Raw genomic sequence first — 131,494 nt, forward strand, 5'->3', positions numbered from 1 at the left:
CCAATCAGCGAGAACAGTAGGTGCAAAGGCCCTGGGGCGGGAATGTGCTTGAAGTGTTCAAGAGCCGGAGGTCATCTGTGCCCACCCGTGCCTCCCCACCCCCGGAGAGGGCGCACACAGACCCCCTGACCCCGCACACAGCCACCCACGTTCACACAGGCGGTACCTCAGGTCCACATCCTGGTTGGTCTCTATTCTGAACCTGGGCTCCCCCTCATCCTCATCCCTGTAGGAGAGATAGAAACGGGGCGGTGGGAGGTGAGGGGGGGTGAAGGGCAGGAGGTAGGGAGACCCTCGGCCCCTCTGCCGTGAGCTGGGGCTCACGAACTACAGAAAGGAAGGCAGGTGTCCTGGATTGTGAGGTGGGGGTCTGAGCAGCGACAGGGAAATGGGGAGACAGAAGAAGGGACCAGAGAGAGTCAGAGAGGGGGAGGGGCGCCCAGCACTTTGGGACGGGGACGGGGACAAGGGAGCGGGGAGAGGGGCTCCCACCTCACTTTGGAGCACCAGATGCGGTTGGCCAGCATGAGGAGGAAGACGATAAACAGGAATCCCACGACGGCTGCCAGGCCCACCAGCCAGGGCTTCAGGTGACGCTGCGCGGCTGTCCGAAGGTGGGGCAGGTGGGACTCAGAGATGGGGAGGCCGGGGGCCTGGCCCCCGATAGGGGAGAGGGGAGCGGTGCTGGGGGTGCTCAAGCAGATGGGGTCTTGGAAAGGGGCTGGGTTTCAGAGACCGGCTCTAGAGACCAGGAGGGGGCTAGGGGCTGTGACAGGCAGGATTGGCCTCAGGGACGGGGAGGGAGGCCCAGAGGGAGTGGAGGGGCTGGGGGGGGGCGCTCCAAGAGGGGCCGGGCCCCATTCCTCATCTCCCTGCCCCCTCCTCTCAGAGGCCTCAGGTCCTCATCATGAAAAATGGGGAGAAGGTGAGCCTTTGGATGAGCCCATCCCACAACCGCTCCCCACCACTCCCCCGCCACCTCGGGTCCAGGGCACAGCCCTACCCTCCTGAGCCTCGGCAGGTGACAGGAGCAGGGCGCTGAGCAGGAAAAGGGTCTCCAGGGTCCCCATGGCCGCGGAGGAGCCAGCAGCAAGGCACAGTCAAGGTCAGGCCCGGTCTAGGCCCTGCCCAGCCCTGGATACAGCGGCAGGCGGGCCCAGGGGTGGGGCAGGCCCAGACCCGGAGGGGGCCCTCCCTCCTCCCCTCCCCACCGGGAGGTCAGACTCTGGACCTGAAATAACAATTAACGCGGGGAGTCCAGCCCCCTCCACCCTGGGCCCTGCCCCAGGACCCAGCCTCCAGGCTCCCAGGCTCCCTGCGGCAGGGGCCCGGCTGCGATGGGCCTCCACGCATCGCTGTGTCTCCGTCTCCGAACTCCCCACAAAATGTTATGCCCCCATGTCGTAGAGAAGCTCGAGGAGGCCAGGAGCACAGAGGTCACACGGAAATTTTGCGAGCTGGGATCTGAACCCCGGTCACCCAGAGCCAAGGCTGGGATGAGCACAGGGACAGGAAGTGATGGGCCGCGTGCCCACCAGGCATCTCCAAATCCACCCACGCCCTTATGGCTGGAGAATGGGTCAACCAGGCAGCCGATGACTCAGGGTCCAGGCTCTCCTGCCCGTCAACCTTGGTCCCCGGGGCTGATTAGATAGGGGACCCTGCCCAAGCGAGGGAGTGCTGCAGCCCAGCCGTCATGGGACAGCCACGGCCCGGGCACGTGGCAGGAGGCCCGGAGTGGGGGCCTCTGCAGGGCCCTGGGGGGGGGGTCCGGGGGGCACTGGGGGATAACAGCGTCATTGCACATGGCCTTATGGAGGGCCTACGCATTCCTGGGGCCTCCTCCCTCCCTGCCATCTGACTATAGACTACAGGCCACCCAGCGGAGCGGTGGAATTCAAAGCGAGCCCACCCCGACCACCCAGGCGGTACGTATGAAGCCCCTACTGTGTGCCCTATTCTGTGCAAAGCTCAGACGGGAGGGAGGAAGCCTCAGGCACTGTCCTCCGGGAATTCTCGGGTTAGCTGGGAAGTCAGGACCCCCCCCCCCCGACCCGGGGACCGGCAGATCGAGCGGGGCCCAGCAGCAGAGCCTGGGAAGGAGGCCGGGGTGGGGACCGAGCAGATCCGGAAGACCGGGGGCAGAACCCCGCCTTGGGGCTTCTGCTTCCAAAGGCAAGTCACAGAACCGGCCTCTGGCCACAAAAAAGTTCTCTCTGCTGCAAGCAAGTCCTTTCTGGGCTTCGTGCCTCCACTGTCCCATCTGTTAAATGGGGGCAAGTGAGTCCTGCCCGCGAGGATCACAGGGAAAAGGCTCACCGAGCACAACAGCAGGCACAGGCTAAGCACTAGGTCACGGTTAGCCACCATTATCACTCTTTTAAAAACATCTTCTTGGTGGAGGCCGGGCGGGATTAGGCTCTGGGGCCAAGGGGGAAACAGGCGGGAAGTGCCAACCACGGGGAGACCTGCCCGCCGAGAACGAGAACATTCTGTGCCAAGACAGGGCAGATCAGTGGAACAAGGGGTCCCGTGCGCCCAAGTCGAGGCTACACAACCACCAGAGGGGTTCAAACCCGGAGCCCGGGCCAGAGGGCAGGGCCCAGCTCAGTTCAGCCTCCAGAAGGAGCTTCGGCCAGGGGGGTCCTTGAAGGCAATCGAAGGGCGGCGGGGAGGGGCGGAGGCTTCTGCGGGGGCTGCGTCGGTGCCCCCGCCAGGGTCCTCGTCGCCCCGCCAGGCCAGGGCCAGCTGCAGATCGAGCTCCTCCAGATCCTCCCCCTCCAGGCTCGGGCGCAGCTCCTGGGGGGCGTCCTCCTGGTCTGGCTTCGGGCCAAAGGCCCAGTCTGCGGTAGGATGCCGGTGAGGAGCCCCCGGGGGCCCCGTCCGCCCTCCGCCCCCTGCCTGGCTACAAGAGGCCCTTGTACCCGCCCCCCCCCCGCCCCCGGGTGGCCCAGCACTGCCCCCAGCCAGGCCCGTGGTGGGTAGCGGCTCACCGGCCAGGTCGTGGGCGAGGTCCTTGATGAGATGCCCCACAATGGCGTAGGCCACGGCCACCACCAGGAATGCCGCGAGCAGCAGGTACAGCACATACCTGGGCAGGCGGATGGCATCCAGGGGCGGCGGGCGGTACTCCTCGTAGAGCGGCGGGGCCGGGCTCCAGCCCTCCATCCCCTCCTCGACCGCCAGCCCCGGCATGGTGGCCGCCCGCAGCAGGAGAGGCCTGGAGGTGACCCGCGTGGCGGAAATATTAAGGGGCTTTGGGTAAGAGGATTGGGGCTCCTTCGAGGCCACCATCTGTCTGGATTAATCACAGCGCAAATCGCTTCCGCCCGCTGCGCTCACCCCCCCCCCCGTTCAGCCCCCGCCAACCTGGCTGGTGCTCTGAATGTCCATCCCGACCTCAGGGCCTTTGCTCCAGCTGTCCTGGGAAATTCCCTGGCCTCATGGAGCTGACATTCAAGACGAGGGGACAGACGTTGAGAAAAACAGGGCCTTAGAGTAAACGATGTATTGGGTTAGAACGTGCAGAGCCGTGTTGGGATGGGGGGGGGCGGGTCTATGGGGCTGGGACTACTAAGGGGAGTGAAAGCTTAAAATATGGTAGCTAAGGCCATATGGAGGTGCATGTGAGCAGAAACCCGGAGGAGGAAGAGAACCAGGTATGGGAGTGCCAGAGGAAACAGCAGTCCGGGCAGAGGGCATAGCACGTGCAAAGGCCCTGGGGCAGGACCTGCCTGGGATACTGGAGAAGAGCGAGGAGGCCCATTTGACTGGAGCAGACTGAGTGAGGGGGAGAGAGGGAGAAGGAGAGGACAAGGAGGGGTCTGGGGCAGACCATGGAGGGCCTTGGGGGCGGTGGGGAGAATCTGGGCTTTTACCCTGAGGGAGGTGGGAGTCCTGGAGGGCTGTGGGCAGGGGAGGGCGGGACCTGACTCAGGTGTTCACAGGCGCCCTCTCGTGGCTGCTGCGGGGAGGACTGACCGTGAGGGGAGAGGACAGGCTAGAAGGGACTGCTGGGGTCCAGCTGAGTGACGGTGGGGGCTGGGCGCCCCTGGAGGCAGAGGAGAGGCTGTCCTTCAGGACTTTTTTCCAACTTTTCTTCTTGCCATTACAAATAATGTTGCAACAGGCGCTTCTTTTCCACCTTTCGAAGTGAAAACACTTTTCGTATGTTTCACTTCCAAATGTTTATTATTTTTTAAAGTTTATTTATTTATCGTAAGAGAGAGAGAGAGAGGAAGCGCGTATGAGTAGGGGCAGGGAGAGAGAGGAAGCGAGAGAATCCCCAGCAGGCTCCGCACCATCAGCACGGAGCCTGATGCGGGGCTCAAACTCATGGACTGTGAGATCGTGACGTGAGCCGAAGTCGGACGCTAACCCCGGGCGCCCCTGACTTTGAAATTTTTCATTTTGTTAATGTTTTTATTTATTTTTGAGACAGAGAGAGACAGAGCATGAGCAGGAGAGAGAGAGGAAGACACAGAGTCCAGGCTCGGAGCTGTCAGCACAGAGCCCGACGCGGGGCTCGAACTCACAGACCGCGAGATCATGACCTGAGCTGAAGTCGGACGCTTAACCCACTGAGTCCCCCAGGCGCCCCTGACTTTGAAATTTTTAAATGCTGGGAATAGTAGTCCGCCTTTTCCCTGCCATCCATTGTTCCGGTGATTTGTTATGAAAACTTGCAAATGTATCGAAAAGTTTAGGTTAGGGGTGTCTGGGTGGCTCAGTGCGTTAAGTGGCCAACTCTTGATTTTGGCTCAGGTCATGATCTCACGGTTCGGGAGACTGAGCCTCAAGTCAGGCTCTGCCCTGGCAGCACAGAGCCTGCTTGGGATTCTCTCTCTGTCTCTCTACCCCTCCCCCACTTGTGCTATTTCTCAAAAAAATAATAATAATAATAATAAATAAATAAACACCTTTTTCAAAAAAGAAAAGTTTAAAGAATTGTACAGCTAACTGTCATATGCCCACCATCCACTTTCCCCAGTTAACCTACGGCTGTATCTGCTCTATTATATAGCTAACCACACACACACACACGCACGCACACAAGCACACACACACAATTATACATATCAAAATAAATTGCACACCTCACATCCATTAGAACAGCTACTATCAAAAAGTACAGGGGCGCCTGGGTGGCTCAGTTGGCTAAGCATCTGACTTCGGCTCAGGTCATGATCTCACAATTCATGGGTTCGAGCCCCGGGTCGGGCTCTGTGCTGACAGCTCGGAGCCTGGAGCCTGCTTCGGATTCTGGGTCTCTCTCTCTCTCTCTCTCTCTGCCCCTCCCCTGCTTGCGCTCTGTGTGTGTCTCTCTCTGTCTCTCAAAAGATGAATAAACCTTTTTTTTTTAAAGGCACAGATGTGGCAAAATTGGAACCCCCGGGCCAGGATGGCCAGGATGTAGAATGGTGCGGCCACCGTGGAAAACAGTTCAGCAGTGCCTCAAAAAGTTAAACGTAGTCTTCCCATGGGATCCATCAACAGATGAAGACATAAACAAACTGTGGTCCATCCACACCATATGCAACAGTATTCAGCCCTAAGAAGGAAGGATATCTTGGCACCTGCCGCAACCTGGATGGACCTTGAGGACACTGTGCTCAGTGAAATAAGCCCGACACAAAAGGACACATCCGGCATGATCCCACGCGCTGGAGGTCCCTAGGCGAATAACATCCGAAGAGACAAAAAATACAATCGAGGTTACCAGGGCCTGAGGCTCCTGGGAATAATTCTCCTGTGAACACGGGTATACAATTACCTGTTTGGGTGTATGTCTTAGATATACATCTAAGAGCAGAATTGCTGGGCCGTATGGTATGTTTAACTTTTTGAGGAATACTATCCTGTTTGGACATAACTGCTTAAAAGCTTGCTTTGTCTTGTGTGGACAGCATCCTGGTGACAGCCAGGGGTAGTCTGGACTCTCACGGGGGCAGTAAGATGAGGAAAAGGTGACGGGATTCCGACCCTATTTCAGACCCTGGATGGATAGGTTGGGAAGGTAAGAATGGCATCCAGGTACTGGTGAGAAACCTTGCACTTATCCTGCAGAGCGCTCTTGCTCCGAAACTCCATATCCAATCCTTCCTCAAATCCTGTTTGCCCTACCTCCAAAATTAATTCAGGGGAGCCTGGTTGGCTCAGCGAGTGTCGTGCGCCACTCTTGATCTCGGGGGGGGGTATGAGTTCAAGCCCCACGTGTGGGTGTAGAAATTACTTAAAATCTCTAAAAAAAAAAAATCATAATAAAAATAAACAAAATTAATCCAGAATCTGAGTACTTCTGGTCTCTTTGCTTCCACCCTCCTAATATCGATTTTCTGCCTACCAGTCCAAAAAAAGCCTGTTCAGAATGTCCCTGATTAGAACACATCTGTGGCTTCTCATTTGTCAGAGTGAAGCCAAGTCCTTCTTCTGTCTGGGCGGCTCTATCCCCAAACATCCCCACGGCTCCTTCCCGCACTCATATAAGTCATCACCTCAGTCTGTGGCCACGCGCCCTAAGACTTCACAGCCCACACATACACCTTGTTTGAATACTTTGTTCCCCTTAACACGCGTCGCGATCTAACATGTATTTTATTTATTTACTGTCTGTCTCCCTCAGACAAGCAGGCTGGGAGGTTTACGAGGTTATGGATTGCAGGCTGTCTTGTCCTCCGCCTCCATTAGCTATTTGTTACGCGAGCGATGAACAACTTGACCGCGTGGGGGAAAAGGACGCGAACCCTCCCCTCCCGAGCTCGCGTCCAGCCCCCTGAAGCCACTGGCCCCGCCCCCAGGACTTGGCCACGCCCCAGGAGCGCCGCGCATGTTCCGTTGCTAGCAGGCCCCGGGCTCCGGCCCGAATCGGCACAAACCATTTCCACTGACCGAAGCGGGTGGGGAGGCCGGAGAGAATCTCTTCCGGGGAAAGAATGAAGGTGGCCCTTGCCCTTCCCTGAGGGATGTCCGTAGACTCCATCCGGTGTTTAAGTGTGAGCTGTGGCCCAGGCGCCGACTCGTGCTTCCAGACCTCTCTCCCGCCGCGGAGACTTTGACTGGAACTCCCCCCGAGGGCTGTGTTGGTGCCGTCCGGGCCGGTCACGTGGGCGAGAAGATGGCGGCTCCCGGAGCGCGCTGCGAGCGTCGCGGTTGGTGAGACGCGGGCGGCGGCGGAGGGAGCGGGCGGGCTCGGCGTTCCTTGTCTCCCGGAAGATCGCTCGGGCGTTCTGGCAGCAGAGAGCGCGGTACGTGGCCGCGGCCTGGCGGGCGGGCAGGGGGAGGACGCCGCGGGAGGGGGTCCAGTCTCTGGGATTCGTTGCTTGGGGGGCGGGGAGGGGGAGTCGAGGGGCCTCCTCCTGAGGGGTTTAGAGTCCGGGCGAACTCTTTCCCCGGGTTGCGGGGTCCTTGTCGCCGGAGATCCCTTCGTTGGGGGGAGCCAGGGAGCCGGAGCGTGCTCGGGGTTCCCATATCGGGCGACCCCTTTCTCGAGATTTCTGGGCGATCCAGCGGCGTGAGGGATCCAGTACTTGGGGACCCGCGTAGACAGATCTTGAAGCATCCAGTTCCTCGGGTTCTCTTCCAGGGGGAGGGAACCTGCGAGCAGCCCCGAGGGAATCCCTTCCTGGAGGAGCGTTGATTAGCCGGTATCTTTTTGTTGGGAATTCTTGGTTTAGGTAGGTCGGGGGTGGGGGGGCGGAGGGTTGAGGATCCTCGTCTCCTCTCTCTCCATCCCTTACTAATCCATCGTGTCTTCTTCTAAGAGGCTTTCACGGGGGCGAGCGGATTCCCGGATTCCGCCTTGGTTGGGGGCTGATCCCCTCAACCCCGCGCCCACACCCTTGCCCCCGCTTCCCACTGAAAAATGGGCCGAAAGTATGATTTGCGGGCTTCCAGGTGGTTTGGGGCACCCTCCTGGGTACAAAAGTGGGTTTGGGGCTCCCTGCAGGAATATTTAACAGTAGCTCTGGTTTGTCCAAGGGCCTATTAAGTGCCGGCAATTGTAGGAGGTGCTCTACGAGCATCGCTCCATTGGGTCCATGTGCCCCTTCTACCCATCTTACGAATGATACAGATTTACGCCGGGCATGAAGTGCCTAGTACGATGCCTGGTGCGCAGGAGACGTTCGGTTCATTCAACAAGTAAGGATTGGGCACCTCCTGCCATGGTGACCGATCCCGTGCTAGGCCTTGGGGACATAGCAGTGAACAGAACGGTATACATACCTGGGTCCGTCCGCGTGTGCGTGTGGTACAGATTTATCTTTCTTTATATATAAAGTCCCGTCTCTGTGGCGCCCACTTTCTAGTAAGAAACAGATGAGTGAAATGTACTGGACGCCAGGTGCTGTTAGAGGCCGCGGGGAACAGAAGTGCAGGGCGGTGGAGGGTTTGCGTTGTTAAAGCTGGGTGCTCAGAGGATTCCTGCGTGTACTTTAATATCTGAACAGAGACTGGAAGGAAGCCCGGCTCGTGAGCTGCTAACGGTTTTATTCCAAACGAGGAAGCCGAGCCCAGAGACTTTTGCCCCAGTTCAGGTCTTGCCCTGTTTTGTCTCCACGTTCCTCTCCCGTAGCTGGAGCTGCCTTGTTGGCCACATCTCCCCTCATTCCCAGGCATCTGAGGACGCTGGGGATGATGAGTAGGCCATGAAGCGCCCTCTCCAGGTGTCTTGAGGGCGACCCCGCACGGACTGGGAGGCAGGAGTCCTGGGTCCTGTTTGGTGACCCCAGACAAGTCGCTGCTCGTCTGTGTAGAAGAGAGATCTCACGGCCCCTAAGGCCTTGCCAGCTCCCTGGCTCCTGGTTTCTGTGGTCTCTGGTGGTCCTTATTTCAAGGTGTCCCCTCCTTCGATGGTCATCCACACTCAGGCAGCCACACCTCCCTCATGAAGCCGGGTCAGCCCTGCCGACGCTGCGGGGAACCGGAACCGGAAGGCCACGCAGCACGCCAAGGCTTGCTTTACGAAGCGTCTGCCAGGACTTGGTTGATCTGGACGGTGGAGAGGGAGCCCCTCCTCCCCGCCCAGCCCAGCCGCGTCATTTCATCTTAGTCCATCTATTCGGCATAACAATTGTGGTTTAGAACTTGACTCTGGAGCCCAGCTACCTGGATGTATAACTCCTTACGCGGTTCGTAAGCAAGTTATTAACCTCTCGGCTTCTGCCCTCTCGCCCGTAAAAGGGTGACAGTCCTAGTGCCTGTCTCATAGTTTTATGGGGAGAATCACAGGAGCTCACGAATGCAGGGGGCTTAGAAGAGGTGCCTGCCGGGGCGCCTGGGTGGCTCAGTCGGTTGAGCATCCGACTTCGGCTCAGGTCACGATCTCGCGGTCCGTGAGTTCGAGCCCCGCGTCGGGCTCTGGGCTGACGGCTCAGAGCCTGGAGCCCGTTTCAGATTCTGTGTCTCCCTCTCTCTCTGCCCCTCCCCCGTTCATGCTCTGTCTCTCTCTGTCTCAAATAAATGTTAAAAAAAAAAAAATTAAAAGAGAAAAAAAAGAAGAGGTGCCTGCCACAGAGCAGATGCTCTGTGCACGCCAGCCGCTGTTACGGGGAAGGCTGTTGGTTTCATTGACGGCCTACTGTGTGCTGGGGGGTTTAGTGGTGACCAAGATAGACTCGGTCCCTGCCTTCAGAGTTCTGTGACGGGTAAGACCAGCCATAGCAGCTAAACTGGTAAACGTCTTACGCGATGTCTAGTAGCGGTAAGTGCTTTGAAGAAACGTGAAACAAGGGAAAGGAACAACAGTGAAGACTGTGACCCGGGAAGGCTTCCCTGAGGAGGTGACATTTGAGACCCACGAAGTGAGAGCATGAGCATGGGAGGCATCTGGGGACGAGTGTTCCTGGGGAAGAGAACAGGTCCGTGCCAAGGTCCTGGGGCAGGACTGGGCCTGGCCTGTTGGAGGAACAGCCAGGAGGCCTCTGTGGCTGGAGCAGAGTGAGCGAGGGGGTGGAGGGGGAGAGGAGGGAGGGCTGGCAGGGGTCGAGGTAGGTCATGCAAGGCCTTGGGGACCGTCAGGGGGCTTGGAATCATAAGGTGCCACAGGAGGGGGATACAGGACAGTGACCTGGTGCAGTTTCCACACCCCGTACTCAGCAGCAGACTCACACCGTTGCCCGGGGCCAGGCATCTGGGCCTGGTGGCTTCTGGGGCCGCCTCGGCTGCAGGAGCTGCTCCCGGCCTCCTGCTCTCACGTGACAATCGGCCAGAGGCCTCGGTCCCTCGCCCCGCGAGCCCCTACGTGGGGCTGACGGAGCCTCTCCATGGCTGGCTTCCCCCAGCGCGGGCAAGGAGGACGCCGCAGTGTCTCTCATGACCTGCCCTCAGGGGGTCCCTGTCGTCCCTTCCGTGTCCCGTTGTTCAGCCCTTCCGGTGCGAGAGGGGCCGCACGGAGTGGGGATCGCCGGGGGCCGTGTTGGCCGCCCACCACCGTGGTCCCTCCGGCTACGGCGTGGAGCGCAGACCGGCAGAAGTCCTTGCCGGTACGGAGGCGAGAGGCCCAGAGAGGGAAAGTGACTTACGGAAGGGCCGCCCAGCAAGTAGACAGGGCCGGACCCTGGCTTTCAACCCAGACGTCCAGGCTGGTCGGCTGGTGGGAATCCACCCCACCCGGGCCCTAACTCTTAAGTGAACAAGTTCACGGATGGGCGGAAGACGCCTCTCACCTGGGCCCTCGGTTTTCTGCACGTAGGTTCTTGTGCCCCACGGTCCCCAGCTTCGGCCCCCGGCGGGGCTGCGGAGGAAGGCGGCGGCGCCATGGTGACCGAGCAGGAGGTGGAGGCGGTGGGGCGCACGCTGGTGGACCCCCAGCAGCCCTTGCAGGCCCGCTTCAGGGCGCTCTTCACCCTTCGCGGGCTCGGCGGCCCGGGCGCCATCACCTGGATCAGCCAGGCCTTCGGCGACGACTCCGCCCTGCTCAAGCACGAGCTGGCCTACTGCCTGGGCCAGATGCAGGACTCCCGGGCCATCCCCGTGCTCCTGGACGTGCTGCGTGACACCCGCCAGGAGCCCATGGTGCGCCACGAGGCCGGTGAGTGGCCAGGGCAAGGGCGCCTGGCCTTCACCCGCCTGCTGTTTCCCTTCTGCCTCGGTGTCCCCCCAGCTGCCCCCCGTGTGATCTAGCGGAACTCTGAAGGGTGGGTAAAGTCTCCAGCCCACCCCCACCCCCACCCCCACCCTGGGCCGGACAGACTCCGTCACCGGACTCAACTGTGCCACGGTGCGTAAAGCTGCCATAAACTAGCATCCCCGGAGGGTCGTGGCCACGTGCAGGTGGACCCTGATGGACGCTCATGTTTGAAGTTCGCGTCGTTTTCACGTGGGGAAATGTCGTCCTCTTGATTTGCAGTTTGTTTATTTTGAGAGAGAGAGAGAGAGCGCGAGCAGGGGCGGGGCAGAGAGAGAGGGAGAATCCCAAGCAGGCTCCACACTCGGCACAGAGCCCGACACTGGGCTGGATCCCACAAACTGTGAAAACCTGACCTGAGTCGACGTCTGGAGCTGGAGGCTTAACCTAAGCCTGAGCCACCCCGGTGTCCCTCGTCCCTTTGATTTTAAAGAAAGCGATTTTGGGCGCCTGGGTGGCTCAGGCGGTTAAGCATCAGACTTCAGCTCAGGTCGCGATCTCACAGTTCGTGACTTCGAGCCCCGCGTCGGGCTGTCTGCTCTCTGTGTAGAGCCCACTTCAGATCCTCTGTCTCCCTCTCTCCCTGCCCCTCCCCTGCTTGCACGTGCGTGCTCCCTCTCTCAAAAATAAATAAAAACGTTTAACAAAAAAAAATTTTTTTTTTTTGAGAAAGACATTTAAAAACATAAAAACCATTCTCTGCTGATACAAAACCAGGTGGTGAGCTCGCCAGCCTGTGATGTCTGTTTCACGTGTTCGTTTTATTCCCTGGGCCAGTGTTTATTGAGCACCTGCTATGTACCAGGCCCTCTTAACCTCCAGGGCAGCAGGAAACAGGAGGAACGAATAAAATCCTCGGCAAGACTGTGCTGCTGAGGCCTTGCCTCTGTAACCAGCGAGCTCATTTGTGGATGGGCACAGGGCAGCTGTTTCCATTTTATTCTTTTAGGTATTTTTAGTGTTCCCCAAAGTGGTCTCTACTTATGCTGAGCTGTCCCCATCCCCACGCTGCCCCTGGTGACGCTCGATGTGCCAGTCGCTATTTCGGTTGGAGCTCTCCTTAACCAAGAGTGCTCTACTCCAAACCTCACCTTTCCCATAAGTCCCGCTATTTTCAGTGTATGGGAGTGCGGGACACCTCGTCGTGTTATGGAAGTGCTAAGGAGGCGATGACGCAGGGAGGAGGATGGGGGTGCCAGGGGTGTTGCCGTTTTTAATCAGTGGACAGAGATCTGAGTGAAGGAAGGCAGTTATCTGGAGAAAAGTGCTTCAGGCACAGGATACAGCCCGAGCAAAGGTCCTGGGGCAGTACCCAGCCTGTTCCTTGGGAGAGTGGCACGGAGGTCCCTGTGGCCGGAGCAGAGTGAGCAAGAGGGAGGACAGGGGAGGACAGGAAGGGGACAGGGCAGGTTGTGCGGGGCCTTGGGGGCCAAAGGGAGGACTTTAGGTTTTTGCCCTGAAGGAGGTGGGGGCCCCGAAGGGCTGCGGGCAGAGGAGGATGCCCTGACTTGGATTCAGGTCCATTGGGGTGTTCTCGATGGGGGGCAGCATCACACTCTACCAGCCTGCCAAGCGGAGGAGGAGTTGAGTGGGAGCGAGTGTTTGCTGGCCTTGGGTCTCTTCCCACTCAGGGCTTGTGCAGACCCACGGAGACGGTCAGCCTCCTCCAGCCCTGCCTGGGTCCGCTGGCCTTCCTCCCTCACTTCGCCGCCTAGATCCCCCTCCTCCAGGCTCACCCCCACGAACTCTCCTCGCCCGAGTGTCCTTGGAGCTCCATGTTACCCAGTGTCCCCAGGCTGTAATGTCATGCTCACCTGTGTCTCCCCATCTAGAGCATGGAGGGGGGGGCCAGGGGGAGGTGCACTGGCCTGGGATCGGGAGAGGTCTCAGCCCAGCTCCAGCCAAGTCCAAATTCAGGGGAAGGGATGCCGACTGAGACCACTTGGGGGCCGTGCCCGCTCCGCTCCAGTCCACGGGGCCAGGGTGGGTCACAAGATACATACAGAGCTGTAGGGAGGACGGAGCACAAAGGAGGTGGTGTCGCTGGTGTCGTCCCCCCCCCGCATCTGGGGCCTTTCCTACTTTCCTGCCCAACAGTGAACGGTGTCCATGGTTCTTCTTCTCAGGGGAGGCCCTGGGGGCCATCGGGAACCCGGAAGTTCTGGAGGTCCTGAAACAGTACTCCACCGACCCCGTCATCGAGGTAACTAACGCCTGACCCCTCCTGCTCCCGCTCCTGCCTAGACCAGCCTCACCAGGGTTTGCCTGCCAGGGCGACCTCTTGGCCGGGACAAGATCAGAGGGCGGCGGCCAGGGTGGCTGCGGGCTCCTGATTCCCCCCTGCCCGGCTGACGCGCTGCGCCTTTCCTGCCCCTCCAGTCCCTCCACCAGGACCCCTCCGAGCCCACCCACTTCTGTCCGCCCCACGGTCTGTCCCCCGCTGCCTGCCTTTCTTCCTCCTTCAGGGAGCGACCTTACTGAGATGTTAACACCATAAAATTCACCTTCTGAAAGTGTGCACTTCAGTGGTTTTTAGAACATCCACAGAGGTGTGCAACCATCATCTCTCATTCCAGAACATTCCCTCACCCCAAAAGGAGCCCTGCCCCATCAATAGTCACTCCCCTGCCCCCCAACCCTTGTCAGTGTCTCATCTACTTCCTGTGTCCATGGATGAGCCTGTTCTGGACGTTCATCTGTGGACGTGCGCGTGCGCGGTGGGCCACGTTTTGTTCATCTGCTGAGGGACGTTTGGGCCGTTCTTGCTTTTTGGCTGCATGAGCCGTGTTGCCACGGACACGCGTGTGCAGGTTTCTGTGTGGCCGTGTGTGTTCCTCACTTGGTGCTTCTGTTGTCTGCTTCCCGTACCTCTCCCTCAGTGTCCTCTGGGTACCACGGGGTGAAAGGACCTATTTCGGGCCAGAAGCACTCACGTGTTCCGATGACCTTTAGGACAGAATCCCAAGCACCTGCTGCAGCTCGCGGGCCTTGACAAGTCCGGCCTGACCACCTGGGGGCGCACCTCTGCCCACCCAGCCTGCTTGCTCTTCCCTGACGTGTCCCACAGGGTCCTGCCTCAGGGCCTTTGCACTGGCCATTCCACCCACCTCACTCTTTCACTCGGTTCTGGCCTCAGCTCCACTCTGATGCCACCTCCTCATTGAGTCTCCTGGCCTTCTGTCCTCCTCGTCACTCCCTGATCGCATAAAGCCCGTGCTGGCCTATGTCCAATCTAGAACGATCAGTTAACTCCTGCGTCTGTTGCCTCCGGCTTCTGTTAAATCTGGAGCCCCTGAGGTTGGGGAAGGGGCACCTTCACGTCCACTGTCGTGTCCTCAGTGGCCACCTGTGCACCCCTGTCCCCCCCGCAGGTGGCCGAGACGTGCCAACTGGCTGTCAGGCGGCTGGAGTGGCTGCAGCAGCACAGCGGGGAGCCTGCGGTGGCAGGGCCCTACCTCTCGGTGGACCCGGCCCCTCCCGCTGAGGAGCGCGACGTGGGGCGGCTGCGGGAGGTGCTGCTGGACGAAGGCCAGCCACTCTTCGACCGGTACCGCGCCATGTTCGCCCTGCGCGACACCGGCGGCGAGGAGGCTGCCCTTGCGCTGGCGGAGGGTGAGTCGGGGCCCGGGGAGGGGGGTGGGGGTCATGGTCAGTGCCCCTCAGTCAGGCTCAGCGGCTGCAGCTATGACACGGAGCCAGCGTGACCCAGGGAATGTGCATCCCGGCCCCGGCCCCCGGCGCTTCCCCACGCGAGAACTCATCCTCCGTGGTGGGCGGGCACCCCGACTTCCGGTTCTCCGAGGGAGAAGCCGCGGCCGAGAAAGGCCGAGGTGGTTGCCCGAGGAGACGGCGACTGGCGAGCGGCAGAGTCGCGATCCGATCCGCGGCGGTGTGGCTCCAGGACCCTGAACCCCTTTCTCTCTCCCCTCCCGGCTCTGCAGGCCTCTCCCCGGGCGGTCCCTGGTCCCCCGTGGCCCGATGCCCGGGACGTGCCCCCCTGAGGATTTAGAGCCCTCGCAGCCCTCCCATGACTTCCTGTCTGGCAAGGAGACGCCTGGTCATCGCTGTGACCCTGCGTCAGGGGCGGGAGACCCGGCGATGCCGGGCGGGAGCCCAGAGCGGCTGGTGCTTGAGAACGGGGGCCGCAAAGTCAGGCAGGTGGCCTTGGGCCCTGGCTCGGCCTCGAGGGCGTCTGGTCTTGGGCAGTCACCACCCGTCCCCTGGCTGTGGTTTCCCCATCAGTGTGAAGCATGATGGAGTCAATGGGCCGGGACCCTGGGCCCGGGGAAGCCCCCTCCTGCCCGGTCCGCCTGCCTCCTGCCGGAGGAAGCCCGCAGGGAGCCCACCGCCAGGCTGTGCCCTCCGGCCGCTCCTGCCCCCGTGGCCCCACGTCCCTCCCCCTGAGCAGCACTGACCACCTCGAGACGGGGAACCCCCTTTCCCGGTCCTCTCTGCCCTCGGGTGCTCAGCCCTGGGTCCCGCAGTGCAGGCCTGCGGGCGGGCGGGGGCGTGGTCACTGGCCTGCCGCGATGGCACCGCCCAGCCAGTGACCACGCCCCTCCCGCCCGCAGGCCTGCGCTGTGGCGGCGCCCTCTTCCGCCACGAGATCGGCTACGTCCTGGGCCAGCTGCAGCACGAGGCGGCCGTGCCCCAGCTGGCGGCGACCCTGGCCCGGCCAACCGAGAGCCCCATGGTGCGGCACGAGTGCGCGGAGGCCCTGGGAGCCATCGCCCGGCCCGCCTGCCTGGCCGCCCTGCGGGCCCACGCGGCCGACCCCGAGCGCGTGGTGCGGGAGAGCTGCGAGGTGGCCCTGGACATGTACGACTACGAGACGGGGCCGGCCTTCCAGTACGCGGACGGGCTGGAGCAGCTGCGCACGGCGCCCGCCTAGAGCCGCCGGCCCGCAGCCTCCCTCCCCTGCGGGGCCCTGGGACTCCACCCCGCGGCTGCGTATAAGCCGAGCTCGTGTGGGTGGGATCTGGCTCCCCGTCCCCCTGGGGCCAGGCTGAGGCGTCCTGTGTCCCCCACTCGCGCGGGGCGGCGGCACCCAGATTTCCGGTCGGGGTGGGATGTCGCGTGGAGCCGGCATCTGAGGGTGCCGGCCGGGGCTGTGGGGTTGCCTTGGCCCAGCTTCTCGAGGAACCGGGGGTGCCGGAAAAGGCGCTGTGGGCAGACCCAGCCGCCTTGGGCCTGGGCCGGGGCCCCTGACTCCCCAGCCTGGGACTAGGCAGGGAGGGGAGGGACGAGCCCCCCCCCCCCCCCCCCAGGGTCCAAATGCACTATTAAATTATTTTTGCCAAGCCGTGACTCTGCAAATACGTCGGGGGGTCTGCAGGGCTACAGTCGGGGAACCTCTAATGGGGGGGGGGGCGGGGTTTGAAGAGTTCAGCTCTGAGATCTGCCCCGCCCCAGGCGCTCCGGGGTCATCTCCGTCCCCGGGGGTAAAGTCACCCTAGCGGGCCCTCCAGCCTGGCCTTCCCCAGACCCTCCTTCTCACCCAGCCCCTGGCGGAGGCAGAGGGGAAGGGGTTTGGGGGCCTGGCTGGGAGCCCGGGCTACGGGTTCTCATCACAGCCCCCCTCCCATTCTACGTGTGCGGCCTTGAACCACCAGTTTTATGGCGACGAGACGGCTGTAACAGCAGAGCCTAATCTGCTCTGCACGTGGGACACTGTCCACATTCCCGCCGCTGACCTGACCCTCGGTCACCAGCAGCCCTGACACGGGCAGCGGATTTTACCACCCCGACGTCTGCTGCTGCCAGCGCATTTGACGCCAGATGTGCGGGGCTTCCTGCAGTTTAGTTCTGGCGCGGACGACCCGAATTAGCGCGGGCCCTGCGGGTTCCCGCTTCGGGGCTCCCGCCACCCCCACCCCACACGGAATGATCTGCTAGGGCAGCCCACAGAACCCAGGAGGGCACTTCTCCCGCCCGTTCCTCCTGAAGGGCACCCAGCAGCTTCCTCCCCAGGAGGTTGGGGCACAGCCTCCTCCTGGCACGCGGACACAGTCACCCGCCCGGGAGCTCTCCCAGCCCCGTGGGTCAGGGACTTCGTAGAGGCTCCACGGTGCCGGCGTGAGCGCTTGACCGGTGGCCATCGGTGGTTACCGCCCCGCCCCCCGTCGAGGGTGTGGCCCTCCCGCCAGCCACCAGCCCCGGTGCCGCTGCCCCTCCAGTCTCCACTTAGGTACTGGGGAGGCGTCCCAAACTGGGCTCGGAGGTCCGAATTCCTCAGGCTACCTGCCAAAGCTGCTCCTCCCATAGGAGGTGGAAATGCGCTTGTCATCCCAGGTGCTCAGCCTGAAAACATTGGGGTTGAAAATCCATCCCAGGTCTGGCCACATCCCCCGTCTCCTGTGCCCCCAGCCACCGCGTCGCCCACCTGGACTGCACAGTCCCCTCTGCCCCCTCCCCCGTGCCCCCACCTTGCTTCCCACCGTCTGTCCTCCCTGAAGCAGCCACCAGAGGGCGCTTGTGAGCACCCGGGTCAGGTCCCGCCGTCCTCTGCCCCCAGCCCTCCAGGACTCCCACCTCCCTGGAGGAAAAGCCAAAGTCCTCCCTGTGGTCCCCAAAGTCCTGTACAACCTGCCCCTGCCCTTCCCTCTTCCCTCTCTCTCCCCCTCGCCCACTCTGCCCCAGCCACCAAGCCTTCTCACTGTTCCTCCATCATGTGAGCCTGGTGCTGCCCCAGGACCTTTGCATTTGCTACTTACTCTACCTGGAACCTTTTTTCCTCCAGGTATCTGTTCACTCCCTCGCTGAGATATTTGCTCCCTTGCTCAGATGTCCCCTCCTCAGTGAAGCTTGCCTGAGCCGCCTGCGTTGAAATCATAACCTCACTCCTAATGTTCCTTTATTCTGTTCCCTGCTTTATTTTTCTCTGCAGCATCTCTGTTTTCCTGTACACGTTCCTTAATTTTGTTCATTGCCTGTTTTCTCCACCTGCACAAGCACCGCGAGAGCAGGGATTTTGTTTTCCGCGGCGTGACAGCGGGGTGGCGCCTGAGCCGCGACACAGAACATGAAAGTAAAGCCCTAGTGTGCAGTGTTTTCCCTCCCTATACCCACCACGGTCCACTCACGTAGCTCCCGATCGTGACTTTTGTAGTCAGGACACACGGGCCTCAGCACATCGCTGAGCGGACCCCTCGCCCCGCTAGGTCGCGTGCCTGGCTCCTCCTAGTGGGTGGCAAATCGGTATTTGAGGCGCGCCCGTCATCGGGGGCGCTGGCTGGTTCACTACGTTCACAATCAGACCTTCAAAAAGCTGGGGAGCTCGACTTCCAAAGAGTGAAGCGAGCAAAGCCCAGAATAAATCCTGTGGCCTGATTTGCATAAGCGGAGTCGTGCACGTAAATTACCCGTGGGTAACCTCTTGGAAAAATAGCCGAGCATTTCCCCAGAGCCCTTGAACTCCCCGTGCCACTTGAGGCTTTTTACCGTGATGCGTACTCCCGGCATTTGTCACGCACGGTGGCAGCGGCCGCTCTGGAGTGAGCAAACAGCCTGCGCGAGACAGCTTTCCCTGGGGACAGAATTCACCTGCCTCTCACTCAGGTGCTGTCTGTGGCTTTCTCTTGCTTCCTGGGCCCGAAAGCGTAAGGAAATTAGGAAGGCGCCCTGGCGTGTACCCCTGTCCGGCCAGTCATTGACCTGTGTAGCTAGATGTTTCTGTTTTGTTTTGTTCTTAAATTTTTTTAATGTTTATTTATCTCTGAGACAGACAGAGACAGAGCATGGGGGGTGGGGCAGAGAGAGGGGGAGACGCAGAATCCAAAACAGGCGCCAGGCTCCGAGCCGTCAGCACAGAGCCCGACGCGGGGCTCGAACTCATGAGCCGTGAGATCGTGACCTGAGCGGAAGTCGGACGCTCAGCCGATTGAGCCGCCCAGGTGCCCCCAGATGTTCCTGTTTTTAAGGGCAGCCAGACGGCAACTCATTTGACGTACAGCCTCCCATTTGACGGGCGCCTGTGCGGCCCAGCCGGTTGAGCATCCGACTCTTGGTTTCTGCCCGGTCATGATCTCGAGGTTCTGGGTTCGAGAACCCCTGTTGGTGCAGAGCCTGCTTGGGATTCTCTGTCTCCCTCTCTCTCTGGCCCCTCCCTCGCCTCAAAACTAAATAAGTAAACTATTTAAAAAATCTCCCACTTGAGAAATGTGGACAGTTCATTAAAAACATCCGAGTGCCATGCATAGCAAAGAAGTCACTTTCACAGGCCCGCTGCTGGTTTAAACGTTCAGGCATCCATTTCGCAAATATGTATGGAGCATCTACCGTGTGGCAGGCGGTCACGGGCACAGAGGGCTTAGAGCGAGAGTCTGGCCTCGTGGAGCTGACGTCCGGATGCTTTTTTTTAATTTTCTTCCTGCATGTTCAAAAGGTGACTCCGGGTTGACTCTGCAGTGGCCTTGGCTGGCTTACGAGGACATCATCTCGACCGTGTTTTGTGACTCAGGCTAACGTTCACGCAGGGCTTCCCCGCGGGCCACGCGATGTGCTGACTCTGGAAGGCTCCGAGGCGGAGTCCCAGGTGTGATTCACCCCAAGCACGTTCTGGGGGAAGGAGATAGGTCCAGGGCGCAGGAAGTAGATAGCGGAAGCCACACCCAAAAGCAAGACCTGGAAACGTCAGAGAGCTTGAAATCTCGAGCCTCCAGACACGCGACAAACTGATAGCAGGAGAGACATCTGTGCGGAACCCACGCGTCCCGCACCTTCCCTTCTGTGGCTCCTTTACACCCGAGCAGGGCTGTGGGGGCCACAAGTCCAAACTCGGGGTGTCCGCAGGGCCCTGCTCCCTCTGAAGCCCCCGGGGGAGGAGACCCTGCCTCCTCCGGCCTCCCTTGTTGCCGGTTCCCGTTGACCTTCCCCGGCTTGTGGGCACGTCTGCAGTCCCTGCTCGTCCTCACGTGGCCTTCCCCTCTTCCCCTACGTCTGTATCCAAATTCCCCTCTTTCCAGAAGCTCACGACCCACCAGATGGGGGCCCGCCCCGCCCCGCCGGTATAACCTCATCCTAACTTGGTGATGTCATCTGCAGAGACCCTGTTTCCGAATAAGGTTCCATCCGCTGGGCTTTAGGATGTCAAGTCCCTGCCCCAACCCGGGCTGAGTGAGAGAATTCCCCTGGGCCCCGGGGCAGAGAGCAGGAAGGACTTCCGGGATGTTTGCCAGGCTCTGTCACCCCTCTGGACCTGGAGTTTGCCAAAGATAGGAGCCTTTACTTTAAAAAAAAAAAAAAATGGGGTCCCTGGGTAGCTCAGATGGTCGAGCATCTTTTTTTTTTTTAATGTTTATTTATTTTTGAGAGAGAGATACACCGAATGCGAGTGGTGGCGGGGGGGGGGGGGCGGGCAGAGAGAGAGGGAGACCCAGAATCCGAAGCAGGTTCCAGGCTCCCAGCTGTCAGCACAGAGCCCGACGCGGGGCTGGAACCCATGGACCGCGAGACCGTGACCTGAGCCAAAGCCGGCCGCCCAACCGACCGAGCCACCCAGGCGCCCCTAAAACAAAAAATGTTTTTTTTAATTAAAAAAAGCAATTAAGTAGGAATTAAGTGATGCTCTCCGCAAGAGGAACCGGAGAAAGGAAATGGTTTGTTCGGTGGTGTGGCAGGTGAGCACAAAATTGAAGGGGGTGACAGAAAACTCCATAAATAGTAATATGTTGATGCATTTTTTTTTTCTTTTTAAAAATCGACACGTAGGGGCGCCTGGGTGTCTCAGTCGGTTAAGCATCCAGCTTCGGCTCAGGTCGTGCTCTCAAAGTTCATAGCGTGGGTTCGAGCCCTGCATCAGGCTCTGTGCTGAGCCTGCTTGGGATCCCCCCCCCCCCCGTCCCTCCCCCACTTGCATGCGCGTGCTTGCGCTCTGTCTTTCTCTCTCCCAAAAATAAGCATTTAAAGAAATCAGCGTGCATATTGAGGTCACCATACGGTCATACAGTCAGTTGTACCACCGTGTCAGCTTGCGTGTCCCCGCCACGGTCGTGGCACAGCACAGTGTGGACGAGCTGAACAATGACGCCCCCAAAGATACCCGCTCCCTAATGCCCAGAACCCGTGAAGATGGTATTTTATATGCTATAAAAGGGACCTTGCGGGAGGGAGAAAGCCAAGGCCCCTGAGGCGGGGGTGACCCTGGGTGCCTGGGGGGCCCAGCGTCCTCACGAGAGGGAGGCAGACAGATGGGCAGACCCCCCCCCCCCGCGGCCTTGAGGCTGGAGGAGGGGCCGAGGGCCAAGGACGAGGCGGCTTCTGGAAACTGGAAAAGGGGGCAGATGGGACCCCCTGGGCTCCCCCCCCAGCTGGCATCAGGGGATGGGAGGGGGGGTTGCAGAACCAGCCCCACCCACGCTGGGTGTCAGCCTGGAGGAACTTGCGTCAGATTTCTGGCCTCCAGGGACGCCTGGGGGACTCAGCCAGTTGAGTGACTGTCTTTGGCTCAGGTCGTGATCTTGTGGTTCATGGGTTCGAGCCCCACATCCGGCTCGCTGTTGATGGGGCAGAGCCTGCTTTGGGTCCTCTGCCCCCCCCCACCCACCCCCCTCTGCTCGCGCTCTCAAAAACAAACAAGATTTCTGGCCTCCAGAACGGTGGCATAACGCAGCCACGTTGTCCTCGGCTCCTGGGTTTGGGTGACTTGTGGCCACAGAAACCGCCGTCAGCGACCTCCCTCACTGTCCCACAACCCCCACGTTCCTGCCTCAACGAGGTATTTTTAAAAATCAAAATTTTAAAAACTTAATGCAAAAAAATCCAAACTTCTGGGGCGCCTGGGTGGCTCCGTTGGTTAAGTGTCCAACTCTTGACCTCAGTTCCGGTCTGGATCTCACGGCGGTGAGTTCAGGCTCCGTGTCGGGCTCTGTGCTGGGCGTGAAGTCTACTATTAAAAAAATCCAAACTTTTTTTTTTAATGTTTATTTTTGAGAGAGAGAGAGAGAGAGAGAGAGACCGGGGGAGGGGCAGAGAGAGAGGGAGACACAGAATCCGAAGCAGGCTCCAGGCTCCGAGCTGCGGGCACAGAGCCCGACGCGGGGCTCGAACCCACGAACCATGAGATGGGGACCTGAGCTGAAGTCGGATGCCCAACCGACTGAGCCACTCGGGTGCCCCCCAAAAATCCAGACTTTTAAATGAAGACGGGCTTCGACTTTGCCCAGGCCACATCTCTGGCCTCAGCCTAATCCCAGCCCAGTCGGACGCTGTCTTTTATTTAAAATGAAACCAGCGAGTCAGATGGCCGAGGTGGAATTCTGATTCAGAAAGAACTTGCTGACTTTCGTTTTCTCCCCGAGGGTGCGTCAGATTCTGTTGGAAACGAAAGAGGCACCAGATCGGCACGCTTTTTCATCACCAGAATTCAAAACAAAACAAAACGAAGCATGTAGTGCATCTGGATTGTTCCACTGAGCTCTGCAGGGCACGTTTTAGCTGGAATGTTGATAGTGTTGGTTTGGGGTGAGGAACAGAAAATCGTAGACACGGTTATTGAATCTGGTAGTGGGCCCCAGGAATGATTATCAGCCCCAGTCCAGAGGGGCAGATACTCAAGAAGGTTCTTTGTCTGGGGCGCCTGGGTGGCTCAGTCGCTTGAGCATCCAACTTCGGTTCAGGTCACGATCTCACGGTCTGTGGGTTCGAGCCCCGCATCGGGCTCTGTGCTGACAGCTCAGAGCCTGGAGCCTGTTTCATTCGGATTCTGTGTCTCCCTCTCTCTCTGCCCCTCCCTTGCTCACACTCTGTCTCCCTCTCTCTCAGAAATAAACATTTAAAAAATTATTTTTAAAAAACGAAGATTCTTTGTTTGACATTTATTGATCTACTCTGTGCCAGGCACTGCTCTGGACCTTCTTTGTCCAGTAAAATTTGCTACGATAGACGTATTCTATGTCTGCATCATTCAATATGACAGCTACTAGCCAGAGGGGCTGGGGGTATGAACATTTGATATGTAGCCAATGCAACTACAGAACTGATTTTTTTTTTTAATTTTTTTTTAACGTTTATTTATTTTTGAATTTTTTTTTCAACGTTTATTTATTTTTGGGACAGAGAGAGACACAGCATGAACGGGGGAGGGGCAGAGAGAGAGGGAGACACAGAATCGGAAGCAGGCTCCAGGCTCTGAGCCATCAGCCCAGAGCCCGACGCGGGGCTCGAACTCACGGACCGCGAGATCGTGACCTGAGCTGAAGTCGGACGCTTAACCGACTGCGCCACCCAGGCGCCCCAGAACTGATTTTTTTTAATGTTTATTTTGAGAGAGAGAGAGAGAGAGAGAGCGCAGGAGAGGGGCAGAGAGGAGGAGAGAGAGAATTCCAGGCAGGCTCTGCACTGTCAGCACAGAGCCCAACATGGGGCTCGAACTCATGAACTGTGAGATCATGACCTGAGCCGAGACCAAGAGTCAGATGTTTAACCGATTCAGCCACCCAGGTGCCCCCAGAACTGAATTTTTCATTTAAAAATGTAAGTAATTCAAATGGAAATGGGAAAGGCTGACATTTGATTCAGTTATTGGAAAAGTTTTAAGCATGCTGGGAATCCCTGGGGCCTGTGGATCTGTTTTCCCCCTGTCAACTTTAAATTAAATACAGAGATCCAGAATTTCCAGTGAAAATTAGCACCCGAACTGAGATGGGCCGTAAGTGTTCACACGCTGGATTTTAAGACTTAATATGAGAAAAGCAATATGAGATACCTCATTGATAATTGTTGATTTTGATTAAATGTTGAAATGTAAATATTTTTGACATATTAAGTTAATAAAATATATTAAAATTAACTACACTGGTTTCTTTTGTTTGTTTAACTTTTATTTATTTACGTAGGCTTTATGCCCAGTGCAGAGCCTAATGCGGGGCTTGAACTTACGACCCTCAGATCGAGACCTGAGCTGAGATCAAGAGTTGGACCAAAAGTCTGGATTTTTGGGGGGCACCCGAGTGGCTCAGTCGGTTGGGCGTCCGACTTCAGCTCAGGTCCCCATCTCACGGTTCATGGGTTCGAGCCCCGCGTCGGGCTCTGTGCCGACAGCTCGGAGCCTGGAGCCTGCTTCGGATTCTGTGTCTCCCTCTCTCTCTGCCCCTCCCCCGGTCTCTCTCTCTCTCTCTCAAAAATAAACATTAAAACATTAAAACATGGCTTAACTGACTGAGCCACCCAAGCGCCCCTCTTTGTCTTTCTTTAATGCGGCTACTAGATAATTTAAAATTACTTACGTGGCTCATGTTATATTTCTATCAGATGACGCTGCTCTGGAACCTATGGTGTTTGCAGAGCTCACTGAAACCCATTATTGTGTGACATGTATAACTTCGTACCGAATGAATGAATAGAAATCCTCTATTGTGGTATTTTTCCCCCCAAATCTTTGTCCACATGTCCCTGATCGCTGTGTTGGAGACTATAACCCTTCATTCTCTCTTTCCTTGTTTTATAATTCTCCATACTTCAGCTCCAGGCAGAGAAGTTTTGTTTTGTTTTTTTTTTTAATTTATAGATGAATTTGGTGAATACTGAGTCATTTTCTTAAGTTTATTTATTTATTTTGAGAGAGAGCAAGCAAGCAGGGGAGGGGCAGAGAGAGAGGGAGAGAGAAGATCCCCAGCAGGTTCTGCACTATCAAGGCAGAGCCCAAAGTGGGGCTCGATCTCACGAACCGTGAGATCATGACCTGAGCCAAAAGCGAGTCAGACGCTTAGCCAACCTAGCCACCCAGGTGCCCTGACAGGATTTTTTTTATAACAGCTTTATGGAGATACAACTCACGTACTATAAAATTTGCTCACCCAAAGCGTACGATTCATTGGATTTCAGTATATTCAGAGTTGTGCAACCATCGATCACATCAATTTTAGAACATCCCATCACCCCAGCAAGAAAATTCCTGGCAGTCACTCCCTATGCCTTCCTTCCCCCCCAGCTCCTTGGCAACCGCCAATTTACTTTCTGTCTCTATGGACTTGTCTGGACATTGTGGGCATTTCATATAAACAGAATACCACGATACAAGGACCTTTTATGTGTAGCTGCTGTCACCGAGCACCGCGCTACCACCTGGGAGCGTGTATCAGTGCTTCGCTCCTTTTTACCCACAAACAACATGTCACGATGTAGATACACCACATTTGTCTACCCAATCATCCGTTATAGACAGTTGGGTTGCTCGTATTTTCTGGTTATTACGTATAATACCACGAACATCCCTGTACACGTTTTTATGGGCACACGTCTTCAATTCTCCTGGGTAGATACCTATGAGTGGAATCGCTGGGTCATATGGTAATTCCACGTGTAACTTTTTGAGGAGCTGCCAGGCTGTTTTCCCCAGGGGCTGCCCCATTTTACGGCCCACCGGCCAGCCGTTCAGGAGGGTTCCCCTGCTCCACGTCTGCACGAACACTTGTCATGTGTTACCTTTGTTTTCTTTTTCATAGCCATCCTAGTAGGAGTGAAGCGGTCCCTCCCCTCCCCTCCCCTCCCCTCCCCTCCCACCCTGAAGTGGTTTTGATTTGCATTTCCCTGATGACTCCTGATGGTAAGCATCTTTTCATGAGCCTCTGGGCCATTCACCACTTTTCTTTGTTGAAGGTCTGCCTGCACCCTTTGCCCATGTCGGGGGCAGAGATTTTTCCGACTGGAGAGCACTCTGTAGGAGCGCAATAAATGTTGGATACCGAACGAACGGAACGTCTTCCCGCAGGCAGTGGGTGTGCATGTCCCCGACGTGCACCTGTTGCCGAGTCCCCTCTGCGCTTATCACGCAGGGCGACTGCTTCCTGGGCTGGGGGGCCGCCCTTGAGTGCCCGCGCCTGCGACTGTCTCCTGCTAAGAACCGCGTCCTAAACTAGGCAGAGCCATTCCCGCAGTTCCCTCGCAACTGGCTCAGCGGGGCCGCGGGGTCGCGGGCGCCCCCGGCGGCTCCGGTCGCCCGTGGCAACGCGTGGCGCCCCGCTTCCTGTATTGATTCGAATCACGGGCTACGTCACGTCCTCCCGAGATGCCCGAGGCGCGCAGGCGCAGCTGCGCGGGGTAGGAGGGGCGTGGCGCGGCCCGGGCGCGAGGCCCGGGCGCGCGGGGGCGTGGCGGGGCGTGGCGGCGGTACGCAGCGCGCCGGCGCGGGGGCGTGGCCGGCCACGGGAGCGCGCGCGGCGGAGGAGGGCTCCGGGAGGCCGCGGAACAGCGACCGCCGCCATATTAAGGAGCGCGGAGCCCGGGGTCCCGACAGCGGCGGCCGCGGCCGGACCAGTGGAGCTGCGGGCGGCAGAGGCCGGCGCGGCGCTGCGCCGGGAGAGACGGGGTCGGCGGAGCCAACGGGGGACCGGAGCGAGCCAGGTGAGGCGGCCGGGGTCTGAGGACCCGCCCCCCGGGCCCGAGCCGCGACCCCCCGAGCCGGGCGGGGCCCGACGGCGGCGCGGGCCTACCCGGGGGTCCCCCGACACCGCGCCGGCGGCCGGGGCTGCGGCCCCCGCGCTCGGGGCCCCCTCCAGGAGCCGGCCAGACCTCCTGAACGCCGCCCCCCAGTGCCCAGCTAGGCCCGCGGTGACCTCAGCATCTCGCTCCCGTCTTCACCCCCAGATCCGGCCCTGCGTGACCGCCCCAGCCCGAGCCACCTGCGACCCGAGACCTGACCCCCCCCGCAGCCGGCGTCCGGGGTCCGCTTATAAACGGGGGTCGAGCTCTGTCTCCTTAAGCCGGGCGTTCACCCCCGAAAATAGCCATTGATCACCTCTGGCCTGTCAAACCCGCTTCCTCCAAACCGGGACCGTCCCAGCTCAGGCCCTGCCCAGATTTCGGCTGCCCCCATAGCTGTCACGACTCAGCCCGGCTCGAACCGGGCCCCCTCCCCCCATCCCAGTAAAATACAATCTGAGCCGTGTGGACCCTGAAGCGAGTCGACGGAGGTGCGGGGACCCTGTGGTCCGGGCTCCCCGTCGTGCTCGCCGCTCCCCTGCCTCTCGCAGGCCCGGCTGCTTCAATGCATAAGTGTCCCCTTGCCCCCAGCCCTCCCAGCCCCCATCCAGCCGGAGTCAAGCTCTCCACCTGGGCCCTGACCCCACCAAAATCTGAGCCCGGCTGCGCCCCGACCCCGGAACATCCTGCCTCTTCCTGTGAGCCCAAGCCCCGCCACCCCGGAGCCCCCAAGTGTGGAATGTTTCTCCCCATCAGAGCGTTTCCCCCTGCTGAAAACTGCCCACCCGTGCCCGTTGGTCCTGCGCTGGCTGGGCCCACCCCCAGCCCAAAGCCTGAGACCCTCCGCTCTGCGGCCTGGACCCGTTTAGTTTTTCACCCGTTCTTTCCCCCACGAAATCATCCCCTCTTTCAGGCGCCTGTCAGGCTGGGAACTGGTCCCCCTCCCACCCTTCCCTCCGGTCGGCAGAGTGATGACCTCAGGCCTCTTGCTGGTGAGGCTGCACCAGTCCCCCCCCCCCCCCCCAGCTTCTTACCACGCTTTGCAGGAGGATGATTTGCCCGAAGAAAAACAACCCATCACAACATACCCAGCTGTGCCTCTTACCCCAAATTGGGGACACGTGAGAGGGTGTTTGAACTGTAGGGGGTTGGGTGGTCTCTCCTGGAGGAGGTGGGGGATTTGCACACTAGAAGCTGATGAGAGCCTCTGGGGCCCGTCCCCCGAGTGGCGCGCTGCCCCCCAGCCCGCATCCCAGCCTGTTCATCGTGCAGAGTTTCTCGTGGGCCGTCTTGGCCCCTGGTGCCGAGGGCGCCTTCCGTGTGAGCCGAACCGGCCCGCGTGCCTTGCGAACCTCAGAGTGTAAGCAGGTGTGCCGGCCGCCGCATGGCACTTGGCCGAGCCAACGAGGACATGGGCTCCCCCCCCCCCCCCCCGAAAACAAGGGCTCTGGTGTTGGGACAGCTCATGGTTCAAGGGACAGCTGCCTCGCTGGGTGGAGGGCAGTGTCCAGGGAGTTAGCTGTGCTGCCCCTTTGCCCCCTGGGACTCTTCCCCCCGGGAAATCTCCGACTCCCGTGCCCTAGCCGGTGGTGGCGGCTGTTTCGGGCCAGGGGAGAAGCGCCTGGAAGCAGATGGAAAAGTGATGAGTCTTCAGAAGCTGGTCGGCCTGGGTTTTCACACCGGGTCCTCTGTTTCAGCAGGAAACGTCCGCCACTGTTACTTGTTGGGGCCTCTGGTCTGGCGGGGTCTGGATACCAGGGACTTCTGGGTTTGGGGATCCACAGGAGCGTTGGTTGTGGGGACCTTTTTCAGGGTAGCACTGAATGGGGTGAGGATCCAAAATCATCCTGTTTGAGGGGCGAGCCTGGAGACTTGAGCCGGGTGTGAGCATCAGGGGACTTGGTGTTTTAGGAACCAGCAGGATCGCGGTACCCTTGTAATTGTCTTCCGGAGACCTGGGTGCCGTCTGGGGACATCTGTGGTGATCGGGACAGACGCTGATTGGGATCTGTGATCTGGGGGTGCTCCTGGCATCCAGTGGGTGGGGTCAGCGACGCTGCTGCCCCACCCCACCACCCAGTGCTCAGCATGGCCCCAAACATCAGCAGTGTCGAGGGGGGACCGTGAGCCCTGTGAGGGCAGGGATTCTGTCCCCAGAGCCTGCGCGGTGCCCCGGTGAGGCTGGAGCGTGAGAACGCTGGCTCGAGTGGGTGCTGGAGGGCGGGAGGGACTGATGGACCGAGGGAAGGGTGCGTTTGGCCCGTCCCGGGAGCTGGCACCAGGGGCCGGTGTCCTGCAGAGCCGGGAAGGGACTACTTGGCCGCCCCTCTTCGGCCCAGCATCTTCCTGCCGTCCAGTTTCTGAGCCACCACAGGCCGCGGTGGCCTCCGCCTTGTCAAGTCCACTGTCACCACGCGGGCCACCTCTCGCTGCACCTGCCCGAGATTGGGTGCACACGGAGTGGCCGCGGACGCTGGGTGGTTTGGAGCCAGGCGCGTGCGGCAGCACCTTCCTTCGGTGGCCAGACGCACGTTGAACGCTGGGACTCCTTCCTCGTGTGGCGTTGACCTTCTGGTCAGCTGTGGACAGCTGTGCATCCTCGTGTCCTTGGCAGGTGACCCCTTTCTCCTCCTGTGGCGTCCTCTCCTGATACCGGGGCAGGAGCACGCGGGACGTGCCGCCGGCCCCGTGCCATCTAGTCCTCGAGCGCCGTGCCTGACACGTGCACCCTCCCTCCCCCCGAAAAGTGGACTCCGCTGTCCCCTGGCTTCCTATGTCTTCCCTTCAGGGAGCAGCCTCCTTTCCGTTGTTTGTTTGCTCGACCTTTGCTGGTAACGGATCTATTCAGATACGGTCCCCTCTCCGTGTGAGTTACTGATTTAAACTGTGCAATTGAGAGGTTTTCGGCCTGTGTACCCATCACCAGATGGATTCTGGAACATTCTCACCACTCCAGACAAGCCCTCTTCCCGTCAGTCGTCAGTCCCATGCCCTTTCCGGCCCCTGGCACCCGCTACCCCACTTCGTGTCGGGATGAGCCCGTTCTGCACGTTTCACGCCTGCGGACTCACACCCCGTGTGGCCTCTCGCGTCCGGTTCCCTCGCTGAGCGTCGTGCGTTCGGGGTCCGTCCGCGGGGCGGCGGGGGTGGGGGACTCTCGCTCCTGCTCGAGACCAGGTGACGTTCCCGTGTGTTGGCCGGACACGGTATGTGTGTCCACTCGCCAGTTGGCGGACGCTTGGGCTGTTTCCACCTTTTACCTGTTCCGGTCAGAGCTGCTACAGACAGTTGAGCGCAGGCTCTCGTGACCGTTGCTTTTGATGCAACTGAGATGCCGCTGTGCTGTCTGCGCGCGTTCTTGCTGGGCACGGTTGACTCCCTGTCCTCGTGCGTTGCTGGACCCCGAGGCTGGCTCCTGAGCTCCAGCCCCACGGGGCCAGCGCCAGTCACCGTTCCCTGGGGGTCCTGCCGGCACCTGGGGCGAGTTAGCCCCGAGGAGGTCACGCTTTCCTCTGACCGTTCCCTCCCCCAGCCTCACGTGGGGCCCCTCGTGCCTGTTCCCCCATCCTCTCAGGACCACCTGCTTCCCCACCCGGACCGGGCAGGCACTGTCGGGTCCCCCTGGGTCCCCCCTCCTCCACACGACACTGCCTTCAGTCCATGAAGGCACGTCTCATCCTGTGGCTCCCTCTTCCCTGGCCTTCCCCACCTCCCCACCACTGGCCCAGGAGACCGTTCTTTGGGCCTTCGCTGTCCCTCTTCCTGCCCCCAGCGCTCTCCTTACACCCGGCCTCCCCAGACCTCTGTGCGCTTGTCTAAAGCACCAGACCCCTCCAGATCCTCCTGCCCTTTTTTTTTTGCACATGCTCCTTCCCGGAGTAGATCGGGCCCAGAAACCACCGATTTGTGCAGGAGGCGTCAGGTTGTATTTGCACAGTGTCCTATGATAGAGATAAGGAGAGGCCGGGGGTGGGGGGCGGCGGTGACGGAGGGAGCAAGGGAAGGGGCAGACTGCCACTCGGAGGGGGTGCCTCCACTTACCCAAGGCCGCACGGCAAGAGAAAAGTCAGCGCTGCTCTCCTGAGCCTGAGGGAAGCCACACTTCCCTCTACAGATTCCCCCAAACCGGGAGCTCTCCACTGGGGGCAACGTCCGGGCGTGTTTGTGGTTGTCACGCTGGGGGTGTTCTGGCATTAAGTGGGTGGGCCCGGGAAGGCTGCTCAGCCCCCTGCAGTGCCCAGAACGCACCCACCCCCTAGAACATGCCTTAGGGTTAGGGTTGGGGTTAGGGTTGGCGGTCCCTGCCCTAAACATACTAGGTTTAGGTCTTTGTTCTGCCCCCATCTAGGACCCATAGGTGGGGTCCCTGGTCAGACATGTTGAGGAGCACTTTCTGCTGCTCAAGGCCGCCTGTGAGGGGGTGAGCTCCCTGTCCTTGCAGGCATGCAAGCAGATGCAGTTGTGAGGGGCTCATCTGAACCCCTTTAAGGCCTGGTCCAGCCTTGAGATCTGGCCCTGTGACGTAAACCGCAGTTTCAGTCGTGTAAATGATCGTAAATCGCCTGCTGCTGTTGCCGAGTTGTCCCTCCCTCACGTGGGGTTTGCATCCTCTGGGCTGCTGCCGACCCCAGTGCCCAGAGGTGGTAGACGAGAGGCTTCACCTTGGGCACTTCTGAGATTTAGAGCAGCAGGGCTCACCCGGGGTGCCAACGGTGTGGCCATTTCCACGGGGTCAGAGGGGAGAGCCTCCGGTCCAAAGGCCATGTCCTCTAGACCGTCAGCCCCCGGAGGGCGGGACTCCTTGGTCAGCCCCAGGGTCTGCCTGCACAGAGCGGGGAGTAAGCTTTAGCTGAGAGAACGGATACACGCATGGGTGCTAGAATGTGTTCTTCGGGGGCCCCCACCTCCAGGCCTCCCCAGAAAGAACTTGCCTCTGGTGGTGATTCACATCAGCCCCCAGAGGGGAGGCTCGTCGCTTCCCTGTCGTATGTGTTAGGCTCAGCCCCCCCTTTTTTTTTTTAATTTTTTTTTTTTACGTGTATTTATTTTTGAGAGAGAGGGAGACAGACAAAGTGCGAACAGGGGAGAAGCAGAGGGGGAGACACAGAATTCGAAGCGGGCTCCAGGCTCTGAGCTGTCAGCACAGAGCCCAGTGCGGGGCTCGAACCCACAAGCAGTGAGATCATGACCTGAGCCAAAGTCAGACGCCCAACCGACTGAGCCCCCCCAGGCGCCCCGGGCTCAGCCCTTTTTGATTCCAGCTCCTCTGGGCTTTGTCTTTGGTGTCATGAGACGTGACGGACCGCTAGCCCATCGTGTTCCCTCCACGGGGTGGGAGCTCTCTCTTCAAAGGGCCCATTCTGTGCATCAGCTATTGGGAGTGCGAGAGCCTGCGTTCTGGGCCATGTCTGAAGGCCACGGCCAGCCCTCCTGCCTCCAGTAGCCCCATTTCTTTTTATTGACGACAGTCTTCCCTCCTCTTGGAGGAAGATCCATTCTCCTTACCTGCAGCCTCAGTGAGGGAAGAGAAGGGGCCCCACCTGGCCACCCGGCCGACAGCTGCGGTCAGGAGCTCACTGGAGCAGCGGCCGCCCAGGCACCCCCCCACCCCCGCCCCCCCGTGCCATACAGCCCACACACACTGCGGAGGGAGGAACAGGAAGCTGGCACATGGGGGATGTGTTGTGCACCTGTCGCTGAGCCCGTGGGATCAGCCAGCACCTCCTAGCATCTCCTTTGAGTCAGGCACCCTCCTAGCTGCTTCGCGGAAGTCACGTCCAGTGTTAGAGCAACACAGGTGGTGTTACCCATTCACCTGCTTCGGAGAGAAGTTACTGGGCCGTAAGAGTGGAAGCCAGGACTCGAAGCCAGGTGTGTTCCTCTCTGAAGCCCCCCCTTTTCCAGTGTACCTTTCTAGGGCTAGATGGTATTTGGGTTTCCTGTAGTGGTGGGGGCGGGGGGCTCGAGGGCTGGTCCCCAGCTTGCCTGAGCCGAGGCCGGGACAGCAGAGCCAGAGGCTCCCACGCGAGCAGAAAATTGGACGAGTCCTCCTTCCAGTTGGGTCTTTCTCATGTGCTACTTCCTCGGTCCCTTGGAGAATAGCTGAGAGTAACACATCCGGGCCCCAGGCCCCCCACGGGAGCCTCTCCTCTTTCTCAGGAGGAAAGCACCGGAAGCTGGGTAGTCTGGGAGCACCTGTCCCCCCCTCCAGATCTCCTGCCGTCTCCGCCTGTATATCTCTCAGACAGGTGCATGTTCCTCAAGGTTTCAGGGGCCCTGTGAGAGGTTGTGCCCCCTGGTGACCGTTCCCAGGGAGTCCCCAGCCATCTATCAGTAAATCCCTACTTGGGGGATGGTTCCTGCTAGAACGGACCAGCAGATACGCACCCGTGAGAGGATGCCCCCTCCAGAGCAGGCCTTTGAGCTCTAGGTGGCCGGCTTGCTCGGGTGCTGGGCCTGGGGACCCCCTCACCTGGGGGGGCGTCGCGATCTGAGCAGCCATGGGCAGGCGGGGTGAGCACAGATAAGTCCGGAGCCGGACTTGCCCGGGTAGGACCCAGCCCCCCGGCCCGCCAGCCGCGGTCCTCCTCTGTGAGGTGGAGGCGGGACCGCTCGTGGGACACAGTTAAGTACAAGGCCTCGAGCGGTTCTGGCCCGCGGAAGGCCCCAGGCGGGACCCGCTGCCGTCATTGTCCCACAGGGCCGGGAGCAATGTCCTGTTCACCTAGGACCCCGTAGCGCCCACATAGGACGTAGCCGAGTGGGCGTCCATAGGCTGCTTCCTCGTACCCCGTGTGGGTAGCCAGCGCCGCCTGACCTAACTGGCCGGCTTCCCCTCCAGAAGCTGGAGTTAGCTGCACCCAGGACCACTCTGCCGGGACACGCTGGCTGGTGTGGAGGACGTCTGGTCGTCGTGACAGGGAGAGCCTCCGGTATAAACCTATTTTATAGGTAGTCCCATCCAGGCTATAGTCACCCTCGAGATACTGAGTCACGAAACGTTTCATTTTTCCTGGGGCTTCCTGAAGAGACTTACAACATCTAAGTGCAGGAGAGACTGGTTTTTCAAGATGAGCAAGACTTTGAAGGATGTGAAATTTGGCGAGCGGAGAGCTTCTGTCCTGGGGGCCTGGGGCTCGGCCTGAACTTGGCGGGGGGGGGGGGGGGGTGCAGCCTGGACCCTGCCGTACCAGGCCCAGAGAAGAGGCCGTCCGTTTGCATGCCCTGCTCCTGGGGTGCCCTCCACGGCTGCACCCCTGCCGGGGGAGGCTTCGGAGGCGATCGCGGGTGCCTCGAGCTCGTCATCGGTCCTTGCTGACACCAGGCCTGGCCCGTGTGTCCCGTCGTGTCCCTCATCCGCTAGCCTCCCTGGCCCGGCACCGTGAACGTTCTTTGGGGGCATCCTGGGCACTGAGGGCACTGGGCAACGTCCCCAGCCCCCACCTCCTCGAGGCCAGGAACGTGACAGTCGTGACAGACACATGTGTCGACGGACAAACGTGTCCCCAGACGCTGCCCAGTCTGAGGGCCCCCGGGTCACACCTGGAGTGAGTGCCTGGTGGGCGGAAACCGTGGGAGCACCGCGGCCGCAGGGCTGGCCGGGCGAGGCCACGGGCTGGCGGGCTGCGGAGGCGGCAGGACGGTGCCACGGCCTGCCCTGCCACTGCCGCTGGGCTCGCTCTCAGGGAGGGCCGGCGATGCCTGACCCTCGCGGTAGCTGTGCGGGAACCTCACTGTCCTGTGAGGCGGCTGGGGGGGGGGTGGCGCCTCTGTCCCGGGAGAGCAGGCTGGGAGGCTGAAGGCTCGTCCGAGGCGGTGGCGGAAGGTGAGCTCTGGGGGCCGCGGTGGAAGAGGAGGCCCCCTTCCGAAGGGCTGGCGTGGTGGGCGGGCGAGTCCCCCGGCGACGGTGCCCTGTGGAGGGGACAGTGGCAGCGAGGGGCCCAGGGCTCTGGCCCCCCTCACCCGACACAACACCAGCCCGCCCGGTCAGCAGGGCGGCTCGTGGCTCCCTTCCCACCTCGGCTGGGGCTCGGCCCGGGTGGGGGAGCCCGGCCGCCGGGGGCCTGCAGACGGTCTGCGCACGGCGACTGCTCGTTAACGGGAGAATCACCGCACACCACACCCGCGGACGTCTTACTAGGAAATTCTCAGACTAGGGCAAGGGCGGTCGAGTGCTCAGTGCGCCGCCTGGGCCGCCGGCCGCGTCCATCCCGCCTCCGCTCTCACGTGACACAGAATCCAAGAAGTACATGAGGCGCCGGGGAAACCGGGCTCCTTCCTCTCTGTCCCCCACCCCCGGACCCCTCCCGAGAGCTGACCTGTGCTGCTGGCGTGTTCCCCAGCCTTCTAGAAGCAGCTCGTTGGCCCAGTGCTGCCGTCACCTTTGGGGGGGGGGGGGGTCCGGCCGACCCTCCTGCCGCCTCTCGTGGGGACACGAGCCTCACCGTTTGCTGTCACACGCGGCGCTGCCTTTGTGTTCGCGGTTTTGCACACGCAGCCCGGAGTTCCTCCGGGGGAATTCTTAGAAGTAGAGAGAGTGCGTCAGAAAGGATGTGCGTTTCAAATTTGGAAAGCAGCTGCCAAACTGCCTTCTTCGAAGTCAGGTTTCAGCTCCTGCCAAGGAGCACGGGTGCCTGTCTCCTCCCTACGCCTGCGCGGCCTGGCGTGCGGGGCTGTGGGCCGGGGCCCTGCTGTCCGCGTGGGGCCTGCCGCCTTCCAGCTGCACGCGAGGGTGGGCGTCTCAGGAGCGCTGGCTGTGTTCACACCCTTCACGTCAGTGTCTCCCGTGGGTGGCAGGTGTTTTTTTCCGCTAGTGTCTTTTTTTTTTTTTTTTTTTTTTTTTTTTTTTTGAGAGCGAGAGGGAAGAAGGGCAGAGGCAGAGAGAGAGGAGAATCCCAGCAGGCTGTGCACTGTCAGCACAGAGCTGAACCACAGGACCACAACCTGAGCCAAAGTCAAGAGTCAGGTGCTTAACCGACGGAGCCCCTCAGGTGTCCCTGTGTCGTCTTTCTAAATAAAACCGTTTGTGGTACGTCTTCCCTCGTAGACGCTTCTGGTCTCTCCTGAACTGTGGCCTGGGCCCTGCCGTCAGTGAAACAGACCAGCCCTGCCGGCCTCGTGGGGAGCCCCCCCCCCCCCCCCGGGGACATCAGCACGGTGGCTTTGGTCTGTGACTGGGGGGCCGTGGTTTCCATTAGAAGCTCGTCGGGGCTGAGAGGTTTAGCCCACAGTGTGACCATTCCCCGTGGTGAGGCCCCTCGTTCCCCCAAAGCCCCGCTGGCCCTGAGCAGCCCTGCTCGGGGAGAGCAAGGCAGGGGCGGTCACCGAGCATGTGGACCGAGCGTGGCCTTCACCGGTGCCCCCCAGGGCTCGCTGCCTGGCGGGCGGGCGGCAAGCAAGGCCCCAGTCAGGGCCCTCGAGGGTTGACTCCGCACACAGTGGCCGAAGGAAGTCTGCTGCCTCTGTGACCCTGGTTTACTCGGGACAGCTGACTGGCCCGACTCCGGGAAAGTACCCGCTGATGGCAGAACTTACCAGAATGGAACCATGACTGTTCCTCTTTATGCCCCTTCTTCCCTGCCATAAACCCCACCCGGGATGCTGGTCCTCGGTCAGAGTGGACGCTCAGCTCTGGCTCCCACGTGGCCCAGGCTCACCGTTGGGACTCCGTCCTCTGAATGGGAGTCTGCAGCCTGGACAGAAACTCGTACGGCCATGCTGCCCCAGGAGTGGTCACTGTGCCGAGGGCACACCTTGGGGTTCATCCTGGGGACTCGGAGGTGGGCTGGAAGGGGTCGTCCCCCCCCCCCCCCCCCCAGCTGCCAGAGAAGTGAGGGAGGCTTGAGGGATGCAGCCATCAGTCACTGCTGGACTCTGTGACAGAGGAGCGAGACTGGTCTGGGGACCTTCTGCTGGGACTACAGGGCACGTGCAGGGGGAGGGGGCCGATGGGCAAGAAGGAGGTGGCCGCCCCCACAGGCTTACCCGAGATGTGGGCAGGGCTTTGCTCACAAAGCGGGAGGCCCGCCGTCTGGCCCCATGGGGACGATGGGGCCGGTGGACTTGAGAGGAACTCCGGGCCCAGCGGAGGGAGGACCCTGGGGGCAGGTGGGCACGGGGAGGCGGGCCTCGGGGCAGGGGCTCCTGCCCGTGACCCCACGTGAGCCTGCAGCGCCGCTGCCCCTTGCTCGGCCATCCCAGGTTCGCGTGCACGAGGCGATGGTGCAGACACACGGGTCGTGAGGTCGCGCACGGGGAGCATGGGATCAAACGTGCAAGCCCGCTAATGTGCGTGGTGTGGAGCACACCGTGGCAACTAGCGGCCACGCGCCTGTGCCTCTGAGTCTCACCCAGCAGGCTTGGCTCTGGCTGAGTGTCCGTCCGGCTTTGGGCCTGGGCCACGCCAGGCTGGCCGTGTCCCATAATTGCGGGGTGAGGGTCGAGGACTCAGTGGGCTCGTGCTGGTCCTTCTGCCCCGTGCTCTGCACGGTCTCCACCACAGGCCTAGGAACCCGTCCGAGAGGCCATCTGGGGCTGTCGAAGATAGGACGCAGGTAGGTGGGCCTGAGGACCTCGTGGTGTGGCCACGCCTGGAGAGGTGCGAGTGGTGGACCCCCAGGCTGGTTCCCTCCCAGGTGACGCCGAGCTCACACTGCCCCCAGGAGTCTCTTTTCAAAAGGGCGGACGTTCTCTTTAGTCCACTCTCTATCTCTGTGGACGGCACTCCTCTAGGGACCCCCTGTGAGCGGGGACACACAGGACGTGTCCTCCTGCGCCTGTGTTCTCCAGGTCCACCCATGCGGTGGCCGGTGGCAGGGCGTCCTTCCTTTCCGAGGCTGGGTCACGTTCTAGTGTGCGGGTGGGGCGCGTCGGGTTTATCCATTCACTCAACCTGTCGACAGACACTTGGGAGTCTTTCTCTCCTTGGTGATTACGAACAACCTAGAATAACGCCAGTTGGAGCTTTAGGGGACTGGTTTCTGTGCGGGTCTGTTTCCTTTCATTCCTCCCAGATGCACACCGAAAAGTGGAATTATTGGGCTACGTGGCCCTGTGTGTGGGGGACAGAGACAGAGAGGAGCCTATGGGGGCAGGGGCAGGGAGTCAGTGTTTCCTGGGGACGGAGTCTCAGCTTGGGGAGATGGAAAGTTCTGGAGACAGATGGTGGGGGTGGCTGCACGACTGTGTGTGCTTGAAGCCGCTGGGCTGTGCACTTAGAAATGGTTAGGGTGGTACATCTTATGCGGATTTCACCACAATTCTTTTTAAAGCAAATGTTGACTTCTCCAGAGTGCTACCCCTCAGGATTCACAGACTTTTAATTTTGGGCCAGCCTTCGACTTTCTGGTATTTGATCTGTCGTGAACCCGGGCTCCAGACAGAGCAGTAGAGCTCGCGGTGGCTCGCGGTGGCTCTGAGTGCATAGGGGGTCTGGGGCAGGGGGAGCGGGCGCATCGTGAGGAGCTGCAGCCCTCTGAGCCCCCTCTCTGCCAGGCTCTGTCCCAGAAACACTTGCTTCAGGCCCCCCCCATTTGCTCTGCGGTGCCCCTGGGGGAGGCAGGACTGGTGAACGTTTCATGTTGGTTTCTGGAAGCAGCCACTGGCTGCGGGCCTGTGTCCAGCCCCGCAGTGAGGAACATCCTCCTCCCAGAGGTGGCCACTCGCCCCCACCCCCCTTGTGCTGGAAAGTGCACCGCCCTTCCCTGCGTCCAGGTGCTTTGCTTCTAGAACATTCTTCCGTCTCCCCCCTTCTCCTTTTCAGAGAAGCCTTCCGAGCTGGGCTGAGCCCAGTGGGAAGAGGGTGTGAGCTTTACAAATTCTGAATGGGCAGAGTTGAGCTGTTGAACCCCATCCCGCGTGTGCACACCCAGGTGCCTGCAGCTTGAGGACTGTGGCCCCGTTCGTGCATTAGGACAGAGGCTTCCTGGGGCGTCTGGGGGCCTCAGTTAAGCATCTGACTCTTGATTTAGGCTCAGGCCATGATCTCACAGTTCATGAGATCGAGCCCTGCGTCAGGCTTCGTGCTAATAGTGTGGAGCCTGTTTGGGATTCTCTCCCCCTCTCTCCTTCCCCTTTTCCCTTCCCTCCCCCTCCCCCTCTCCCCCTCTCCCCCTCTCCCCCTCTCCCCCTCTCCCCCTCTCCCCCTCTCCCCCTCTCTCTCCCTCCCCTCTCCTCCTCTCTCCCTCCCCTCTCCCACCTCCCCCTGTGGGTGTGTGCACATTCTCTCTCACTCTCTCACTTAAACTTAAAAAAAGAAAAAAGGATATAGAAGCTTCCTCATTCAAGGAGGAATCCTCCCAGGGACCACTTTGATGCTTGCCCAGCCCCCACCTCGGGGTTGGACATGGTCTGAGGGTCCTCGGAGGGTCTGAAGCAGGAAGGCGACATGGTGGGTGCATGGGAAGGAGGGTGGCCGGAGGGCAAGCTGACAGACTTGCACTAAGCAGGACAAAGGCCGGGAGTCCTGGCGGAAGGTCCCTCAGAGCAGCCGCCGTCCTCCCCGTCGCAGCCGCCGTCCTCCCCGTCACAGCCGCCTGTGGTTTCCACGGCCTGTGGGGTGTGCCTGCCCCCCCCCCCCCGCCACCGGGCTCTTGGGAGGAAGTGGAAGGCCTTGGCCATCACCGTGGAGTTCGCTGTGGTCACCGGGCAGTGGAGGGGGCTGCTGCCCACCGGCACTGACCTCTGCTGCCCTTCCTGCCCCAGGCTGACCCGGGCCGGCTGACCTTGGCCGGCGGCCTGTGCCTGCCCTGCGTCGCCATGGACCAGGACTATGAGCGGCGCCTCCTCCGGCAGATCGTCGTTCAGAACGAGAACACGATGCCCTGCGTGAGTACCGGGCGCCCTGCCCCCACTGGCGCCGGCCGGGTCCCGGGGTGGCGGGGAGCAGCCTCTAGAGCAGTGGGTGCCGGGCCGACGAGAAGCACGTCCTCCCGCGGGCCTCCCAGTGGCAGGGCCACACGCCAGGGAGTCCCCTCCTCGGGCTTCCAGCGTGCCTCCTGCTGCTGGGGCCCACAGGGACGGTCAGCTTCCAGACCCCTGTTCCCCGGGGCCACGCCCGGGACCGGCTGCAGGGACGAGGGAAGGTGAGCTGCTCTCCCAGTTTCCAGAGAGGGAGCCGAAGGGCCTGGGGTCTCAGACCCGTGGGGCGGGCCTGACCGGGCAGAGCCGTGGCGGCAGCTTGAGGTGGCCCTGTCCTTATCTGCGGAACTCAGCAGGGTTTGGGGAGGCCTCTTTTCCCGGACCCCACCCCTCTCAGCCACGCCATCGCGGGCTCCTGACGTGTCACGGGCTGTGCTCACCGCTCTTCTCAACGCTCTCAGCTCTGTGCCGGGCAGTTGAGGCCTTCGCCCGTGCTGTCACAGGGCCACGCTCGGTCTGGGGGTCCCGTTGAGGAGTCCTTGCCTCCCCAGCTCCTGCTGTGGCCGGCAGTCCTCGCCTTCACGTCCCCCTCTTCTGTGTGGGTCTGTGTCTCTGACTCTTAGGACACCAGGCGTAGATTTGGGGCCCGTCCCACCCGGGGTGGCCTCGTCTTAACTGGGTCACACCTGCAAAGATGATGTCGAATGAGGTCACATTCCGGGTGCGGGGGTGGGGACGGCTCGAACTTCAACCCGTCCTTCTGGAGGATGGGGGGGATGTATGTAGTCCAGCCCCCCGCAGGTCCCTTAGAGGGAAAGGACCCTCCTGGGACAGTTCAGAGGGCCGGGCCGGTTTCCTGGGAGCAGGGCCCCCGCGTCCGTGCGCCGGCTCCGGCGGGGGAGTCGTGCTTCTGTGGGAGACCGTCCTTGCCTGACGGAGATGGGGCCCGAGGAGCAGCGAGGTGTCGGGTCCGTCGTGGTGGCTTAGAAGCGAACAAAGCCCCGTGGCGGGCGCCTGTGCTCTCGGGCTGCCCCGTTCTTGAGAGTGTCGCCTCCCCAGCTGGGAGGATACACTGAGGCCCGCCAGCAGCGTTCCGGCCCCCGCGGCTCGCGTGTCAAAATGTTTCACCTCGGCTGCTCCCGGCCAGAGGCCTCGCGCGAGGGGGCGGGGTAGGCCTGGCCCGGGGTCTGAGAGGAGAGGCTGGCCTTGGCGACGCGCGCTGGGGGGCTCTCAGGCACCAGCCCCGCCCTGCCATCCTTCCAGGTCGCAGAGATGCGGCGAACCCTGACGCCCGCCAACTCTCCCGTGTCCTCCCCCAGCAAGCACGGAGACCGCTTCATCCCCTCGAGAGCCGGTGCCAACTGGAGCGTCAATTTCCACAGGATCAATGTGCGGGCCGCGCGGGGGGGGGGGGGGGGGGGGGAGGGGGCCGGGGGCCGGGCGGGCGGCTCCAGCTGACCCGCCTCCTTTCCCTCCCTTGCCCGCAGGAGAATGAGAAGTCTCCCAGCCAAAATCGGAAAGCCAAGGACGCCACCTCGGACAACGGCAAAGGTCGGGGGTCACACCCTGTCTGGCCCCCTGCCCCCCCCGCCCCCTCCCCCAGGCCTGACAGAGCACCCCCCACCCCCGCCCACAGATGGCCTGGCCTACTCCGCCTTGCTGAAGAACGAACTGCTGGGGGCCGGCATCGAGAAGGTGCAGGACCCGCAGACGGAGGACCGAAGGCTGCAGCCCTCCACGCCTGAGAAGAAGGGCCTGTTCACGGTGAGCACGCCCTCCCTGCCGGCAGCGTGCAGCACAGGCCCTCTGCAGGCTGCCCGGCCCGGCCCCCCGCGCTCGGCCTGTGCTCACCCCGGGAGCCGCCGGGCCCCCTGCCTCGAACCGGGGGCTTTGCTGCTCCAAAGGCGGTGCTGGGGCAGGCGCCAGGTGCACGGTCCCGAGGCTGGGGGCAGCCGTAGGGCGGTGTCGGGAGGAGCCTGGCTCGGGTCTCTTGACCGAGGGCCGGCAGGCTGGCGGCCAGCGGGGCAGGGGGAGGCCGGCACCGGGCAGTCGCTGTCCAGAGGAGGCCTCAGGCGTGAGGCCTGCTTTGCTTCTCTGGATCCCTGGAACCCGGGCCACGTCTCCGACCCGAGTGCTCGCCTCGCACTCCGGCCTGGCCACCGGCAGCGCGGGGCACCAGGGGCCCCGGGTGTGAGGTCCCCGGGCTGTGCGGCCGAGGCTCTGCTCAGCTGGGGTCCCCCCTCCCCTGCCTCCAGTATTCCCTCAGCACCAAGCGCTCCAGCCCCGACGATGGCAACGATGTGTCTCCCTACTCCTTGTCCCCCGTTAGCAACAAGAGGTGGGTCTAGGCCTGTGGGGGCTGGAACAGGGCAGGTGGGCAGCCAGGCGGCGCTTGGGAGCCTAGCTTGGACCTAGAACTGCGCACGGGGTACAGAGGCGGCTCAGGGGGGGACCTTCCTCAGTGGGGACGCGCTTCAGGCTCAGTGGCGCTGGGCCCAGACAGGGGTGTCAAGGAGGGCTCCCCGGAGGAGGTGCCGGGCAGAGGGCGTGGTGTGGCTGTCAGAGCTCAGGGCGGCCCAACGGCCGGCGGTCACCACCCATAGCTGTGGGGTCACGTGGGTGGCAGGAGAGCACGAGGGGGAGCCCACAGGTCACGCCAACGGCACCCCACGCGGTGGGCTCTCCCTGCAGTCAGAAGCTACTGCGGTCGCCACGGAAACCCACCCGCAAGATCTCCAAGATCCCCTTCAAGGTCCTGGACGCGCCAGAGCTGCAGGACGACTTCTACCTGAACCTGGTGGACTGGTCGTCCCTCAATGTGCTCAGCGTGGGGCTGGGGACCTGCGTGTACCTGTGGAGCGCCTGCACCAGCCAGGTGGCGCCAGGGAGCCAGCGCGCGGGGGTTGGGGGGGCTCGGGGGACTTTGGGGACTTTGGGGACCTCCGGGGCCGGGGTAGCACCCCTCTGCCCTTCCCGGGGCCTCCCCTCTGCATGCACGCTGACCCGGGCGAGGTCCCCGGGCCCGGCCTGGCCAGGGGACCCCCCTGAGGGCCGCTTCCTCGGTGGCGGTCATCAGCAGCCACCCCACCAATTTGTCAGAGTAGCTGCCGGGGTTCGAGGCCTGCTCTTCGCAGTAGGCTGTTTTTGGGAATGAGACCAGACGCAGGCCGGGTTTCAAAGGGGCAAGTGAAGCCCCCTCGGGGAAAGGGCCGCCCCTCTGCTCCCAGCAGCCTGTGGCCTGCCCCGGGGCAGTGGGGGAGGGGGACTTGAGCGCCCGCCCCATCTCTGGGTGGTCAGTTATCCCCATGCTGGCGTGTGTCCCCTCCTGGCCCACAGCGTCCCAGGCACCCCCGGCCTCGTTGCCCTGGTGTTCGTAAGCCAGCGAACGGGTGCTTGGGAGGGTGGACAGGTGCACGGACAGGTGGCTGTGCGTCCGCGCCCACCGACCGCTTCCCCTTTCCCCAGGTGACCCGGCTCTGTGACCTCTCGGTGGAAGGGGACTCGGTGACCTCCGTGGGCTGGTCTGAACGGGTCAGTATGTGGGCCCCATCCCCTAGCCGGGCGGAGTCAGGGAGATATGACCCAGTCTTGCTGGCAGGGGCCCTCCCCGGTGTTGAGGGGGCTTTGGGGACCCAGAGGGGCCAGCAGCCGGCCTGGAGGTCACTTGTCTAATCTCTGGGAGTCTAATCTCCACCTGCACCCCTGCCTGTCCCCAGCCTGTAAAGATGGTTATGGTGACTCTGGGTCAGACTTGGTCCCCTGCACGCCTCTCCCCGCCCCCACAGCTGGCGTGGCAGCCGCAGATAGAAACGCACAGGTGTTTAGCCTGCGTGTCTACTGGATTTTGACAAACCGGTGCGCTTGTGTGACCGTTCCCCCAGAAAGTTCCAAGGAGGGGTGTCCTTTTGGTGCAAAGAAACCTGTAAAGACACGGCCCCAAGGCCCTGCGGTGAGGAGGTGGAGGGAGAGGTCCCCATGCCTGGGCCTGATGCCCACTCCCTCCCCCGTGTGCTCGGTCCTAGGGGAACCTGGTGGCCGTTGGCACGCACAAGGGCTTTGTGCAGATCTGGGACGCAGCTGCAGGAAAGAAGCTGTCCATGCTGGAAGGCCACACGGCACGCGTCGGTGAGAAGCCGCCCGCTTCCCGGGGGGCAGGTGTGATTCCCGGGGGCGAGGCCTCAGCCTCCCTTGCCCTCTGCCTGGCCTCCAGGGGCGCTGGCCTGGAACGCCGACCAGCTCTCGTCCGGGAGCCGGGACCGCATGATCCTGCAGAGGGACATCCGGACCCCGCCCCTGCAGTCAGAGCGGCGGCTGCAGGGCCACCGGCAGGAGGTGTGTGGGCTCAAGTGGTCCACGGACCACCAGCTCCTCGCCTCGGGGGGCAACGACAACAAGGTAGGCACCGCGGGCCCCTCGCAGCCCTGGCCTCGGCACGGAGTGAGGGCCGTGCGGGTTCTTCCCCCGGGGGCGGACTGTGGTGGCCTCCGGGGCCTCACAGCCACTGCCCCCGCAGCTGCTGGTCTGGAACCACTCGAGCCTGAGCCCCGTGCAGCAGTACACGGAGCACCTGGCGGCCGTGAAGGCCATCGCCTGGTCCCCGCACCAGCACGGGCTGCTGGCGTCTGGCGGTGGCACGGCTGATCGCTGCATCCGCTTCTGGAACACGCTCACGGGGCAGCCGCTGCAGTGCATCGACACGGGCTCCCAGGTGTGCAACCTCGCCTGGTCCAAGCACGCCAACGAGCTGGTGAGTGCGGGGCCGGCCAGGGAGGGCCTGCGGGGACACACGCGTGCGCCTCCCTCCTTGTCGCTAGACGGCCTCCCGAGCCTCTCCGCGAAGAGCCAGGGGCAGAGGAGCCTGGGGGTGCGGGCAGGAGGCGGGGGAGGCAGGAGCCCTGGCCCCGCTGAGGCCTCTCAGGGGGTCCTGAGTTCAGCCAGGCCCCCGCCACGCCACCCTCGTCGTGCAGACCAGAGGTGCCTGGATGTGCCCGTCCTTGACCCGGACGCCCACACCCCCAGACGCCCACACCCCCACACCCAGTGCCCGCCAGAGAGGCTCCCGGGCCTGTTAGGCGCCATGTGTCCCACTCTGTCCAGTCACCGACCAGAGTGCGGGGAGCAGGGGCTGTGACCGTGCTCTCTCTACCTCGTCACCTATGGCCTCTGTACGTCACTCGCTTGGCGAGTCTGAGGTGCCGGCTCAGATGTCCTTGCATCTGGGCCCCGGGCCTTGGAAGCGGGGGGCCCGGGTTCCGACAGCACTCTCTCCGCCCCCCCCAGGTGAGCACGCACGGCTACTCGCAGAACCAGATCCTGGTGTGGAAGTACCCGTCCCTGACCCAGGTGGCAAAGCTGACCGGGCACTCGTACAGGGTCCTGTACCTGGTGAGTCTGCCCACCCCCCCCCCCCCGCCCCGACCCCCAGCCCCCGGGTTCTGGGAGACGTGCTGTGGCCGCCCAGAAACCACTGCCCTGAGCCCCGAGAGGCAGCGTGCGGCCCTGTGTCGGGGTTCCGCGGCCCGGGGGGCCTCCAGGACTGCACAGCAGGGCGGGCTCCTGTCCGCCAAGGTCACGTGGTACCGGCGGCGGGAACCTGCTGTGCTGCGCCTCTGCCGTCCGTCCCTCCCTTCAGCCGGGTGTCTCTGGAGACACGCGCGGAAAGAAATCTCTGCGGATCTGGGTCCCGGCACTCCCGTGATCGCTGAGCGTTTCACCAGACCACCAGCTGTCAGGTCTTGCAGAAAGGTCCCCTCTCTTGCAGACCGCTCGATTTCTTTTTTCTTTTCGGAAGAAGACGTCTCGTGCTTCAGCCAACATACTCTTTGTCCCGTCATGCAGAAGAGCGTCTCCGGGTGGCGGGCGGGAGGGAGGCCGCCTGGGGTTTTCCCGAGAGTGCTCCGTCCGCGGCTCTGTCCGGTGGTGCCACGCCTGGTTCCGCGGTTGTCTGCGAAGCGCTGCCTGCGGGGCGTAGAGACAGTGGGGGTCTGTCTCCTTCCGCAGGCCATGTCCCCTGATGGAGAGGCCATAGTCACTGGTGCTGGGGATGAAACCCTGAGGTTCTGGAACGTCTTTAGCAAAACCCGTTCGACAAAGGTAAAGTGGGTCGGTATCAGTGCCAGCTGTTCCCCTGCGCGCGTCCCCTCGCCTGTCCTGGGGGCTTCCCCTGCCCACCCCCCCACCCCCCCCACCCCCCCACCCCCCCACCCCCCCACCCCCCCACCTCCCCACCTCCCCACCCAGCCCCGTTCGTTCTGTTGGCCAGCATCTCCCTGGGAATCTACTCTGTGGCCCCCCGTGCCCCCCCCCCACTCCTACATCGCTGCACATCCCCCACCATGTGGCACAAGGCGCTCAGAGCCTGGCCACCCCCTACGCGCCTCGGGGTGCCGGGGAAGGTGCCCACGCAGGCTCCTCTGGCCCAAAACGTCACGTCCCCTCCAGGCAGAACTTCCCAGCCCGGTGCCGCCCGGCGCCCAGCCCCGGGGGCCTGGCCGAGCGGCGGGCACTTCCAGAGAGGTAGCCCGGGGGGCCGCAGGCTCAGCGGTCCCTCCTGTGTGCCCCGCAGGAGTCCGTGTCAGTGCTCAACCTCTTCACCAGGATCCGGTAAACCCTCGGGCCTCTCTGTCCGGGTCGGAAGAGCACCGTCTCTCCTCGGCGTTCACGGACCCTCCCCTCTCCGGCACGCGGTCCCCGGAGGAAGCAGCCGGGGTGGGGCGGGGAGTCGGGCCTGGAGAGACCCCGAAGATTCTCATTAAAGCCTGATTGCGAACCCTGGCAGCCAGTGTTTGGGGCGGGGGCACGGCCGGGCACCAGCAGGAGAGGGGCTCCCGCTCCCTGCACGCTGGGCGGCCCCGGCGGGGACCATCCGTTCGGCCGCTCTGCTCGGAGCACGACGGACGCCTCCTGGGACCCAGCCTGCTTCTGTTCACGTCCATCGCTGCGTTGTCGTCGTCGTCCCATCGTCCTCGTCGTCGGGCCTGCATGCTCTTCCTGAAGCACGTGCTCGCCACCGCCGCTGCCTTCGCCCACGCCTGCGGGACAGACAGCCGGACGCCCGGCCGGTCAGCTGAGGCTGGGCAGACGGCTGAGCTCGGCCCGTGGATCCGAGAGACACATCCAGCTGCCCGGCGTCTCGGCAGCTGTGCCCGTGACTCCACAGGCTCGGCACGGCCTCCGGGGCAGGCTCCGTGCCAGGCGGTCATCTCGAGATGGACTTCTGCCCGAGGAAGACGAGTCAGGTCCATTCGTTGTGTCGTGCTCACCCCAACCCCCCACCGTCCTGTCACTGCCGGGTCCCAGCCAGGGAGACCCAAGGGCAGAATCAACCCTGAGGGCCGGGTCCTCCTCCCCGGCGCCCCCCGCACGCCCAGGTCGCCCCGTGGGGTCCCGACCCTCTGTTCCGTTGGCTGTGGGGCGGCTGGGGGAGGCGGCCCTCCCCTCACGTCCTCTGCTCTGTCCCCAGCTGCACCTGGGCCCATCCCCTCCCGCCGAGGGAGGAAAGAGGGCCTGGGTGTGGCCCGGGACCTGAACGGCAGGCCCCTGTCCCTCCTCGGGTCGGTGGAGGGGTGGGTGTACTGGCACGGCGGAGCCGGCGGAGCGGGCCCGGGCTAGGCTGGGGGCCAGCAGTCAGGGCCGGGCCGCGCAGATCCCCTCCGCGTCCCGGTGGCCTTGCGCTCTTTCCTGTCAGCCGTGTGTGCACGTGTATATACGTACTCGTGGCTTTTGTTTAGGTTTGGTTTTGTGTTTGTGTAGACGGGTCCCAGGAAAGTGGAGGGGTGGTGGGGGAGGAGCAGTGGCTCAGCCACTACAGCGGGACGGCTCCCGGCTCCCGACCAGCTGAGCCTGCCTGAACTGGGCGGGGAGGGGGGCTGCCTCCCAGCGGGGCCGGGCCGGGGACAGCGTACGTAGATGTGTGTTTTGATTGGTCGAGTTCTTATTTTTGTTTTGAGTGGTTTTTTTAAGAAAACAACCCCGGCTCTGTCGCGCTGTCTGTCGCCTTGTGCCCTGCGGGAGCCCGGGAACCGGCTGTGCTCGTGTGGCTGTGCCGCCTGGGAGCTGGGACAGGGAGGTGCCCGGTGCACCGCTCGGGCCTCGAGTGCGGGGACGGGCGCTGGGAGTGGAGCGAGCCTTGTTTCTTGTCAACCGCAGCATCGTTGTCATTAAACCGGTTGTGGGTTTACGCACTGCTGGGGCTGGCTCTCCGTCTCTCTGGTCCCCAGCTGGGAGGGGTCCTGCGGGTCTGCACGTGCCCGGGGCCGCAGGCCAGCCTAAGTGTCACAAACGGGCACAGGCGACTCGCCCTGGGCGAGCTGGCTGCGGAGGAGTCTCGCGGGCAGGCTGAGAGAGGTGCCCGTGACCCTGGCTTCGTGGTCCCCCGGGGCAGAGGGCATGGGTGTAGCCAGCCCTCGTGGCCCAGCCAGGGCACGGCCCTGCTGTAGGGGAGAGGCACCCACTCCTGGCTGCCATCCGGGAGGAGAAGGGTGGGGCCGGAGGCGGTGGTCTGTGCCTGCACAGAGGAGGGGAGGGGCCGGAGGAGACGGGGGGCCGTGGGACTAGGGGCACGGGGCCACATGGCAGCTTGTGGGTGGGGCAGGTGCTTCTGTCACCTCTATCTGGCCGGTGGGGAAACAGGCCAGTGGGCGGCGTCACTGGCCCAGCGTGTCACACGGAGTGCTGGGGGGCAGGGGGTGGGGGGTGAGATTTGTTGGTTGACCTTCAGGTGTAGCTTTTGTGAGAAAAGGGAAGGGGTGTGGTGGTGGTGGTGGACGAGGGGCAGGCAGGGGCAGCGAGTGAGGGGCAGCCAGAGGGGGAGCTGAGGACTCGGCGGGGACCATGGAAGAGAGAGATCTGGAAGTGCTGGAGGGCAGCAGGAGGTCTTGGGGGTGGGGAGGAAGGCCAGCCCCGGCCAGAGTGGGGGCAGGACCTGGCAGGTCAGGGGGCCCCAGGGGTCTCAGAAGGGTGAGCCCCCTGCCGCGAGCAGGTGCCCACAGCGGGCATGCACCCCGGCCCCTCCCTCTAGGTGAGGAGCCCCGTCTGGGACCGTGGGGACGAGAGAGACCGGACCACAGCACCTGCCTTCGTGGGCCTCCGCTGTGGCAGGAGTGGGACGGGACGGGGAGAAGCCCGTGTGGCTCTCAGTGTGACAGGTGGCGGAGGCCCTAGAAAATGTCATCTTCGAACCCGAGGCCCAGTGGAGCCTGGTGTTTGATCAAGGGCCCAGAGAGCAGGGGGCACCAGGGCGGAGAGCACAGTCCCCGCACAGGCTCTGGAGCAGAGCCTGTGAGGGGAGGGTGGGGAGCGGGTGGGGCAGGGCAGGTGGGGCCTCGGGGGCCCTTGGAGTTCACGTGTCTGTTATGTGGTGTATCTTGGAGCATATGTCGGTGATGTTTAGTACGTTCACGAGGTGGTGCTGCTACCGTGTCTAGTTCCAGAACATTCCACCACCCCAGAAGACGACCCGTCCCCATCAGCTGTCACTCCCTGCCCCCTCCCCGGTGCCCGGCCCCCACAAACCCCCTTCCCGTCTGTGGATGAGCCTGTTCTGGACGTTTCACATAAATGGAATCACACCCCGTGTGGCCTCTGTGTCTGGTTCCCTCCCTGAGCGTCGTGTGTTCAGGGTCCTTACGCCGGGCGGCGGGTGTGGGCGCTTCACTCCTGCTCGTGGCCGAGGGACGTGCGTGTGCGCGGGGGACACGGTCTGTGTCTGTCGTGCCATTGAGGACTGTGAACTGAGCTGTGCACACACGTGTGAGGGTCTCGCTCCAAGTGGTGGGTCGGAAGCAGAAGAGGGACAGGGTGGGGGGTGAGGAGGGAGGGCTGGGGATGGGGGGGCCCGGACGGAGCTTCTGGAGAGGTGCAGCTGAGGGCACAGCCCGGAGGGCCCCACGTGAGGGTGTTCTCAGGGGGCCCAGAGAGGAGGTGGGAGCCCCGGTCTTACAGCCACCACCCGAGGCACATGCCTGCCTTTCGCCTGGTCCTCCCCCTCCCCGGGGAGGCATCCTGGGGCGGGGGCGGGTGGCGGCTGTCTGGATGGAGGCCAGCGCTGGCCAGTACCGTTGCCGGGACACCGAGGGCCTTTGTCGCTGTCAACAATGGCCCCACAGGCCTTCCAGGCGTGAGCCCCTGGGGACCCAGAGGCAGACATGCAGACCCTGGCGTGGCAGCGGCCCGAGGCTGCCCGGCCCTACGTCCCCCAGGGGACCCTGGAAGTGGCATTCCCAGCACCTCTGTACAGGTGAGTGCGCGCCTTGCCCGCAGACCCCACCTCTGGGTTTCGGGCCAGACGGGATCTGCTGTGGCTTCTCTTGAATGTCGTCTGATTTTTGAGCGAAGGCACGCTGGTGTTGCTCTCTCCTCTCGCCTCCTGGCCCCCTCCTCCCCCCTGCCTCTCCTCCCTCCCTGCCCACGGCCAGAGGCGGGCGCCGGTGGAGACCGCGGGTCAGAGGCTCGCGTGGGCACCGCACACGCATAGCAAGCAGACCCCAGTTTGCTGCCGCTGCTCCGAGAGCCCGGGCCGGGGGCTCAGATTCGCCCTCCCCCGGTTCTGGAAGCCAGATGTCCGACCCCAAGGGGTCAGCAGGGCTGGTTCGTTCAGGGCCTGGGGGAGACTCTCCGTCACGCCCCCCGGCTTCTCGTGTCTTCGTGGCAGTTGTTGGCAGCCCTCGAGGACGCGTCACCCTGACCTCTGCCCCATCTTCACGTGGCCTTCTCCGCGTCCAAACCCCTCCTTCCAAGGACACCGGGCGTGGCACCAGGGCCAGCCTAGCCTCCCGCTTCCCAGCTTTACAGCTGTGTCTGCTGAAACCCCGCCTCCTAATGGGGTTCCGTTCTGAGATTCCAGGTGGGTACGGAATTGGGAGCCCCCGTTGAGGACTGGGACCGTTTTCACGGTATTCTTCTACAAATCACGTGCATCTTGCAGTGTGGGGTACGCAAGAGGGTCTTGAACTTCCCCTTGAGCGAGTGGCAGACCTGTCCATTTCCTGAGACAGATGTGCCGGCACCTGCCAGGCTGATCCCTGCCCCCCCCTCAGGAGACACGTGGGCTTCTGGTCTTCTGGGACCAGATCTGTGCCTGCAGCCGCTGGTGAAAAAGCCTGTTGCCAGCAGCCCTGCGGGCACTGCCTCGGGGCAGCTCAGCGGCTCAGAGCCCCTGCCCGTCGTGTGCGTGCGGGAAGGCGCGGCTGTCGAGGTTTCTGCTCAAGCAAGTGTGTGCGGCTTCGGCAGCTTTGGAGGTTTTTCTTCTGCTTTTAATGGTACCACGCTGAGGCTGTCTTCTCTGCACCATGGCCTCCGTTTCCTACACCGTCCCGTGCTCCCCCAGGGCCTTTGTATATCCACCTGGAGCTTGGTGCTGCGGCCTCCTCAGGGAAGCCGTCCTAATGCCCAGCCCAGGACAGGCTCTGGCCCCAGAGGCCGCCGGGAACAGGTGCTCCCCTTGTCCCCTGCCCCCTGCGTCCCCAGGGAGAAAGGAAAGCCGAGAAAGTTTAGTGAGGGTGCACGGAGGCTGGAGAGGAGGGGGCCACGAAGGGTCGGCCTCCTGCTCTGCCAGGCCTGGGGGGGGGGGGTGGTCCAGGCCCTTGCGCCCTCGATGCTGGCAACGCATGGCAGGGGGTAAAAAGGCCCATTCCAGAGCCAGCTGAGGCCCGGGGGGAGGGCAGGGAGGGCCACAGGCTCAGCCTCCTCCTCCCTGCCCTTAACCCCCTCAGCGATGACTGCCTGTCCCTGGAGGGGCCCCGCTGGACACCGGCCATCAAGCAGGCCACACGCTGGAAGTACACGCCCCTGGGGCGTGACGCAGCTGGCCAGCTGTGGTCCACCGGCCTAACCACCTCAGACCCCCGTGAGGCCTGGTACACGTTCCCGCGGGCCCCGGACAGCCCCTACCGGGAGGCCCACGGCCACCAGCACAGATGTCACAGCTGCCGGGAGCGAAGCATGCCCTCGGGTGAGTGCTCAGCCCGGTCTTGCCCCGCCACCGGGCCGGCCCCCCAGGGGAGGGCAAGGCCGGAGATGACCTCCTCTCCCCCCCCCCCGCAGCCTGTACCCAGCACCTCCGAGAGACCGCCTGGTACGACCCTGTCCTCCCTGCCCAGTCCAGGAACCCCGGCACACGGTGGGGGAGCACGCTGTGGAGGGACAGACTCATCCGGGGCAAGGAGTACGGTGAGGACCGGGGGCCCAGAAATCTGGGGGAGCGAGGCCCCCGGACCGAAGTGGAGACTGCCCAGGGCCAGAAAGCGGGGGACAGGAGGTGACCTGGGTCCTGGTCCCTACAGTGGTCGACAGGCACCAATACCGGGTGGAGCCACCGTGGCGGTCGGACCACGTGCCGTACCTGTCGGTGCCGCGGCGGCCGTGCTATGCCACCCAGAGCTACCGGCGGTGGAGCCTGGAGCCTTCCCACCCCTCCGCCAACCAGTGGCCCCCGCCCGCCCACCTGTCCGTCTGCTGATAAAGGTCACGCTGCCAGCACCGCCCCTGCAGCGACCCCTGTGCCTCTGACACCACCCCACCCCCCCGACCCTGTGCATCTCTCGTGCCTCTGACACCACCCCACCCCCCCGACCCTGTGCATCTCTCCACTTCTGGGGCCTGGGAGGGTCTCGGGTGGCCAGGCGGCCAGATAAAGGCAGCTACTAACCGAGACCCTGGCGACCAGAACTCTGGGACGAAGGCAGATGGACCCTGGAGGCGCCGGCTGCCCCCTCCCCACTCTGGGCCCCGGGCAGACAGCTGAGGCCACAGTCCTCACCCCTGGGTGGCTTTTTATTCATAGCCAGTCGTGTCCTTGGGCACAGGGTTGTGGGACTGGGTCCCCTCCAACCCCCAAGCCTGAGGCTCCCATCAGGCCCAGTGACGACACCGTTCGTCCAGGGACCCGGCAGCACCTAGGAAACCCCGACCGAGCCTGGGGTGACGGGTGAGCTGGGCGCTCCCCTGGATCCCAGAGGGTCAAGCTCAGAGTCTGGGCTGCTGACCGCCTGCCCTCACCTGCCGCCCTCACAGCCGGGTGAGGATGGGGGGCAGGGATGGGAGCAGGGCATGGCCTGTAGAGTTCATGTGCACAGGACCGCGACCGTGGGGGGACGGTGTCAGGGTTAGGCTCCGGGGTCCCCTGCAAGAGAAAGGGATGAGGGTAGTCAGTGAGGCCGGAGCCTGCCGGGGGCCCAGCCCCGCCGCCCATGGTCAAGGGTGGGGCGTGGCCCCGACTCACAGCTCCGCAGGCGGATGGGCCAGATCAGGAGACTGCACAGACAGAGGGTGGCGGCCACGCCCACGCCACCAGTCACAGCCACCATCACCCAGTGGTAGAAGCCTACGCAGGCCCGGCAGCAGAGCTCCAAGCTAGGGGTGGGGCAGAAGCAGGTGAGCTGACATCCCTCAGGACCCGTCAGCCTGGGCCTCCCGCTCAGCCGTCGGGTAGCCGGAACCGGAGAGCCACCCTCAGCACCCCAGCGCCCCCTCACCCGGCTGGGCTGCCACAGCCCCCTGCTCCCGGTTGTGCCAACAGCAGCCACCAGAGGGCTCCCACCTGCCTCGGCCCCCAAGGCCCTGCACACCTGCACTGCCCCCTCCCTGCCCCCCTCCTCCTCCTGTCGCCCTCACTTCCTCTGCTCCAGCCACACAGGCCTCCTCTTTGCTGTTCCTCCCCGTTTACCTGGGACTCCCTGACGGCCACCGAGTCTCAGGTCCAGTGTCCTCTCCTCAAGGAAGCCCACCCTGACCTCTTGCCCCAGTCAGGCTCCCACAAGTGGGGTTTCCTACACACCTCGCCTTGGTCTGGATCGCGCAGCTATGTGCTTGTTAAAGTGGCTGGCGTTGCCCCCAGGTCCATGAGGACGGGAACAGACCGCCCTGGGTCCCAGAGCCCAGACTTCTACAAGGCTCAGCCTCAGTGCTCTAGAACCACCGGGGTCTGGAACCTTACAGGTTCTCAGGGCCTGAACAAGACTCTGGCTTTGCCCCAGCCCTGCCCACGGCCCCGGTACGTCCGAATGCTGTGTCCTCGGCGCACAGCAGACCCCGCGTTTGCTTCCTAAGTAAGCCAAGTGCCGGAGGTAAGGAACAGCCAGGCGTCCCCCCCCTGTGAGAACCCGCCAGCGTGCCGCCTCGGGCCCAGGCTGAGTCCCCAGACCCCGGGCAGTGCCTGGCACTCGGCACGTCTTACTAAGCGAGGAAGTGAGCAGCACTCACGAGCAGGGATGCAGGCTCTGGATGGCCATGACCGCCAGCCCGTTGGCCACCTTATCCGAGAAGCTCATGGCACCATACACAAAGGCTCCGCTGTGCTGGGGGACACGGGCAGGCAGGTCACAGCCGACCCCGGTCCCCCAACCCCCCACCCGGTCCACACCATCAGCCTTACCGTGTGGGGGCCGATGAGGTCGGCCGTCATGGCCAGCGAGGTGACGAGGATCGTGGCACAGCCCGTGCCCAGCAGCACGGCGGCCACGTACACGGCCACGCCGAGCCTGTCTGCCAGCGCCACCCAGGCGGCGAAGGCCAGGATCACCAGGAGGCCCGCGAAGTAGGTCAGCTGTGGAGGAGTGGGCCCAGGTCAGGCCCGCCCCGCCCTTGCCGGGCGGCACCCACCCCTCTGCCCTTCCGTACCTCCGGGCCCGGCCGCAGCCTGGAGGGGCGAGGGGAGCCATCCCTACGGGGCCCCTGGCTCGGACCCCACAAGACTCGGGGGCCTGGGGTCTGCAGCGCCACAGAGCCCGCACCGCGGGGCCACAGCCGCGCCCGAGTCCATTAAAGTTAAACCGAGTGAAACGTTCAGTTCCTTAGTCGCACTGGCCAGAGTTCAAGGGCTCCATGCCACCGCTGGCTGCTGCCCCTGGCAGCCCCAAGTTCTAGAACCCTGGAGCCCTGAGCCCCTCCGAGGCCGGGACTCTAGACCTCCCCGACACGGGGCTTCCACGGTGTGGGTGCCGCGGTCCGGAGCCGCCGCCCCCCCCCCCCCCCCCCCAGCTCTCCGCTGTGGGATCCTGCCTGCCCACTTACGTTCCTCCCGATGCACTTGTTGACCGGCTTCATGAGGAAGGACGAGCAGAATCCGCTGACGTACATCACCAGCGGGATGGTGGCGATGAACTTCTGTCGGGGCAGAGCGCATGCGCGCCTGTCACAGAAGGGCCCGTCCTCCCCGCTCCGCGCCAGCCCGCGCCGCCCAGCTCACCTTGGGCAGGTTGAGCGAGTAGGTGAGGTACATGGCTATGTACGTCTGGGACAGGTTCACGATGAGCCTCGTGCTCATGTACAGCAGGCCCACCTGCGGGCAGAGAAGGCCGGGCTCCGACGGCGCGCCCTGCCCCCATCGGCAGGGGACACGGGGCCTACGGGAGCCGCCTGCAGGGAGGAGGGCCGCTAGGGACAAAGAACGTCTGCCCGGAGGGGTACAGGATGATGAAGTGACACCCCCCCCCCAAGAGTAGGGGCCTCAGGTCCAGCCCCACTGTGTCCCCAGCGCCCCCGCCCCCTCAGCACACCTGATAGAAGGCGGGCTCCCGCAGCCAGTGTTTCCAGAGCAGCAGGGGCTGGGCGGTGGGCGGGGCCAGCAGCGGGCTGTGCTCGTCGGGCTCCTCCGCCCGCGGCCGTTGTCCTTCCCTCGTGCCCACGTGGAACAGCAGCGAGAAGATGGCGCCCACTCCGACCACCAGCAGGGACAGGTTCTGGAGGCCAGGCAGGACAGGGGTCGGCCGGAGCCCAAGCCCCGGGGTCCGGGGCCCCGGGGTGTCCCGCCCGGGGCCCGGCTCACCTGGAACACCCGCACGTCTTGGACGCCCAGCTGGTCGCGGACATCCCGGGCCACGTCCGTGTGCGGGGAGCCCTGCAGGCGGAGCAGCAGCCAGGCGGCACCGTACACGGTGATGTTGGCCACCACGGTGAAGGCGTACCTGGCGGGAGGCAGGCGAGGCTTCGGCGCGGCGGCCCGGGAGGGCGCACGGCTGCCGCTTCCCCGGGGGCCCGCGCTGCCAGAGCCGCCGCTGGCATCGGGGAGTCTCTGGCTGCTGGGCGATCTCAGCCACTAAACGTCGGGTGGCCCCAGGAAAGCCCTGGCTACGCCTTATCCGAGGATTTACGATGACCCACGAGTCCACCACGACGACCCGAGCTGTCCGGGCACCGAGACTCGGGGAAGCAGGGCAGGGCCCACGCGCCTGTGCGCTGGAGATGCTCAGAAGCCAGGATGTGGGGGTTCTTGGTTCCCAGCTCCTGGGCTTTTGACAGGGCCAGGGCTCCATGGTCTAGAAGCATCCAGGCCTGCTCCCGCTCGCAGCCCTAGAACAGTGTCCCTCCAGGGCTTGGGGGCAGAGCCTCTGGATCGCACACCAGGACTCAGTTTCCCTTTCTGAAAGTGAGCACAACACCCTCAGAGATCAGAGTGAATTGGCCACAAGGCTGGTGGTAAAGCATCGGCAGGTGGAAGGTGGCCCCCCGAGCTCGGTCTCAGCCCTGCCCGGCCCGCCAGCTGGGGCCCTCGGGCCCGGGGCAACCCCCCTCATCGGCGCCCACGGCTCCGCGCCACGATGTGGAAGTCAGAGGCCGGGCTGGGCAGCGCCGGGGCCAAGCGGACCGAGGTGGAGAAGGCCAGGCCCCACTGAAGATGCCAGGGGGGTGCATGCTCAGGGCGCCTCCCGTGAGGCGGTCCTCCCCTCAGCTCCGGCCACAGGGGCCGCCGCCACCTGTGCTAGCCCTTCCGCCTGGCACTCGATCATCTCCCGCACCCTCGTCCCGCTGCACGGTGGCCCGTAGGGGCGGGCTCTGCACCAAGCCTGGCCTTGCCATGATGATTAAGGATAATCCACACAAAGGGCCTAGAACTGTGCTGCACACAGCAGGCACTGCGTAAATGCTCCTGTTACCATATCCAGGAGAACCTCCTTCAGTGCCTCAGACCAGCCCAGCGCCAGCCGTATCCGTGTGGGCACGCTGGAGTCTGAGATGGGCCTCGATCTTCCCACACCCTGGTCGCGTCCTAATCCCTCCCCTCGAGAAGGGGACCGTGGATAAGCGAGATCACTCCCGCTGTTTAGGTGAAAGTGACAAAAGTAAAGGGATCCTGCGGGTATAATTAGTGGAGATTATCCTGGGTGAGCCAAGCCTAATCAGGAGATCCTTAGGAAAACCCAAGCCTCAGGTGAGACCCCAGGCCTAGCCACCACCTCGACGGGGGCCTCCAGACCGCGGAGCAGAAAGTACAGCCGAGCAGAGTCAGGCTCCACACCCACAGCAACCAGGCGATGCTACCTGGTGCCGTTGGAAGCTGCTAACTCTGTGGCCGCACCGGCGGAGGGATACGCCATCGTACAGACGGGTCACCCGGCACTGACGGGCCGGAGCCACACCGCCAAGCGGAGCCCAAACGCGGAGGGCGCCCCGGTCTCCGGGCCTCGCCGGTGCCCCACGTACCTGAGGGCCGTGAGCTCCACCTTCTCGTGGTCGTTGGTGACGAGCTCCGGGATGAGACTGAGGTGGGCGATCTGCGTAGCGGCCCAGCCGAACTGGAAGATCACGATGAAGGGCCCGTAGTAGAGGAGGGCGGCCCACTCCGGGGTACCTGCCCCGCAGCCCAGGCACGGGCTGAAGATGAAGGGGAAGGACAGCAGGACACAGACGGTGCCTGTGGACGAACGGAGAGCGGGGCGCTCACCCCACAGGGCCTTCCCACGAGCCCCCGGCTCCCCGGGGCGCGACCAGGCGGGGACGAGCCAGGCCCGGAAAAGGCCCTGCAAAGTCATACAGTGGGGTCGGAGTCAGCAGGTTAAGGGTTCCCGGGACAAACGGGGAAGCCGAGGCAGAGGGACCCAAGGTCATGCGGCCCAAGAGGACAGCGGAGCCAGGCCTCCACCTGCCAGTTCAGGTGATGCGCCCCCGGTGTCTAATGGGGAAACTGAGGCACGTGAGGTCACGTGCTATAGCGAGTACAAGGGCAGGGCCAGGACCTCCAGCCAAGTGTTAGGAAAGGACAGGGACGAGGCCTCCCCAGGGTGACGGGGCAGGGGATGGGGGGGGAGGGGTGCAGAGGGAATGAGGGGAGCCGCGGGTCGGCAGGTTGAAAGGGCGCCACTGCCCACCAGACACGCCATTTATGCCCCCAACTTCCCCCTCCTGCCTCGCCCGGTAGGGCCTTTTCCTCCCCCAGCTCCTACCAAGCGGCCCACGGGGCTACCAGCCGTCAGAAGGCCAGGGGACGCCGGGTGAGGCTACACTGGACCCTGAGCCCCAGTGTCCCCGTCAGCTCAGGAGGAGGCCTGGCCTCTTCCTGGAAAAAAGCCCGATACCTCAGAACAAGCCCAAGTCCTCAAGGGCAGCCAACAGGCCCTGCGGGACCGGCCCTGCCCCCTCTGCCCCAGCCACAACGGGCCTCCTCCCTGCCCCCGCACGCCAGGCTCCCTGCTACCCCAGGGCCTTTGCACAGGTCGTGCTGCTGCGTGGAATGCTATTCCCTCACACTGTCCCAGCAAGGCTGAGTCCTTTTCGTCCCTCAGTACTCAACTCAAACGCCACCTCCTCAGAAAAGCTCTCCCTGGCCGACCCAGTCACCGGCCGTCCCGTCCCCGCCCCGACGCAGCCCGTCTGGACACGGCTTCCTTCTCATGTGCCTTAGCACACACACGGATGTTTCTGTCTCTGCTTGTTTCCTGCCTGCCTCCCCCGCCAGACCAGGCTCTGGGAGGGCGGACGACAGGTCTCTCTGGGTCACTTGTGTGGCCCTGGGTCACTTGTGTGGCCCAGCACGGAGCCCGGTACAGGCCTTTTGAGTGACTAAGTGATAGTATTAATAATGTCACCAATTTACAGCCTGAAGAGGTGGGTGTCACCACCATCCCCATTTTCCAGCCGAGGACACAGGTCCGTTGTGTGAGCCGCAGAGCCGAGAACCCAGCCTGCCGCCCCCCCCTCCCCCTTCCCTGCAGCTCAGGGCCCTCTCCCCCACCTCCCCGCTGGGCCCAGCAGCTGGCCTTCCCTCCTCCCCGAGGCTCCGGACCTCACGCCCCGACGCGGGGCCCACGTCCGCAGTCCCGGGATGGGGAAATGAAACCAAAACCACCTTTCCTTGCTATTTCTCTGGAACTGGCGCGGGGGCGGGGCAGCCCGATCCGATTCCTGGGGGCGCTGGGGCCCTGGAGGCCCCCGCAGGGCCCAGGCACAAACTGTACACTCTGGTCAGAAGAATGCGCCGCCCTGGCCAGAACCCGCCCTGGAGCCGGCCAGGCCAGGTTAACCATTGTCTGGACGAGGCTGCCTGGCTGGGGAGCCTTGGGCGAGGGACTTGGGGCCTCAGTTTCCAGAAAGCGGAGATGACAAAAATATCTGCCTCTCAAAGTCAGCACGAGTTAACATGCAAGGGGCACCCGGGTGGCTCAGTGGGTTGAGCGCCCGACTTCGGCTCAGCTCAGCTCGTGATCTCACGGTTCGTGGGTTCGAGTCCCGCGTCGGGCTCTGTGCTGACGGCTCGGAGCCTGGAGCCTGCTTCGGATTCTGTGTCTCCCTCTCTCTTCGCCCCCCGCCCCCAACTTGTGCTCTGCCTCACTCGCTCTCAAAAAGAAACATTAAAAAATTTAAAAATAAAAAAGATTACCGTGCAAAACCTGCCTCGGGAGCTTTAAAACTGTGGTAGGTCACATTTGCACAGCTGTCTCAACCGGCCGGAATGCACGCGCACACACACTCCTATCCATCCTTCAAACCCCCAAAGCTAACGTCCCTTCCTTCAAAGCTCTGCTTCTCCCGTATGAAACCTAGTCCACCCACGTGCCCCAGCGTGGACCCCACGGAGAATCATCCCCTGTCTGGCTGTATCCTCTCGGGGCTGGGGGAAGCCCAGAGAGCTTGTTAAGGGAAAAAGTGAATCCATCACCACCGGCTACAGGCTCAGCGGCAAAAAAAAAAGAAAAAAAAGAAAAAAAGAGAAGTGGGGAGGGTTGCCAAGGTGACTTTCACTCAGGTCCCCTTATCAGGCCTCAAGAGGGGCTGCCTCGGCTTCCTCTCAGATCCTCCTGGGTCTCCCCACACACTCACCCTGCGGCGGAGAAGGGGAAGGGGTGCAGGTGGAGGCCGTGGTGCCCGGTAGGGGTGCGTAGCCCCCAGGCCGGTTGTACATAAACACAAAGCCGCTCTTTATTTATAAAGGTGCCTAACCTTTGCAGGGGGGAGGGGATGCCAATTCTTCCTCTGGGGTCTGGTGGGAGCCTCACTGAACCGCAGGCCTCCCACCTATGAAAGGGGCGCAGAATCAGGCTGCTAACAGCGTGCGCTCCCGGGGACCCCTTCCCACGGCTGCTTCCGGCTCCCCAGGGGTGGCTCCCCTGTCGGCCCAGGGAGAAGACCCCCACACCCACGTATCTGTCACCTGTCAGGCCTAGGAACTATCGCGTTTGCTCGTCAAGGAGTTGACCTGAACAGAACTGCGTTTGAGGCCGGGCTCTCAGACTCTGCAAGCAATCCCCGCACGGGCCCAAAGAGGAGCACCTTTCCCGTCCGCTTTTCAGAGGGGAGCACCAGTCTGAGTCTCCCGTGTCTCCCTGCTCCCCTCCCCGGCCGCTACAGTCTAAAGTGACCCCAGGGCAGCCTGGGTGTCCTCGGCGCCCAAGAATCCCGACCTCCGGCCGCCTGGAGATCTGCTGCACCTGGCAAAAACAGCACTCACGAGGGCCCAGGGCAAGTCACTGCCTCCTCGGTCACTGTTCCCAAGGGCAAGGAGACATCAGCCGGCCCCTCCTAGCTTCTAGAAAGCTGCCGCCCAGAATTCGCAGGGCAGGATTCCTGTGCCTGCCTCCCGAAATGCCCGGCGGGCCCCAAATGCCGGGAGGCACCCGTGCCAGGGGGAGGTGGGCAGAGAAAGCGGCGGGGGCTAATCTCAAGGCCCAGGGTCCACGGCGGCACAGAAGGGATGCTGGGAGGCCGGCCTTATCAAGGGTGTGCACGGGGCGGGACACCCCAGCTCCGGGGGCACCTGCCTCCACCCCCTCACCAACACAGGTGTTCTGACAGCTCCCCCAGAGCCCCACCCTGTTGGCCCCGCAGACCCCAGCCCCCCTCAGCCAGACAGACACAGACCCCTGACTCCTTGGTCTCACCTGCCCCCAAGTCTTGGCTCGGGGACAGCACCCTCAAACCTCCCAAGCGCCAGGCTGCCCGAGCCGGGGCAGACGATGGGCAGAGGTGCACCGGAGAAACGGACAGACTGACAGAGGGGGGGCGTCTAGGCAGCCTGACCCCCCACTCACACCGAGTTGTCCTGGGTGGTCACCCAGACAGACAAATAGAGAAGCCAGACCAGGCAGGGCGACAGAGGTGGCACTAGGCAGGCAGAGCGTTCAGGGTGCCCACGGGGGTCAGAGAGAAAGACAAAGGGAAGTGACACCGGAGGGTCACATGAGCGGTCAGATGGCAGACAGAAGGAGTACAGGGCAGCTAAGCAGACAGATGGGGGAGGCTCATGGATGGGGGGAAAGTACTGGACGCGGGAGGTTCAGGCCTAGGGCAGGCGGGCACAGTAGGGAGGCTCGGGCCCCGGGGCAGGCAGTCCGACGGGGGAGGCTCGAGCCGGCGGGCAGTCCGACGGGGGAGGCTCAGCCGAGACTTACCGACCAGGTGCCAAGCCTTCCGAGGGCCGCAGCGGGCGCAGCGGCCGGCGGCGCGGTCGGCCTCGTAGCCCACGAGGGGCGTACACAGCCCGTCGGCCACCTGGCCGAGCAGCAGCAGCAGGCCCGCGCCGCGGGAGCTGTAAGCGCGCACCGAGTGCAGGTAGAGCAGCAGGTACGTGAACCACATGGACGCGCACAGGTCGTTGAGGAAGTGGCCCACGGCGTAGCTCAGCCGAGCGGCCAGGGACAGTGGCCGCGGGGGCGCCCCCGCTCCGGCTGCCGGGGGCCCCGGGCCCATGGCCGCGCCCCGGACTCCGGCCGGGCGGTCGGGCGCGCGGCAGACGCCCCGCTCTCCCCGCGCCGCCGCCCAAGTCCGCCCCGCGGAGCGCGCAGGCGGCCGCCGAGCCCCGAACCCAAAATTAAGGCCTGGTCGGGGCGGGGCGGGGCAGGCTGACGGCCGCCTCCACCAATCGGGGCCGCGCGCCGGGACCCGGAAGCCAATAACCAGAGAGAGGGGCGTGGCCTCGGGGCGGGTTCGGCCTCCGTGCCGGGCGCCGACGGGGTGAGACGGTCCTAGCGCCGGGCGGTTCGGCCTGGGGTGAGAGGGACCCCCACGCACGTGGGCGGCGACACGGGAGCGCCCACACCCGGACCCCTGCCTTCGGGCCGGCGCCCCCCTCGCCTGACGGCAGCGCTACGAGGCCTACCGTGTGGGCCGGGAGGGGGTGGGCTGGGGGCGCGGGAGATGGGGGAGAATTCTGAGTCTGAGCTCGCCCCTCCTCGGGGTCCGGTGACTTCCCGACCCGGAGAGACCCAATGGGACGCGGAGAGGACGCATTCGTTCTAATTAATTAGTTATTAAGGATAATAATGGGGATAATCATCATAATAACACCAGCTGGTGTTTAATGAGCGCCGGCTGTGCCAAACGGCCCACGTGGGTTTTCTCACCCAAGCCTGGAGGGAAGCGAAGCCAGTGTCTCCCATTTCACACAGGCCCAGAGAACGGAGCGGGCGTGCCCCGGGGGCTCAGGGAGTCAGGTGCCTGCAACCCCTCCCCACCCTCCCCCAACCGCCCTCCCACGACTGGGTCACCACCCAAGCGGTTTCAAGTTCCCCCAAGCGTTGGGTGCTGTTGTGCCCCCGCGCCCCCAGGGCCCCTCCGGCGGGGGTTGAACACCCGCACTCCAGCCAGAAACCCCACTCCCTCCTGGCTGTTCCAGCCTTTAACTCTGGAGAGCCTCAGTCTCCCCAGATCTAGAATGGGTATAATGCACATTAAAAGTTATATGTTGGGGGGGGGGGTGCGTAGCGCCTGGGTCGTTCAGTCCAGTAAGCTTCCTGCTTTGGCTCAGGTCATGATCTCCCCCGTCCTTGGGTTCAAGTTCCCTTCCGCCTCTGTGCTGACACCTCGGAGCCTCGAGTCTGATTCGGATTCTGGGTCTTCCTGGAGAGGCAGAGAGAGAAGGAGACACAGAATATTTGAAAAAGACACACACACACACACACACACACACACACACACACACACACACGGTGCGCGACCAGGGGAGGGGTAGAGAGAGAGGGAGACACAGAATCCAAAGCAGACTCCAGGCTCCGAGCTGTCAGCATGGAGCCTGACGGGAGGGGGGGGGGGGGGGCTCGAACCCACCAACCGTGAGATCACGACCTGAGCCAAAGTTGAACTCTTAACTGACTGAGCCACCCAGGTGCCCCTAAAAAATTGTAAGTGATATAAGGGGCCCTGGCTGGCTCAGTTGGTAGAGAGCGTGACTCGATCTCAGGGTCCTGAGTTCCAGTCCCACGCTGGGTGTAGAGATTACTTAAAATAAATAAATACATAAAATATTTTTCAAGGGATATCATCGTTAGCTCTGAATAGTCTCAGAAGGTCTACTCATCACCCCTTCCTCCCCTGTCATTATACAGTACTCTGCGCTGGCCCACATCACAACCCTGATATCTGCTTTCCCTCACTCCCCCCCCCCGACCCCTGCTGTCGCTGGGTCCCCCACTGAACTCTGATCCCCATGAAGGCAGGGACTGGGTTAGTCACTGTGTTGTCTCCAGGAATGCCCAGCCCATAAGAGGAGCCCAAGAAATATCTGTCCATGGGGCGCCCGGGGGGCTCAGTGGGTTAAGCGACCGACTTCAGCTCAGGTCATGATCTCACAGGTTCCGGAGTTCGAGCCCCGCGTCGGGCTCTGTGCTGACAGCTCAGAGCCTGGAGCCTGCTTCGGATTCTGAGCCTCCCTCTCTCTCTGCCCCTCCCCCTCCCCTGCTTGTTCTCTCTCTCTCTCTCTCTCTCTCTCTCTGAAAAATAAATAAATAAAAACTTAAAAGAAATATCTGTCCAATGATTGGTGGGCGTGCGAAGGCAGAGATTCAGAAGTGTAGACAGAAACCGGGAAACAGACCGCAACCCACTGACAAACCGGAGGCTCAGGCAGCCCAAGGGGGTCCCAGCCCAGACTACCCACCGCAATACCCACATTTTTATGAAAAGGGGCCTGGAAAATGGGTGTGGAGGGGGCAATGGGGACTCAAGAGGTAAACGAGCAGGGAGCGGGGAGATAAGAGGTTGAGGTCACCGATGTGGAGGAGATAAATGATAAGGAGAGACAAGGATCTGAATTCTTTCCTTCGTGTGGGGCAAGCTCCCCTTCTGTTTCCCTGGGGGAGTAAAAGAACACCTGAACAAACTCTCGCCTCACTCAGCTTTACGGGGCTTGTAAAATACTCGCCTCAGCTTTTAAAATATTTGCTAAGGTTTTAAAGGGGCGCCTGGGTGGCTCAGTCGGTTGAGCGTCCGACTTCGGCTCAGGTCATGATCTCGCGGTCCATGAGTTCGAGCCCCGCGTCGGGCTCTGTGCTGACAGCTTGGAGCCTGGAGCTGCTTCGGATTCTGTGTCTCCCTCTCTCTCTGCCCCTTCCCCGTTCATGCTCTGTCTCTCAAAAATGAATAAATGTTAAAAAAAAATTTTTTTTAATAAATAAAAATAAATATCTGTTCAGGTTTTATTTAAGTAATCTCTCCCCCCAACCCAACGTGGGGCTCACACTCACGACCAAGAGTCTCTTGCTCTAAGGACTGAGCCCGCCAGGCCGCCCCCCACCCACGTTTTGTATTCACGTTTCTCATCTGCATTCTTCCCACCTCCCCAGGAGATCTTATAGTACCTCTGGCCCATTTTTCCAGGGAAAACAGGCTTTCACAGAAGTCCTTGCCAGAGGGCACACAGCTCACAAGAGGCAGACTCAGGATCCAAACTGGGCCCCGCGCGTGATCTCCAGCATCTTTGAGTTCTTTTTTTACGTTTTTTTTTTTTAACGTTTTTATTTTATTTTTTGAGAGGCAGAGACAGAGCATGAGTGGGGGAGGGGCAGAGAGAGAGGGAGACCCCGAATCCGAAGCAGGCTCCGGGCTCCGAGCGGTCAGCCCGGAGCCCGACGCGGGGCTCGAACCCACAGACTGTGAGATCATGACCCGAGCTGAAGTCGGACGCTTGACCGGCTGAGCCACCCGGGCGCCCTGAGCATCTTTGAGTCCTTTCTGCACTGGCCCGGGAGGACCCACCTGAAGATACCCTTACCAGCCTCCTGCGTGGGTCAGGAACCCACAGGGATCCTCCCCCAGCAGCCCTTCCGGGAGATGCGCCACGGAGGAGGGGGTGGGGGGTTGGCAGAAGGACAGACAAATGTCTGGCTTTTACTTCCAGGTCCCTGGGGAGCCACGTAGGGTTCTGAGAGGAGGTGGGAGGGTCAGATAAAAAGCTATACGAGGGCAGGGACTGGGCCGTCTACTCCAAAGTGGGCCTCAGCTGCAGGGGTTGGCAAACCAGTGGAGGGCACACATGCCTGCCCCCCCCATAAGAGTGGGGGTCAGATTTGCCAGGAAGATCAGAGAAGGTCCTGCCCGAGAGGGAGGATGTGAGGGAGAGTGGAATGCCTTGCCCTCAGGATGGGACAGAGACAGACTTGGGGTCAGGAGAGATCCAGACAGGCTTTGATGTCCCCGGAGCACCCCCAGCTGCCCCCCAGCCCCTGCTGGAGATCGGATGTCCCGGTGGCCCCAGTAGGAAGAGGGGTTTGCTTTGATCTTCCCTCAGACCCAGCCCAGGAGGACTGGGAGTGGGGGTGGGGAGGAGAAGAGGGGAGAGGCGGAAGGAAGGGGAGGGAGGGCTCCTAGAACCCAGGGAAACAGCCAGGAACTTCCTTAGATTCCTGGGGTGGCTTGGGGGGCCCAGGCAGCCTCAGGCAATCCCCCGAGCCTCAGTTTCCCTCTTCGTAATGGGCATGACAGCAGCACTGCTGAATAGGGTTAGGGGAGATTAGGCAGGTGAGGATTCGGCCCGCAGAACAGGGTTTCCCAGCCCAGGCACTGCTGACACAGGGCACCAGATCATTCTTTGTGGCGATGGGCGGGGGGGGGGGGGGGGGGGGGGGGGAGGGGGGGGAGGGGGGGCTGTCCTGTGCATCCCAGCACAGGAGCAGACTCCAGCCCCCTCCACGTTGCTACAACCAAAAATGTGTCTAGGCTTTGCCCGATGTCTCCCTCAGTTACCCTGGGTGGCAACCGCTCACTGTACTAGAAAATTCTCTGCGGCAGGGGTCTGAAGCTGCATGGACAAAACCAGCAAACGCTTTCTGTAAGAATGAGCAGCCCGGCCCGGTTCTGAGTGAGAACATTAGTTATACGTTCTTTTAATGTTTATTCATTTGAGGGGGGGGAGGGGCAGAGAGTGAGGGAGACACAGAATCTGAAGCAGGATCCAGGCTCCGAGCTGTCAGCACAGAGCCGGACGTGGGGCTCGAACCCACAAACCTTGAGATCATGACCTGAGCCGAAGTCACAAGGTCAAGGGGCCAAGCCACCCAGGCGCCCCTGAGGGAGAACATTAGTTAAACTCATTAAACCCTTACAAAGACCTCCTGGGGTGGGGGTGGGGGGGCGGTAGACTCAGTTATCCCACTTCACAGAGAGGCAGACTGAGGCTCAGAGAGTTTGTAAATTGCTCAAGCCACACATGAAGGGCTCAGGGCCACCTCCCGGAGCTTCTGAGGGTCCAGCAGCAGCGGGGGCGGGGGGTGCCCCCTCCTCAGAGGTTTAAGACCCCAGCCCCCACACCCCTTCTTTCCAGCAGCTATGACCTGTGTGTCCTCATCCCTTCTTTGTCCTTCCCAGCAGCCCCCTGTGTTAAATTTGTCCCTAAACAAGCCCGAGGAGGGCTGGGATGTCCTGAGAGACCGCGAACGGCATTCTTGATTCTTCTGTGTCTTCCTACGTGCCCCGGAAAAGCAGTCCACGGGCCCCAGACAGCAGCGAGGGCTGTCACAGCATCAGCCAGGGCTGCTTAGACCGTGGTGGCCCCTCGGAATGCCTGACCACGCAGGGCACCCGGCCACGCAGGGGCAGGTGACGGAGCGAAAGCGGCAAGTGGCAGGCTGATGTTTACGTCTTCAGCATGGTGGCGGTGCGATCATTCAACACAAGATGTGGCCTCACGTTGGCACAGAAACATACACGTGTACGTGTGTGTGTGTGTGTGTGTGTGTGTGTGTGTGTGTCGTGTCTGGCATTGTGTTTCCCGCCACAAACGCAAATTCGTGGGTGGAAGTCCTAACTCCCCAGGACCTTGGAACGCGCAACCTCACGTGCCCATAGGGTCATCGCAGACATGCTGAGTTCAGATGACGTCACACGGGTATAGGGCAGTAGTGACCCACTGAAAAGGGAAATCCGGACACAGACACACGGGGCGAAGCCAGGTGACAAGGAAGGCAAAGAGATCGGGGCGGCACCTGATTAAGCCAAGGAACACCAAAGATGGCCAGTGACCCCCCCGGAAGCCGGACGGCCTGTGGCACATTCTCCCTCGGGGGCCTCAGAAGCAACCAGCGCTGATCAAGTCCTTGACGTTGGACTTCTAGGCCCCAGAAGTGTGAGGCGATACGTTCACAGTAGTTCAGGGCCCCGGTTTGTGGTGCTCTGCTGGTGCAAGTCCTAGAAAACGATCACTCTGTGCGTGTGTGCGTGTGTGCGTGTGCGTGTGTGTGCGTGTGTATGTGTGTGTGTGTAGGAAAAGTTTTAGTAAACGTAACAAGCTGATAATGGGGAATATGGTGGACGGGCGGCGGCCTTAACTACACAGACTTTAAACGGATTTCCACGTTATTTGCCTCGTAAGGTTAATTTCAAAAACAAAGAAGCTTAAGTCATCCTTAATGGATCTTGTATTTCCAGGTCTGCAGGTTGGGAGTCTCTTCCTGGCCTCCGACGACACAAATTTCTCCATGAAACGCAGAAATGGAGGCCAAAGAAAGGAACGCGCGCAATTTACGACTTTCGGCAGCCGTGGCTGCTGGTTTTCCCGCGAGCTGGGTCTTGAGAGGCCTTTATGTTGCTAAGAAAAAGCAAGGGGGGCGCGCCTGGCTGGCTCTGGCGGTGGAGCGCGCGCCTCTTGATCCCGAGGTCGTGAGTTCAAGCCCCCATGTTGGGTGTGGAGGCTACGCAAAAGAAGAAAAAGAAAAAACGATTCGTCGTTTGGGGGCTGAAAGGATCTGCTCTTGAAATGCACGCAGGATGTCAAGTCGAACCGGATAAAGGCTGCTACTCGTAGACGTCGCTTGTTGGGGGGTGTGGGGGCGTGTGGATCGCATGAAATGGGCTGAATCCACTGCAGATTGGACCGAAGACGCTTTTGTAATTTTTTCCAGAAAATGTCCGTGCCACGAGATGTTTTGTTTGTTTGTTTTCTCGATGCCAAGGAGCTGCAAATTGCCTTCAAAATCGACCTCAAAACACTTCATTGCTGGGGTGCCTGGGTGGCTCAGTCGGTTGAGCGTCCGACTTCAGCTCAGGTCGCGATCTCGCGGTCCGTGAGTTCGAGCCCCGCGTCGGGCTCTGGGCTGATGGCTCGGAGCCTGAAGCCTGCTTCCGGTTCTGTGTCTCCCTCTCTCTCTGCCCCTCCCCCGTTCATGCTCTGTCTCTCTCTGTCCCCAAAATAAATAAACGTTAAAAAAAACATTTAAAAAAAAAAAAAACAAAAAACAAAAACAGTTCATTGCTTTTCGATGGACCAGAAGACCCCCGCCCCGGATTTCCTCAGGGGGTACCTTGGGAGTGGGGAAGACAGTTTCCAAGGCAACGCCAGGTCACTCAAGCCCGAGGGGGCGGGGCTTGGAGGGCGCGGCTTCCCCCGCCTCCCTGCGTGGACTTGTCACCTGGATTGTTTCTAGCCGAGCGGCGAGAGGCAAGGGTGACCGACGAAGCAACAGCAGGGGCTGGATGGAGTCCGGGTCTGTCAAAATTCCAGGGCGCGGTCCTCTTACTCGACCCTGGGCTGCCTCGTAGGAAAACAGGTTTACTGAGATTTAATTCACGTGCCATATAATGCATCCATTTAAGGTGTGCAATTCCGTAGTTTTTAGTATATTTATAGCTCTGCCACCAGCACTGCGGGCTAATCTTAGAACATTTTGATCACGCCCGAAGAAACTCCGCGCCCATTAAGCAGTCTCTCCCCACTCATTCCCCAGCCCCAGGCAACCACTCACTTCCCGTCTCTGTGAAGCTGCCTGTTCTGGACATTTCGTATGAATGGAGCCACACACTTGTGGTCTTTTGTGGCTGGCGTCTTTCGCAGAGCATCATGTTTTCAAAGTTCACCCTTGTCGTAGCGTGAGTCAGCAATTCATTCCTTTTTACGGCTGCTAATAGTCTATTGAACGAAGGGACCACATCTTGCCTATCTGTTTACCCATTGGACGGGACACTTGGGCTGTTTCTACTTCTCGGCTGCTGTGAATCATGCTGCCGTGAACATCCGCGTACACGTTTCTGTGTGGACGGGCGTTTTCGATTCTCTTGGGTGGATCCCTAAGAATGGGGTTTCCGGATCGCGTGGGACCTTCATGTTTATTTAGTGTTTCGAGGCGTTGCCAGGCTGTTTTCCAAGCGCTTGAAATTTTCTGCATTCACTCCTTTGTGTATTCAGCAAGTATGTAGCGAGCAGCCAGTAGGGGCACTGCGCTAGGGGTTGGAAGCCTTAAAAACCACCTGCCCCTGGGGCGCCTGGGTGGCTCAGTCGGTTGAGCAGCCGACTTCGGCTCAGGTCACGATCTCGCGGTCCGTGAGTTCGAGCCCCGCGTCGGGCTCTGTGCTGATGGCTCAGAGCCTGGAGCCTGCTTCCGATTCTGTGTCTCCCTCTCTTTCTGCCCCTCCCCCGTTCATGCTCTGTCTCTGTCTCAAAAATAAATAAACGTTAAAAAAAAAAAAAAACCACCTGTCCCTAAAAGAGCCACTTAGGCCAAGTCACGACGTGCGGCTTCATACCTAACCTAACAGCAGTTGCCCCAGAAACGTTAAGTCTTAAAGGGTCAGTCGGGAACTTTCTCATAAGCACCAAGTAGGTAATTTGTCTCCTGGGCCCTGTGCACCTCAAAGAATGAGATAATCTGCAAAATAAGACTTCCTGCTTAGAGAAGTGACCTTGCGTGGGACAATCCTTTCTTTTCTTTTGCTAAGAACCTCCTTGCCCCACCCTGCTTCCCATAGAAACCTTCCATTTTGTAAAACTCTTTGAGCCCCATTCGCGAATCCCTTAATAAAGCCAATTAGCTCTTCAAATTCATTCCGTTCAATTTTTGTTCTTCAGGGGCCCCTGGCTGGCTCAGCCACAGAGCAGCTGACTCTTGATCTCCAGGTGGTGAGTTCGAGCCCCACACTGGGGGTAGAGATTACTCAGATAAGCAAATAAAGCTTAAATTTTTTTTCTTTTGTTGTTGTGCTGTAGCAGAGGAAACAAACGTGTGGAGAAAAAATAAGACAGGGTGTACGGGGGAAACCTCATCGAGAAGGTGACATTTTAGCAAAGACCTGAAGGAGATCAAGCCGTGAGCCTGGCCGATAACCTGGAGGAAGGGCACAGCAGGTGCAAAGGCCCAGAGGTGGGAATGAGTGAAACGGACATGTCTGTGTTTGAGGAGCAGCAAGGAGGCCGACGGAAGAGGCGGATGAGGGCAGGGAGGTGATGTGGGCAAGGTGTGTGAGGTCTAATAGGACGTGGTGCACAACCAGTGACCCCAACTGTCATCGCGGGAGTAGGGCAGTCCCAGGCAGACCATAAGACCACGCTGCCGCCTGCGGGCCCCCAAAATCCCAGAGCAGAGGCTCCTGCCCCTCCATGTTAACGAGGTTCTTGCAGCCTTCCTGTCCCAGCCTCCTGGTCCTAACCATCGTTCAAGGTCCCCATCGCACAGGAGGGAAAGCCGCGCACGTCCCCGGGAGGCGGGGAGAGCAGCCCCTGCTGGCTCAGGGCAGGACGAGGCACAGCTGGACTCCGGAGGCCCTAAGTTCAGGGAACGGAAAGCTGACTCGCCCGCCAGGTTTGCAAGACACTGAGAACAGGTCCCACCTAGTCCTGAGGCAGGGGCCTGCCGGGAAGGACCTTAACCCTTTCCCTAGCAACCTGCCGCTGTCTCCATGACAACTAGGGAGGGGCCCGATCTGGCCCGGCAGGTCCGGGATCCCGCAGGGGCGGGGAGTCTCGCCTTCACCGGGAGAGGAGGAACCCGAGCCGCGCCTACTAGCCCTTTAAGGGGCTCCGCCCTGCGAGGCCTCAAAGCGCCCTGATTGGCCCCGAGAGCGGCCGAGCGCAGCCGAACTTGACGCACCCGCCCGCAGCCTTCCCTCTCCACCTCCCACGCGGCCCGGCGGCTACCCCAGCCAATCGCCGACCGGCGCGCCAACCCTCATCTGCATGGTCACACCCCAGGGAAAGACTGCACCCAATCCGACAACTCGAAGAGGCGGCATTAGCATGCCCGAGGCGGGGCGAGCGGCAGGGGCGGGCTCGGGGCGGTTGGTTGGAGCGTCGTAGCAGCGGAGAGGTCCGGGAAAGTTTCTTTGGAGGTGAAAACAGCCGCGGAACTCTGGGCCCTGCGAGGGGGTGGGGACGCGGGGGTCCTGGGGCTGGGGAGAGGCGCCCCTCGGACTGGAGGAGGGTGGGCCCGGGCCTTCCGGGGGACCATCGCCCAACAAAGGATCCCCGGGGCGCCCGCCCTCGAGGGCCTCCCCGCCCCTGGATCCGGCCCCCCCCCCCACCAAACGCCCCGGGCCCGGCATTCCGGGGGGCTCCCCCGCCGTCGGCGACTCGGGCGCCCCTCACTCGGCCACGCGTCTGCCTTCCAGGTGGGGCCGGGAGCGGCCATGTCCCACGGCTCCAAGCAGCCCGGCGCGGCCGCCGCGTGAGTGCGACATCCCCTCCCCCAGCCCACTCGGGGCTGCAGCCCAGCCCCCGCCCGCCCTGTCGGAACTCCTGGACCCCCGTCCCCCAGGGTCTTGACTCCCCCCACACACACCCGGGTCAGGACCTCCCCGGTGGGTCCCCGCCGGCCTCTTCCCCCACCCACCCCTGCCACTCCCCGGCCCAGCCCCTCCCAGGGGTCTCTGCCGCCCCTCTTGTGCTCCTCCTGCCCCGTCCCGCGAATAATGACCCCGTCGGACGCCTGCCCCCAGGACTCAGGCCCCCTCAGTGCCAGCTCCGCGGTCGGGGGTGGAGGTGAGGGTGGGGGTGACCCTGGCGTCCCGTGGCTCCAGGCCGGCGGGCGGCAAGGCTCCGGGACAGCACGGGGGCTTCGTGGTGGCTGTCAAGCAAGAGCGCGGCGAGGGCCCCCGGGCCGGCGAGAAGGGGTCCCACGAAGAGGAGGTGAGAGTCCCTGCACCGTGATGGGGGGAGGCCCTGGGTCTCGCCCACCGCCTGGAAGCTCCACCCCGGGCCAGATTTGAATTCGCTGTGGCTCCGCCCACAGCCCAGATTTTCCTCCCAGATCTGAGACCCCCGCCCCGTGCCGCATGCCACGCCCCCAAGGGGATCCTCAGTCACTAGGTCCGGGCCCCGCCCGTCGCCCAATACGGCTCCGCCCACCGCCCGGTGGGAGGCACCTTCCCATCGTCCTATGGGCCTTTGCTCCAGCACAGAAGCCACGCCCAGACCAGAGACCACACCCACAAGCCCGCCCCATCCCTGGGCCGAACCCCGCTGCAGATGCCACGTGCCCCGCCCCTCCGATCCCTCGCCCCCGGCCGGCGCTCCCCGAACGCCCCCCGCCCCGCCTCTCCCAAACCTGACCCTTCACCAGGCCCTACCTCCGGGCCCTCGCTCCTTGGGTAGGCCCCGCCCATCCCTCTAGCCCTGCCCCAGCCCTCCAGGCCCCTCCCAACGGCGCGGTGCGGTTCTGCAGCCGGTGAAGAAGCGCGGGTGGCCCAAGGGCAAGAAGCGAAAGAAGATACTGCCGAATGGGCCCAAGGCACCGGTCACCGGCTACGTGCGCTTCCTGAACGAGCGGCGCGAGCAGATCCGCACCCGCCACCCGGATCTGCCCTTTCCCGAGATCACCAAGATGCTGGGTGCCGAGTGGAGCAAGCTGCAGCCCGCAGAGAAGCAGGTGGGACGGCGGGGGGCGGCGGAGGGGGCTGGCCCAGGACCACTGACCTTCACCCCGACACGCTGGACACTGCTGAAGCCACCCCACCCCCCAAAGGACCCTTGCTTTGTGGGGCCCTTGCTTCTGCCTGAGCGTTGACCACCCATGAGCTCTCCCCCGCATGCTGAAGCGAGCAGGGGAGGGTGGCAAGAAGAGACGTAAAGTCAATAACTAAGGTGGATGTGTCTGAAGAAGCAGGGGTGGGGGCTGGAGTCTTAGGCGATACCTTCCGAACTTCAAATCCTGGTAATTAACTGAAAGTTGCCACAACATCACGGGAACAAAAAGCACCACCGGTTCGCACCGTCTAAGTGGGATTTCAACAAGCAGAATGGGTGCGGGAGGGCAGTCCAGCCCACGGATGGGAGGCTGCGGTCAGAAGGCAGGGAGTGGTTTATAAAGGCGGGAGTCCGGGGGGGAGGACGGAGGTCTCTGAGCAGCAGGCTGAGAAGCCAGGTTTTCCCTGGAAAGGCGGGCGGTCGGGCGCTAGGGGCAGGTTGGGCACGGTGAGCTGAGTGATGGAGATGGCGTGTGCCCCTGGGCCCGGCCGAGCCTCCTACCGCCCCCCCCCCCCCCCCCAGCGGTACCTGGATGAGGCCGAGCGGGAGAAGCAGCAGTACATGAAGGAGCTGCGCGCCTACCAGCAGTCAGAAGCCTACAAGATGTGCACGGAGAAGCTTCAGGAAAAGAAGATCAAGAAAGGTGCGAGGGGACCCAGCCCCCCGGGCAGCTGGGTCCGGGCTCTGAGTCAGGCGACCCCGGCAGACCGCCCCGCCCTCCATGGGGCTCTCGTCCCATCAAGACGAGAGACCCCCTAACCAGACAGCTGTGAGTGAGCAGGGCCGGGCGATGCGGACGTGGGGGTACGCAGACACTGGGGGGCCTGTCCCAGGATGAGTAAGGCTAACGCGGGGAGGGGAGGAGGGTATCCCAGGCAGGGGGAACGGCACTTGCAAAGCAATGTGGGGGGTCCGAAGAGACCTGCCAGGCTGATCCTGCCCTCCTCCCTCCCCAACTAGAAGACTCAGGCTCTGGGCTCATGAATACCCTCTTGAACGGACACAAGGTAAGTGCCCCTCCTCCAAGGACAGTGCCTGGGCAAGAAAGGTCTGGAGGTCTTTAGACCCCTGGGTGAGCCAGAACCAACCGCTCACACTCACCGGAGGAAGCGAGTGTCCCACCTCCAGGCAGAGGTGGGACAGCCACATCCTGGGAATGTTGTTACCCAGATGGCCAGAGGAATCCCTCCCAAGCTTCAGGGACGTCCCAGAGGGGTTTTGGCTGCCCTCTCCCCCCAAATCGTCACCTTGTCCTGTCATCCCAGGGTGGGGACTGTGATGGCTTCTCCACCTTCGACGTCCCCATCTTCACTGAAGAGTTCTTGGACCAAAACAAAGGTGAGCACTGAGCAGGGGTTCTTGGGGAAGGGGGTGTTGGGAGAGTGGGTGGGCCCAGGCGGGAGGTAGCAGGCCCCCGGGGGTGGGTGGGTGGGTGGGGGGAATCTACCTCTCCAAGCCGAGGTGCCTACGTCCCGCAGCCCCCACCCCCGGAGCTGAGGTGTGGGGCTGGAGGCAGAGCAGTGACAGACGGCCAGGCAGGGGGGACACAGCTAAGGCAAAGGCCCGGCAGAGGGAAGGGAGGTAGCGCCAGGCTCTGATCCGGCTCCCCCACGCCGCAGCGCGGGAGGCAGAGCTGCGGCGCCTGCGCAAGATGAACGTGGCCTTCGAGGAGCAGAACGCCGTGCTGCAGAGGCACACGCAGAGCATGAGCAGCGCGCGCGAGCGCCTGGAGCAAGAGCTGGCGCTGGAGGAGCGGCGGACGCTGGCGCTGCAGCAGCAGCTCCAGGCCGTGCGCCAGGCGCTCACCGCCAGCTTCGCCTCGCTGCCTGTGCCTGGTGCGGAGGCCCCGCCCCGGCCCCGCCGGGCCGCCCAGCCCACACCCTCTGTCTTCCGAGCTCCGCCCCTCCGGCCCCGGCTCCACCTCCTGGGCCCGCCCCCGCCGGCCCACGCCCCCTATCTTCCGAGCTCCGCCCCTCCGGCCCCACCTCCTGGACCCGCCCCCGCCGGCCCACCTGGCCCACACCGTTTATCTTCCGAACCCCGCCCCGCCGGCCCCACCCCCTGGTCCCACTGGCACCGCCCCCGACTGCTTCGGGCCTGGAGCCCCGCCCCCGCGACCCGCCAACCCCGCCCCCGGCCGTTCAACTCCGGCTCCGAAGGACCCCTCCCCTTCCCGAGCAAAGCACGCGCCCACCGCCCCCCTCCTCTCCGGCCTTCCACGCTCTGGCCTGAGTTGACCTCGGTGACCTCCTCGCCAATTTGTCCCCGCCTCCCCCACCGCGACCTCGCCCCCACCACTTTCCATTTTCTGACCCCTTCCCTCAGCCGACCTGGATCTTTCTGGGTCTAGACGTCTTGATCCCCCACCCGACCCCACTGACGCGCCGCGCCTCTGGCTCCCTCCCCGGGACCCTGCCCTTGCAGACCCCCCTTCCCCCCCCCATTCTCTGACCTCCGCTTCCGGGGATCCCCGCCTGCGTGGACTGCCGCGCTGGGCTCCCGTGACCAGTCCCTTCTCTCCAGGCACGGGCGAGACGCCCACTCTCGGCACCCTGGACTTCTACATGGCTCGGCTGCACGGCGCCATCGAGCGCGACCCCGCCCAGCACGAGAAGCTAATCGTCCGCATCAAGGAGATCCTGGCCCAGGTCGCCAGGTGTGTGCCGGGGCGAGTCCCGGGGCTCTGCTCGGTCCAGGGGGGGCTGTCCGGCCTGGGGCTTGGGGGGCTGCCTGGGGCTAGACGTGCCTTGGCGGGCCCCGTGGAAATGACTGGATCGCACCCTCCACCGTGGTTCCCGGAGTCTGTGGGCGCTGCCGGGTGGGATCCGGCCGTGGGATCTTATTCCGAGGCCACGGCCCACAAGGGAAGCTACCAGGTGGGGCTTGTTCGATGCAGGGGGCCGGTGGTCGGACCACTGTGGGGCGCTGGTGAGACCGGGTAGCTTATTCACAGTGCCGGGTGGGATATGCCCGTCCCTCTTGGCCAATGAGATCCACTGTGGGGGGGGGGGAGGGGGGCCTAGGACTTCCTACAGCCGCGCTGCTCGGTGGGCTTTTCGGGGTGGCTCCCAGCTGCCTGGATTAGGTGGGATCGACCCCAGGCCCCCTTCGTGGCATCTGTTTGGAAGTGCTGAGGGTTGGCGGCTGGCCTGTAGTGACCCCTGGGATGGGAGTCGGGGCTGGTAAATGGTGGGGGGCCCCATCACGAGTTCCCCCCCCCTTTCCCATCACAGCGAGCACCTATGAGGGTATCCGCCGCCCCATGGATCCAGAGAAGACCAAGCTCTGGTCACGGCCCCTTCTCCCCACCATGGAGGAGGATTGGGGGTCCACCTTTTGGGGCCGTGCCCAATCCTGCACCTTGGGGGCTCCAGCCCCCCTCAAATTAAATTTCTACAGCCTCCCTCTAGCTTTCAACTTCCCCAGCACCCCGAACCCAGAAAACCACCTGCTGTACGAGGCACATCTAGAACCCAGAGCCCCGAGGCCCAGCAAGGCCTGCTCACCTTGCACGTCACACTACAGGGACATGGGGACACCACACACGGGCCGCGTATTCCAGGACACGGGGGGGGGGGGCCCACGGTAGCTTGCACATCCAATGTGGGGAGGGATGTACCTACTATACCGGGTCTTGAGGACCGAGCCCTGGGACACAGGAGAGAGACAAACCCACAGCTGACACACTGGGACTCCCAGCAGGTGCTCCCCACAAGCGCCCCCACATGGGCGCGCAGCAGGGACAAGCCTATACTCCAGGCGGGGCCCCCTGCCTGTCACCCCCAGATTCCTGCACCCCAGCGCCGGGGAGGCTGGTACCGGCCAGCCCTCCCTCATCCAGCTGAGGGGCCCATGTGGAGGCAGCCTCTGCCTTTGCTCAATCGGGACTTTTTAAATAAAAAGTGGAATTTGAATTCCAGGTTTGTGGATTTTGCGTGTATGTGTGTGTTGGGGGGGCAGAGGTGGGCTAGAAGACGTGGCCCCCAGGACGCCCCCGTGCGTGTTCCGGACCTGCCCTCCCCCAGCGCCTGGCAACCCCCCCGACCCACTGAACTGTCTGGATTTGCCTGTTCTGGACGTTTCTCACACAGGGGGTCACGTGCTCTGCGGCCTTTTGGGTCGGTTCCCTCCCCGAGCGTCCACAGGGCAGCGGGCCTCCTGTTCGCCGCTGAATAACATCCCGGCGTGTGGACGGAGCCCCCACGGTTGTCCATTCACCCGCTGATGGGCATTTGGGTTGTTTCCGCCCTTTGGCGGTTGTGAATCCTGCCGCGACCGTGTGCCTTCGGGCGTCTGATCGCCTGCCTGCCGTCGCGCGGGGCTTCTCCCCGGGAGTCAAGCTGCTGGCTCACGTGGTGATTCTGTGCCCGACTCACTGAGCGATCGTCTCCGAGACCGCTCGCGTCACGGAATACTGAAGGCATCTCGAAACTTCGGGAGGAGCATTTGACCAAACACCCGTATCGTGGATCGAATCGTGTTCCCTCAAAAACTATGCTGGAGCCCTCACCCCGGGCCCTGAGCATGTGACCTTATTTGGAAATAGGGTCCTTGCAGATATAATTAGTCAGGGTGAGGTCATCCTGGAGCAGGGTGGACCCCTGAGCCAATATGACTGGTGTCCTTATAAGAAGATGAAGATTCGGACACAGACTTGGGAGACGGCCACGTGACCACCGAGGCAGAAATGGGAAAAATACAGCTGCCAAAAAGCGCTGGAAAGGTCCGGCCACCACCAGAAGCTGGGGCACAGGGGAGGGCTCTGCTGAGGTCTGTGGGGGACTGGCGGGGGGCGGGGGCGAGAGCGTGGTCCTCGCCCATAAACTGATTTCACACTTCGGGCCCCCGGAACCGAGAGAGTACATCCCTGTTAAGCCACCCAGCTCGTGGTGCTTTGTTATGGCGGCCCCGGGAGACCGACACAACCAGATAATGTCACCTCCCCAGCCCAGGTCCCTGGTCCCACCTCCTCTTGGCCCAGGTAACGCCCACCCCGAATTTGCAGTCTGCCGGGCGGTTCTTGCTCTGCTGTTAGCCCCTAAGTATGTCTTCCGAAAAGAGTACCGTTTTGGGGAGGGGGGGGTTTCCTCGGTTTTTCAAGGTCTCAGAGTGTGCAATTCTGTGGTTTCTCGTGCGTTTACAGAGTTGTGCAATCAGTGGCACGCTCTAACTCGAAAACATTGCCGTCACCCCAAAGAAACCCCGGGGCGCCTGGGTGGCTCAGTGGGTTGAGTGCCCGACCTCGGCTCGGGTCATGATCTCACTGCTGGTGAGTTTCGGGCCCCACGTCGGGCTCTGTGCCGACGGCTCCGGGCCTGGAGCCTGCTTCGGATTCTGTGTCTCCCTCTCTCTCCGCCCCTCCCCTGCTTGCGCTCTGGCTCTCCAAATAAATAAATAAACATTAAAAAAAAAAAAAAAGAAAGAAAGAAACCCTGTACCCCTCAGCAGTCACCACCCGCCTCCCACCTCCCGCAGCCCCTGGCAGAAACGAGTCCACTTTTTGCCTGTGGATTTGTCTGTTGTGGTCACTTCACGTAAATGAATCACACACTGTGCGGCCTTTTGTGCCTGGTTCTCTCACTGAGTGTTGTGAGGTTGTTGTTGTTGTTTTTAATTCTTTTTTAATGTTTTATTCTTTTAATTATTTTTTTAACGTTTATTTTCGAGAGAGAGAGACAGACAGAACGTGAGCGGGGGAGGGGCGGAGAGCGAGGGAGACAGAATCCAGAACGGGCTCCAGGCTCCGAGCTGTCAGCACAGAGCCCCGCACGGGGCTCGAACCCGGGAACCGTGAGATCATGACCTGAGCCAAAGCCAGACGCTGAGCCGACTGAGCCACCCGGGCGCCCCTCCTTCCCTCCTTTTCCACCCGTAACCTGGAGGTCCCTTCATTCCCTCGCCGAAGACTGCTTGAAGGCCTGCTGCGGGCCAGGCACTGGGCACCCGGGATATGGCTGGGAAAAGAGAGGTCAGAGCAGCCGGCCTCCCGTAGCTGACGCTCCAGTTGTGGGGACGGCCACCTGGTGTGTCAGCTGGTGCTCTGGGGAAAGAGATTGAGAGGTGGAAGGAGGAGGCAATATTTGATCAAGTGGCAGAGGAAGGTGAGGGGAGGAACCAGTGGGTGACTGAGAGATGGCATTCCAGGCAGTAGGAACAGCGTGTGCAAAGGCCCCGGGGTAGGACCGGGCCTGGCCCATTAGAGGAAAGGGGGGGGGGCCTTTTGGCGGGTGCATTGTGAGGAGGGGGAGACCGGGAGGAGGGGAGGGCGGGAAGGAGTTGGGGCCGGTCCTGCAGGGCCTTGTGGGCCTCTGGAAGGACTTGGGCTTCTACCCCAGGGGAGGACGGGGCCCTGGGGGGCGGTGGCTGAGGTTATCCAAGGGTTTGTCTTCCCCCACCTTGCAGGAAGAATTAAATGAGTGCGCCTGGCAGAGACTGGGCGCTCGGCATGCTCCCTGGTGATCCGGGTCCCCCACCCCCACCCCCACCCCCACCCCCACCCCCGGGAGCGCACAGCTGGCCCTGCCAGGGCCCGGACACCTGGGGCCGCCCCCACCCCGCACCCCGCGGTGTCGCCTTCCCGGGCGGCTCGGATTCCCGGATCCCCTTACCCCAGCGGCTCGGCTGTCGGGCCCCGGGCCGGGGGAGGGGGAGGCTGCAGGAAGCGGCGGATCCGGCGGCGGCTGTGGCCCGGGTGGCCGAGCTCCGGCCATGGAGAGCGCAGCGGCCCCCGAGGCCCGGGGCGCCGAGGCCCCGCGCCCGCCCGCGCCCCCGCCGTCGCCCGCCGAGCCCCCAGCCGCGCCCCGCGCCCGCCCGCGCCTGGTTTTCCGCACGCAGCTGGCGCACGGCAGCCCCACGGGCAGGATCGAGGGCTTCACCAACGTCCGCGAGCTCTACGCCAAGATCGCCGAGGCCTTCGGGATCGCGCCCACCGAGGTGAGGACGCCGCGGCCCCGGAGCCAGCGCCCCACCCGTCTGACCGGGGGGGAGGGGTGGGGTCCGGACCCCCGGCCTGGGGGCCCCGGCTCGCCTCCTCCCCCGATGGAGGGGAGCCGATCGGCGGGTCTCAGAGACGCATCTCCCAGATCCTGGGGTGCCCATACTCCAGGGACCCTCTTCCGTTAAAAGCCCTGCGCAGAGCCCGCCCTGCGCAAGAACAGTGAGCATGTTTTAGGGTGAGCGGCTCCTTTAGATTGTCCGGGAGCCCACGCCGCGAACCAGCCCGCAGCGACCCCCGCCCTCGGGTAAGCGCCTCTGTGGTCCCCGGGCGCGCGGCTGGGGACCGGGGTTCCAGGCAGCCGCTTTCCAGGAGGCCGCGGGGTTCAGGGGCTGGGCTGCAGGGCGGTGCGGCTAGTAGCCCCCAGGGGGCGCCGGCCGATTCAGAATCGCCTGAAAAAGTTGGTCTGGGGTGTCCGGGCACCGACGGGGTATAACTGAACGTTTAGGGGTGAAGGAGGGCGCTCTTCCTGCGCAGGGCCTCCCTATCACCCCGGTCTGAGGATCCCACGCCCTGCCCTTTCCCGTGGACCGGGATCCTGGTGGCTGGGTGATCAGACCAGTGGCGAGCCTCTTCGTGCCTCGGTTTCCCTCCCCTGAGCGCATCCCCCTGGTTGTCCTGCGCAGACAGAGGGCGAGGAGCACTGTCGTTAACTCTGGGCTTCCCCTCCCCTCGGGACAGATCCTATTCTGCACCCTAAACAGCCACAAAGTAGACATGCAGAAACTCCTGGGCGGCCAGATAGGGCTGGAGGACTTCATTTTTGCCCACGTGCGCGGCGAGACCAAGGAAGTGGAGGTCACTAAGACCGAAGACGCCCTGGGGTTGACCATCACGGACAATGGGGCCGGCTACGCCTTCATTAAGGTGCCCACGCAGGGCGGGCGGCTTCCCGGGTTCTCCGGGACCTGGGATGAGCCACGGGCCCCCTCTGGCCTAACTGGGCTCTAGGGAGCTGGGGGCGGGGGTGTCGGAGGCTGGGGCGGCCCCGTGAGTGACTCTGGGTCCCTGCAGAGGATCAAGGAGGGCAGCATCATCAACCGGATCCAGGCCGTGTGCGTGGGCGACAGCATCGAGGCCATCAACGACCACTCCATCGTCGGCTGCCGCCACTACGAGGTGGCCAAGATGCTCCGCGAGCTGCCCAAGTCACAGCCCTTCACCCTGCGCCTGGTGCAGCCCAAGAGAGCCTTCGGTGAGGGCCCCCTGGGGTCCCGGGGGCAGCTGGGGTGGCGCTGAGGAGCTCTTCCAGAAGTGGGTTGCCTGGAGGCCCAGTACACTGGAGGATGGGGGGGGGGGGATGGGACAGGATGGAAGGTTCTAGAAGCCTCTGCTGACATGACGGGGAACTTCCGGCACTGTGTCGGGCACAAGTAGGCAGTTTCTAGATCGTTACAGCCAGCCGAGGGATGGAGGTGTGTGTGGGTGGGGGTGGGAAGACCAGGATAGGATGAGAGTTTCTCAACCTCAGCGCTGTGACATTTGGGCCCGATCATTCTCTGCGGTGGGGGCCGTCCTGTGCGCTGTACGATGTTGAGCAGCACCCCCGGCTTCGACCCAGCGGCTGCCAATGGCAACATCAATGTCACCTGGGGGCGGGGGAACCACCCGCCCCTACCACCAGGTTAAAAACCTCTGTTCTAGAATGTAGACCATCTTGTTTAGGATGGTCTGTTGAGGACTTTCTCAAGGAAGGAGCCGGATGTCAATTCCCATCCTGGTGCCCATCTTATTTCCGCATGGACTCCCCTCCCCCCCCCCACTTTTTTTTAATGTTTATTTTAGTTTTGAGAGAAAGAGCATGGGGCGGAGGGGCAGAGAGAGAGGGAGAGAGGGAGAGAGGGAGAGAGGATCCCAAGCAGGCTCCGCACTGTCAGCACAGAGCCCACGAATTGCAAGATCGTGACCTGAGCCAAGACGGAAGATGCCAAGTTGGATGCTAGGCACCCCCCCCCCCGGAGGCTCAGTCGGTTAAGCTTCTGACTCATGGTTTCGGATCAGGTCATAATGTCGCCGCGGTTTCATGAGTTCGGGTCCTGTGTTGTGCTCTGTGCCAGGACTCTCTCTCTCTCTAAGTAAATACATAAACTTAGAAAAAAAAAGTCAGACAACGCTTAGCTAACGGAGCCACCCAGGCGCCCCTAGAGAGACTTTTTAAAAAGAGGAGAGGGGCGCCTGGGTGGCTCAGTCGGTTGGGCATCCGACTTCGGCTCAGGTCACGATCTCGAGGTCCGTGAGTTTGAGCCCCGCGTCGGGCTCTGTGCTGACAGCTCAGAGCCCGGAGCCTGTTTCGGATTCTGTGTCTCCCTCTCTCTCTGACCCTCCCCCGTTCATGCTGTCTCTCCCTGTCTCAAAAATAAATAAACGTTAAAAAATTAAAAAAAAAAAAAAAGAGGAGAGATGGGGCGTCTGGCTGGCTCAGTCGGTGGAGGGGACGACTCTCCATCTTGGGGTCACGAGTTTGAGCCCTGTGCCGGGCAGAGAGATTTCTTTAAAAAAAAAAAAAAAACAACATAAAACAAAAAATAAAGAGAAGGGAGATTTGGGGGAAGAAAGGATTCTCAAGCAGGGTCTCTGAAGATTCACCCATGGACGTAAAGGAGGGCTTTGAAGGATAGAAGGTTCTAGAAAGGCTCAGCGGGGAGCTTCCGAGGGATCCGCGGACGGGGATCCCGCAGAACAGATGCCCCTCCCCCACCGTGTCCCCCGCAGATATGATTGGCCAGCGGAGCAGAAGCAGCAAATGCCCCGCGGATGCAAAAGTGACCAGTGGGAGGGAGACCCTGCGACTGCGTTCCGGGGGGGCCGCCACAGTGGAGGAAGTGGTGAGTGAAGGGGACGGGAGTCTCCAGGGGCTCTTTCTTGCAGCAAGCAGTCCGCTGACTCGGTGCTCCCTCGGGTAAGACCCTCCCCTGCGTCCAGCCTGGTCCCCCCCACCCCCACCTCCTGCGGGATGCCCCCTGGTCGTGTGGCAGGACAACAGTGGTGACACGGAGCGCTGACTCCTGCCAAGCCCCGCTCCCCTGTCACCTGAGGGGCGGGAGCCCGTGGAGGGGCTGGGCTGGAGGGACCCCAGGCTTCTGACCCTCTGCGGTGCTCCTCTGTCCGCCCCCCCCCCCCCGCCCCGTCCCCCAGCCCACCGAGTTCGAGGAGGAGGCGTCCCGGAGGGTCGACGACCTGCTGGAGAGCTACATGGGCATTCGGGACCCTGAGCTGGGTAAGGGGCCAGGGTAAGCCGGGTGGACCCTGGGGGGAGGACAGCCCACAGGGAGGAGGCAGGGGCCCCAGGGAGCACCCTCACCCACCTCCCCTCCTCTCTGGCCCGCAGCGTCCACCATGGTGGACACAGCCAAGAAGACGCCGAGCGTCCAGGAGTTTGCGCACCGTTTAGATTCCGTCTTGGGCGAGTTTGCCTTCCCGGACGAGTTTGTGGTGGAGGTGTGGGCCGCCATCGGCGAGGCCAGGGAGGCCTGCGGCTAGTCTGCCCCGGGGCTGAGCGCAGCCCCAGCCCGGAGCCCAGCCCCCTGCCGCGGCCCTCCCCGCCGGTTCCCGAAGCCCAGCCCTGCGCCAGAGCCCAGGCCAGCTCGGAGACCGGGCTCCTCTCTAGAACCCAATCCACTCCTGAGACCCAACCCAGCTCCAAAACCCAGCCCTCTTCTAGAACCCAAGACGGCTCCGACGCGAAGCCCAGCCCTGAAATCAAGTCAAGTTCCGGAGCCCAGCTACGTTTCAGGACACAGCCGAGCCCCGAGATCAACCCCGGTTCCGCAAGCCAGCCCGGGTCTCTGACCAAGCCCTGCCGTAAAACTCGACCGGACTCTGGAACTCAAGACAGCCCCGTGACCCGGCCGTACCCGGACACCCCGTCCAGTTCAGGAACTCTCGTTAGTTCTGGAGCCCGGGCCAGACTCAAGAAACAGCCCGGCCGCAGTGGCCACACCGGCCCAGGATTGGAAGAGGGCCCCCAAACCCAAGTCTGCTCACGAACCCAGACGCAAGCTGAACTTTGGTCCAGACCCAGACCCCAGCCCTGCCCTAAAACCCAAGTGCCGTCAAGCACCCGCTCCCAACCCGGGGCCCGGTCCAGTTCCGGTGATGATTCCAGCTCAGAGACGGAGCCCAGTTCTACGCCCCAACCTAGTGCTACAACCAGGCCCGTCTCCAGAAGTCACACAAGCTCTGGAACCACAGCCCTCCCTGAGCCAAGGCCTGCCTCCCGAGCCCAGCTCGACGCCGAGCCCCGCTCTCACGGCAGAACGCAGACCAGCTCTAGAATACCGTCGGACTCCGGGCCCCAGACCGACCTCAAAGCCTGGGCAGTTTCCAGAGCTCGGTCCCGCTCAGGCACTCCACCCAGCTCTGGAGCTCAGCTCAGTTCTGGAGCACAGAGTGCGTCTGAGATCCCGTCTGGCTCCCCAGGGCAGTCCGTGGCTGAGGCCCCCCTAAGTTCCAGAATCCAGCTAAACCCCGGCACCCTATCTAGCCCTGGGACCCGGACCAACGCAGCAACAGACTTAAAGTCCACAAATCTGTCTGGCGCTGAGAGCAGACTCGGTTGCAGGACGCAGACTTGTCCCAGAGCTCCGTCGACCTCTGGGACTCGGCTCGTCTCAGAAACCCTGCCGAGTTCTAGATGCCAGCTCCAAGCCACAGCCCAAGGCAGCTCTGGTATTGAGCTGAACTCTGGGAAGCAGACGAGCTCTGGAACTCAACTCATCGCTAGAGCCCAGCCGAGCTCTGGAACCCAGCCCAGCTCCAGGATTCAGTTCAGCCCTGAGACCCAGCCCGACTCTGAAACCCAGAGCAGTTCAAGAACCCAGCCTATTCCTGGAACCCAACCAAGCTCCAGAAGCCTGAACAGTTCTAGAACCCAGCCCAGCTCTGACACCCAGCTCACTTCAGAGACCCAGCCCCGTGCAAGAATTCAGCCCAGCTCTGGAGCCCAGCTTGGCTCCGGAACTCAGTCTAGCTCTGAGACCTGGCTCAGCTCTGAGATTCAGCTCAGCCCCGAAACCCAGCTCTGTTCTAGAGCCAAGCCCAGTCCCAGGATTCAGTTCAACTCTGAGACACAGCCCAGCTCTCGAAGCCACACCAGTTCAAGAATACAGCCCAGCTCTGGAACTCACTTCAGTTCCCGAACCCGGCCTGTTTCTGGACCCCAACCCAACTCCAGAACCCTGATCAGTTCTGGAACCCAGCTCAGTTCTGAGACCCAGCCTGCCTCAGAGACCCAGCCCAGTACAAGAATTCAGCCCAGCTCTGGAGCCCAGTCCAGATCCAGGATGCAGTTCAGCCCTGAGACCCCGCCCGACTCTGAAACCCAGAGCAGTGCAAGAACTCAGCCCAGCTCTGGAACTTGCCTTAGTTCTAGAACCCAGCCTGCTTCGGGAACCCGATCCAGCTCCAGGACCCAGACCAGCTCAGAGATCCAGCTCAGCTCTAAAAGTGGGCTCCACCTACAGATCCCTGGCCTTGACCTTAGAACCCAGGCTGATCTCACTTCTCCAGCCCCCGGAGCCCTGACTCTGGCCCCTAGCACAGTCTCTCGGCCTCAGCCCCGGCCCCATGATCTGGTACATGGAACCCAGGCCGACAGCGGCCTGAGCCAAAGCCCAGCAACTTCCTACCCGGCTCCTCGGCCACAGATCCCCTCAGCCCCCCCGAAACCAGCCCTCTTCCCCAAGCCTCGGCTAGGACCCCAGAAGTTCCCCCCCTCCACCATATCTGTAATCCCTAGTTCTGCCCCCAGGGAGCCCCTCCTGCATTCCCAGCCCCCTGAATGCCTGGCTCAGGGACCTGTCCCCTCCCCCATGTTCAAGGAGTCATCAGAGCCCCTCCCCCACCAAAGGGAGCTATAGTTCGAGGATGACTTCTGTTGGCCTCCGTGGTCTCCCCCATCCTGTCTCCTGCCCCTCCCAGCCTGGGTCCCCCCTGGAAGCAGCAGGTGACCTCATTCCCCCAGCAGGCTGCAGGGGCGGGGAGGGGGGAGGGTGGTAGGGAGAGTGGAAACAGGGGCTTTAGTTTCACCGGGGCCTGGCTCTGAGAGTTGTAAGCAGATCCCAGGTCTGTGGAGTGGAAAGCTGGGGGGGGGGGGGGGGGGGGGGGGGGGGGGGAGGGGCCTGCGGGCAGGAGGTGGAGAAATGGGGAGCAGGAGGGGAATTCTGTCCTCATGTACCTCGAGGGCTCACGGGAAATAAAGGCACCTCCCACCCCGGCAGCTGGATGTGTCATTTCTGGGGGGAGCTCCTGGGAAGACAGAGGAAGGGGCAGGCAGGAGGCTTTAGGGGGCTGACGTGACCACACCGGGTGCTTCTCAGGCGTCTACTCTGTGCCAAGCTCTTTGCCAAGGGCTGTGCATGAGCTCTGGCACCTGCAGGAGCGCGCGCACACACACACACACACACACACACACACGGGTGGTAAAGGCTCAGTCCTCTGACCCTCCCATGGATGTTTATTGAGCACCTGCTGTGGGCCAAGTGCCTTCTGTTCAAGGCCCTGGGGTCTGAAGTGGTGTGGGAGCAGCTACCCGAGTGAGGGAGTGAGCCCTGCTTGGGACTGGGGGGGGGGGGCGGGTAGCAATTGCTCACGTCCCAGTCCTGCCCGTCTCTGTCTGTCTCCTCTCTTTTCCCTCACCTGCGAATGGGTTTAATGCCAGAACCCCGGGGACTGTAGGGAGAATGACAGGAGACCGGACCTACAGAGTGCTTAGTCAAGACTCCAGAAAGGAGGTGAGGAGTGAGAACCCAGCCCCCTCCCCCCCACCCCGTTCCCCTGCACCCCAGCTCTGCTCAGGCGGCCGCCCGCGTGTCGGTGAAGACCGATGTCGTCTGGACCCAGAGGGAAACAAAGACGGCCGGCGGGGCTAAGATGTATTTTGGCCAGGGAGGGGGTGTCCTGCCTATTCGTGCTCAATGTTTTCCAAACAGGGCCTTCTTGGGTGGGGGCATCAAGCTGAATCAACTGTACCCCCCAGTAAGCAGGTCGTGTCGGGTCCAAGGGCCCCCACTTCTGGAGGCTTTCTGGAAGGGGAGGCTTGCAAGTCTGGTCTCCTCAGACACCCACCCCACAGGCCTGCCCACCCTTCCTGGGGGGGCGGGGAGAAGGGACGGGAGGGGAAAGGGGGATCAGGGAGGAGTTAGGGAGTCCCCAGGGCGGATGGAGGACAGCCCGCAGGCCTGCCCTTCAACGTCTCGGTCCTTCCGACGCTCCCGGCTCCCGGGGCTTCAGAAGAGACCAGCCGTGACCCTCGGGAGCGCCCCGTCCGGCTGTCCCCCTCGGGTCCTACTGCACCGTGGGCCTCTGGGTGAGCTGGGGCTGCAGGGACAGCGACCTGGGCCGGGCGCCGAGGCGAGGGTGGAGACGTCGGATCACGGCCCGGCGGAACAGGATGTACACCCAGGGGTCCAGGATCTGGTTCCAGGTGGCCACGCGCAGGTAAATGAGCAGACGTTGCTCCGTGGCTCGGGACAGCTGTCCGGTCGGGCTCATGGCGGGCGGGCTGCGCAGCACCGTCTGGGCAATGAACACCTGCCGGGGGTCAGAGCGGTTAGCCAGGGACCCCGCCGGCCGCCAGCCCTGCCCCTCACCGGCACCTTCCCTGCGGCCCCCCCCCCCCCCAGGGGCAGCTGAGGTCAAGTGCTCCTTGTGCCCCGGCTTTGCTGTGTGACCTCGGGAGAGCCGCCTGACCTCTCTGGGCTGCAGTTGATGGAGCTCTCCCTGGGGCACAATTAAAAATGGTGGGAAAGAAACAAACCTGGAGGGGGAAGCGGGCGGAGTCGCTGTTCCTGCCACAGCGTTATTGTTCGATTCGTCCGAAACGTAGACTACAACATTGGACTCTAAAGTTGCCCATGAAATACTTAATTTTTTTAGGTTTATTTATTTTGAGAGAGAGGGAGAGAGAGAGAGAGAGAGAGAGAGAGAGAGAGAGCCAGGGAGGAGTCGAGACAGAATCCCAAGCAGGCTCCAGGCTCCGAGCCATCAGCACAGAGCCCGACATGGGGCTCGAACTCACGAACCGTGAGATCATGACCTGAGCCGACACCGAGAGTCAGACGCTTCACCGACTGAGCCACCCAGGCGCCCCTAAATACTTAATTTTTATATCATATGTTTTATTTTAAGTAATTATATCTTGCGTTGAGATTTATATTTTATGTAAATTATATTTTATATGATTTTGACACAATTTTATATTAAATAATCCTATGTTAAACTTGTATACTGAATCATTTAAGTATATTTCATTACTGTTGACATTTGTGTTTAATATTACATATGTCATACAAGTTATTTACAAATATATAATACAACGAATAGCTAATATACTGTTAATTATAATATATAGTATTTAAAATATATATTACAAGTATAATCATATAACTAACTGTATCATTGATACAATTAGATATAAATGATAACTCAGTAACAATGTAATAGTCATAATGTATATTTTGTAACTATAATGAACATTTATGTTAAGCATAATCATAATTCACATGATGTTAAATTCTTATATTAAAATAAACTGTTGGGGCGCCTGGGTGGCGCAGTCGGTTAAGCGTCCGACTTCAGCCAGGTCACGATCTCGCGGTCCGGGAGTTCGAGCCCCGCGTCGGGCTCTGGGCTGATGGCTCAGAGCCTGGAGCCTGTTTCCGATTCTGTGTCTCTCTCTCTCTCTGCCCCTCCCCCGTTCATGCTCTGTCTCTCTCTGTCCCAAAAATAAAAATAAAAACGTTGAAAAAATACACTGTTATATTGAAATTATATTAACATTGGGACACCGGGCTGGTCCAGTCTAAGGAGCCTGTGACTCAGTCTCAGGGTTACGAATTCGAGCCCCACGTTGTGTGTAGAGAATCTTTAAAAATAAAATCCGGGGGGCACCTGGGTGCCTCAGTCAGTTAAGCCTCCCACTTCAGCTCAGGTCACGATCTCACGGTTCGTGAGTTCGAGCCCCGCGTCGGGCTCCGTGCTGTCAGTGAGGAGCCTGCTTGGGATTCTCTCCATCTCCCTCTCTCTCTGGCCCTCCCCTGCTTGTACTCTCTCTCTCTCTCTCTCTCTCTCTCTCTCTCTCTCTCAAAATAAACTTTAAAATGGCAGGTGGGAGTTTCCCCAGGTGAGTTTGCAGGGAGCGTCTGGGGGCCTGTCCTGGGGGCCGATGGGAGCCAGGGGAGGCTCCAGAGCGGGGGAGTGGTCAGGGGCCAAATCTGGCCCTCCGCGTCTTTCTGCCTTCTTTCGTTTGCTTTGTTCTTTGGTTTGGTTTTGTTGCTATGTGGAGAATGTCCTTCCACGCGGGAACAGTGGGAGAAAAAAGAGAAAGGAGCATATCTGTGGCACGTGAAAACGACACGGGATTCAAACCTCGGCGTCCACGAGTGGAGCCCAGGGGCGCAAGCCACGTGCATCTTCCCTGTCCTCGGTGGCTGCCTTCACGCTCCCTGGGCCGGGCCGAGTCGCTGTGACGGAGACCGTGCCTGGAATATTCACCGCCCGGCCCTTTCTGAGAAAGCTTACCCCGGAAGGGGACTCCGGAATTGTTTGGTGAGGCAGGGATCCTACCCGGGATGCCTTCCCCCTTCGGTCTAGCGAGTGAACTCCTATTCATGCGTCAGAGCCCCAGTTCTGACGACTCGGAGCAGGACGGAACTCCTTCTGGGTGTTCCAAGAGCCAGGAGGCTGGAGGGCAGGGTCCTCGTCGGCCGACGGCTGTGTGTATCTCGGCCAGGGGAGGGAAGCAGGGAGCCTGCGAGGAACCCGTTCCCGGGGTGGGTGCCAGCCACAGGCACCTACGGGTTCCCGCGGGAGCGTCAGTTACAGGACGGTGCTTCTGGCTGACGGAGGTGCTCTTGTCCTGTCCTCGGCGTGTCCCTCCCAGGCCTGTTCTCATGGATCTGAGAACATTTACGTATTCAACTCATTACTAGTGGCATCCCTCCCATGTACTGGGCAGCACCTGAGTCGGGTCCCTCCCCGCTCTGCCCTCAGCCCTCCAGGGCTTCTTCCTCCCCACCCCGCCCCGGGGTAGAAGCCCAAATTCTCCCCTCGGCCCGCCAAGGCCCTCCACGACCTGTGCCCGTCCCCTCTCCGCCCTCCCCTCCCGTCCTCCCTCCCTCCCCCTCCCCCGCTCTGCTCCAACCACACAGGCCCCCGGGCTGTTCCTCCCACACACTAGGCAGGGTCCTGCCTCAGGACCTTGGCCCATGCCGCGCCCGCTGCCTGGAATGCTTTCGCCCTCGGAGCTCCACACAGCTTACCCCTCTACCATGTCTTTGCTCAAATGTCACCTTCACCAAGAGGCCCCTGACCAGGGTCCGCCCTCCAGCCTGCAATCCCTTGGGACAGACGCCCAGAACGGGCCCTGCTCCGCTCTGAACCCTTGGAGCTGGCGCTCTGAAACACGGATAGGAGTTTAACTGCTAGACAAAAACCAGGAAGGCGTCCTAGGTAGAATCTCGCTGAATCACTGAACGACTCCCGAGTCCCCTTTGGTGACAAACTTTTTCTTAAAGGACCGTAAACACTCGAAACGCGGTCTCTGTCGCCACTCAGCTCTGCAGCGTGAAAGCCACGTGGAACCGCATGGGCGCGGCCGTGTTCCAGCAGGACTTTCTTTCTGGAGGCGGAAATGGGAACCCCGTGGCATTTGCACGTGTCACAAAATATTATGGGTCTTTGTACCTTTCCTCTAACCGTTCACATATGCAAGACGTTCTAGCAAAACAACAACAACAACAAAAAACCAAGGCAAAAGCAAGAACAAATTCGCGATCTTTCCATTCGCGGGTTGTTTTGTTTTGTTTTGTTTTTGGGGTTCTATTTTTAAGTGATCGCTGCACCCGACGTGGGGCTCGAACTCACGATCCCGAGACCAGGAGTCGCACGCTCCACCGGCAGAGGGAGCGGACTAAGTTCACGGCCCGCCTGCCCCGCTGGCAAGAGCTCCCGGAAGCACAGGATCTCGGCCGTGTCCTCGGTGCCTAGAGCGGAGCCTTGTACACAGGAGTCGCTCGTGACACGCTTGTTGGAAGAACAAATGAACGAGCGAGTTCACGTCAACCTCACCATCACGCTTTTGGATCCCCGTAACCAGACAGCAAGGCTGGAGGAGGGGAGCCCGGAGCCAGAGTCACACGGCAAGTCCTCACGGGATGTGGGCTGGGAACCGCGTGTCTGACTTCAGACGCCAGACTCGTCCCGATCAAACAGAGATGGAAAGATAACCACCCTGAATGGCCAACTTACGCCAATCACTCGCAGGGCTTGGGCCCAGGCTCCCCGACTCGGAAAACCTGGGCAGGCCTGGGTTCCAGCCCAGAACCAGGCACGGAGGAGACTCAGGAGATGTTTGATGATTCAGCGACACTACCTAGAATGGCTTCCTTGGCTTTGTTAAGAAAACTCCTATTCATCCCTCAAGACCCCAGCTCTCACGCCCCTCCCCTGGGAAGCCTTCTCTGATGCCCCAGATGGAATCCTGGAGCCCCTCCCTGGGCATCCCCATCACGCCCCCGGTCTGGGGGTTATCTGTGCCCCGCTCGTGAGCTCCTCGAGGAAGGACGCCCGAACCCTGGGGTCCGTGCCCGCGTTTTCCCGGGCGGGTGAGAACCGGGAGACCTAAATCCGTGTGGCTGAGCCCAAGCCCGGTCACCAGGAGCGGCAGGAGCCCCGAGCAGACGCCCTCCCGCACCCCCCCCCCCGCCCCGCCACTCACCAGCAGCGGCATCCAGCAGATAGTGGCCACCACCATGATGCCCGTGAGCTGAGCCATCATCTCGACCTCACAGTCCCGTGGGCGCTGCTGGGCGGCCTCCTGGCCGTGGTAGACGTGGCACAGAGCGGCCACGCTGATCGTGTTGAGCAGGAAGGACAGCCCCACCGAGAGGCCGCCCAGGAGCGAGAACAGCAGGCCGAAGGCCACGTCCCCGGGCTGGGCGCCGAGCGTCAGGAAGCACCAGGAGCCGGGATACTGCACCGTGTAGCGGCCCACGCCCAGCAGGGGCAGCAGGCCCAGCGCCAGCGCCGAGGCCCACACCAGCCCCACCGTGGCCCAGGCGCGGCGCCCGGAGGCGGCCGCGGGCCGCGAGAAGGGCCGGGTGATGCCCAGGTAGCGCTCCGAGGCCATGGCGGCCCCCAGCCACAGCGGGCAGAGGCCGAAGAAGACCATGACGACGCCCATGAACTGGCAGAGGCGGCAGCCGGGGTCCACGGCGCGCCAGTCGAAGAGGACGGCATGCTGGGCCACCACGATGGCGCCGGTGACCAGCAGCCCCGCGAAGTCGGTGAGGACCAGGCCGCAGAGGAAGGTGAGGAAGGAGGAGCGGGCGTGCGAGCCGCCCTGCCGCGCACCGGCCAGCACGCTCAGGGCCAGCAGGTTGGACGCCAGGCCCACGAGGCAGAAGGAGGCGGCGAACCAGGGGGAGGCGATGAGCCGCCGCTCCTCCGGGGTGATGTTGGTGGGCCGGAAACAGGGCCCCAGGGCGCTGCCGTTGGGCCACATGGCGCCGGGTCACCAACCCATCGGGCCAGGGGCGGCGGGCGGGGACGGCTCGGGCACACCTGGGGGAGCAGGCAGAAGGAACGCCGGTGAGTCACTCTGCCCTTGAATCCGCGCGGGCCTGGCGAACTCCTACGCGGGCTTCGACGCCCCAGTCCAAATGACCCTCTTCGGTTTTCTTTGTTTTGATGTTTGTTTATTTGGAGAGAGAGAGAGGAAGAGAGACAGCACGGGCAGGAGAGGGGAGGCTACGGACGGTGACACCACGACACGAGCCGAGATCAAGAGTCGGACACTCAACTGACCGAGCCGCCCAGGCGCCCCGAATAACCCCTCTTCGAAGAAACCTTCCCCGACTTGCCTCGCTCCCCGCTCAGTAGTATCACTAGCCGCACCGCCTCCAACTCTGTCCTGCCCCGGTGGCCGTGACCCTCAAGGGTGAGGACCACTGCCGTCTCCTCTGTGACCCCTGGAGACCAGGGTGTCAGAGAAGAACCCAGAGAGAGGCCCTGGGTTTGAACGGCAGCCCCGGGCACCCCCGGCGTGACCCCAGGCAAATGATTGCTTCCCTCCGGGCACCACCGCCCCCTGCTTGTCACCCCTCTGAGCCCCTGTCGCCCCTCTGAGCCCTTGTCAGACTGCAGAGTCCAGGATGGGTGGGGAGACTGGATGCGTCCAAGGTGAGGAGGGCAGCTGGGCGTCGGCCAGAGGTCCCGGCTCCCAGGCCGGCTCTGAGGTCAGCCTCTGGGTCACCAGTTGTCGCGCACGCGTGGCGGGGGGCCCGACACCTTCCGCGTTTTAGGACGACGCTTCCTGGCACATGTTGCAATCGTGTGGATTCTTCCCCGCCGCCCCCGTTTTCAGGGCATTGTTTTCATAATAAGAAACAAACCCAGAAATCCGGTTCCATTCTGGGAACAGAAACACGGCTCATGGGCAGTGACAGACTCCCCGGGGATGGGCTATAAATGGCAGCGAGAGGGACCTGGTCCTCGCGGTGGGGCCGGGCGACAAAACCAGAGACATCTGGGCCTGACTTCTGCGAATGTGGACGAACACACCAGATGTGGGGACGTCAAGGAGAAATAAATTGAGAGATCATTCAAAAAACAGCTCCCGGTTCCCCAAAAGACAGGAAGGCTCCCTGTGTGGGCAGCCGGGGTTCCCGGGGCGGGGGTGGGGAAGACACAGAGAGAGGGCGACACAGAATCTGAAGCAGGCTCCAGGCTCCGAGCCGTCAGCACAGAGCCCGACGCGGGGCTCGAACCTACAAACCGTGAGATCACGACCTGAGCCGCAGTCGGGCGCTCAACGGACTGAGCCACCCGGGCGCCCCCAAGGGATAGCATTTCCTACAAGTGGGTCAGATTGGCCTGGGGTCCAGGCCTCGCTGCCTACCCTCTCACTGACTCTGGTCTAGTCGCGCGCCTCGTCCCTTCCTGTAAGGGGCCCGATGACGGGAACATGTGGGTCCGAGTACAGGGCTCAGGGCCTCGTGGGTGCCCTCAGGGTGGTGGCCGTGGCCACCTTCCCACGTGTTCCCTGCTGTGCTGCTGGCCTGGTCCCTCTGCTCAGCGACCCCTTACCCAGCTCCTGACACGCGCACGGAGTTTCCCTCCTCGGCGGTGGGGTGGGGCCTCCGGTGGGAACACTGAGGCCCCGGGAGAGGTGCGGGGGCAGCACGGCGGGGGGCTTTCCTCGGTGACCCGCAACCTGCCCCTCCGCGGCAGGGCAGGGGTGCGCGCTCTGCCGTCACAGATTTGGCCTGCATTTGGATTCCCCTCGGGACGGGGCACTCTCTCCCTCCAGAGCTGGAATGCACCGTTGCGGGACATTCCCGGGGACTTGGGCTGTGCCTGCGACCGCTGACCTAACCCCAGGCTGGAGTGACCGCGAGCTAGGGGCTCCTCCGGGCCCACAGCGCCGGCCCCCGTGGGAGGCTCCGTGAACTGCCGATTCGACTGCTGATGCACCCGGAGACCGCCTCACGCCTCCCTCGTCTGGGAACAAACCTGTGACCCAGAGCTCTTGGCCCCAGGGGGAGGCTGGAACCTGGCCTGACTCCCTCTGGCCACAGCCTCTGGTTTCCAGTCCCCTCGGGGACAGGTCCTGGTGACAGCTGCCTTCCCGAGTTCCCCAGGCAACAACGCCGGCCCCGCAGGGGCACCTGGCAAAGCCTCCCTTCCCCTTCCCCTCCCCCCACCCCCACCCCCAGAGGGGCTGGGAGGGGACGGAGGGCCCTGTCCTCGCCATAGCCCGAGGTCCACAATCAGCACCATGTGGCCCTCGGGGGAACCCATCTTCCTTTCTGTGCCTCGTGGGGGGGCCTGGCGCCCAGATCCTCTAGACAGACTCAGGATTCCGTGGCCCAAGAGCAGGGAGGTTTGGCTTTGAAGGACCAGGACTCTGGGATTCCAACGCCCTCCCGCTTCCAGAACCCGCAGGGCCTCGAGTCGAGAATTCCAAGGGGCTGCGGTTCTAGAGCTTTGATGGGAACGTGGCTGGGTCCTGGGTCCAGAACTTCCGTCTCAGCTCCTGGCTCCTCCCTGGAGGACTGCCGGCCCGCCCCGGGGGCGTCGTCAGCCCACCTGGGTGAGGCCTGGGGCTCCTTCCAGCTGCCCCAGAGCCTCAGGCACCAGGCCTCCCATGCCCAGCCCCCTGCGGAATGCGATCTCCGGTTCCCAAGCGCCAGGCCCCTCCTCTGCCTGTGGGTCGGTCCCTGGCTCTCCTCCCCCACCCCCTCCTGTCCGCCAAGCCAGCCATCTCTCAACACGTCTCTCCCCCGACTCGATGGCTTGCGAGGCCTCCTGTCCCCGCGCCCAGGCTCACCCAGACTCCCGCAGGGGCGACGCTGACCTCTGACCGGCTCGCCGGAGTCCCAGGCTGGGAGGGGGGTAAACTGTGCCAAGCCTCAGTGTCCCCTCCTCTGTGAAGCGGGGAGACCCACGACACTGAGCCGCCTCCTGGCATTCCGGCTGATTTTCTGGGCCCGACCTGCTCCCACCCAGGCCCCTCCCCGCCGGGGAGCCTTCCCTGCCCTTCGGGAGCTCAGAGGTCGGCTCCCGGCCGGCCAGGCGCACGGGGGCAGCCCTGAGGTGGCCCCAGCACATTTGCTAAGTGCTCTGAGCGCCGTCCAGGTGACCAACGGTGTCACCTTTTCAGGGACCAGGCCAGCCCGGGGCCTGACGCAGGCTCGCAGGCCCATGGGTGTGGACCCCTCCACAGACACCGCACACAAATGTCAGCCCCCAGGCCTGCCCCACCTCCCTTCACCACATCATGAGGCTTAATTTCCGGGACCTTTTCCTGTTTGTGACACCAACCCGACCCCCACCCCAGAGGGTGCAAAGTGGGGTCGCCAGCCTCCGCCCTGACTCAAGGGGCCCCCCGTGAGCCTCAGTTTCCTTATCTGTACAGTGGGTGCTCTCCAGGGCTCGCCACTCACCTGCACAAGAGGGCAGGTGTGAGGTGAGGGGACAGGCCTGGGGGCCCTTGGCCGTGGTTGAGGATGGGCACTGAGTTACAGTGATGGTCCCGACGTGGGCTGAGACCGGCCACATACGCACAGACACGGGCTCGCAGCCACGCCCAGCGCCTTGAACCCTCCCTGCGGCGCCGAAGGACCCTGAGCGGCCCCGCAGGCTCCCAGGGAAACACAGAGGCACGTCGCGGGCCACACCGGGACAGGCCCCCGGCGGACTGCAGGGGCACGACGGCACACTCCGGTCGCAGACCTGGTCTCAGCAACGCCCGGGGACACCTAGCACCTGGCGACCGGCGGACGGGGGGACACACCCACAGCGGGGCGGGCCGCCGGACACATCCTGCCCGCGCTCACGCCGCGCCCCTAACCTGGCGGGCCGGCCTCACCTGGAGACGACGATCCGTGGCCTGCGCTGGGGTCGCCCCTGTCGCACAGCCCGGCTGGCCGACGTGCGGGTGTCGGGCTCAGGCCGGGGAGGGCGGAGCGGGGAGCAGGGCGGTCGGGCCTCCCGGGGCCCCCGGGGAAACCGAGTCACGGCCGGGGGCGGGACGCACAGAGGACCCCCGGCGCTGCCCCGTTTCCGCAGGGCACGGATGGAGGGCGCGGCAGCTCAGGACGCCCGGCTGCGCGAGGTCCTCCGGGGCTGGAGGAGGGGCGACGAGTCCTCCCCGCCTGGAAGCGGGGTCCGCGGGGGCTAAAAATAGCCCAGGATAGGGGCTCCGCGCAGCGGCCCGCGCCCTGTCGGTCCCTGTCTGTCTCTCCAGCGTCTCTCACCGGCCCCTCCCCCTGGCGCTGGCCACGCCCCTCAGGCCTGGCCTGGCTGATGGGGGTCAGGGGGCGCCCCCCAGCCCGCTGGGGACCCGGCTCGGCCCCCTGGGCTCAGGGACAGGGATGCGGTGGCCGGGGCCCTCTCGGGGGACTGTAGCCTGGGCCCGCCCCAGCTGGGCGCCCTCTTTGCACTTCTGCCGCCAGGCCCCGCGTTATTCACCATCTGGGCAGCACCCGAGATCGGGAGGGGCCGGGCGTCCCCCTCCCCTCCCCACCCCCCCTCCCGGCAGAATCAGGCCCCGAGGGGCCCAGGGCTCTAAGCCGGTGAACCTGGTGGGGCTGGGCCTGGCACACAGTAGGTACCTAATCAATGCGGGGGGTCTGTTTAGAGGGGAGGACGGGCGTCCTGCTGAGGCAGGCTTTCCTGGAGCAGGTCGGTGGGACGCGGTGGGTCGCGCATTCCGGGGGAGGGTCCTGTGAGGACAAAGGCTTGGAGATGACAGTGAAACCAGCGAAGGGACCGCCCCTGGAGGGCCGCCTGCGGTGAGGGGGTCCGTTCCCCGCTGGCCTCCACCACCCCCCACCCCAGTGTCAGGTGGGAAAGGCTGTCGGCCCAGTGCCCTCAGGACTGATGGGAGGATGAGGTGTGGGCTCCCAGGCAGGGTCCACTTCCTTTTGAAGACCCCCCCCCCCCCCAACCCAGGGCTCTGGGCCAGTCTCCTCAGCCACGAAAATAGAGGGTGACCAGCCTGGGGACGGCTACAGCACGGGCCTGTGCTAGACGGTCCTTAGGTGGGTGAAGGGGGTCCGGGAGCCCTTGAAGCTGAGTGCAGGGCAGGACTTGGGCGTGGAGGGATCCCCTGGGCCTCACTGGCCCCACGTTAGGCCCCGAGTGGGCCAGGACTGACCGGTTTGGCCTTGACTCTGCCCCACCCAGTGCTTGGGGGTCTGGGAGGGTCGCCTGAGGTCAGGCTCTGAGTGAGGACCACGTGCTCCCGCCCTCCCCTGCGTGTCTGACACCCCTTCTCTGGCTGCCCCTCCACCATCGTTCCGGCCTCCAAGCCTTTACTCACACCCAGCATCCTTCCAGAAGGCCCCTCCCCTGCCCTATCCCATTGTCTGAGGCCCTGAGGCAGTGAGCCCCGTAGCTCTAATCCTCCTCGGTAGGGGATCTCCCCAACTCCCAACTCCGGCCTCTGGCAGAGCCCTGGCTCAGAGGACTCCCCCCCCCCCCGCCCCCCCACCCCGTAAAGCCTACTCCCCTACCCTCCAACCCTCTTCCAGGGCAGTTCTGTGTCCTAGCCCGTGTGGCAGGACAATGTGGAGTCAGACCTGCCCTCGAGGATGCCCCCCCATGGCTGGAGAAAGAAAGACCGCCTTCTGTGGTCAGGCAGGGCCCAGAGGTGAGCCAGGAAGGGGTGGAACTGAGGCGGGGGTGGGGGGTGGGGAGGGTCAGGGCTGGGGCTTTGTAGGATGGACAGGAGTTCGCCAGGTCTGAGAGACACGGTGGCGACAGACATTCCCCGTTTAAAACTTAAGAGACGAGACCGAGCATGCGGCTTCTGGGAATCGCAAGGAGGCAGATGTGATGCAGCGGCTGTGGCGCAGGGCTGGAGGGAGGCTGTCCTCTCCCCGCTTCCTCTGGCCCGAGATAACAAGGGCAACGTCCCTTCTGGGAACCGGCCACAGCAGGCGTCGGAAAAGGGCACTGGACTCGCATTTGGCCCGGGCCTCACGGCAGCTCTGCGCGGCGGCGGGGAGAGACGCTCGTCGTGAAGACGGGGAAAGACCGGGGGGGGGGGGGGGGGGCGTGCCGGCTGGCTCCGTGGGTGCAGCGCGCAACTCTCTTGGTCTCAGGGTTGTGAGTTCGAGCCCCACGTTAGGTGTAGAGCTTATGTTAAAAAAAAATCTTAAGAACAAACAAAAAAGATGGGGAAACTGAGGTCCGGAGGGAAGAAATGATGTGTCCACCGCCGCGTGTGGGTGGGATCTGAACATGAGCTGTGACTTCCACCGCCTCCTGTCCTCCCTGCCTCCCCTACCCCACCCTGCTCAGTCAGCTAGGGAGGCCTGGGAGGGGCGGAGATGGCCTGGGGGGAGCGGACGGTGGGAACGAGGCCAGGCTCAGGATGTGCCCCCCGTGGCTGTGGTTTCCGGTGGGGGCCAGGAAGGGAGTGTCTATTCTTAGCCTCCACAGCCAAGGGCGGAAAACGACCGGTGGGGGGTGGGGGCAGCTTAACGCCCCGGGTGGACCCTGGGCCAGGGTGGGGGCCACGGTGCCTCCCGTCTGCCTGAAGCGCCTCCCTGACCCCTAGCGTGTGGCCCTGTCCGGCTCACTCACTCACCGGCTGTGGCTCCCCAGTGCCCCGTGGAGGAGTCCAGGGCCTGGGCTGTGGCCCTGCCCTGGGCTCACCTGCAGCCCCTTCCTGCCCAGCGCCTGTGCCCCTTCTCCGGAAAGTCTTGTGTTCCTTCCGGGGTCCCCCAGACCCACTGCCTGCCCCCGCCTTGAGCCCCGTACCTTGAGCTGGGGGTGTCTGAGCCCAGCCCTCCTCCCTCCCCGCGGGGGCTCCTGGCTCTAAGCTCCCACCGGTCGGGAGGGGGCGGGGGGATGGCCACTCCGTTCTCCCTCCTAGTGCAGCCGTCTCCCCCCCAGGGCCGGGTCGTCACCCCGCCAGGACTGCAGAGGGGGGTGTGAGGGGCTGGGACTCTCGGGGGAGCAGATGGGAGAAACTGATGCCAGGACATGGGCAGTGCCCCGGGGGGTGGGATTCTCCAAGCTGCAGAAACCCGGATTCTAACCCTGACCGCCGCTTTCCAGGCCTGAGCATGTGGGCGGCCTCGTAAGGACAGAAGCGCGCGCCCTCCCATGGAGCCAGGCGGGGTCCGGATGGCGCCCGTTAAAGGCCTTAGGCGTCCTGTGAGCAGGCAGCCAGCTGGGGCCAGAGTGCCTCCTGGGCCCGCCCCACTCAGCCCTGCTCCCAGGGGCCTGTCGCGACCTCAGGGACAGCGGCACCCGCCAGGAACCAACTGGTGCCAACCGCCTAGATCCAAAGGAGATTCTGAGGTCGCTGTGACAGTCAAGTGACGTCGTCTGCCAGGGGGTCTGAAGGGCACAGCCGTGCCCCATATGATGCCACAACGGGTGCTCCTCACCGCGGACCATGGTTTGGGTGGGCCGGGGTCTGCGGCTCAGAGGCCCCTTGACCAGACGCACCCCTGGGCTGAGCCAACACACCGTGCTGCCCAGCGACCTTGTGTGAGGGCAGAGCTGGGAGTGACCAGCGGCCTGGGGAGGGTCCATCCTGGCTGTGGACTCCGGGCCAGATGCCTGTCTGTCGTGGGGGGTGGGTAGGTACTAAACAACATCCCTCCACCCCCACCCCCACCATGGTGACCACACCACAGACATCCCCTGGGGCCTGGGAGGGCAGCTACTCCCCTTCCAGCATCCGCTCCTTGTGGGAGGGGCAGGGGCGAGAAGGCCTGTGGACTTCCAGAAGCTTCCTGAGGGGCTACTGCTGCTATTTTGAAGTGTCATGGTTGTTTTTAAAAGGTCTTTCTCGGGGCGCCTGGGACTTGGGGCCCAGCATCGGGCTCTGTGCTGACAGCTCAGAGCCTGCTTGGGATTGTCTCCCTCTCTCTGCTCCTCCCCCACTCGCACTCTCCCCCAAACAATAAAGCCAACAGTTAAAAACTAAAAAATTAACCAAGAAAAGGTCTCCCTGGCTGTGCTGAGTGCCTCGGTTGCGACGCGCCGGCAGTGGCTCCCCAGGACGTTACCGGCCGGACTGCTGGCTGAGGGGCGGGGGGGGGGCGCCGGTCTGCAGAGCTTCTGAAAATCTAGAAGTACTCTAAAATAAAGTGTTTATTAAAAAAACATGCAACTCCGTGAATAGGCCAATTAAGTGAAAATAAGGTATTTCCCCACACCTTAAAAAAAGTCGTTTTAGAGAAACAACCTAAAATCTTTCCGGGGCGTCCGGGTGGGGCTGGCCCCCCTTCCCACGGAGACGTCTCTGAAACAAAACGTTGAAAGAAACGGTCCTGGGGCGCCCCCTCCCCCACGGCTGGCAGCGTGTGACCCAGCGGCGGCCGCACCTGTCAGGCCCGCAGAAACGCGGACGCAGCTCCGTGGTGGCCGGGAGAGGATCTCCAGGAGCGCGGCTGTCCCAGCGTGGGCGGGGGGTGGGGGGGGGCACCCGGGCCAGACGGGGGGCACCGCAGCTGCACGCACAGAGGCCGGGGAGGCCTGACCCGCACCAGCACCGGGGCCGGATGGGGGACCAGAGTGCGGGGGTGGAGGGGGGCAGGGTCCCGCAGCCGCCCTGGACTCGCGCCCCCCCCCCAAGGCCTGGCACCCCCAGCCCAGGGCGGGCGCCGTGGGGGCAGGGCTCGGGCCTCAGCTCCCCCGACCCGTCCTGCGTGTGAGGACCCCGGGGCCGGCCCGGCCGGCCTGCCTTCCGCTCTCCCGGGCGCGCTCCCCCGGGGAAGGCGGGCGCGGGCGCGGGGAGGGCCCGGGGAGAGGCGGCGGCCGGCCCGGGAGGGGCCCCGGCCGTCACCGCCGGTAGCGGTAGCGCTTGAAGTGGAACCAGAGCTGGAAGATGCCGTTGGCGAACTGGCAGCGGAAGCCGTGGCGGTGGGAGTACTCCCACTCGCGGTTGACGATCTTGAAGGCGATGTCCTCGTAGGGCGGCCCCGCGTGGAAGCGCAGCGTGGCGAAGTCCTTGTTGTCGGCGCAGGCCTCCAGGAAGTACTCGGGCGTGGAGCGCTTGTCGATGAGGTCGGGGTAGAAGATGTTGAACTTGTAGCCCTGCACGATCTTGGGCGGCGGGTTGTCGAAGTCGTAGTGCGTCTGGTTGTACTTGTTCCACTCGAAGCCCGTGTGCACGCGGTTGAAGAAGCGGGGCTTGCGCGGCCGGTACTTGTCGGCCCACAGGTAGGCCTTGCCGGTCAGCGGCATCTCCACGCTGAACTGCGCCTCGTCCTGGCCCATGCCCTCCTTGGCCCGCCGGAAGAAGATGTCCTCCGCGCTCTCGCTCGCGTCCCCTGCGGGCGGGGCGCGCGTCAGCCGCCCCTCCCGGCCGCGACCTGGTCCCCGACAGCGGGTCCCCCTGGGCGGGGGCACCGACGGCGTGTGTCCCCACCCCTCCCCCCCAAGACCGGAGGCGGGCAGGGGGGGAACCTCTGTGTGCGGGCCCAGGGCGCCCCCCCCCCAGGGGCGCGGGGACACGTCTCCCCCGCACGGCCCTCACCTGTGACCTGCAGCTGCTGCCGGGACAGCTGCAGGCGCTGCTGGTCCTCGTCGGGCTCCAGCACGTGCGCGTCCAGCGGCAGCTCGTGGGCCGTGAGCAGCCGGGGGCTGTACTTGCCCGCGTCGTAGTCGTCCAGGCTCTGCTGGATCAGGTCCTCCTCCATGAGCACAGCCTCCCCGTCCGCCTCGCCCTCCGCGGGGGCCGCCCCTTCCGCCTCCGGCTCCCCCGAGCCCCCCTCGGAGGAGGAGGGCCCGGGTGGGGTCGGGGCAGGGTCCTCAGGCTCCAGGCTGCGGAGGAGACGAGACGGGAGACGAGACGGGAGGGATGGCGTCGGGCGGCGGCGGGGAGGTCGCGGGGGGCGGGGCCTGAGGAGGTCCCCGGCTGGGCTGCGGGGTGGAGGGGGGACCTCGGGCGACCTACCTGTGGCCGGGCGACGGGGGCTCCTGCTTGAGGATGGGGAACAGAGGCTCGCTCTCCACACCCTGCTCCTGTTTCAGCTTGTACAGCTTCTGCCGCAGCACGTCCTGGTGCCGCTCGCGGAGCCTGCAACGCCGGCCGGCGGTCACCCCCACGCCCGGGGCCCCCCCCCCCGCCGATCTCCTGACCCCCTTTCGCTCAGAGAGAGGACCTGGAGCCTGGGGGAGCAGCAGCACCGCCTCCCCCCCGCCAGGCCAGGGCTGTGGAGGGTGGGGGTGGGGAGGGGCGTCTGGGTCCGGGTTTGGGACTCAAGGCCACAGACCCTGCTGGGAGGACCGAGTCCCTGAACGGGGGATTCGGGGGACTCGTGCGCCTCACGAGCCACCGAGCCGGGCTGAACGGCACACGGGACGCGGGGGCGGCGAGGAGAATAAACTTAGAGACGCCGCCGCAGTTAGCAGCACACACGGCCGTGTTTACACAGCGCGGCCAAACACGCTGAGAATCTGTGCACGGAGGGTGTGCAGTGGGCAGAAGGCGCGCGGGGGGGGGGGGGTGTACAGGGAACAGGGGGCCTGGGGCCCGCGCGATGCCAGCTGACCCCCCCCCACCTCCTGCGCAGGCCCCGCCCCCAGCGTGCGTGTCCAGAGGGCCGGAGGGGCGGGGCGGGTCCCCGGCGCCAGTGACGCCGGCGTGACGCTGACCTGGCGCGCGCCATGTGGGCTCGAAGCTGCTGCAGCAGGCTCTCCCAGTAGCCCATGTCCAGGTTGGGGCCCCCGGCCCGGATCTTGCCCTCGATGCCCTGGAAGATGACGTGCAGCTGGCCGTACGTCTTCCCCTTGAAGACCGACTGCACGTCAGAGCTGACCGAGGCGTTGACCCCTTCTCGCCGCTCACCTGCGGGGGGGGGGGGGGGGGGGGCGCTCAGCGGGGGGAGGGGGCGGCGCGGCAGGGCTCCCGACCCTTCCCTTGGCCCACACGGCTCCTCCCCTGACCCTGGCTGGACCCTGCTAACACGGAGCTGGCACGGGGCCGCGGACCCTAGTCGGGAAGGTTCTGAGTGGGGCCGGGGTTGCTGGGCGGACGTTTCTCAGCCTGGCATCCGGGTCTGCCAACTCCCAGCCACCACTGCGCCCCCACCCGCATTGGAAGAGCGAGGAGGGATGGATCGCCCGCCAGCCAGACTCTCAGGAGTTCGGATTTTGCCCTGTTAGTCTCAGCTGTGTCATCCTGGGTGAAGAGTTCACCCTCTCCGGGCCTCAGTTTCCCCCAGTAAGGAGAGCAGCTCCTTTCGCAGGCACTGCGGGAAATCCTGACACCGGCCCGGAAGGCAAGCCCGCCCCTTCTCGGTCCCATCCAGATTTAGCTGGGGACCCAGGGACATGCCCGGCTCCAGACTGAGAAGCCCCTGAGGGCGGGGCTGGGTGCCACCTGACCCTACCTGCAGCCTCCTTGTTGCTCCTCAAACACACTGAGCCCTGCCCCGGGGCCTTTGCACATACGTTGCTTTCCAGCAGTAACATGCCCTTCCTCATCCAGCCTGCCTCCCAGACCCCACCAGTCGAGAACCCTGTGGACCGGGAAGCCTTCCCTGGGCCGCCAGGTTGCTCCCCTCGGCCTGGATGCCTGATTAGTGGCTTCCCCAGGGCAGGGGCCTTGCTGGGCTTCAGACTGCTGCCTCCCAGCACCGCGAGAACTCGGCGTGCAGCGTCTGGCACGTGCGGGGTGCAAGCGACACGTGCTCCTGGCTGAGAACCGGCTTCTGACACCACGGCCGCCACACACTGGCTCCAGAGGAGCAGACGGGCTCAAAAAGGACCCAAGTCCCTCTAGGCAACCACGTGGGACCCCCGAGTCAGCATCTAGACACTCGTCCCCTCTGCCGACACCTGGATGGCCCCAGGCAGCCCTGTCTCAGACCACAGACACGTCAGGGCACCGAAACTGCCTCCCGCCAGCAGGGCCGCACCCCGTGCACACCCGCACAGCTCACGCTCCCCACAAGCCCCGCTCTGCCACACCGCGGTGTAGAGATCGAGTCGCGGGTTCAGATGCCGCCCGAGCATCCCGCGGGGCCCGGCTGGGTCCAGGCGGGGGACGGAGGGCTCTGGGACAGCAGCTTGGGGAGAACCCACAGGGAATGGTAACGGGGCCCCCCGGCCGCAACACCCACACTGCTGCGCGCCCACGTACAGGTAGACTTTCCCATTAAAGACGAAAGAAAAAGCCCGACTTAATTTACAAGCACAACACACAGCACTCTGCGCGTCTCCGGGAACGATCTTGGAGATCAGGCCGAAAAGAGAAACAGAAACACAAGCGCATCTCTGAGGACGCCCGGAGCCAGCTGGGACCCCAGCCAGGACAGGGGAGGAGGGACAGTGGACGGAAGGGCCTCCGCTGTCACTGAGAGAAGGGAAGCGGCCACAGAAGGGGGCGAATCGGCAGCTGGCAAGAGACGACGGGGGACTCGGCGCAGGGGACCCCCGGCAGGGAGGCCCTCGCTCTTCCACAGCCGGTGGGTCAGGGTCTTCTGTGTCTGGGGAGCGCCCCGCCCCCGTCACCTGGCAGAGCACAGACGTGACCCGTTTCCCGAACTACACGATGTCCGAGAACTTCCCGCCTTCCCCCACAATTTACTGGAGGATGTATCCCACATGACGAGGGGACAAAGCGCCAAGAAAGGGGGACGTGGGGTAGTAAAGAGGGGCTCCAACACGAGAGAGTGAGGAGGCAGTGCGGGGTGATGGACGACGCGCACAGGGAGGAGGGGGAAGGAGGCCCGGGGTCACCGAGGGGACCCTCTGAGGGGTCTGGCCGCCTCGCCAGTTCTGCGGGAGGCCCAGGCCTGGATCTGTGCCCAGAGCCACACCTGTGGCAGTCAGGGCCCTTCCGCCCAGAGGTCTACACCCAGGGCCTCACTGCCCCCAAGGGAAATCGCTCCACACGTTTCCCAGAGCAAAGGATTTCCTTCTTTCTCCAGAAGTTACTGCAGGATGTGCTGGCTGAGGGCGCAGGGAAACAAAACAGCACTTAACAAACATGACGAAAGACATTCCTCCTTTTCCTAAGAGGAAGCCGTCCCCCCAACCTGGGCTGAGCCACAGGGGCATTTACATGGGCCTGGGGGAAGGGTGGGGGGCAGGCACTCGAGGCCCCTGGGGGTGGAAGGGGTGGAAGAGGGAGGCGCACGGTCGGTCATCAGCTTCTAGAACAGGGGTCTCACCCAGGGTGATCCTGCCCCCAGGGGACACCAGGTGATGTCTGGGGACATCTGTGGCTGTCACGACTGGGGGGGCTCCTGACAATGGGGGGGGGGTCAGGGCCGCTGCTCAGTACGCCCAGGGCCCAGGACGACCCTCCCCCACCCCCCGAGGGTCACCTCCCTGAACACTGCGCGGAACCCTCTGGAGGGAAAGGAAAGCGAATTAGGAAAGAACACCAGATTCAAGAGACCGGGGCTCTAGGGGCTTCCCGCACAAGTGGACAAGCGGGGTGCCGCCCTCCCTCAAACACACCAAGCTTCTGGCAAAAACCTGAAACCAAACAAAACAGGCCCCTGCTGGCGCCACTCCCGGGAAGCCCAGCGCAGACGCTAAGCGATCTTTGAAGGAAGGGAGCCCCCGCCCTGGGCTGAGCCCCCCACCTGAGGGGGAGCCGCGGGGGTCAAGCTCCTGCCGCAGCCCGCCGCTGCCCCCTGGTGGCTCCCGGAGAGGCCTGGAAGATCCCCGATGGGGAAACCGAGGCAGGCGGAGAGCCCCGGGCTGAGACAGCGCCCAGCGCGCCGGCGCCCAGATACGGGCCCCCCAAGAGCACGGCGGGCGCCCTCCGGTCGCGCTGCGCGGGGCTACCTGGGCCCTTGCCCGAGGCCTCCAGCTTGCGGAGCTTGGCGATCTCGTCCTCCGTGATGGTGGTCATGTCCCGCCAGAAGTCCGCGTTCTTGCCCTGTTCCAGCTCCATGTACACCTGGAGGCGGAAGGTGCGGAGGGGCGGTGAGGGGCGGTGAGGCGCGCGGGGGCGGGGGCGGGGGGCGGGGGCGGGGCCGGGCGGCACCTGGATGTCCTCCAGCAGGTCCTCCATGTCGGCGACGGTGAGGCCATTGAGGAAGGTGTAGGGCTCGTGCATCTCCACGGCCAGGTCGTCGTCCTCGGCGCTGATGTACTTGGCCAGCAGGTCGATGGGCTTGGCCCTCCCGTCCCGGATGCGGATCTTGGAGCTGCCAGGGAGCAGGGAGGTGGCGTCAGAGCCCAGGAGACCCCCCCTCCCCACCTCCTGAAGACCCTGCTTCGGGGGTGGGGTGGAGTGGGGGGGTGGCTCGTGTGGGCGCCAGGGGAAGAGCCTGGCCTGCAGGGGGTGGGGGACAAGGAGGTCTTCCTGGAAGAGGGGGCGTTGGGCGGTCGGAAGACACAGGCCGGGGCCAGAGGGGCAGAGAGAACCACCTCCTTCCAGTGGACGATCTGCTCCCCCAGGGGCGGGGGAGGGTCTGAAGCATCAGTGCCACACCCAGGGGGACGCGGGTCAGAAACGGACACCAGGTAGGTCCGAGCCCCAGGGGCTGGTGCAGCTAGTGGGCAGCAGGACAGAGGGGCTGGGAGCAGGCTCCCGGTGCACACGCGCCACCGAGGCTCAGACACCTGCTGTGTGGCCTCAGGCGTTCCCCTGCCCCCAGGAACCTCGTGTTCCCCGTCACGTGGCCCCGCGGGCTGCAGCGTGCAGAGGGAGAGCCACGGTCGGTACCGCGAGGGGCCCGGCACCTCGCTCAGCTCGTGTGGCACCGCGACACGGAGCAAGGATCATTCGGAGGTCTCCTCGGCACACGACTCAACGCGGGAGACAGGGGGAGATGGGGGGGGGGCATCAGTGACAGGCTGGAGGGAGGAGCAAACAGGAAGTGGTGCACGCAGCGAGGGGCAGGCAGGGGCTCCCCGGGGAGGCGGCAGCGGGTGGAAATCCGAAGGGCGAAGGGCGGGAGATTGCAAGCGGAGCAAAGGGCCCGTGCAAAGGCCCCGGGGCAGACGGGGCTCCGGGCGGGGGCGGGGGCGGGGCGCACCGCAGCTTGGCCTGCTGCAGGTGGAAGTGGTCCTCCTGCTCCTCCCACGTCTTGAAGTGCTCGGCCTCCTTCTCCCGCTGCAGCATCTCCAGCTCCTGCTCCCGCATGGCCTTCTCCCGCTCCCGCTCCAGCCGCAGCTGCTTCACCTGCAGGCGCACGGGGAGGGCGGGGTGCTGCGGGCGGGCCTGCCCCGCACCCTCCGGGGCCACGGGGGACCCTGGGGTCCGGAGTGGGACTACAGCCCGGGCCTGGCCCCGGCCCTGGACGCGGACCGGCCAGGGAAGCCCGAGGCCTCAGACGGACCCTAGGGCCGAGGAGCTTCTTTGTGCTGGAGACACGGCAGCCAGGAGCAGCCGAGACCACTCTGCGCCCACCCCCCCCCGAAGGAGGCGTCTGAGAGCCAGGCCCAGAAGTCTCGGGGCCCTCGGAGAGGTGGAGGGAGACGGCTTGTCGGAGACGCGGCCCGCACCCCTGGATCCAAGCGCGTCCGGAGCCAGCCCGCCCGGGGGCTTCTGCGTCCACCCACCGGTCGGTCCTTCCCTTAGGCCAGGGTGGGCCAGCCTCGGGCCCTCGCAGGCCGCGGGCGCAGCCCCACCTTCTGCAGCTCCAGGCGGTTGTCCTCCTGGATCCTCTTGTTCCGCTCCTTCAGCTCCTTCTCCTCCAGGTGGCCGATCCCCTTCTTCTCCAGGGCCTGGAAGGGCCACGCACACGCCCGCTGAGCAGAGACGCCTCCGTCCCGCCTTCCCGGGCACCGCCCCGGGGTCCTCTGGGCCGCCCTCTCCAAGACCCAGACGCGGATCCGGCAGGCCGAGCGGCGGCTCTGCAGGTAAGGGGTCCGGCCCCGAGGAGCGGCGTGCCTGCGGCCACGGCGCCCTGACTTCCTCCGCAGACGCAGCCCCCTTGGCGTTCCCAGGACCGCTTAGAGCAGCCTCCGGCACGGGCAGCACCGGCAGTAACGTGCAGCGGGGAGGTGGCCGCCCGCCCCGGGGGCTCCCGACGTCACTCACGGGAGCACCCCACCCGGGACCTGCCAGGCTGCCGCACGCAGAAGCCCAGCTGGGCCAGCTCGGGGTGCTCACGCCCTCGGCAGGTCCGACGCCCGATGCGAGCGGGCGGGGGCGGGACAGCGCCGGAAAGCCCGCGTCGCTAGGAGGGGCACTGCAGTCCCCGTGCTCACAGACCCCTGGGACACCGCACCCCACAACAGACACTCGTTCCCCGTGTCCTCACCTCCTGGAGGGCGCTCGGGGCGCAGGGTCTGCAGACCCCTCGAGGACTCTGACATCACAGCTGCTGCCCTAGCCGGGTGCCAAGCCCGCACTTCCGGATGAGCGCTCCCCCACCGACCCGGCTCCGAGGGCTGTTCGAGGACGCCCCCGCCCCCCCCCACACACCTGCGCCGTCTGGTTTGGGGCCACCCCTTGACGCCCGTGCCACCCCCTGGCCTCCCCAGCCTCAGCCTGGGCTGCCGCCTCAGGCGTTAACGGTGACTGGACTTCTCACCCCTACGGCCACGCAGAACGGCGGCCCAGGGCACGGACGCGAAGGTGGATGGCCCGGTTCCAATCATGCTCTGTCACTCACCGTGGGAGACCTCGGGCGGCCGCGGCAGGGACAGTCAGCTCACGGAGAGCGCTGTGAGCAAGGCCGGGCACAGAGCGCGTGCTGATGCTCGGCACCGCGCCTGCCCACTCCGCCAGCCCGTGGCCCCGGGACGGGGGGACAAGCGCGTGGTGCTGCCCAAACTGTGGGCCTGTCCGGAGAGGCCTCAGAGGCTGAGCGGGGGCCGACCCCCCACGTGCTTGTCACAGGAGGGGCCGATGGCCTCCCCTGGGGCCAACTCCCCAGGGCCGCTGCGGCTCCAAGAAACACTAGGGAAAATGTCTGAGCACACGCGCGTGCAAATCACACCAAGCTCGCTCATCTGACGCTCACTGAGTGCCGACCGTGAGCCAGGCTCTGGGGACACAGCTCGCCCTGTGGAGCTCACGGCCTGGCAGGAATCACACGTTATGGATCAGACCCCGTGTTTAGATGTCAGCTTTGCAACGAGACCTCTCTGGGCCCGCTAATTTTATTTTTGGATGAGCGAGCGCAAATGGGGGAGAGGGGTTGGGGAGGGGGAGGGAGGGAGGGAGAGAGAGAATCTCAAGCGAGCTCCACGCTCAGGGCAGAGGCCTACTTGGGGCTCGATCTCATGACTGTGAAATCATGACCTGGGTCGAAATCAGGAGTCGGGCGCTCAACCAGCTGAGCTATGCAGGTGCCTCATGGCTTGACTTATCCTACTTTTCATGTTTATTTATTTTATGTTTGAGGGGGAGAGAGAGAGAGGGAGAGAGAGAGGGAGAGAGAGGAAGGGAATGCACGCTCACGAGTTGGGAGAGGCAGAGGGAGAGGAAGACACAGGACAGCAGAGAGTCCGACGTGGGGCTTGAACTCACGAACTCACGAGCCGTGAGATCGTGACCCGGGCCGAAGTTAGACGCTCAACCGCCTGAGCCCCCCACGCGCCCCGGACTGGCTGATTTCAAACTACAGCCAGGGCATCCCGACACCTGCCTGCCTTCTCTCCTCTGCGCGCTCTGCTAATCTGCTTCTCGACAGGCTCTCCCCCACGCGACGGCTGGCTCCGCGGGGATCTCTCTCCTGCTCGCTGACGCCCGCCAGGGCCCACACGGCCTCCAGCACCAGCGGGCGCACGGCACACGTTTGCTAGTAAAACGCTAGGGAGGGCGAGGCCGCGCCGAGAGGAAGAGCACCCGTGGGGCCGAGGGGGCCGGGCAGGCCCTCAGAGGCGGGAACGGGTGAGCTGAGATCCTCAGGAAGGAGAAAGACCCAGCCAGAGAAAGAGGTGGGGAGGGTCCCGGGTCGGGGAATGGCGAGCTGCGTGTTCAAGACAAAGGCAAGAGACGGTGCCTGGAGCGCATGCGGTGAGCGGCGGACCCCTGGCACCTGACCGTGGCCGCCTGCTCTCGCCCCCCCAGGCCCTCCCTGCCCCCTCTCACCCCCCACGACGAATGGGTGCTGGGTTAGCATGAAGCTGTGTCCAAAAAGATCCGTCCACTCACCAGCCCGGGAACCCGTGCAGATCTTTAAAACAGGGTCTCTGCGGGTGTGATTAGTTAAGACGAGGTCACATGGGACCTAAACAGTCTCCAAGCTGATGACTGGTGTCCTCGGAAGAAGGCAGAAAGCGGGCCACAGAGGCACAGGGCGCAGAGGCGCAGCCTCCAGGGCTGGGAGGGAGGGAACGCCCGTGCTCTCAGTCACAAGCGCGAGGCGGGACTGGCGGGTAAGGGACCGTGTGTAACTTTTCGTCGAGAACGAGGTGTTGGCGACGGGGACCGCGGAGCATCTGTAACCGGAATCCCGCCTTGGGCGAGCGCCGCAAAGGCCCCGGAGGCCGGGGCTCGAGAGCGCGCGTGCGGACGGAAGACACCCCCGAGGGCAGCGACCCACCCGGGCTCACCTTGTTCCAGATGAAGGTGCCCAGGAGGTTGTTGTCGCCGAAAGGGTTGTCGGTGTTGGTGTAGCCCATGTACTCCTCCCCCCAGCCCATCTTCTCCCGCTTCTTCCTCTCCTTGGCCTCCTTCTTGGCCAGCCGCCGGGCCCGCTTCTCCTCGGGGGTCTCGAAGGCCTTCATCAACTCCTCCTGCTGCTTCCGCTCCTCCCGCAGCCGCAGCCGCTCCTGCAGGCTGTGCTGGTGGCTCAGGGCCGCCGCCGCCTCCCGAGGGCTCTGGGAGCGGTCCGGGGAGGCCGAGCCGGACGCCGAGGAGCCCGGGGACCAAGAGCGCGTCCGCCGCCGGCGGGCCCACCGGCCCCGCTGCTGCTCCTGGCGCTCGTCATCGGAGTCAGACTGGGAGGACTGGCCCCGTGAGCGCCAGCGTGGGGGCGGCGGACTCTGGCTCTGCCGCCTTCGCCGCCGCCGCCACCGGTGTTCGTCCGAACCTGACCTGGGGAGGGAACCCGCAAAGGTGCGCTCGCTGCCAGTCTTTTGTTCGGCAGATGTTCACTGAGCACCTGCTCTGCCAGGCGCCGTTCTAGGTTCTGGGGACGCAGCGGTGACCAGCAGTGCCACCCGCGGTCCCCGCCTTTGGGAGGCTCACGTCAACAGATAAACACGCAGCGTGACCCTAGGCAGTGCTACGAGTCACAAAGAAGAGTGACTGAGCGTTAGTGGATGGAGATCTGAGGAGGCAACTGGACGATGTGGGGGAGGGGGCCACAGGGAGAAAGTGATCTGGGCAGCAGTCACAGCAAGAGCAAAGGCCCTGGGGCAGGAGTGTACTCGGCGTGTTCAAGCAGCAGTGTGGAGGCCCACGTGGCTGCAGAAGAGCGTGAACGGGGGGGAGTGAGGAAGGAAGGGCGGGCAGCGAGGCAGGCTGGGGCCAGACGGCACAGAAGCTCTAAGTGGAGGAACCAGAGGACCTGATCCGTCCAAGGCGACAAGAGAGAGCTTACAGGAGAAGGTGGTGTCTACACTGGTCCCGCAAGCTGGGCAAGAGGGAACGGAGTAAGCGTCTCGGGACTGAAGAGCCAGGGAAAAACACCGGGCAGGCGGGCAGGGGATGGAATGTGCGAGCCCTAGAGATAGATTCCTTAATGCTCAGGGCCCTTTGAACGTGTACAGCGACAACCGAATCTCTTTATTTCGTTAAATGCCCCACCTATGAAGCTCGGTGAAAAAGCCTACGCCCGGGAAACCAATTTCTTGGGAGTCCCTACACGCAGACTACGCATTCGGTCAAATTTTCATAAACCACATCGACTCGAATTACAGACCCAGGATGGCTGGTTCTTGTAACTCAAACACCAGAAAACAGCAAACGAAAACCATGCAGGCATGACAAGGCTTCCTGCTGTACGTGAACCACTGGGGAAAACACCAACACCAGGGACCCCAACCAGGGTCAGCAAGCCTTCTCTGTAAAGAGCCAGACGGTCTCGGACACCACTGTGCTGTCCCTACTGCAGAAGCAGCCCCGCACAGACAGGAACAAAGGGACATGGCTGGGTCCCAATACACTTTCACTTGTGCACGCCAAACCTGAATATATTCGGAGACCTCATACAATTTCCACATATTATGAGATACTACTTTTGACTTCTTCCTCACCATTTCAGTACGTAAAAACTGGGGCGCCTGGGTGGCTCAGTCAGTTAAGCGTCCGACTTCGGCTCAGGTCATGATCTCACCATTCCTGGGTTCGAGCCCCACATCAGGCTCTGTGCTGACAGCTCGGAGCCTGGAGCCTGTTTCCGATTCTGTGTCTCCCTCTCTTCCTGCCCCTCCCCTGCTCGCCCTTTGTCTGTCTGTCTCTCTCTCTCTCTCAACAATAAACATTAAAGAAAAATAATAATAATAAAAACGTAAAAACTATTCTTGGTTCACAGGCTATGGAGTCTTGGAGTCACAGGCTTGTAACTTTTTGGAATTCCGGGGTTGCAATGATCTTAGGAGACTCAAAAAAGGAAAAACCACCTTCTCAAATGTAGAGGGAAATCAACCATGTCTGATTACAGCCACTCTGGCCGTGGGGTGAACGGGCCCAAGGGACGGGAGACTGGGCATGCTGGGAAAGCCCCCATGGAGATCTTGAGGAAACTTGGGCCACAGTGGGGCAGGGACTGGCCTGAACGTCACGGGTCACATCCCGGGACCTAGGTCTGGAAGTTGGTCCCTGGCACCGTTCTCGTCCCTCTATGCCGGAGGAGACTCCAGCCAAATCTGGACAGGTGTCCCATTTCCAAAAGAAAGGGGCTGCTGGCCGCGTGGAAGCTGAGACCCAGGTCCTAGGAGTCAACCCAGTCCTGCCACCTGTCATCAACAGTTCTTTCGTCTGACACCCACTTCCAAGAGCAAGTGTTGCCGCCCCGACTCATGAAATCCCTCTCAGACCTACCCATTTCCCCACCGAGCCTCCCACTGCCTCCTCTCTGACAGCCACCGCCGTCTGTTGCCTAGACAACTGCACCATCCTCCTCCTCCTCCCCCTCCCCGTTGTCATTCCAGCCAGCCTCCTCAGTCCCTTTTCCACGCGAAAACCGGAGGAAGTTCCACAAAGTCAGTCAGACCCCATCGCTCTGCTCAACGCCCCCCCCCCCCCCGCATGGCTCCCTACCTGCCTCCGAGTAACGGCCAACCCCGTCACCACGGCACACAGAACTGCACGATCCGGTCTCCTCTTACCGCTCCGACCTCGTCTCCTACTCCCCTTCCCGTCCCGCCTCGCTCGCTGCGCTCCTTCCGTTCCCTCCAACCACCAGGTGCCCTGCCTGGAACGCCGCTCGCCTTCCTTTCGCTGCCTGGTGAACTGCGACTCGTACTCGGACGTCCCCTTCTCCAGGGAGCCCTCTCTGACTAATCCGTGGGTCTCTGGCTCCCCGAGGGCGGGAGCCGGATCCCCAGCGCTGTTCGCGCAGAGACCCCCACCTGCGCTCCCGGCTCTGCCGCCTCCGCCTGCGCCGTACTTCGTCGTCCCGGCGCCGGCGGTCTCGCCGCTCATGGCTCCCGCTCCGACTTCGGCTCCGACTCCCGCTCCGTTGCCTGCGGCCCCTGCGACCAGCCGACCGCGAGCGCGAGCGTGTGTCCCGACCCATCAGCTGAGACGGTGGCGGCAGAGCTGACACAAATATCCGGGGCCTGCGCCAGGGGCCTTCTTCCCCTGCGGCGCGCGCCTGGCTGCCCCGTCCGCGCCTGAGCCGGGAGATGGACACCTATCTCGCCGCCCCATCCCGCGGGGACTCCGACTCCCCGTAACTTCCCCACCGCCCTCAAACGTGGCCCGTGTGACGGACTTCTGCCGGACTTTCGTCTCCGGGGTCGGGGGCTCGCCCTTTAGGCAGTGCTAGGGGTAGCCCCACGTGGGTCCTCGCGCCTTGGTGGGGGGCGGGGCTAGGAGCCGTGGGCGGAGCCAGAGCGAACCAGGAACTGCGAGCGGGGCGGAGCCTGGGGAGGCGGGACCAAGAACAATGGGCTCCGAGGGAAAGTGGAGCCGACGTGGGCGGGGCCCCCAGGGAGGGAACAAGAGGAGGCGTGGTCTGGGGGCGGGGCCAGGGGAGGCCAGCCACGCTAGCGAGGTCTCAAGCCGGTGCGGGCGTGAAGCTGCGAGGTCGTCGGTTGAGTCCAGACTGCGACGGAAGGCGACGGAAGGCGACGAATTGAAACCAGGTCGGAGAATGAAGAGCCTTGAGGCTGGGCCGACCCTTGAGAGCGACCATCATATTCCATCGCTCGAAATGAATACCTATGTGTTTCAAGGGTTAAGTTAAAAAAAAAAAAAACTTGGATAACTCCACGAATTAACCGTCAACCCATTTTACGGACAGTAAAAACTGGGGCTCAGAGATGGAAAGTCACTTCAATAAGCAGTGCCCCCACAGCCCCAACGAGGCAACAGGGAGCTGGGATCTGAACTAGGTTGGGGCAGCTTTGTTTTGTGGGTGCCGGGGTGTCACAGGAGGGCTCTGAGCAGGGACAGATGGGCTGGGGGCCGGGGGGCACGCTGGTGGAGTCCCTGCTGGACTCGTGAGGAGGATGGACCACAGCAGGCAGGTCCTGAAGACCCTGAAGTCCTGTTCCAAGCTTCCCCAGCCCACCCCAGAGGATGGTACTTGATATTCTAGTTGGAAGCTCTTCAAATGTTTGTCTTGGAGTACTTCATGACATCGTCCTAAATGCTAGCTTTGCATTCTCTGCTTGGAGCCAAGGCGCAGAGTGGGGCTGCTGGTGGGGAGGACTTTCAGAAGACCACCTCTTGATAACAAACCTGCTTTTCATGGGATGTGGGCTGGGTGGGGGAGGGGTCTGGCCTTGTAACTTTCTTTTCTTAATTTTTTTTTTAACATTTATTTATTATTGAGAGACAGAGCATGAGGAGGGGAGGGGCAGAGAGAGAAGGAGACACAGAATCCAAAGCAGGTTCCAGGTTCCGAGCTGTCAGCACAGAGCCCGACGCGGGGCTCGAACTCACAAACCAAGAGATCATGACCTGGGCTGAAGTCGGACGCTTAACCAACTGAGCCACCCAGGCGCCCCTGGCCTTGTAACTTTCAAAATGCACATGTATCTTTGACAGTATCTGAATACTAATCTTTGAACATGACGTGATGGTGAGCACGTTCCAGATCATCTCATCTGCACGTCTAGTTTACAAACGAGCTGTGCCGTTCTGCATCTTGATTTTAAAACTGGATTTCCAAGGTCCTGCTTACAAATGGGACCTTTCAAAGCAGTGCTTCTTGGATTGGAAATCCTGGACAAATACTTTTGCTATAAAAGGGGTCCATGCATTACTCAACTTGAGCAAGTTTGGCAGAACGAATACAAACTCTGGGGAGTGTTTGTTCTTTTACGCTGGGCTGCACTGATGTCAGAAAATTATACAAGTTTTCTGAGTTGAACTGGAACCCCAAGCAGGCCACGGCTATTAAGGCATCTAGGTCCTGTTGTTATTTAAAACATTTTTTTTTAAATGTTTATTTATTTTTGAGACACAGAGTGCTACGAGGGGAGGGGCACAGAGGGAGACAGAATCTGAAGGAGGCTCCCGGCTCTAAGCTATCAGCACAGAGCCGGACGCGGGGCTCGAACCCATGGACCGCGAGATCATGACCTGAGCCGAAGTGGGACGCCCAACTGACCGAGCCAATCAGGCGCCCCATTCCTGTTATTTTAAATCTTACCAAGGTTTCCTTCTGCTCTCGTTCAAAGTCAGTCCTCACGTTCCCAAGCAGACCACCGGCACGCACAGAGGCAAAGAGAACGAGGGCTGATGCTTATTACCCGATTTATTAGAGAGATCTCTCCAACGTAAAAAGAAGGAAGGGTGGCGGGGATGGGGAGCGGGGGCCCAGGGCTGCATATGTTATTTGGGGCCAGCAGCGGCTGCACAGTTACAGAGGTGCCCACGGCTCTGGGTTTGAGCGAGACGGCATTCTGTGCCCGATGAGGCCGCGCTCCAGATTGTCACACACCAGACCATAGGGGCTGAGCACACGGAACCCCCTGAGAGAATTAAGACACACGAGGTTTGCAGTTTCGTTGTTTTGAAATCAGTTCGACCATAAAAACGAGATGGGGGCGGGGCAGGCGATGCAACTGAGCCACCAGAGAAAAGGCGGTGGAGGGCGTTGACCCGCAGTGCGGACCCAGGGGCTGCAGCGACAGTACCATGGCAAGGGACCCCAACCGGAAGGGGAGTATTGCACTGAGCCAAGTGGTGGAGGGAGGGGGCGAGGCTGGACAGAGGCCAGCGAGGGCTCTCAGGAAGTTGCACCTAGACAGTCTCAGGAAATGCCTTTCTTTTGCACAGACTGCCAGCCAGCGCTCAGGCTCCCAGCTCTCAGGGACTGCAGCCATCAGAGATGAGCCAGGAGGGGAGACAGGGTGTCGCCACGAAGGAATTTAGATTCCTGTGCTGGGGGTGGGGGGGTGGGTGACAGCTGGCTGGGTCCAGAGCCTTCCTCTGGGTGGGGGTGGGAGCTGGGAGAGGCCACGAATTTGCTACACATTATAAATAAAGTCTTGCCTTCCTGACCCCTGCCCGGAAAGTAAGCAAACCCCTCCCATCGGCACAGTCTGCAGGCCACGCTAGCATCCACGTGACAGTTCTCTGAAAAGGGACAAAGGATGCAACCAGCACAAAACAGGTCTCCAAGGGGGTCTTAGTGACCTGCACAAGAATAGAAACGTCATGATATCCAGGAGGCTTGCAAACTTCTCTTGTATCAGCATCCCAGCCATGCCTTTGTCCCGTGATTCAGGAAAGCCCAAGGGGGCCAGCAGGGCTCCCCCGCTCCCTCCTGAAGCTCCAGGTGGCTGAGCGCGCCCTGGACACGGGGCGCGCTGCTCCGGGACAGTGCCTGCTGCTCTGGTCATCCCCGCAGAACTCACATCCGTGCCCGGGGAACGGGCTCTGACACCGGCTTCCGGGTGACACAGCGGTCCTTGTTAGTCATCAAGGTCTGAGATGCACCTTCGGACCTCTGTCTGCTCCGCCGTCATCCCCTTGATGGGAAGGGGTAGGGATGGACCGGCGACTTGTGGCATGCAGCCAGGGCACCCGCAGACAGATGCTGGTCTGAAATCCAGGTGAGGACGCTTCCCAGGGTCTGGACAAAGGCTCCTTGGGCAAGAGGGAGAGGACACGGTTTTGCTTCTAATCTGGGACACCCACAGGCTTGTTCTGACGGGTCGTCTGAGGGCTGTCTTCCCTGGGCTGCACGCTGGCACGTCCCGGGAGCCCCTGTGCCAGCAGCTAGGGGACGGCCCCCAGCATGCAACCTGGTTCTCCAGGGAGGAGTGGACAGCAGCCAGGCCAGCAGGCTCCCTCCAGGTGCACAAAGCGAGCCGGGTGAGGGGACACGAGGGCAGACGAGGGACCCACACAGGGAACAGCAAACTATGCAGCTCCCAAGGGACTCGGAAAATCAAACTCCTGGATCAGCAGGTTCTCCACCAGGGAGGCCAGGGCTGGGAGAAATTCTTCCAGGTGAGGCTTCTGCTCCAAGCCAGCTCCCAGCTCTCCCAGGCGAGCGAGCCAGCCAGTGGGGGGCAGAGTGGGCAGGGGGAAGCCACCCCCACTGTGTCACCTTTCAAGAGGTGGGAGTGCATTTGTGTGGGGGCAGGACAGACCCTGCGATGCTGTCGGCTCCCACCGTCCCCTCTGGACACGATGGGGTCTCTGAGCCCGGAAGGGGCTGCCCCTGCTGAAGATGACAAACTAGAAAATTTTTGTTTTTCACGAAGAATTTCTTCTCTTATCGTTTGACTCACAGATGCATCGCTGTCTTAAAAAAACAAACAAACACACACCCATCCCAGTCCTGGGGGGCCTGGAACTGGACAGCTGGGCAGCCTGACCATGGGGGGGACCCCTGTGCCAGGACGTGATCTCCGGAAGTCCCACGGCCTGGGGCCCAACGTCTCCCTTCGCTTGGGCCCCTCTTCTGGACAGCGAGCAGGCCGCGTGGGGACCACAGGGAAGCCCACCGTCCTGAGCTTTGGCGAGAGGGGCGGCCACTGGCCATTTCTACTCACAGGTCAGCTGGCAGGCAGGTGGTGGGAAACAGGTGCAGAGATTACAGGCATCAGCGGGGTGGAGAGCCCCCGCCCCCCAGACCACCGGTGGGCCACCCCCAAGGGCGGACGTCACGTGCCTGGCCGCAACACCTAGCCAGGGGGGCCTGTGGTCCCAGGCACCGGCGGGGACTCCGTGGTCCTTCCCTCCTCGGCGCCCCGTCCAAGCGGAGAGGCGGAGCCTCGGAGTGTGGGTTTCAGCCTGGGTGACCGGCCCCCCTCAGAGGGCGCCAGGTCCCCCGAAGCCAACTGGCCTCGTTCCCTCGGCGAGACACATTCAAGCACAGCAAAGAACCACAAGGTGCGGTGGGGTGGTTTCTCTTCTTTTCCCATCACGGCCTTTTTTTTTTTTTTTTTTTTTTTCCTTTTTTATCTTTTTCTAAAAAAGCACACGTGTGCTGCCGTCTTTGTGCAAAGAGTAAGGACCCAAAATAAATACATGATCGGACACTCAGGGAGGTTCACAGTCTCACAGGCGTAGGTAGTAGACGGGAGCTGGGGGCCGCGGCCGTCGTGGAGCGAGGTCCGGCGGGCGGGCGGGCGGCGCCTCCGGGAAGCAGCCAGGGCGGCAGCGAGCGCTCGGCTCTGGGTCGGTGACTGCATAGAAATTACTGCGAAAGGCAAGGGCGCGGGTGAGGACCCCCCTCCCACCCCCGCCCCGCCGCGAGGGCCCGAGACACCGGCCCCCTCCCGCCCCGGGCCTCCGTTTCCCCGTCTGTCCCGGGGCCCGAGAGGCCCCGGGCGTGGCGGGCCGGGGCGCACTTACTGTGTCGCTCTCGCCGTCGGAGGCTGGGTGGACCTGCGCGCTATAGTGCAGCGGGGAGTACACCCAGCTCCTCTCGTCGGCGGGCTGCAGGGCGGGCGGGCGCACGTGCAGGAAGGGCGCGCAGAAGAGCAGGGTGCGAGGAGGCGCGAGAGAGGCAGGCGGGAGGAAGGAAGAAACAGAAATAAAGGAGGCGGACCCCAACGCGGACGACGAGTAGGCGGCTCAGCCCCCGCTGTCCTCTCCCCGACAGGCCCCAGCCCCACCTGGACGGCCCCCTCGGGCCGGCGGGGCCGAGCGGCGGCAGTGCGGGGTGGGCGGCAGGGAGCGGCGCGGTGCAGGGGTGGGGGGTGCAGGCAGGGCCCGGAGCAGCGGAGGGGAAGGGAGGGGCGTGGGGCGTGGCCTGTTTGCTGTCCCCGCCCCTCCCGCTCGGCCCTCCCCCCGGCACCTTCGCCTCGGTCCTAGCCCCGCGGGCAGCGCTCCGGCCTCAGTCCTGCCTGCTGTGCGGCCACTGGGGCCGCCAGCTGGGGCAGGGCCCTGGGGACCCTCCGCTGGGGGTCCCGGGTGATGTGGGCAGTCGGGGACACAGGGTGGAGGCTGTTTCCTCATGCCCCAAACGCACAGATAGCCGGGAGACACCCAGGCACGGGCCACCCAGACAGCAAGCAACACAGGCCCAGCCAGGGGGTGCGCTCTTCCGGCCGTGACGGGGAAGGGGGTCGCCATTCTGGGTCGGACTGGCGGGGAGGGCACGTGTGCCTTCGGCACCCACCCACACGTGTCCGTCCTGGGTCTGTTCCCACCACAAGAATCCTCCCCACCCCCAGCCCCCTTCTCCTTTTTCTTTCTCTTCTCTCCTGCCCACCCCCCCCCCCCCCATTCTTCAGTGCCTGTAGACCTACCCCCTTGCCCCGCCTCTGCTGGGAGCAGTGGGCCTGAGCACGCACCTGCCCTGGCCACGCCCTCCTGGCCGTCCACGGCCCCCAAACCACGGGGGCCACAACCCAAAACGCCCCCAGACCTGCCCCTCCTGCGTCCGACCCCGACCACCAGCCTCGCCTCTACAAGGGGTGGCTTCTTCAGGGCCTCGTGAAGGACAAGCACCAGCGTGCGGCCTCTACGCTCTCTGGGTGAGCCCAGGCCCTCCCGCCCCACCTTGGGGCCCCTGCCTCTGCCCACCCCACCCTGCCCCTCCTCCAAGCTCTTGCCGCGGGACCTGCCCCCACAGGCCAGACTCCCTGGCACCCACACGAGGCACGGCCCGCCTCGGGGCACCTCGGCCAGCTCATTCTTGCCCCAGCACCCGGCCCGGGGGCCCCTGGCCCAGGGACACGCCCCCTGAGGGCTGTCCGCTGGCGGATGGACTCGTGCAGGGGCGCACAGGCCCTGCGGCTGCTTACTGGTCACAGCACAACAAAAGCGCTGCCTGCCTGGGAGTCCCCGCGCGGGTGGGGGTGGGGGCGGGGAGGAGGAGCCGCCACAGATAGACGACGTGAGGGTAGCTGCCCCTGTAGGGCAAGAACGTGGGACAAGCGGGTCTGTGCCTGCACTCTCCAAAGAGCCTGCCCGGGGAAGCGATGGTGGGCAGGACACAGAACCCCGTGGTGACCCCACTAAAGTGGGGCCAAGGACACACGGTCCCCGGTTCTGCAGGCCCTCGGGCCTGCCCCACCCATCTAGCCCTCTCGCTCTTCCTTCCCTCTCCTCCCCGGCGCCCCCCACTGGCTTCCGCTGTGCCCCCCACGGAGCCCAGCCTTCCCTCTCCCACCTCCCCACACCCCGGTGATTCTAGGTCAGGGTCAACCCCTCTCCAGGCAGCGTTGCAAAGCACTCCCCTGGGGGCCCTCGGGGCCTGCTCTTGGATCATCCTAGGGGTGTTGCATCCCTGACTCACGAGGACCCAGCACGGCAGGAAGGCCTGGGGAAGCGGTTTCCACCTCTCGGGTTAGCTCAGTGCCGGCGCCCAGGGATGCTCAGAGGCATTTGGGGCTGGGGGGTGTGAGCCTCTGAGGGGCCTCGTCTTGAGAACAGAAACTTACTTCAGGTACTCAACCTGTTCTGCCTGCTTGGAGCGCTGTGCGGCTCCGGGAAGGTTACCTGGCCTCTCTGGGCCCTCATTTATTGCTCATGATGCCAATTATCAGGCACCGATGCTGGCACTGCCGCATGAGGTGCACATAGCGTCCCAAGCCCATTACGTAAAGGAGGGTCCCCGAGACACAGGGGCTGCCTGGGAGCCTGGACCCAGATTTTATGTAAACCGTGGGCCCTCGTGGGCTTCCTGGGGAGCCGAGACCTTGGTCCCTCCACTGTGAAATGAGTATGGAAAGACCACCTCCTCTCTCCTGCGGCTAAGAGCCTGGCTTTGCGGTCCCTTTGCTGACCCATGTGACCACCTGCTTCCACAGGGCAGACGCCCCTTGGGGAGCCATCGGCAGCGAGGTCTGACTATGGGACAAGTGTCCTCTGGCCTGTCCCTGACTTGGGCGGGCTGGGGAGAGGGGCAGAGGCCGCCAGGGGCTGGGGTCAGATGCAGACCCCGCCGCCGCGGCCAAGTCCCCTTATCCCCGGCCGTGTGTGCCTACAGGCCCAGTGGTGATATCACCAGGGGACACGTGGCTGGTCTCGGTCAAGGTGCTTACTTCCCCAAGTCCCTTCTCAGAGGCCATGGGACAGCCGGGACCTGTGGCTCCCTGCTGCCCAGGGTGGTGGGTCGGGGGCTGGGCTCCCTGGAGGCCTGCTGTGGTCACTTACAGTCCCTGAGGAGCTCAGCGTCACGGCCCGCAGTCGGCGATGCCGGGGAGAGTAAATCCAGTACCTCCCATCGGTGAACTGGGCGGGCCGGGCGAGCGGGGGGAAGAAGCAAACAGAGGACAGGATGAGGCAACGGAATCCGGCAGGGAGGTCAGGTGGGGAGGGCGCGGGGCAGGGGCAGGTAAGCCGATGGCCAAGCGGGAGGTGAGTCTGGGGGTGGCGGGGTCCCGCTCTGGCCCGCTACCTTCTCTGCTGCCTGCAGGGCCTGGCCACCCACTCAGGTGACAGGACCCAGACGCGCACATCGAACACGGCCCCGGAGCCGCCTCGCACACTGATCCGCAGAATGGGACACAAACCAAGCCCCCCGGGATGGGGAGATGACGGCGGGTGTGGGGACGCACACACAGTGCACCTGTTACGACTCCAGGCCAGACAGAGGCCCCAAGACAGACAGCAGTGTGGTGTTAGCTAGGAGACAGTGGTGCGGCAGGCCCCCAGCTCACAGGACCCGGGGGGGAGAGACGAGATCAAAGGTCCGGGAGGGAGACAGGCAGGCCCCTCCACTGCACGAGGCCACTTGGCCACCCGGCACCCATCTCACCCAGGCTCCCGGCCCAGCTAACCTGTCTACCTGTGGGAGATGCAGGGCGGGAGGCGACCCCCAGCTCTGGAAGAGAGGTCCCGGGCCCCCGGGTCCCCGGGGCAAGGCCCCTTCCTGCCGCGACAGACCCCACCTCCTCCAGGAGCAGCCGTGAGTCCTCGGCCACGAGGTTGGCAGCATGAAGCACACCTGTCCCACCTGCCCCTCGCCACAGTCCCCTTACCTCCCCGAGAACAGAACCCACCTGGCCGTACCCCCCACCCCCCTCCCAGCAGGAGAAGGGCCACGCAGCCTGCAGCCCTTAGCAGCCAGCGCCGGGGCTGCCCGGGACCTACGGGGCCCTGTGGGGCTCGGAGCTCGAGGACAGGGCAGTTCCCCTGACTTGGGGTGGCCTGGCCTGGAGGGCGCGGGGCAGGGCGTTCCCACAGCACGTGAGCGTGTGGGTGTAAATGCGTGCGAAGGCACACTGGGTGTGCGAGAGCGTGCGGAGGGGAGCGCTGACCCGTGAGTGCACGTCTGTGTCCACAGGAGTGCCTTGTGAGCGCGTGAGTGCGTCTGGTCGAGGGCCTGGCGACGTCGGGAGCTGCAGGGGACTTACAAAGTAGATGTCAGTGGCGGGCGTGTCCTCCTCATCCGAGGCCTGGCTGGCGGGCTCCGAGGCCTGGCTGGCCGTTTCTGCTTCGGCAGCAGCAGAGGCACAGGCTGGGGAAGCCTCCACCCTGGGAACACAGGGACACGGGAGTCCTGGGGGCAGGGCTCTGGACGGCACCCACCTGCCCCAGCCCCCGCCGCAGGGTCCTGCCTGCCCCCTCCCCTCTCATCAGTGGGGCAGCACAGACGCGAAAGACTCAGGAGGCCAAAGAAAACAGAACCTCCCCATCACTGCTGAGGCCCAGGAGATAATCGGCCCTCCCGCGAACGGGTGAGCACACACCAGTGGGCGGGCAGGTCCCGGCGCCACCATCACTCCCCGTGCGACCCTGAGGGTCCTTTCCCGTCCGAGCCTCAGTTTCCCCATCTGTGGAGGAGGGACGCCGGGCACCCACCATGTTGGGTCAGAACCTCTTTCTCATCTTCACCGAGCACTTCCTCTGGGCCAGGCCCTTTCAGGAACCTTGCCTGAATTCACCCAGCGACCCTCCACTGGGGAGGAGACTGCCACCCTCCTGAGTTACAGACAGGAAACTGAGGCTCCAGATGGGAAGTGAGGCGTGTCCTAAGCCGAGTGACCGGGGATGGATTCCAGCTCCTGAGCAGAATGACAGGCTCTGAGATGGGGGAGCACCTCTACCCTTGGAGGGATGGGCTGTTTGGGGGGCAAAGACCGAAAGACGCGTTATACTGCTAAGAATTCAGTTAAGGGCAAAAAAGCCACGGGTAGCAGAAACCGCTGTGTGTGCACACACGGGTCTGTGCGTGTCAAATAAATTCTATTTTTTTTTTACTGTTTATTGTTTTTTAATGTTTATTTTGAGAGAGAGAGAAATAGAGAGCGCGATATCAAACGTGAGAAGGGGGAGGGGCAGAGAATCCCAGGCAGGCTCCGAGCCATCCGAGCAGAGCCCGATGTGGGGCTTGATCTCACGAACCATGAGATCACGGCTTGAGCTGAGATCAAGAGCCAGCTGCTCAACTGAATGAGCCACCCAGGCGCCCCTCAAAACAAACTCTGGAAGGCAAAGTGCAGCCTGGGAATGTGTGTCTGTGAGAGTGAAGTAAGGTCTCTCGAAACGCAATGGAAATTTTAAAAAGCACATAAAGCAGAAATCGTGACAAAAGCAAGAAAAATTTGATCACGATGCCAATTACAGGACCAAACACACCAAAGAGGAGAAACGAGGATGTGACGCAACTGAATGCCATCAATCGATACATCAGACAGAGCGGGCTCAGAACTTTCCATCCCTTCACAGAGAACACACGTTGTTCACACACGTCCACTGACCTTAAACAATGAATTCTGTGGGGCGCCTGGCTGGCTCAGTCGGTTGAGCATCCGACTTTGGCTCAGGTCATGATCTCACAGTTCGTGAGTTCCAACCCCACATCGGAGTCTCTGCTTTCAGCGCAGAGCCCATTTCGCATCCTCTGTCCCCCTCTCTCTCTGCCCTTCCCCCGCTTGCATTCTCTCTCCCTCTCCCTCAAAATAAACAAACATTTAAAAAACGAAATCTGTATTGGAGCAGAAAGGCTGAATGTTTTTAAAATATACGTGGATTTTCTAGTCTGCTTCCTTCAACTTAAAGCTAAGATTAAGTACTGAAAATGTAAACAAAACAGTCTTCAAATACTCCAAAGTTGGGAGACACTCCTAAATAAACCTTGCAGCAGGGTCTCCATGGACGTGGGGGCGGATGGTTCTCTGGGGGCGTGCGGGGCAGGGCACGATTCTGGCCACAGGTGTCCCCAGACACCAGCCCCATGTCCTCTGGGGGCCAAGAGCCACTGCCTCGGGTCAGAGAGGACCTGAGAAGCGAAATGACACGCTTCGGCAGGCCAGTATAGAAGAGCCGCTTCTCGCTGAGCCCACGGACGGCGGCATCAGCGCCGGGTGGCCCACGCGCGGCCGGGAGCGCCTCCTTGTCTGAGACACACGGGAGCCTGAACCCCCGTCTGCGCCGGAGGAGCAGGAACGCGCACGGAAACAAACCAGGAGTCCGTGAATCGGGCACACGACACGACGGGGGAAGCGGGCTGAGCCCAGAAGGCTCCCTGGGGAGCCGGGACCCCACTCCTGCCAGCTCGGGGCTCCAGGCTGGGGACCCCAGGGGCTGAGGAAGAATCCCAGGACTGGCGCACCGCCGGCGGTTCTGTCGGAGACCCGAGGCGCCGGAGGAGCCCCTGTGCGGACCGCCCCTTCCAGGGCCCCACTTCGGGCCCCAGAACGCGGACTCCATTACCCAGCCTGCCTCGGGGGCCAGCTGGCCACGTGGCCACGCTCAGCCAATGGGATCAGAGCAGAAGCCGAGAACAGAGTCGGGCAACTGGACGGCCGCCGGCCCGCTGGCTGGTGACTCACCCCGCGTCTTCCTCCTTGGGGACCACGATCTCCACGCTGCACGCGGACTCCACCTGCACCGTGACCTGCTGCAGGTCCTCCTCCACGTGTGTCTCCTCTTGGGACCTGGAGGCAGTGGGAAGCTGCACCTCACGCTCTCTCTCACCGGAACTCTGTCCCCCGGGGGTGGGGGTGGGGGTGCACCAGGCAAGCTCCAGGCCGGTGGATCTCCAGTCCTGGTGGGAAGCTGGGAGCCTCCGTGGGGTGCTCCCTCTGGGTGCCACCTGACCAGTGCCCTGAGCTGGCCCAGCTCACCCCTGGGGTCTGCAAGGGGGCAGGGACTGACCGTGACCCCAGTACCAGCAGGGGAATAATGTGTGAATGGTGGCCTGGATCCTGCCCACCCTCCTGGGGGTAGCTGGGCGCTGGCCTGGAGGTGGGGTGGTTCCGGGGGGTTCAACGATCCAGGGCCCTGATGTAGACGCGTCAGAACATTCGGGCAGCCAGGAATGGACAATGTCTCCGCAGAGCAACACCAGAGAGCAAAAAGGTTGTGGAGGCTGGAGGGGGCAGCTGGACAGAGGGAAACGCTTTCCACCGAAAGTGCTTTATGCCATAACTTTCTTTCCAACTGGCAGGAATATTTAACCCCCAGACTAAGGAAGGCAAGCCCTACAGGTCGCGTTGTAAGATCCAGCAAGAGGAACCACCCAAGTGCCCCCGGGGGGGGGGGGGGGCAGGCGAAGCCCTGTGAGGTGCAAGAGAAGCAGTGGGGGCTCCACGTGCTCACAGCCGGCCTTGACCTGTAAGTGTGCACAGCAAGGGGTCTGCGGTGACACAGGCCTCTGCTTGAGGCAGACACAGGCCGTGTGTACGTTTTCTCGTAAGCTCATAATGTAGTTCCAGAAAGAGACAAAAAAACAAAAGACCCGTCCAGGGGTGGCCCCCATGGAAGGGAAGGGGCATGGGGCAGGGGGGGCATTCACTACATTCTCTTTTGTACCCCTTAGAATAAAAACTAATAAAATTAAAAAACCAACAAGCAGGTGCAGGGAAGGGAGTGGGAGGGTGGAAAGAATTACAAAGTGACTCACGATTCTGTGCAGTTCTAGCCCCTAACTTAAATCCGCGCCCAGGCAAGTGGTCAGAGAGGCGGGGCTCTGGGCGGGAGGGCAGACGGGGTGCGAGGGGGAGGGGAGGAGGGAGGAAAGGCCTTGCGGGGAGACCGGGAGACCGTGGGGCCAGGTGGGGAGAAGCTGGGGTCTCATCTCACCGGCCATCCTGTCCGGAAGACTGTGTGCGCCGCCTGCGGAGAGACGCAAGCAGGTGGAACCGGTGGCGGAGGCCGCCCGCCCCACCGGGTACAGGGGATGTGGCCACGCCCCCGCCTCGCGGAGGGAGACGCCCCCGGCCCCTCACCGGTACCGTGGCTGCTCTGAGGTCTCCGAGGGAGATCGCTCTGGGATGGAGAGGGACGTGGAAGACAGGGTTGTGGCGATGGAGGCGGTGGTGGCCTCCTCAAAGGATGGCGGCGTGCAGGGCAGGAGGTCGGGCCGGCCTGCGGGGAGGAGGCTGTGGGCGCCTGCAGGAGCCGGGCCCCCAGGGCAAACCTTCCGGGCCTCTGGCGCCACCTGTGGCTCGGCTCACCTTCTGCACCCATGCCCCACCCCCACCTGCCACCCAACACTACGTCCTGCTGGCCAGCTTTAAGAGGGCAAATGCATTCCAATTTACCCCTGGCACAACAGCTTCCAGCAGCCCACCCGTCCTGGAGGCCCACAGGTCCTGCTCCACCTGCCCACCTCCTCGCTCACTCTGCTGCGACCACACAGGCCTCTCACTGTTCCTCCAACGCGCCAGGCCTACTACTGCCCCAGGGCCTTTGCACATGCAGTCTCTCCCTTGATGCTATTCCCCCAGACCCTCCCTGTCTGGCATCTTTGACTCCTTAACCCTGGAAACTGGGAGGGACCTTCCAAAACACCATGCCCAACCCCATCAAGTGCTTCATCCCTCTGGGTGTCTGCACGCCTGGTGATGGGGTGGGTCACCTCTCCCTCCGCAGCACTTCCCAGAGGGCTGTAGATCTCAGACTGGGATGGGGGCGGGGTGACTGTGACCCAGGCCCTTCCCATCCAAGTACCAGCTTCAGGGAACCTTTCCTCACACTGGGGTGCTCCCTGCGTCCCCTCCCCTCGGCCCCCCAGGGACGTTGTCTTTCCCCAGCAGCCCCCTGATCTCTCCTGTCACGGAGGCGCCCGCTCCCCAGCCTGCCCGGTCACCTTCGTCCTCCAGCGTGGGGTAGCTGCGGGCCCCCCGAAGGTCATACTGGGCATCTTCCCGCTCGCTGGGGATCTGGCTGGCCGAGAAGGCGGCCGTGGGCCCCAGGGGCTTTACAGCCAATGACGCACCACGGCCCTTCTTGGACGGGGAGGACTTCAGAGCTGTGGAGAGAGGCGCACTGGCGCTCAGGGGCCGCCTGGGAGCCCCCGGCAACCCTGAGGCAGGGGCCCCCAGCCCCCATCCCTCCTTTGCGCGGAAGCCTGCTCGCCACCCCCTCGAGGCCCCTGCCTGCATACGTGGCCCCCGCTGCCCGGCCTCCAGCCCGGCCCTCAAGCCTGGGCGACGAGCCGCTGTCTTTGTGGAGAAAACCCTGCCCTGCTTTCTACCCGGCTCTGCCTCGGGAGGCACCAGGAGGCCCCCTTGTCGCAGCCCGCCCTGGCTGTGGCCTCCACTTTCAGACAGGAAACAGAAGGCCTTGGGGCGTGCAGGGCTCAGCACCAAGGGCCTGGTCCAACCTGGGACGAGTGGCCTGTGGAATGCGGCTCAGCCCTTCCGGGCCCCAGCATCCTCGCCTGTAACAACAGGGTCGGACAAGGTGGGTGAACCCCGCAACACCCTCGGCACCGGGCCCAGCCCACCAGCCCCCGTCACGGCGTCCTCCCCGTCCCTGCTGCGAGCTCTGGCCCCGGGACGGCCGGCACAGACCCCGGCACACAGTACGTGCTCAATTCGCGTTGTGAACAGCCCTCTGGTACCTGGAGGCTGGTGAGCCCCCCGGACCACAGTGAGAATGACGCCCCAGGAGAGGTTCCAAGGCGTGACACGTGGACGCCGATGAACAACCCACTCTCAGGAGACAATCCCACTTCCGTCAATTTCAAGCTCCCGGCTAGATGTCACTGAACGTGGAGTGTTGGCTCGACGAGCCGGCTCCAGGTGACCAAGCTGGGTCACGGCCCACACAGGCCTGGCCCAGGCCGGGAGAGCAGGTAGGCACTGGGCACTTAACACCTACTGTGTGCCAGGCCCCAGCCTAGACACTGGGGACACAGAGCGACCAAGGCTGACGAGAACGCTGCCTTCTGGGGACACAGGGTCCGGGGGGCAGATGGCGGACAGACACACGGGGAGAAAGGCCCCTTCTGGGACGTGTGCCGGGATCTGGGACCCGAGGCCCAACAGACACCCAGGGGGCAAGAGCCGCCTCTGTCCTGCGTCCTCCTCGACAATGCCGGGTCCCGGCTGCTGACCGGCCGCTTCTGCGTCCACCAAGGTGGTTTCCTCGGTGACGGCACGAGGCTGCAAGTGGTCCGCCTCAATGTGCACCGGTGCAGGGTCAAGCCCAGCTGCTGCGTGTGTACAGATGGGGAAACTGAGGCACAGAGCGGGGCATCGCTTGCTGGAGGTCACCCCGGCAGGAGGCGGTGCAGCCAGGACTCGAGCTCAGACGGTGGGCCCCAGGCCCTGTGCTGGGCCCCGTGAGCGTGGTGCCCTGACCCTCCCGTTCTCTGGACCGAGTCCCTGACCGAGGCCCAAGGATGGCCGAGTAGCGGGAGGTGACCCTGTGGGCTCGCTCGGCTCTTGGCCGCCCTGCCTCCCGTCTCTGCACCCCGGGGGCCCTCCTGCCCAAAGTGCCTGGGAGGCTCACAGGAGTTCTTCCGGAAAACCGTGTTGCTCATGAACTTGAAGAAGCGCTCTGCGTAGAAGCTGGGCCGGTGGACAGAGACGGTGTCCTGGGAAGCGAAACAAGGGCCCGAGGGCAGAAGGGCGTGAGTGCCGTGGTCCCACCAGGAGCTCCCCGGGTCCCGCGGGACAGCCCAGGGCACAGGCGGGCGGCGGGGCAAAGCCGCCCATGTGGGGAGGGGACTGGATCCCCAGCACGGGGCTTCCTGGACGGACCCGGGGGTCAGGTGACGGTGGCAGAGGGCAGGGTGGGAGGGAGACTCCGCCATCATAAACCCGTCTGTATTTCTAATGCTTTGAACCATGGGAAGCGACAGCTACTCCAAGAGGTATGGAAACCAGGGCAATTCTCTGAGAGCGAGTCTCAACAAAGGACGGCTGGACGCCTGTTTTGTAAGGGACGGTTGGTGGCGCACAGCCACGCCTGAGGTGGGGACAGGCGGCCGCTGGTGTCCCTCGGTCCCACACCCCAGTGTGGGGTGATGCCGGGCTCCCCTCTAAGCTGGTCTCCTGGTCTGCGCGACAGGGAGGCTAGAGGCTGCCACTCTCGCCGGACGCGACAGCACCCCCACCCCCCCGGGGGTGACAACCACAGGTGCCCCCAGACAGGGCCCGGGTCCTCCTCCTGCTGTAACGTAACAGAACACAGGGGACTCGCGGCCTCCAGGGTGAAAGCGACATGTCCCATCCTCGCTGCAGCGAGGCGTGACCGCAGGACCGCGTTCAGGCAGGTGGTGGGGGAGACGAGGCAGTGACAGCTTCCGCCCTCTCCTCTGCCTGGAGTGCCCTGTGGGGGGCCAGCCGCGTGGGCCACGCCCAGGAGTGTGCAGCGCCAGGCAGAAGCAGCCGGCCCTGGACCCCAGGGGCCACCCCACCTGCCCCAGACCGTTCACGCCTGTATGGCTACGCTGACCACCGTTTGGGCCCCCAAACCCGAGCAGCCTCGGTAGGGCTTACAGTGCCTCCGGCTGCCATGGCTTCGTGACGCCGTGAGAGGGTTCCTGCCCCCTGGCCCTTCTTGGTGCACCTTCTGGAAGCTCCCATCTGGACCGTCCAAACACTCTCTGAGGGGTGTTGGGGGCCGGCTGGGGTTCTGGATTTTACAGACCGCACGCACGCAGACAGCCCTTAACGTTTCAGTAAGAATCGGTCTGAAGGGAGCCACGGGAGGACAGGCGTGCATCGGGGCCCCAACCAGCTCGTCAGCCCAACCGGACCGGGGTGCTAGGGCTGCTGCCGCAGGTGCACCGTTTGGTCCCCAACAGCTGGCCTGCCCGTGGGTGTGGCCAGTGCCCGAGCCCCCTCCGTCCTGCGCGTTTCCAGACTGCTCTTTGCCTCGCTGCCCCCTGACTCTCCCGGTCGGGCGGTCTTTGGGAATCCTCCCAGCTCAGCTTGGGCGTCCTCTCCTCCAAGAAGCCCTTCCGGGCCCCTCACCAGTGGCTCAGACCCCACTGCCGGACGGCCTACAGCTAGCTGCCTGCCCTCTCCCGTCTTGACCCGGACCCCTCGGCCTGTGACTGCCGGGGCACACGGCCGCCCCCACGGGACACTGGCTCCGGGAAGGGAGGCCCGTGTTTCTCGGCTCTGGAGCACCTGTGCCTGGCCCCGGGAGACCAGCACGTCTGTGGACTGACGCGTGAAGGCACAATGCTCACCCCGTCGTGGACAAGAGCCTTCCAGGTGTGTTCCAGCTTCTTGATGAACCTGCAGAGAAAACGAGTGAACCAAAGTGGTCCTCTAGTGGGGCGGCCCCGTCCCCAGGGGACACTGGGCCACGTCTGGGGACTGGGTGTGCTCCTGGCACCAAGTGGGTGGGAGGGCCCTGGTCCAGAGGAACGGAGACGCCTCAGCCAGGGGCCACCTCCCTTTTCGGCGCCCTCTGTTCCCCTCCCCGCCTGCTGGTGGCTCCTACCGCTGCTACTCTTAGAGAGGAAGTGAAAAGGCCGTGGCGCTTGGCCCTCGGTGGGGGGCATATGGCAGCACCCCCAGAGTACGGCCTTCCTCTCTCATGGCCCAGGCTGAGCCCGGGTCCTCTCTGCTGGAATCAGTGGCCTGCACTGTGGCTCTAACTAGATCCCTGCACACCTGGGCTGGGGAAAACGTTGCCTCCTCCAGGCAGCCTTCCTGGACACCCCCTAGTCTATGGGGTGGGGGAAGGGTCCTCTTCTCAGCACCCACCCCCGCGGGACACCCCTGCCCCAGGATAGGCTTGTGGCTGCCTGACACACGCTGGCCCACCCTCCTTGCCCCCACTCAAGAGCCTCCGCAGAAACCCTGGTCTGACACCTCCAAAGTTTCCCGGGGCGCCTGCGTG

At 62.9% G+C, this 131,494-nt stretch overlaps 10 protein-coding genes across 31 annotated transcripts in view; 5 read left to right on the plus strand and 5 right to left on the minus strand.

The window, feature by feature from the left end:
- SMIM24 (small integral membrane protein 24) overlaps nt 1–1,139 on the minus strand; it is a 4,110-nt gene extending 2,971 nt beyond the window's left edge. Inside the window, exons 1-3 of the mRNA XM_006928261.4 lie at nt 1,004–1,139; nt 493–604; nt 167–226 (exon numbers count right to left, since the gene is read on the minus strand). Coding sequence (XP_006928323.2) covers nt 167–226; nt 493–604; nt 1,004–1,070 — 239 coding nt within the window. The 5' untranslated portion in view covers nt 1,071–1,139. The remainder of the gene's footprint in view (nt 1–166; nt 227–492; nt 605–1,003) is intronic.
- A 5,734-nt stretch (nt 1,140–6,873) lies between these two features.
- On the plus strand, nt 6,874–16,427 carry DOHH (deoxyhypusine hydroxylase). Of its 3 annotated transcripts, none has more exons than XM_023243664.2 (6): nt 6,874–7,244; nt 7,583–7,673; nt 10,691–11,029; nt 13,252–13,328; nt 14,497–14,737; nt 15,697–16,427. In XM_023243664.2, exons 3-6 carry the CDS (start codon nt 10,756–10,758, stop codon nt 16,014–16,016), a joined length of 912 nt encoding a protein of 303 aa, XP_023099432.2. In that variant the 5' UTR covers nt 6,874–7,244; nt 7,583–7,673; nt 10,691–10,755; the 3' UTR covers nt 16,017–16,427. The 3 variants fall into 3 exon arrangements, with proteins under 3 accessions (XP_023099432.2, XP_023099431.2, XP_023099430.2); XM_023243663.2 differs by having other exon boundaries at nt 6,875–7,244; nt 7,583–7,643; XM_023243662.2 differs by lacking the exon at nt 7,583–7,673 and having other exon boundaries at nt 6,876–7,244.
- Nucleotides 16,428–26,250: 9,823 nt separating this feature from the next.
- Nucleotides 26,251–48,974, plus strand: FZR1 (fizzy and cell division cycle 20 related 1). Of its 2 annotated transcripts, none has more exons than XM_023243685.2 (14): nt 26,251–26,464; nt 39,245–39,367; nt 40,664–40,789; nt 40,888–40,951; nt 41,037–41,164; nt 41,656–41,738; nt 42,092–42,275; nt 42,866–42,931; nt 43,423–43,525; nt 43,611–43,795; nt 43,914–44,147; nt 44,681–44,785; nt 45,401–45,502; nt 45,966–48,974. In XM_023243685.2, exons 2-14 carry the CDS (start codon nt 39,299–39,301, stop codon nt 46,005–46,007), a joined length of 1,491 nt encoding a protein of 496 aa, XP_023099453.1. In that variant the 5' UTR covers nt 26,251–26,464; nt 39,245–39,298; the 3' UTR covers nt 46,008–48,974. The 2 variants fall into 2 exon arrangements, with proteins under 2 accessions (XP_023099453.1, XP_023099455.1); XM_023243687.2 differs by having other exon boundaries at nt 45,401–45,493.
- Nucleotides 48,975–49,228: 254 nt separating this feature from the next.
- Nucleotides 49,229–54,184, plus strand: CA2H19orf71 (chromosome A2 C19orf71 homolog). Of its 2 annotated transcripts, XM_006928249.5 has the most exons (5): nt 49,229–49,637; nt 51,112–51,350; nt 51,443–51,568; nt 51,682–51,897; nt 51,942–54,184. In XM_006928249.5, exons 1-4 carry the CDS (start codon nt 49,546–49,548, stop codon nt 51,855–51,857), a joined length of 633 nt encoding a protein of 210 aa, XP_006928311.3. In that variant the 5' UTR covers nt 49,229–49,545; the 3' UTR covers nt 51,858–51,897; nt 51,942–54,184. The 2 variants fall into 2 exon arrangements, with proteins under 2 accessions (XP_006928311.3, XP_044899505.1); XM_045043570.1 differs by lacking the exons at nt 51,443–51,568; nt 51,682–51,897; nt 51,942–54,184 and adding an exon at nt 50,052–50,243 and having other exon boundaries at nt 51,112–51,251.
- On the minus strand, nt 52,151–61,404 carry MFSD12 (major facilitator superfamily domain containing 12). Of its 3 annotated transcripts, none has more exons than XM_023243702.2 (10): nt 61,000–61,402; nt 56,819–57,029; nt 55,164–55,302; nt 54,895–55,077; nt 54,585–54,677; nt 54,410–54,502; nt 53,772–53,942; nt 53,600–53,694; nt 52,620–52,750; nt 52,151–52,520 (listed from the first exon to the last, which is right to left on the minus strand). In XM_023243702.2, the coding sequence occupies exons 1-10, from the start codon at nt 61,295–61,297 to the stop codon at nt 52,504–52,506; spliced, it is 1,431 nt and encodes a 476-aa protein (XP_023099470.1). In that variant the 5' UTR covers nt 61,298–61,402; the 3' UTR covers nt 52,151–52,503. The 3 variants fall into 3 exon arrangements, with proteins under 3 accessions (XP_023099470.1, XP_011286217.4, XP_023099471.1); XM_011287915.4 differs by lacking the exon at nt 61,000–61,402 and adding an exon at nt 58,461–58,774; XM_023243703.2 differs by lacking the exon at nt 52,620–52,750 and having other exon boundaries at nt 61,000–61,404.
- Nucleotides 61,405–70,818: 9,414 nt separating this feature from the next.
- HMG20B (high mobility group 20B) lies at nt 70,819–76,462 on the plus strand. The gene is made up of 10 exons (XM_023243715.2): nt 70,819–70,915; nt 71,195–71,250; nt 71,603–71,711; nt 72,247–72,450; nt 73,071–73,191; nt 73,509–73,555; nt 73,814–73,886; nt 74,168–74,383; nt 75,072–75,204; nt 75,782–76,462. Exons 2-10 carry the CDS (start codon nt 71,213–71,215, stop codon nt 75,792–75,794), a joined length of 954 nt encoding a protein of 317 aa, XP_023099483.1. The 5' UTR covers nt 70,819–70,915; nt 71,195–71,212; the 3' UTR covers nt 75,795–76,462.
- A 2,670-nt stretch (nt 76,463–79,132) lies between these two features.
- Nucleotides 79,133–85,596, plus strand: GIPC3 (GIPC PDZ domain containing family member 3). 3 transcript variants are annotated; one of them, XM_023243724.2, is made up of 6 exons: nt 79,133–79,481; nt 80,224–80,409; nt 80,557–80,737; nt 82,255–82,367; nt 82,678–82,759; nt 82,871–83,154. In XM_023243724.2, the coding sequence occupies exons 1-6, from the start codon at nt 79,257–79,259 to the stop codon at nt 83,020–83,022; spliced, it is 939 nt and encodes a 312-aa protein (XP_023099492.1). In that variant the 5' UTR covers nt 79,133–79,256; the 3' UTR covers nt 83,023–83,154. The 3 variants fall into 3 exon arrangements, with proteins under 3 accessions (XP_023099492.1, XP_044899521.1, XP_044899527.1); XM_045043586.1 differs by having other exon boundaries at nt 79,154–79,481; nt 82,678–82,772; nt 82,871–85,596; XM_045043592.1 differs by lacking the exons at nt 79,133–79,481; nt 80,224–80,409; nt 80,557–80,737 and having other exon boundaries at nt 81,966–82,367; nt 82,678–82,772; nt 82,871–85,593.
- An 801-nt stretch (nt 85,597–86,397) lies between these two features.
- On the minus strand, nt 86,398–96,529 carry TBXA2R (thromboxane A2 receptor). 4 transcript variants are annotated; one of them, XM_045043633.1, is made up of 4 exons: nt 95,912–96,521; nt 94,898–94,967; nt 91,259–92,103; nt 86,398–87,072 (listed from the first exon to the last, which is right to left on the minus strand). In XM_045043633.1, the coding sequence occupies exons 3-4, from the start codon at nt 92,042–92,044 to the stop codon at nt 86,827–86,829; spliced, it is 1,032 nt and encodes a 343-aa protein (XP_044899568.1). In that variant the 5' UTR covers nt 92,045–92,103; nt 94,898–94,967; nt 95,912–96,521; the 3' UTR covers nt 86,398–86,826. The 4 variants fall into 4 exon arrangements, with proteins under 4 accessions (XP_044899568.1, XP_044899563.1, XP_023099486.1 ...); XM_045043628.1 differs by having other exon boundaries at nt 94,871–94,967; XM_023243718.2 differs by lacking the exon at nt 94,898–94,967 and having other exon boundaries at nt 95,912–96,520.
- Nucleotides 96,530–100,140: 3,611 nt separating this feature from the next.
- Nucleotides 100,141–113,667, minus strand: CACTIN (cactin, spliceosome C complex subunit). Of its 3 annotated transcripts, none has more exons than XM_045043599.1 (11): nt 113,449–113,667; nt 111,477–111,599; nt 110,485–110,968; nt 107,608–107,703; nt 107,013–107,158; nt 106,016–106,178; nt 105,814–105,928; nt 102,667–102,859; nt 101,966–102,088; nt 101,546–101,832; nt 100,141–101,339 (listed from the first exon to the last, which is right to left on the minus strand). In XM_045043599.1, exons 1-11 carry the CDS (start codon nt 113,613–113,615, stop codon nt 100,849–100,851), a joined length of 2,388 nt encoding a protein of 795 aa, XP_044899534.1. In that variant the 5' UTR covers nt 113,616–113,667; the 3' UTR covers nt 100,141–100,848. The 3 variants fall into 3 exon arrangements, with proteins under 3 accessions (XP_044899534.1, XP_044899541.1, XP_023099500.2); XM_045043606.1 differs by having other exon boundaries at nt 111,477–111,509; nt 113,449–113,665; XM_023243732.2 differs by lacking the exon at nt 111,477–111,599 and having other exon boundaries at nt 113,449–113,664.
- Nucleotides 113,668–115,787: 2,120 nt separating this feature from the next.
- Nucleotides 115,788–131,494, minus strand: part of PIP5K1C (phosphatidylinositol-4-phosphate 5-kinase type 1 gamma) — a 50,166-nt gene continuing 34,459 nt past the window's right edge. For 3 of the 9 annotated variants that reach the window (XM_023243747.2, XM_023243767.2, XM_045043641.1), the window contains 10 exons: nt 130,836–130,884; nt 129,146–129,230; nt 127,497–127,658; nt 126,634–126,796; nt 126,488–126,520; nt 125,236–125,340; nt 122,815–122,935; nt 121,613–121,690; nt 118,862–118,945; nt 115,788–118,706 (listed from right to left, as the gene is read on the minus strand). In XM_023243747.2, the coding sequence (XP_023099515.1) occupies nt 118,704–118,706; nt 118,862–118,945; nt 121,613–121,690; nt 122,815–122,935; nt 125,236–125,340; nt 126,488–126,520; nt 126,634–126,796; nt 127,497–127,658; nt 129,146–129,230; nt 130,836–130,884 (883 nt within the window). In that variant the 3' untranslated portion in view covers nt 115,788–118,703. The remainder of the gene's footprint in view (nt 118,707–118,861; nt 118,946–121,612; nt 121,691–122,814; nt 122,936–125,235; nt 125,341–126,487; nt 126,521–126,633; nt 126,797–127,496; nt 127,659–129,145; nt 129,231–130,835; nt 130,885–131,494) is intronic. The other 6 variants (XM_023243758.2, XM_045043653.1, XM_045043652.1 and 3 more) reach the window with 5 other exon arrangements.

Source organism: Felis catus, chromosome A2 (assembly GCF_018350175.1).
Source record: "Felis catus isolate Fca126 chromosome A2, F.catus_Fca126_mat1.0, whole genome shotgun sequence".
In the NCBI taxonomy this organism is placed as follows: domain Eukaryota; kingdom Metazoa; phylum Chordata; class Mammalia; order Carnivora; family Felidae; genus Felis; species Felis catus.

What these genes read in the sequence shown, in the direction of transcription:
- DOHH (XM_023243664.2), top strand. Translation starts at nt 10,756, where the DNA reads ATGGTGACCGAGCAGGAGGTGGAGGCGGTGGGGCGCACGCTGGTGGAC. An exon ending in CATGGTGCGCCACGAGGCCG is followed by an intron (nt 11,030 to 13,251) that starts GTGAGTGGCCAG and finishes TCTTCTTCTCAG; the next exon opens with GGGAGGCCCTGGGGGCCATC. An exon ending in CCACCGACCCCGTCATCGAG is followed by an intron (nt 13,329 to 14,496) that starts GTAACTAACGCC and finishes TCCCCCCCGCAG; the next exon opens with GTGGCCGAGACGTGCCAACT.
- GIPC3 (XM_045043586.1), top strand. Translation starts at nt 79,257, where the DNA reads ATGGAGAGCGCAGCGGCCCCCGAGGCCCGGGGCGCCGAGGCCCCGCGC. An exon ending in CCGGCTACGCCTTCATTAAG is followed by an intron (nt 80,410 to 80,556) that starts GTGCCCACGCAG and finishes GGGTCCCTGCAG; the next exon opens with AGGATCAAGGAGGGCAGCAT. An exon ending in GAGCTGGGTAAGGGGCCAGG is followed by an intron (nt 82,773 to 82,870) that starts GTAAGCCGGGTG and finishes TCTGGCCCGCAG; the next exon opens with CGTCCACCATGGTGGACACA.
- CA2H19orf71 (XM_006928249.5), top strand. Translation starts at nt 49,546, where the DNA reads ATGCAGACCCTGGCGTGGCAGCGGCCCGAGGCTGCCCGGCCCTACGTC. An exon ending in TTCCCAGCACCTCTGTACAG is followed by an intron (nt 49,638 to 51,111) that starts GTGAGTGCGCGC and finishes TAACCCCCTCAG; the next exon opens with CGATGACTGCCTGTCCCTGG. An exon ending in GGAGCGAAGCATGCCCTCGG is followed by an intron (nt 51,351 to 51,442) that starts GTGAGTGCTCAG and finishes CCCCCCCCGCAG; the next exon opens with CCTGTACCCAGCACCTCCGA.
- HMG20B (XM_023243715.2), top strand. Translation starts at nt 71,213, where the DNA reads ATGTCCCACGGCTCCAAGCAGCCCGGCGCGGCCGCCGC. An exon ending in TGCAGCCCGCAGAGAAGCAG is followed by an intron (nt 72,451 to 73,070) that starts GTGGGACGGCGG and finishes CCCCCCCCCCAG; the next exon opens with CGGTACCTGGATGAGGCCGA. An exon ending in GTTCTTGGACCAAAACAAAG is followed by an intron (nt 73,887 to 74,167) that starts GTGAGCACTGAG and finishes CCCACGCCGCAG; the next exon opens with CGCGGGAGGCAGAGCTGCGG.
- CACTIN (XM_045043599.1), bottom strand. Translation starts at nt 113,615, where the DNA reads ATGGGTCGGGACACACGCTCGCGCTCGCGGTCGGCTGGTCGCAGGGGC. An exon ending in GCCCACATGGCGCGCGCCAG is followed by an intron (nt 102,089 to 102,666) that starts GTCAGCGTCACG and finishes CCGGCGTTGCAG; the next exon opens with GCTCCGCGAGCGGCACCAGG. An exon ending in GCAGCAGCTGCAGGTCACAG is followed by an intron (nt 101,340 to 101,545) that starts GTGAGGGCCGTG and finishes CCCCGCCCGCAG; the next exon opens with GGGACGCGAGCGAGAGCGCG.
- MFSD12 (XM_023243702.2), bottom strand. Translation starts at nt 61,297, where the DNA reads ATGGGCCCGGGGCCCCCGGCAGCCGGAGCGGGGGCGCCCCCGCGGCCA. An exon ending in GTGGAGCTCACGGCCCTCAG is followed by an intron (nt 55,303 to 56,818) that starts GTACGTGGGGCA and finishes GCCTCCCGCCAG; the next exon opens with GTACGCCTTCACCGTGGTGG. An exon ending in GGGAGCCCGCCTTCTATCAG is followed by an intron (nt 54,678 to 54,894) that starts GTGTGCTGAGGG and finishes CTCTGCCCGCAG; the next exon opens with GTGGGCCTGCTGTACATGAG.
- FZR1 (XM_023243685.2), top strand. Translation starts at nt 39,299, where the DNA reads ATGGACCAGGACTATGAGCGGCGCCTCCTCCGGCAGATCGTCGTTCAG. An exon ending in ACGAGAACACGATGCCCTGC is followed by an intron (nt 39,368 to 40,663) that starts GTGAGTACCGGG and finishes CCATCCTTCCAG; the next exon opens with GTCGCAGAGATGCGGCGAAC. An exon ending in CCAAGCACGCCAACGAGCTG is followed by an intron (nt 44,148 to 44,680) that starts GTGAGTGCGGGG and finishes CGCCCCCCCCAG; the next exon opens with GTGAGCACGCACGGCTACTC.
- TBXA2R (XM_045043633.1), bottom strand. Translation starts at nt 92,044, where the DNA reads ATGTGGCCCAACGGCAGCGCCCTGGGGCCCTGTTTCCGGCCCACCAAC. An exon ending in TCTGCTGGATGCCGCTGCTG is followed by an intron (nt 87,073 to 91,258) that starts GTGAGTGGCGGG and finishes GACCCCCGGCAG; the next exon opens with GTGTTCATTGCCCAGACGGT.